A 144179-nucleotide genomic window follows, 5' to 3' on the forward strand; every position below is an offset into this window, starting at 1 on the left:
ACTTAAATATGCCAAACCGAAATAAAAGAAGAAGAAATAAGAAATAAGAAGAAATAAAGAAGAAAATGAAGACAAAAAGAAGAAACCTCGCCGGAGGCCTCATCCCCAACGTTCGTGTCCCCGGCATCGATGACCCCCTAACGACTAAGGAGAGAGAGAGTGAGAGAGAGAGAGAGTCGGGGGACCCTTACCCTTGATTTTTTTTAACGTGTTCCCCGCGTCCTATTCTTTTTGTAATAGGAGGAGAGGTGTTACAAAAAGAACATTTTTTTTAAGGCGGACGCCGTTTCGGGCATCCATCACATCCAACGTTTGTTAAAATCACCATCCCCGCATCCATTTCGAGCGGGGACAGTGATTCAAACAAACCCTAAGCTCGATGATATATATGTATAAAATATATAATATGTAAAATGAGCCGAGCTAGCCTGAGCTTTGCCATGTTTGTTCTCAGGTCATTTATCTAAAGCCGAGCCAAACGGCAAACCCACCCCTAAATGAGTTGCACTGCTGCATCGTACAACCAGGCAGGCTTCTTCGTCTTATACTTTGGTGGGCAGCCAGTGCACAGTATTCACCCTCGTGAACAATTGTAGGTCATCATGGTACGATATTGGATGGATCTGTTCCTGTCTTACAGTTATCATCGTGGGCCCAGCCATATTTGGGTTGGTCCATATTGGTGGATCCATAACCTTTTCATAGCAAGGTTTGCTCGTAATTAAGCAGAGCTGCTGGCTCAGCATCAGTGCATATGGATCAGTTCTGGACGAACCTTTGACCAGAATCTGATAACTTGTTACGGATATGAATCTTGAAATAAGATCCAAATATCTATGTATAATTGGATTTGCACTTGGATATGGATCTTAAAAAATATGGATTAATGTTTTTAATTGATTTATGTATAGAACATAATATGATTTAATTGAACTTTTACATGTATAACTCCTGTTTCCAACCATTTCTTACTGGATTAAAAATTGCATATAAATTTCAGATCAGGATTTTAACTCTTCTTTATCAGATCACGTAGAGTGCCCATGAAAGAAGCACCAATGCAATGCGCTAGTTTAAAACTCAAGCCTCCTTGGCTCCCTCCGGTGCTACGTTCGCTTTCCCACCCAACTTTTCTCCTACTTCCTGAAAGGCTTTTTGTGCAATTGGCCCAGCAAGGGGTAAACCCACAAAGTTTTACGCTACCAGGACAGTGATGGTAAATACGCAGACAGAGCCAATGCAGCTAGGTTTCTGATTTTGGAGGCGGTTTCTCCACATATATATATATATATATATATATATATATATATATATATATATATATATATATATATATATATATATGGTTTTCTTTATATTAGGGCTTGTTATAGTTAATTTGATTAAGGTTTTCTTTATATTTTATTATGGTTGTTTTTCTTTAAATTTTTTATTAGAGTTTTTATATTAATTTTATAGTAATTTAAAGAAAAACAACCATAATAAAATATAAAGAAAACCTTAATCAAATTAACTACAACAAGCCCTAATAAAAAAAAATTGATTCAAAACCTTAATCAAAGAAAATCAAATAAAAAAGCCCAAATAAAAAAAAAACTGTAATCAAATTAAATATAAAAAAACCTAATTAAAGATATTTGATTCAAAGCCATAATCAAAGAAAATTAGAGAAAAAAGTTTTAATCAAATAAAAAAATCTTAATCAAATTAAATATCAAAAGTCCTAATTAAAGATATTTGATTCAAAGCCCTAATCAAATAAAATCAAAGAAAAGCAAAGTCCTAATAAAAAAAGTTTAAATCAAATTAAATAAAAAAATCCCAAATTAAATTAAATATAAAAAGTTATAATTAATTTTTTTTGATTCAAAGCCCTAATAAAAGAAAATCAAATAAAAAACTATAATAAAATTAAATATTAAAAATCCCAATTAAAGATAGTTGATTCAAATCCATAATAAAAAAATCAAAGAAAAATGTTCTAATCAAATAAAAGAAAATCTTAATCAAATTAAATATCAAAAGTCTTAATTAAAGATATTTGATTCAAAGCCTTAATCAAATAAAATCAAAATCCTAATAAAAAAACCAAATAAAAAAGTTTTAATCAAATCAAAGAAATTCTTTAATTAAACTAAATATAAAAAACCATAATTAAAAAAAATTGATTCAAAGTCCTAATAAAAAATTTCTTATCCAAAGCCTTAATTAAAGAAGAAGAGCACCAAAGCAGGAGATGAAAAATAAGAAAATAAGAGAGAGATCAACTAAGAAAAAGGGTAAGAAAGAGAGAGTGAGAGAAGCAGTTCTTTGGCCGCTGGCCTCTCGTTGTCCGGCCGCTCCATAAGGGGGGGGAGAGAGGGTCGGGAGTAAAATCCTTCTGCTCATTTTTTTTAAAGTGGTGTACCCTAAGTCCCTGTTCCCAACATAACAGTGAAACCATTCCATGGGCGCGGCAGAACAGACAATCAAACACCCCCAAAGGGTCGGCCTGGGTCAGAATTCTTGGATTCTAAGTTTTTGAAACACACCTGATTCATTCATTTTTCACTCTTTTTGTGTTTTATAAAATTTCCCGAAACTGACATAATGAGACTTTTGGGATACAAGCAAACACTGATGCCCATACTATAAAATTCCCCGATCCAAACAACTTAAAAGAGAAAAAAATAAAACTCGAGATAAAAAAGAAATTATTTTTTATTTAAAACATTTTAAGCGGTAAATTAAAAAAAAGGGTGTTCTGAAGGACTAAAACACCCTTAGTTTGTATGAGTGATCTTCGAACTCTTTGTGTAATTTATAAACTCCTGCATGTACATAAGATTAATTATCCATGCTGCCTTCAGACTCCCTAGAGAGAACCCCTATTTATTATCTCCCTCCTTCTTCTCCCTTCTGCGCCAGAGAGAGATGACGGAGGAGATCAGGGAGAAGAAGGGCGGCGGGTTAGTCGTGGCGAAATCCTCGCCGTTGGATCACCACGGCGGGAAGGACGAGAAGCAGCGGCAGCAGGCCAAGATCACCATCAAGAGCGCCGATATGAAGGAGGAGATGCAGAAGGAGGCTGTCGATCGTGCCCTAGACGTACGGATCCCTTATCTTTCTAACTCTCTTTCTCTTACCAAATCTCGACTCTTCCTGCTCTCTGTTTCTTTATTCGTTGCCCGCATTCACTTCTCTTTTAGCAGGAGGAGCAAACACCCCAAAAACCAAATCATCTCATCTTCTTACTTTTGATTCTTCTGCTTTGTGGTTGAAGGCGTTCGAGAAGCACAGCGTGGAGAAGGACGTCGCCGCGTACATCAAGAAGGAGTTCGACAAAATGTACGGCCCCACTTGGCATTGCATCGTCGGGCGCAATTTCGGTACTCTCTCTCTCTCGCTCAATAAATTTATTGTGGGATTTGATGTTTTCGTTGTTTTGAATGGTTGGCGGTTCGGTTGGTGTTAGGGTTTAGAAATGTATTTTCGCTGTACTTGATGGATCGTGAACGGTACTTGATGGATCGTGTTCACCGATAGGGAGGTATCTTTACTAGCTTCGCTATGGTGGTGGTGTTCAAGGGTCGCCCCTGATGAATCTGGAGGGTGCCCAACTCGAATCGTGTAGTTTTTACGGTAGTTTTGGTGCTATCCAGCTCGGGATTTGCCGGTTGTGAGTGGTAGTTTGTTGATGAGTTGTGACATTATGAAGAACGGAAATGATTTCGATGGCGAGATTTTGTTGCTTTATGCCTTTGAGAAACCAGCATTCCTTTATGTGGAGTTATAATACAACGCGGTGTTTTGGGGATTGATGTTATTCAACAAGGTGTTTTGGACTAAATGTTGATATCATGCCTAAAGATTTATAGTAGAACGCTATATTTTCAGGATCGATGTGGTTCAAGAAGGTGTTTGGGACTAAATGTTGATATCACGCCTAAAGAGTTATAATAGAACGCAATATTTTCAGGATTGATGTGGTTGAGCAAGATGTTTTCGGACATAAAGTTGTTTCATGCGTCTAAGTAATTTAATTGATATTTTTTCTCTTCACTGGGTGAACCATTGGCAATGGGATTTATCTATAAATTGGAGGAAGAAGTATTTGCAATATGTAAACTCACAAGCGTGTGGTTTTCAAGTACTCTTTTAGAATGATTTTCATACAATTTCACAGTATGCTAAGTATTAGATGGTCACACTGGTAGTGTGTTTTGATTTGTGGAAAGAAAATGCCTGTTTTCTAGAGACTTGAAATTGAGGAGGTTCTTATGCAATTACAGGACAGATGATGGATAAGTACTGTCTAGATAAACACAAGAAAAAAATGGTGGTAAAGTTAAACCTACATCCTAAGGTGTTTGATATTCGATGTTCAGACATTGGATGCTAGAACATTGTGACTAGTGTGTCCAAAAAACAAGGAATACTGATGGTGTTGGTTACAAAGATTGATTTGGTTATGGTAATGATATGCACAATTGTCCATGGCAAATCAAGTTCATGTGGAAGGAGAGAGTTAAAAATTAAAGGTGGGAGGTGAAAAAGGCTTTGCCAAATGATAAAGCCTTATACGGTTAATGCAAAGTTGAAGGGCGCAAGTATCTCTTGTAAGTAACTAGATATGAGTAAACTAGTTAAGGGATGTGACTAAGATGAGAATGTGTATAACAATATACTACTTAAATATTCAAATGATTTATCTTATTACCTTTTTTGTGGTTTTACATGAATTTTCTGTAAGGTTATTCCATTATTTTTCTGACCTTGATCCACTATCATGTTGGATGCCTACAAAATGTACATGCTTATTCAAAACGCCTGACTAGATAAGCACGTTCCACCTTTTTAATTGTTAGAAGATAGGGGTTGAAGTAATAACCAGCATTTCTTTGTTTTTGTCCTTTATGTTTCTTGTTGTATGATGAACTAAATAAGAACGTTCCACCTTTAGAAGATAGGGGTTGAAGTAATAACCAGTATCAGGGCAAGGTTTAGACTTAGGTTTTCCAAAATCAAGGTAGCTTTTCAATCAATTCAGATGACCTGTAGGCACCTATTAACCATCATGTCATTCCTTGAATAAATTGGGTTGCCTTGTATTGAACTTTAATCTTTGTCACATGACAAAGTCTATGTTTGTGCTCTTAAGCATTTCTTCTGTGGCTTGTTAGCATTATGATCTGTTAAAAAACATTTTATTGTAGCATGATAGCCACTTTGTATGATTGTGATATTTTGTCACTCATTAGCAGGATGAATCATTTACAATTCTTTATGAAAAGGTATTATCATGAGACTTTTAGTTATGGAATTATAACATTTCTGATGATTATTTCACCTTGATGATGTCATCAGAATGACATAAAAATTCTCCAATTTCTAAAATTAAATGGTACCACTTAAACTTAAAGGATACATTCATAGAATTTGCAAAAAAAATCAGTGGTATTTTGTGGCTTTCATAGAATGTATATAGAGCACCATGTCAAGGGACTGTTGCATTCTTTTGACAAGCAAAGCTGGGTGATAGCCTCTGGACATTACGATCTGGTTTATCAAGTGTTATTTGTTTGTAGGGCTGTCAACAGGTCGGGTATCCGACCCAATGAATACCCGACCCATTGGTCTGCGTACCCAAACCTCCTCAAATGTCCAGTTGTTGGATTCAGGTTCTGGTTCGAGTTTTATCGGGTCAATAAAATGAAATCCCAAACTTATCCATATAATTTAAGAAACTTATTTCATGAAAAATACATTTAAAGTACTTCGGTCAAGTTGGATCGGGTCGGATTTGTGACAAAAATCATAACCCAAACCCCACCTGCATATTGTACGGGTTGGGTTCAGGTTGACTGGAATAATACTTGGGTCAGCATTTTTTATGCCCAAAGGCCCCAAACCCAGGTATTCAGGCTCAGGTCAGGTCGGGTCGGGTACCTGATACAAACCCGACCCATTGACAGCTCTATTTGTTGGATATTAAATATATTTCCCTTTAAAATTTTCCTCAACTTGTTTTATTTTCCATTCATTCTACTTTTCCTCCTTGGATTAATGCACATGCACTTTGTGCTATGGAGTTTTAAAATCCTACCAACATGCTTGAAATATGTGACTTACTATTTTGGTTGCCTGCTTTCTTTCCATGGAACTTTTTTTGGTGTATCAGTTTCTGGGTAGTGTACCTCATGGTGAACAGATCTCAGGCGTCACAAGTATTTTTGCCCACTGATTTTCCAGCATGAAACTTTCTTGATTTTGTTCATTGCACTTTTTTAACCTATGAAAAGAGCTTGTTTGAATGCCTTAATATGAGGCTATAATCTAGTTATGTCTAGCATTTGTAGATATTATTCTATATTAGTGGTTTTTCTGTGTGTTCATCTATCAATGCGACGTGTGGGCATTCATGCTTGTTGTCTACTTGTAGTCTCATTGTGCTTCTACCAAATTTGACATGGTAGCAATGCTGAGAATTGTTCAATATGTCATCTGTAACCTATTGTTGGTCTGTTTTGTCCAATTATTGTTCTGTCTTGAGATTGTTGCCTTTGTTGATGTTGTTTGTGGGATGTTAACAATGATTTCCCCCTTCTATCCTATGCCTTCTTGGTCACTCCCATATCATGTTGGTGCAGGAAGCAAAAAGTGGGTCTATCATGAACAGGGCCCTTATCTTTTACTTTATTTCTTTGATCGTCATTTTCTTGTGGATACTCCATCTTTTCATAATTTGTATCACGACTTCTTCGTGGATAGTATAATCACATGAAACTCAACTCCCAGATGACCACTTCACTCAGGAGTAATGTTTTAATGGAGCTATGTCTATACTCTAGTATTCCACATTCTCTCTCACTTTTATTTGAAGTCCTTTATTCCCACTCATTTGAAGTTACTATTTGACAAGCTTATTTTCCATTATTAATTCTAGGGTGGGTGTTTGTACCGTGATACAAGCTTCAACTTATCGGTATCATCTTCCTGCTCCCAGTTTATTTTTAACTGCCGCCGTTGTAGAATTGTTAACTTGGATGGCCCTGTGCCACTAGCTGGCTACTATAGTTTGGAACATGATCTGTGCTTCAGTGTTTGTACCGACAATGTTGATTATCTCTAATAAGTGATTTTCTTTATTCCTATTCATATAGTTATCTTCGTTCTTTCTGGCTAATGCCCTCATTCATCTACTGTATGAGATTTTCTTATTTTCTTTTAATGAATACTGTATGAGAATGATGACTCTATTGCAAGAATTGTCAAATTTGTTGTTGATGAAGGGTAACGAGCGATCCCTTTTCTTTTGTGGAGTAACCTTTCACACTTTAATCCCTATAATATTGTGCAGGATCTTACGTCACTCATGAAACAAACCACTTCATTTACTTTTATTTGGATCAAAAGGCTGTCTTGCTATTCAAGTCTGGATGATGAGAACTTTGGCTATGGTAGTGATGATGATGAAGATGTGGATGGGAACAATGATGCTGATGCTGATATTGATGATGTAAAGAACACTACGAGGATGATGCTGATTTTGCTTTATTTATAAGAGTTTGTATTCATCCTTTGGAGATCTTTGTGTTGTAAGATACTTGCAAGATTTCTCAATGCCTCGTGTATATTTCTGAAACTTCACTTATGAATAATTTGTTCTCTATCAGTAGATTGATGTCCTATGCCTTCACTTGTTCCAGTTGATACTAGGTAATTTTTTGAAGAGCATAAATATGATTTCATCTGCTATGTTTTTGTGTTGGTGGTTGGCACAACATTATTGGAAAATCACATGAGATATTATGTTGCCCGAGGTTGGTCACAGCCCCAATATTTCGGGGAATATCTTTGATGGCATTATCTGTTTTACATGGTACCACAAGCCATTCAACTGCTTCTCTCTCTCTCTCTCTCGTGTGCACGCCACAGTGACAAAAGTTTAAAAACGGCAAAATATGGGCAGCCAAAAACTCACAAATTTATTTATTTTTAAAATCTTATGTTTTTTAGGCAAAATCTCAGCAATAAAAAATACATTTAAAATATAACAAATAATTGTTTATAAGGAAATATACATAAAAAATATTAAAAAATAAAAGCTACATGGTTTTTTCATGATAAATAGCTGATAAAAACATAAATACTGCGTTTAAAATGTGATATTTATGTTTTGACAAAAAAATTTGTGAGAAATTACCATTTGTAACCTTTGAGTAATTTCTCCCGAGATTTGTCACTGTGGTGCACGCACACATGCACATTCACATATTAAAGGGTGGAAATGCATCAAAAGTAAGCATATAGAGAAGCCAACCAACTAACCACTCTAAAGGCTGTATCATCGAAGTACAATAAAACCACAGTTCATATCTCGGTGTTTTCCTCTTTAATCAAGTCATCGTCAGCTTTTAATATTCCTTTCTCGTGTTCAAACACAATTGCTCCTACTAAAAGTTTAGCCTTCAGCATCTCTTCCTCCCAATTATTGGTCTTCCAAATCACAATTGAAACCATGAGAGCAGAAGCAATTTGTGCTCCAAGAAGACCATAACAAAGACCCAAGAACCCAAACTTGAAGGTGAAGGCCAGAATTAAAGCAAGGATCACCCGCAAGGTAGAAAGAGAAGATTGATGTTATCCCCAATGTTGGGTCTAGCACTGCCCCTAAGCACACCACATCTTGTGGTTTGTGGGAAATTTCCCAACTCACATAGTCCAACTATGGGCAACACTCTCATGGTAAGATTCAAGATTTCCTCATATTTACTAAAAGTTTCTCCCCACAATCTTCTTCCTACCATGGTCCAAACCAAACCCATGGGAGAGATTTAATGCATTTACGACGTGAACAAAGAAAATCGTTCAATACCAATAAGTGCCAAGATCAAAGAAAATCGTTCAATACCAATAAGTGCCAAGATCAAAGAAAATCGTTCAATACCAATGTAACATTACTATTTTTTGGAGAACTACACGTAAAATTTCTTTGTCAATATCAATACCAATGTAACATTAGCTGTTTTTTTATAAATGATTGAAAAAAAAAAGTGAAATGATGGAGCTGAAAATTAATTATACAGTTATACTTCTTTGCTATGGCCGGATCTAGCCCTTATTGACCCAATTCTATAGTGGTAAACCATGAGTGATCGATCCTCTTGAAAACTGATATTTTTTTGTGTTATTTTGAAAATCTTCCTTGATTTTTATGGCATGGACCTTCATTTAGAAAACAGTTGCACTCATCTTTCAACCTGTGGATGACAAAATAAGGGCATTACAGGATGAATTTTAGTGGTACCAAATGACCTTTTTTCCATAGCAGAGCTGTGGGAGAGTAAGGGCCCCTCCATTGACAAAAGAAAATAAATAGATCCAATCTGGTGGCCTCTAATGGCAGATTACACGGTTCCCTTGAAAAGGAACATGGTAAAGCAAGAGAGAGACTGCTATACAGGGATTATAACCAGTTACAAAACAAACAGGACATCTTAAGATATTTGTAGAAATAGATATATTGCTTGGCACATAATCAAGGAGTTCCAAGGCCTCTTCAATTACCTGTAGCCCCTCTGTGCACCAGCCACCACACATGCCCCATTCCATTTCTGAATTGTGAAGGCAATAGCAGACCCATTAGACCTGAAGGTTGAAGCTATTTGAATATCAGTGTCTTTAATGCCTAATGGGGGCCATGGGTCAGAAGGGATCCCAAATCGTGTCCAAACCATAACCTGGTTTAATTTAGAATACGATCACTTGAGCTTCTTAAATTTATCACAACAAAGAGACCAAAGACTATATTTCATCTGGCTTCTAGTATAAGCCCCAAGATCATGTTTAACTTGAAGTCCAGACTTTGCTTGAAAGTCACACATTATCTGAACAAAATTGCATACAGACGGCCCTTTATCCTTGATAAAAAATAATGCATCATCTGCGAAGAAACTATGACTCCATTGGAATGAGCTCGTGGTTATTGAAACAAAATATTTGGAGCTTTCTACGAGTTGAAGTCGTCTAGAAAGTTTTTTCATGACAATTAAGAAAAGATACAGTGAAAGAGTATCACCTTGTCTAATGCCTCTGGTGGATGAGAACATTTTGCCAGGTTATCCATTAACAAGTATAGCAGTAGACACACAGCATTGCTCGATGGATCCATAGAGGATGAAAGCCAAAAAAAATCCATCAAGCTTTGCAAAAATCTCCAATCAAATCAACCCTGTCGTAGCCCTTCAAAAATACTGTTTTCACTAAAGCACCATCCTTTCTAGGTATCTACACTATATGAGTAGTGTTAATATGCTTGAGTATACATCAGTCTTAAATAAATTAGAAATGGCTTTACTAACCTCTAGTCCCAAGACATCCCAGAAGGCCTGAAAGAAAGCAGCATTAAAACCATCTGGACAGTACCCAGAGACACCTTTCTGATTTATCCTGGCTCTGCATGTTTTCATCCCTAGTGTGCTTCCCTAAGATTGGAGAATTATTTGCTAAGTGAATGAAGAAGGTGATAATCCAACAACATAGTTGACCCATATCACATTCCATGTTCCACCAGTCCGAGGCATATACATCCCCACACCACATTATGGTTCTTTTTGGTTTTCACCAAATTATGCAGACTGCTGCTTGACATTTCTTTTAGCCATAGCCGGCTTCTACCACCATTTCTGAACAATAATAAGTCACCGGTAGGGATGGTAGTGGACCGGGAGAAAATGGGGCCCCGCCTCGCCTCCTTTGGACCGGTGATGGAGGACATGAAATGAAGAATGAACCTGTGATTGAGGTTAAAATCAAATCCCATGTGGGATGGAAGCATGGACTTACTCCTACCTCGGCTGGCTGGGTCCCTGATTCGCATTAAAAAATTACTATTATACCCTTATACATATTATAAAATCATATATATATATTAACTCCAACATAAAACCCTTTTTTGAATCTCTCATCTCTAATTCCTTTCCTTCCTCTAATGAGACGCCTTAACTCCCATTTTCTCCTCTCCTTCCTTTCCTCTCCGAAGGAGAAAGATGATAGTGGTGGAAGGTGATCTGGGCAGAAGGCGACACTGACACTGACAGGACTGAGAAAATGGGGCCCTGCTCTGCTTCGCCCCGTTTGGACTGAGGATAGGGTATAAACCGAGGATGGAGGTTAAAATCAAAACCCAAAGATTGAGGGCAAAATTTTGAGACAAAGCAGGGGTGGAGACCTTGTCCCCCGCCTCTGCCCCCAGTCCAGTGTCATCCCTAGTCACGGGGGAGAGAGAGAGAGAGGTTAGTCGCCCAGAGAAAGAAATGAGGGGCATTTGGTGAATAGTTAACCATTATCAGCGTTTGAATGACTACCAACTGGGGCTCCAATTATTTGCCAGGAGCAGTTAGTGCACGTCCCTTGTGTTGGGACGTTGCAAGTTTGAACACTAATGGTATAGATTTTAACTGGAAGGGATCAGACTAACCTCAGCTTTGGCTGTCAAAATAAAAAAAGAACAAAAAGTTGAGGGAATGACTATTTCGTAATAACGGTGAGAAAGGCAAGGACCTATTTGCAAATCGTTTATAAGGCGAGGAGCATTTTGCAAAAAACTTTTTTTGGTCTCATCATCACGATTTCCACATAAATTTGAACCAAAATTTTCCATATTCTTGCTATTTCACAGTCGCCGAAGGATAACTATGACAAATTTTCATAATTTTGTTTGGTGGGTACTCTTTAGAGACGTGCAAGTTTCGTCTGCCCCTGGCTCTTCCCATATGCATCTTCACTGCAGTCCTCAAATTGCAGCGTTCAACTCAGGTGCGTCGTTCATCTAACTTATATATCTGTGTCGTTTGCCTCCCTTCAATCCATACCTTTTCGCGATGTGGACGAGATGCATTCGTCGGCATAAGCAATTGTTAGTTGGGAGCGGCAATATCTTTATGCAGAAACCATGGGCAGCAGCTGGGAATCCACCGATTTCTCAATCCCCATGTCGTTTTTTCTTCACGCACTGCTCCAACGCATCGATGGAATCGGGTAAAGTGAGTTTGTCTAGTTCCTTTCTTGACTCTCTCTTTCATCCTACATTGGGTTTCATCAGAATCATAAAAAGTTCATAGTCATCAATTGTCCATTAATCGAATTGTGGGTTATCTGTTAACGCTGTCCGAGAATAAATTGGGAATGGACTTTATCGAGCTTTGCATGGAAGGCCAACATACGAAAGAGTGGATGGTGCTAGTTCAAATTGTTCTTGTTCATCTTCCACGCTTAGTGGTGGGTTCTACCTATGACATGAAACTCTGTACATGCGAATTATGCTTATGATGCGTCTTTTGTTCGTGCACGTGAAAACAACCTACAACCCACCAGTCTTTGATGTCTACGTGATAGCTCTTGGATGCATCATTTTGTAGCAGGTTGTGAGTCTTCAGCTCCTGTTCGATAAATTCTTAATGCATGTTCTTATAGTGTATTGCGTGCTCATTGATTGGTATTATTTAAGCTTCGTGCCCATAAATAATACCAATCAATGAGCACGCAATACACTATGAGAACATTCATTATTTATGCTTCGCACCCTATATAAAAGCAAAATTTTGACAGAAGTTTTAGCTCTAGATAGACAGGAATGGAGAAACAAGACTCGTAAAGCCGACCCAATGTAGTTGAGATAAGGCTTGATGATGATGATGACCCTATATAAACGTTTAAGAATGTTTTTTTCCTTGATGCTTCAATCTCGCGTCATGTTCTCAAAAGCACTCTTGGGTGGGGATCCTTTTGAAACAGATAACACCAATCTGTTTGCCTTGATTGTCAACCGCTTCCTTGTTCCTTCTCCGGTTGTTCTTTGAAGCTCTCTTATATACTCCAAGCTCAATTTCCTAACATGATCACATTGGCGCCCATGCATAAGCCCCCTATCGACTGACCTGCAGACACTTTTCTTGGTATGATTATTGATCATGATTGATCTGATCGTTGTCTATGTGTGAAATTTTTGTTGTTGCTTTCGAGAACTAATGGGCATCCTAACAAAAGCCCAACATCGTCAGTTGCATTAGAGAATGTAGTTCCATAATGTGCATCGAAACTAGTACCTAAAAGCCAAATATGTCGATATATTTTAGCATATTGTAAGAGTATAAGTTTTTTAATTGCATTCGACCTTAGATTTTATTGAATTTACTTATTTATATGTTTTGCAATAATGAAGTAAACATACTGCATGGAAGAGTCAGTGTTCAAACAAACACAATATTACATAAATTCATGACAACATAAAACACAAAAATATAATAAGGTGATAGACGAAGAGTCTTGCACATATCTAATCCAATGAACACTAGGCTACTTCTAATAGTAAAACTTTATCATCTCGATATGGGTTTCTATCCATTGCCTCTTCATATGCTCAAGAGCTTTTCTGAATTTTGAAACTGGCAGTGGATGTATGTTTTCTAATGAAAATGACTAATCTTGCTTTAACAGTTCCTCTTAAGAGTTTACGACAATTTCAGGCTGTGATCATGTCTTCCTCTTCTTCATTGCTTGCAAACTGGCTGTGATTTTTTGCATGAATATTATCTAAACTATTAGCAGACTTGCATGACCTTAGGACATACCAGTTTATATATTTCACAATGAATTATAATTTTCATAAAACTGAAGTTTAAATCCTGCCCAACTTATTTCCATACTTTCCACGTTGAGTCTTTTCTGGATTCTTTATAGTGTAGTCTTGTGCCATCAAGAGATCTAACTCATATCCCCTTCCCCCTCCTAAAAACCAAAAATTATGTTCTATTAGGTTAATAAGCAGCTTACCATTTATTAACTTGGTATTTTTATAAAACCCTCACAATACTTGCAAATGAAGATCTTTTGTGAAATATAGGGTTGAGAATGATTAGATCCAAAAACTTGATGGATTTCATTCAAAAACTAAAAATGCCTGTCTTAGATGAGAGGAAACTACAAACTAAGAAAAGATCACCTTCCTTCACCAAAATGATGTGCATAGCACCTTCCTTCACCAAAATGATGTGCATAGCACCTTCCTTCCATGACAAATCTATTTTTATTCTGAATGAAGAGAAATGTGCTCAAAACCTTCAAGGCTTCAACTCTTCAGTTCTTTAAAACCCTATAAAGCACACAAAGGTGAGAGAACTGTTTGTATTATCTAAAGGGTAGAAAACAACCTGATTAGATCTAAAATATTTGACCGATAGTGGTCAATCTTAAAAAAAGAAAAGAAAAAAGGTGCTAGAAAAATGAGGTGTATGGCTCAATACACTCTATTTTAGAGCATATGGTACGGTTTGGGCGATGTATCATACGATACTGCATCCTGAAACAAGGAAACTAGTTTCACGGATGTACCTTATCTGGGTTCCTTTTTAAAAGTATAGTGTTGTTGCATATTGTACGATGTGATGCAACTTTTACAACAATGTGCAAGCAATGATACATTCACTGTGCTATCTTTCTCACACTTTTCTAACACTATAACAATGCTTCATGAGTCTCTCCTTGCTTGTTTTTTGCACTAGGTATCAAAGAGTTAATATCCAACTAAATATTTTTCTAATATGGTTCAACTTTTATGGGTCATGATTCACACAGGAGAATTTGAGTCATAATTAACTGCTAGTGGAATCTAAGTGATGGATGGCTAGCCAAGTTATGACTAATATTTACTTTGTTTAGGACTGTGATCCATCGTCTTCATTTGCTGCTCTTATACATTTCTTATTTCTGTTAATTCCACACTATATTTCATTTCTTCTAATTGACAAATCAAATTATCTTTCTTTTGGTTTATTTTTAATAGTTCAAAGGTACATATCACATTACCAAATGTTTTTATTCAAATCAAGGGTGGATCAATCCTCCAACTGCTGGAATTTTTGAGGTTCCATTAGCACAAACAGGGGAAGGAATTGCTGAATGTGAGCTCCTCAAATGGTTTGTAAGAGAGGTAAGTAAAAGATCATAGTGCATTCTTCTGCCAATGTATTATGCTTCCTCAATAATTGTTGTGTTATTATTTTTACAATTTTAGAAATCTATATTTCTTATTTATCTCTCTTTTATATAGGCATACAAGGCAAACTTTAAGTTGTCCTAGATATGTGCAACTTCAGATGTTATATAAGATATTCCATTATTCTATTTGTGTGTGTTGTGGTGGCATTTCTGTTAATCATATTTTCTTCGAAAAAACTTTTTTGCGCACTTGTTTCTTGTATAACTTGAGAAAAAATTGTTCATGTGTCTCCTCTTATATATACAGTTAGTTTAATCAGAGATTAAAAAAATTCCAAGATAAAGTTTCCTCAATAAAATCTATGGTTCGTTTCATTCCAGTGAAATAACACATTCACATGTATACGCTTATGTGTGTGTTTGCATGTCTCCTTGTTTGTGCATGCACGTGTGTTTAAATCTGAGTTACCAGAAGCTTCTTAGATAGGTGAGAAGCCCGCTTCCCGGAAACTCTCATCGGAAGAGCGATACTCATCGCTTTCGAAGCTTGATGAGAATCTCGATTTTCCCACGCTTCTCCTATGCTTTTCACATGCTTCATCTATTCTTATTATATGTTTTCATGTTTTTTATGTGTTTCCTTTCCTCTCACATTTCACACTCACTTCCATGTGCTTCTAAATTGGCAGTCATCTTTTTTAGATTTTGTTAAGAGTTTAATTCTTTCTTACACTAAAAAAATCATGAAATTTAAGAATAGTAACTTTTATTTTAGTTTTTATTTGCATTCCATTTTGATTCCCATTCAATTCTTGTATATATTTTTTAATTTCTTGTTTCCCGCTTTCTATACATTTTAAAATGCATCGCTTCTCGCTTCCACTTTCCATATCATTTCCCGCTTCCGCTTCCTAGTCTGGCAACCTTGGTTTAAATGGTTTTCCAATATTACTTTATTTTTTTTATGAGTTCTAACCTTTTCAAATTTAAGGTGGTCCCTTTGGCTAATTCAATGTTCATTCTTGAATATATCTTAAAGAGTAGTACAGATTGTCTCAATATTTGTTGTTTAGATGATAAATGGATTGAGGATTCATCAAATCATATTTGACATACATAATTACTTATTAGTTCGTCTTTATGCAAGTGAGTTTGGTGGCCTTACTTATGAAGGCAGAGTTTAGAACTTTAGAGGTAATATCCAAGCCCTAATACATATTAGATTATCCTATTTCTATATATTATATAGTAGAACATGTGTCTATCAGTGGGGAAGAATTGTTCAAACCTCAATGGGTGGCCATTGAACTGAAAAAACTTAGATTATTTTCCTTTAGGCTTAGAAATTTGAGTTCCAGGTTTGGAGTTATGAATTTGATTAAATCTCATATTTTATGCTCAATGTTGCTGGAATTTCAAAGATCAAGTTTTCATAGTTAAGATTGTAACAGGGGGGCTGAAATTTTGCACACACGCTAGGTATTCTTGGCTGTTCACGTGTCCAGCAACTAATATCCTAGTACAGGTTGAAAATTTTCTAATTTCCATTTTTTGGCTGTTTCACTTGCACTTTCTTTTTAACAGGGTGATCTTATTGAAGAATTTCAACAACTTTGTGAAGTTCAAAGTGACAAAGCAACCATTGAAATTACTAGCCGATACAAGGGAAAAGTTTCTGAGATTCTGTTCCAACCAGGTGATATTGTGAAGGTAATTAAAGTGATTCTTTTTAGTTTTTATTACATAGTTGTTTATTGCATGAATCTTTCATGTAGGTTTATAACTTTATTTTGATCACAGAAAGAGATAAGCATCATATCTGTGAATTGTTTGAGGCTTTGGGGCTTTTCATTTACCTTTCTTTGTTGTAGGATTTTTTTTTTAAACTAGCTCTTTCTGCCGGCTGCCGGCACGGCGACCGTAGGTATGGCAGGCTGAGCCAGCGCGACCAGGTCTTCGTGCCGGGTGCAGTTTCTTCGGGTTATAAATAAAAAAAAAACTAGCTCTTTCTGCTTTTTCTTTGTCACTAGAAGGGCCAGTTATTTGTCAGCATATTATTAGAGAAAGGCTGATAACCTATAAAAATAAAGTTACAAACATAACGAACATGGAAGAAAACGTTCTTAATGGGGAAAGTGCACAACATGAGTACAAAGTGTACAACACGGGTATTTTTAAAAAAATGTGGCTACGGGTGTACCTAATTATATTTGTATCTGTGTCTATATATATGTGTATATGTGTGTGCCTTTGTATGCGTGTGTGTAAGAGAATTTTTTTCCCTTTCTATCATATTTCTGAATTTTGGGTGGAGTCATTTGCTGTTATGTCATTATAAACTGCTTTTTCTTTGTAGTTTACTAATGCATATGCAGAAGTAGATGCACGCTCACAAAGTAGTCTTTAATGCCTTATTCATTTATCAATTTTGACCTTTGCCAAATGATTTCTGCCAATGTTAGAATTACTGATGCTTATCTGAGCTCTCTGCTAAAGGTAGGAGAAACCCTGCTGAAAATGTTGGTTGAAGAAAGGGAGGCTCAGGCCTCCAACTCAGGCATGTTGGGTGATAGTGTGGTTGCAGATAGTGAGATTCATGAAGCTGGCCAGGAAGGTTCACAGATAAGTGAAGAGAAAGTAGGTGGTGTGCTTTCTACACCTTCAGTTCGTCATCTTGCTAAGCAATATGGTCTAAACATAAATGAAATTTGTGGTACTGGCAAAGAAGGAAGGGTCCTGAAGGAAGATGTCCTAAAGTTTGCTGCCGGTAAGGGGATTATAGGCGAGTCAGTTGATACCAGTGTGAGTTTTGAAGGAAGTCATGAGACAGTTGAGCCTTTTCATGTGACATCTCCATGCATAAAAGAAATAGAAGACTGCAGTTATGAAGATAAAATGATCCCCTTGAGGTAATTTAGAATTCTTAATTGAGCTTGAAATGACTTTTTGACAAGTTGTGTTGCCTAGATACTTCTAAACTCCATGGTATCTTTGTCTGAGATTGCTGGACACTGATACCAACATTGACATGATGGACACAACATTTTCTACTACACAATGTCACAGATGGTACTATGACACAATGCCAAATACGGACACTCTATGGTGGACGCTGTTTCATTATGAGCTCTCTATGTTTGGCATTGTCTCAAAGTATGGAAAATTCATGTTGGATACAGTCCTGACTCCTGAGCATACACATTTTGTTTTAACCTTGTCTGATACTTTGTAGTGTCATTGAATGCTTTCTTAGTGTTGCACCTTTATGGGAATCTAGGCATTTTTATGCAAGGTTGTTAAATGCGATGTTATGAAGCGAGGCGTTGAGCATGTTATGAAGCGAGGCGTTGAAGCGTAAGCTTCATGATCAAAATAATAAAATATATAATATTAATAAAATAGCACTGGTAAATGGTTTTTTAATATAAATATACATATATGAGTTTGTTATATACATATATGAGTTTGTTTGATGGTTGATTTAGTAAATATAAGGTTTTTGAAGGACTTGAAAAATAAATAGCTCCCAATTTTTTTAAATTATAACCTTCAATTTGTTTCCATCAAAAACTAAACAAAAAAAAAATCTTAGTGATGCATATAAATATTTTTTTCTTGGACATATCAAATGCATACATGCAATAGAACTATCATGAAACTATAGTTTTTCATCAATGCACTTTTGCGCACATCTCTTACTTATATATAGGTATATGTAAATTTAAGTTAGTTATACTAATGCAAGATTTTTAGTGGTTTACCACCACGCAATTAATCGGGAGATATTAATGTTATTGAAACTTGCATCAAACATTTAGCTGAAATCATAGTGAGGGCAATCCAAACAGTGTTATATTTGAAATTATTTTAGATAATTATGTATTCAAAGCAATTCCAGAACACTTCAGGTACTGAGGGTGCGCCTCAGTACCTTGAGCGTGCGCCTCGCCTGTGAGGCGTACACTTCAAGTACTGAGGCGTACGCCTCTCACAACACTGTTTTTATGTACCTTCCTTTTCTCTTGCCTTAAACAATAGACTCATCTTTCTATATTCTGATTTATTGTATGCTTACTTGACTATATTGCATTGTCTAGTATGAAATCATGGTTATAGGTATGATTTGGTCAATCTGATCCTGTAGATATGTTAGGATTCATTTAACAAGAAAGAGAATCTAAAAATTGAAACACTTTTATTATGAATTTTCAGTGCATTTGGGCTATGATTTTAAGGCTCCAACAACCTGCACTGAAACCTCTTGATCTAATGCATGTTCTCCACTAAAAATGATGGAGACCACATCCGTATGACCTAATCCACAAAATAATTACTGAAAACTTATGTTTATCAGAAGTCCTGCTGTACAATACAATCTGATGTGTGTGTGTGTGGTTAGATCGAAAAAGTAGTCAATGATAACTTTTGTAAATCAGCAGTCCTGCAACTGTTCTATACAATCTAATGTCTGTGCATGTGTATAAAAGCTATGTGTATCTAACTTTTTAAGTCTTGGTGAGTTCAACACTTCATTACCTGTGTCTGACACTGGGACCCATGTCACTTTGGAAATAACTAGCTTAAGTCTCCAAATTCCTGTAATTCTGAAGTCTGCAGCTATTATCTGTTTAAGAACAAGAACCTTGCCTTGAAGGAGTATATCATTAACATTTTTGTGAAAAGCTTATGCTGTTTGGCACACGACACATGGGCATTAACCCAGGTGCTCTCATGGATATGCGCTCATGCAGATGTGCATCATATACCAATCAGTGAGAGGAGGTACCTTTCTGGATTTGATAAAAAAAGTAACATTTATTAATTCAATAAGATATTAAGCTTGACATATGTGTTGGATACTTCTCTTCATTTCTTTAGACTTAATTTTAGTTTGAGAGTGGAAATTGCTAAGAATATTTTCTTGACCATTAATTCTTCTGTGTTGAACATACACTTTTAAAAGTTGCAACCACCTATATTTGTTGAACCTTTTAAGCTATTGGAATTTAACTTTGGTGGGAACTTTTCTCTGCACATTATTTTAAGCATGTTACCTGCTTCACCAATATCTACTATTCAACATTTACTGTGAGTGATAACAGCTTCCAGATAATCATGAGACCCATGATTTAACATTTGGAAAAAGTTTCTTATGTGCAAACTGTGATGTTCCATCATACTATTTCAGGGGATTTCAGAGAGCAATGGTTAAAACTATGAGTATGGCAGCAAAAGTTCCACACTTTTACTATCTTGAAGAAGTGTATTGTGATGCCATGGTGGAGCTTAAAGCTTCTTTCCAGAGAGAGAATAATGATATGAACATAAGGCATACTTTCTTGCCATTCTTAGTCAAGTCACTTTCAGTGGCATTGGCTAAGTATCCCGTTTTAAATAGCACCTTCAGTGAGGAGACAAACGAGCTTGTCTACAAAGGTTTGCAGAAATGAAATCAATGGTTTTGTGTGTTTTTACTTCTCTCTGTCATGAAGAAAATTTGTAGCAACTACTGTTGGTAGAATGTAGGGACTAGCTTTAAACAAATGCTCAGTGGCTGTTTGATCCTATAATGTTTTTTCCCCCTATAGCAGAAGATTATTTTTTAGCATCCCCTTACTCTTTTTTTTTAAGGTGCCATAATGTATTGCTTAGTTCCCTTTTCTTAAGATGGACATTGGTTTTGCTCATCAATTCCTTTTGTGCATATTTTTGTGATTGCTCATCAATAACCTTTCTCCTAGAGTATATAGATCTGTTTCTTGTTTTTCCCCAAAAGTTCCATTAATATTGTAAGACATGAAAATGGAGAGTTTGTGTGATGGCATTCGTTGCTTTAATTGTTTTTCAGTATCCCCTCACTCCTATTTTTTTTTCCTAAATGTGCCATAATGTATTGCTTTGTGTTCCCTTTTCTTAAGATGGATGTTTGTTTTACTCATCGGTTCCTTTTGTGCATATTTTTGTGATTGTTCATCAATAACCTTTATCCTAGAATATGTAGATCTGTTTCTTGTTTTCCCCCAAAAGTTCCATTAATATTGCAAGACATGAAAATGGAGAGTTTGTGTGATGGCAATTTCTGTGATTTAACTTGCACAAATGTGCTTTTCATATAAAAGATATGCATATGTTGCAAGTGTATTGTCATGCCATATTTTTCTAATTTAAAACCTTAGAATTATTTCCCAGCATTCTTATTGAGAAAAAAACTGAGTATTGTTTCTGACACTATATTGACTTCCTGTCATGCATATGTAGTTATGGAGACAAGCAAAATTACCGAGAGAAGCCAGTGGATGCTACATTATAACTATCAATGCAACTGTTAATATGATTTTTCCAGCTATGCCTAGTATCATACACATAATGATCATATTGGCAATTGTAACTCTTAGACCTATTTAGATTCAGATAACAACAAAACAAACTTTCTACTTCAACTTATTGTTAACCTCAAAAAACTTATTTTCAATAGCGGACATTCAAAATATATGGAATAACTGTCACTAGGGGTGGGCAATGGGTCGGGCGGCCCTGTGGGCCAAGCCGACCCGATCCATCATGGGCCAGATTTGGGTCAAGGTTTTAGGCCCTGACACATTATCTACCGGGCCAAAGCCTGGCCCGTTATATACATGGGCCGGGGCTGGCTTGGCCCATGGGCTATCGGATCGACCCGATGGGCCTGAGCTACCTAATTAATTTTTTAGTAGATGGCTGCATAGTAACTTGGTAACTATTTAAAACGCCCCCAAAATCCTGGACTTATAACTTTTTAAGAAAAATTTGAAGGCCTTGTAATCATTCATTTATCAGAGTTTTAAATAGTAATTCAGCGAAAAATGATATTTTTGAAATAACAAGTCAATGGACCTTGGGTGCATTACTTGCGAAACCTTTCCTTTACACAACAGATTTATAACTCCGTACATTTATTGAAATCAAATAGATTCAAAACATGGTTTTACAGTTTATACGAAAACGGAAATTTTCAAAGAAACCCTTATACCAAAAATGTCCTCAGGAGCGAAACATCAGGGAAAGAGTCTCATCTTGATACCATTACGTCATCGTGTCATCTCTTGTCGTACCGACCTAATCATCACCTATTTCCGTAAGACATGACAGTTTCATGAAAAAATGGTAGGTGCACAAGTATAATAATTTAGAACAAAACTAACACATGCGTAGTTTCATTCGTGATATGCATTTTAACATAAGTAAAATGAGTATGCTAATAAAATTCAGAACCAAACTAGCATATACGTTGTTTCTTTCGCAGTGTGCAAGTCAAAATAAGTAAAACGAAGATGATAACTTTGTTTCGATATTAAACTGTCCTGAGGGTACGCACAGGATAAAAGTAGAAACAACTGAGAGTCTGAGACTGTCCGGGGGTTTATTATGCTATGTATTTTGATACCTTGGAAAGCTAGCTGAGTCTGCTCCTAAGGGGATGACCAATGACCGAGAGAGAATTCCCCAAAGGCCACTCGTTCAAGGGATGCATCCAACTTTTGCAGAAGTCCATGGGATCTACCACCTAGGATAATTTTTGGTAGTCTCGTTCCCTAACTCCGATGACTGGGGACATCGAGTCATTTTTCCGAGGGGTGGTTATTAACAACCTATTCATCGGAGTTTTTGTACCATCCCATCCTCTCCCTTGACGGAAAACAAGAGGCAAATAGGTACGTCAGGTTTTATTTAACTAAAGACCCATTCTATATGCTTTGGTCTTTCAAGCCAGCTCGAGCATCTTGCCTGTGAAAGCGATCATCACCATTTATGTTATTACAATAATATGCATTTTGCATGCTTTGAGGTTATCATAAACCTCACATCCAGTCAACGTAGTACTAACATGTCGTGCATGTCTGATAGTACCGCTACGATGAGAAGGGTATCAGTTTCTCAGAAGAAAGCCCAACTCCATTGTTTCGTAAAAGAAACAATGCAACTATTTAGTTTAGTTTGACATGATTTGGTCCTTTAAACCACTTGTATATATTATTGTGCAATTTGCACGATATGAGATCGCCATGAATCTCTCGTCCAGTTATCGTAGTATCAAACATGTGGCTCATGTCTTGCGATACCGCTTACGATAAAAAGAGATATGGGTTTCTCTGAAGAAACTCCAAACAAACACATTCCCATGCTCCCATCCGGGGATATTCGGGTCATATCGGATATTAAACCGAAGTTTGTAACCACTTCTTCCTATTGTGCCAGTTTGAGAAAAACTTAGTTGTAATTAGGCAACTCTCAAGTGGTCAAATTTGCTTTTCAAAACCACGCATATTTGAATGTTGAATTCTTTGTAAGAAAACCTTTTTCTTTAAAGTTTTAGCGCCCATGCGCAAATCCGTGTCTTTTGTAAAAGCGCAAGTATGCTATAAGATAGGAAGGAATACGAAATTGTGTATCTTGCGAGGTTGGATATATGTACCAATAATACATATATTACATCGTATAGGCATGTGCACATTTCAGCGTGACGACAATGTATAAAGCAAAGCTCGATGTGCGAAACCACACATCAAGCTAAATAAATGTGTAAGCAGTGCACGAGGTACAAAACCGTACCCCGATTAAATAAATGCATAAACAGTGCACGAGGTACGAAATCGTATCCCGACTAAATAAATGCGTAAGCAGTAGCCTGTGCACGTGATAGCGCAACGGCGAAGTAAATGACATAAAGCAATGCTCAATATGTGAAACCACATGTGGAGCTAAATAAATGCGTAAGCAGAAGCCTGTGCATATAAAAGCGCGGCGGTAAAGTAAATGACATAAAGCAATGCCTGATATGTGAAACCACATATCGAGCTAAATAAATGCGTAAGTAGAAGCCTATGCACGTAAAAGCGCGACGACAAAGTAAATGACATAAAGGAAAGGGGACAAAGATCGCTAAACTACGTCCTTGAATTAAATGCGTAATGTATGTATATATTATATATATAATTCACAAGTTTTAAGATTTATCCGTCCATTGTCCTTTGTTCAACTTTCCCCTACCTTGGAGAATGTCGGCTTTGTTGACATTTCCAGGCATAGGTGATAAGTGGCTTGTGTCTCAGGACGCACGTAGAATCCATTGCGTCGATAGGGTGCGCTAAAGGGTTCGTCGTACTACGTAAAAGAAAAGGAATCACGCTCGTGTTGCAGGGGTCGAACTCGACCCTGATACAGGCTGCTCGACTGAGCCGAGACCAGAATTGGGGTGCCGAGTTGGGAAAAGGACGAGACCGATCTCACTCGGGCGAGTGAGCCGGTTAGGCCCCAATCGAGTTGGGCTCGGTTCAGCAAACAAAGGGAAAAGGGTGGGGTGGGCTCGGCTACTAGGCCGAGCCTGATCCCAACCCAAAAATACAATAGAGGCGGGGGTTGGGCTCGACAACCAGGTTGAGCTCGGCTCCCATCCCGAAAATACAAGGGTCTGGGGTGGGCTCGGCAACCAGGCCGAGCCCGACCCTACCCGGTAAGCACAAGGGGCTGGGGTGGGCTCGACAACCATGCCGAGCCCAGCCCCATCCCAAAAGTAGAGAGAGAGAGAGAGAGCGAGAGCGAGAGCGAGTAGGGAGAAGGGGGGGCTACGCCCCTCCCTTGACAACAGAGAGCAGGGAGGGAGGAAGGAGGGTCAGCGCCCTCTTGTCGGTGCCAAACAAAGAGGTCGGAGGGTTGGTGTCCTTCGGTTGGTGCCAAAAGAGAGAGAGAGAAGGGAGCGGGGAGGGGGATGGTGCCCCTCCTCTGTAAATCAAGAACAGAGAGAGAGGGAACTGGTAGGGGTGGCGCTCCTTGCTGCGAACCGAGGAGACAGAGGCTAGGGAGGGGGTGGCACCCCTCCCCTGCGAACTGAGGAGACAGAGAGAAGAGAGAGAGGAGATGCACACCTGAGGGGTTGCACTGCTCCATTAGCGATAGGAGGCTCCGACGAGGGTGAAGGGAAGCCCGACAAAGGGGGCTCCAGAGAAGAGAGCGTGAGACGGAAGGGTCGAGGGGGAGAGAGAGAAAGTCCAAGGGGGGTTCCTCCTTAAGCACGGGGGGAGGGGGGACTCAGGTCTGGATCCGGATCCAACCCGGGTCCGATTTTTTTTCTCTCTCTTAAAAGAGAGCAGGTTTTACACTATTATTATTTACCTAATTAGTTGCATTTAGTGAAAAATAGAAAGAGAATTAGATGGGTGCATTAATCTTTCATTTAATTCATTGTTTTTGGTATTATAGGAACTAATTTATGTTCGAAAATAATCTACAAATGGGTTTAGGCCGGGCTGGACCAATCCGCTGAACATTGGCACATTGGGATTCCAAACGTCCTTGACATTGTCCAAGTCAAGTAAATAATCAACATTAAATATAACTGCCCTACCACTCAAAATATTAATGTTTTTCTCATTATCAGTTATATTGGGCTCTTCACTTCCACAGGTATTTCCAATAGGGCCACAACTTCCACTTAGTCTGCAGTGCACGGTTGCACCCTAAATTCTCATTACACAACACTGAATTTAACCACCATTTTTCCATAAATTATTCATTGAATAATCTACTATTTCATTTCCCATTGGATTAAGCAGATGGATCCAATTCTTACGATTATTTGCTAATACTCAAATACTAATAATAAGTGAGGGTTGGAAGAAATGATTCCTTGTTTGTTTATTGGAATCCGGGATATCACTCACTGTACTGTCATTATTGTTAAGACTAGTCGACCATTAGTTATTTTCAAGTGTTTTATCCTTAAAGTTACTTATTTACTCTTAAAAGATGGTTCTTTAGAATTTTTCATATAATGAGGGACCTACTTGTAATTTGTCTTTTAGGATAACCTATATTTAAACAAGAGGTGTTTAGCCCTGAATGTTAACGATTTTTCCCTCTCAGCTGCTCTCTCTTTCTCTCTCTACCTCGGTTCCTGTGCAGTATTGGATTTCTCCGCATGGTATCAAAGTTGAAGGTCTTGGGAGTGTGAGCACAAGTTCGATCTGCGCCAAAAAAAAATGAAAAAAAAGTGTGTGCTCTCCTTTTAATTTGAGTGGCATAGATCTGATAACAGATCTGATGTCTGACAACAATCAAGTCACAGATCTGTAATCAGATCCATAGAGCTCGGTAAGTTCTCTATCAACTGGATCGTGTATCGTCAAATGTGGGACACAGATCTGTAACAGATCCATAGAGATCGGTGAGTTGTCTGTCATCTGGATTGTGTATCGTCAACTGTGATGTGCAAAGGCTGTGAACTTAGTATTTTCTGATCTGAAAAAAATTTATCAATTAAACCTGCCCTCAGTCGTGAATCTGAAGAAAATCCTATGTTGTTAATCTTGGATCTGAATGAAAAAATTTATTCTGTTGGAACCTTTCGATTGATTTGGGGTTGTCGTGAATGGTGTATCGTATAGTTCCATTTTTTTATATGTCGTGAATCCTGTACCGTGAGCAGTCTTCATCGGAACTGTGCTTCTAACAGAGCTGTGATTAAATACACATATTTGTTGGTCATGGTCAGAGATGACGTAGAGGTTTTTGCTTTGCTCCTGTAGAGTTGTTTGGACTGGTTGAGATCTGATCTCAGATCTGATGTCGTGATTCTTCAAAATATCGTGTGGTGTCGTAGCTTATGCAGTGTGTCAAACTGACTGTGGGTTCGTGACATATTCAGATTCAATCTGAAAAGTTTTTTAATTTTTTTTTTGTCGTACATTGCAACAGCGTTATCATTTCCTGCATAAGCATTCTTCATTGTGGCTGAAGCTCCGAAGTTTGATTCTAAGAATGAATCTATTGGGGAATATAAGGCTTTTGCAAATCCTTTTTCTTATGGGTCTTCAGTGAAATTAAATGAAACCAACTATGCCAGGTGGTCCAGAACTTTTATGATGTCGGTATTTGGACATCGTAGAAAACATATTTTGTTGAAAACTGAACCGAATGATAGAGTGGGAAAATATGTTACTTGGGATGAAGATAATGACATTGTTATGTCATGGATCATGAATAGTGTTGAACCTCATATTGCAGATGGTCTAATTTATTATAATACAGCTAAACAGATGTGGGATAATCTTTGAGATACTTACTCTCAAGAAACAAATGTGAGTCGTATTCTGCAAGTTGAATAAGAGATATATAATTTGCAGCAGGTAGATCAGACCTTGGTCCAGTACTATGCATCTGTTAAAGCTGCCTTTGAAAGGCTTAATACTCACAGGCCTTTGTATTGTTCAAAGCAAAAGGTTCATCAAGAACAGACTATGGTTGCTCGGTTCCTCAGAGGGTTATCTTCAGAATTCTCGGTTGCTAAAGTCCAAATGTTAATTGGATCTGATGTACCTACTCTAGCCGATGCATACAATCGCTTGAGCAGACTTGTTTTTTCTCTCCCACAATCTCATCCTATATCCCAGACATCTGCCTTAGTTGTTCCTTCTGGTTATGGTCGTGGAAATACTCTGAACATTAGAGGACGAGGTCGTGGAAGAGGTGTGGGAGGTAGAGGTAAACTTCAATGCACATTTTGTGGAAAATCAGGACACTTGGAAGACCGTTGCTGGGATAAACATGGACGGTTTGTCTTTCCTGCATCGAGGCCTAATGTTCCAAAAGCTAATGTTATAAAACTAGAGGTAGCAAATGCAAATGAAGCCTCTTCTCCCCGTGACTGCATCTCCCTTAGTCGTGCAGAATATGAAGAATTGGTAGCTCATCGTCCTTCAAGCTTCTCTTCTCCTGTAGCTGGTGTGGCCTACGCAACTGGGGACCATCTTCATCTCAATGATAGTAAGTGGATTATTGACTCAGGTGTATCCAGACATCTGTGTGGAAATTCTCATTATTTTTCAGATCTAAAAGATATTATTGCTCATCGGGGAGTCTCATTAGCAGATGGGAGCTCTTCTCCGGTGGTTGGTCAGGGAAATGTTTCTATATCTTCTTCCTTACAGTTGAAAAATGTCCTTCATGCTCCTTCATTTCCTCAAAGTTTACTTTCAGTGAGTTGTCTTACAAAAGAGCTAAACTGTAGAGTGATATTTGATCCTGTTGGTTGTCATTTTCAGGATTTGTTGATGAGGAAGAAGATTGGTGGATGCTATGAAGAAAATGGAGTCTACTACTTACATCATCTAGTGGGAAACAGTTTTGCTGCAGTCGACTATTCCTCGAGTTCTGTTCAGTGGCATCATCGTTTTGGTCATCCTTCATTGTCAAAGCTTCGTCATGTCATTCCTCAAATTTCGTCTACTACGTCATTTCAGTGTGAAGCATGTCAGTTGGGCAAGCATCATCGAAGTTTGTTCCTTTCTAGTTAGAGTCAGTCCAGTCATAAGGTCTTTGAACTTCTTCATACGGATGTATGGGGTCCTAATAAGATTCCTACTAGGACTCAGTGTCGATATTATCTTGTTATTGTCTATGTCACATGGGTGTGGGTGCGGGTGCAGGTGCAGGTGCGGGTGCGGCACTTCCAAAAAACCCGGGTGCGGGGGTGCGGCAGGGGCAAAAATGTAACAAAAAATTATATATATATATATATATATATATAATTTTGAAGTTTTAACAGTTTAACATTTAACAGTAAACATTGTCATAAACTCATAATATGATTCATCATGCATGCAGTGTATCAACCTAAATATCAAATTATAAATCAAATAAGTAAAGCAATTACATAAATCGATCTAAATATCAATCAAGTAAGTATTGTATAAAAGAACTAAATTACATACCAAAGTATATCCTGATGAAGTAATGAATGTTAGTAATTTTCTTCTTCATCATCAAATGCATCATTAGAAGAAATACTGGGCTCAGCTAAATCCATGTTTGTTACGTTGAATTCATGTTCTCCCTCGAAGTCACACTCTTCTGGGTTTACATCCCAAAATTTGGATGTTCCTTGTCTGCGTTATAAACCCAATTTGAAAATGATAAATACAATACAAGTATATTTAAATGAAAACTAAGAAATAATCAAATAACTAAGAAAGCAAATTAGTACCTGTATTCATCATTGCTTCACGAAAGTAATCGAAGATTTAAATGAACATATACTAAATCCTCTGCACGCTTGCTGGTGAGTTTGTTTCTCTTCGTGTTGTGGATTTGAGAATATGTGCTCCAATTTCTTTCACAACAAGATGAACTAGCAGACTGCGATAACAATCTTAATGCAAGACGTTGCAGAAGAGGTGTTTCTGATCCAAATGTTGACCACCATGTGATAGGATCTATATTATCTTCTTCTCTCGCAAATAATGCCGGTGGATATAATCTCGAAGATGAAAATTTTCCAAACTCTTGTGTGACTTGATGTAGAAGATATGCTTCTGGAAAAAGTCTTGTCATACACATATTTCTATGTCTTGATAGCTCTGGGTCTAAATTTGGAGGGACACGATCAATACCACCAGCCCGCCACTTATTTGCATAATATTTTGGATTAAGAGAATGTGCCATGCAATGCAAATGAGTGTTGCTCTTATCCCATCTTCTGACTAAAATTGAATGAATATGATTAAAAAAATCTGAATCATCCAATGCAGGATTTTTTTCTTCATGCATGAAAACTATAGCTTGTATTTTTTCAATCATATTATCCCACATTTCATAAACTCTGTGAAGCATGGGCTTATCCTTATCAACTTCTCTTAACATTTCTCAAATAGGTTGCGTAAATTGAAAAAAGTATACCAATCTGTCCCAAAACTCATCATCAAGAATGAATTTCTTAATTTCTTGAGCCTTGATATCATCATCAGCACGATAGAATGTCCAATTTTTATCAGTCACCATGTTAATCAAAGCATTCTTCACTCTTTTAATCCTCTTCATCATCACAATGATGGACGCAAAACGTGTTTCAGCGACCTTCAACAATTTCAAATCAGAATGCCTATTAAATATAGTATTAGCACGCTGATGGTTAACAACAAAATTCCTAATGCTTTTGACATTTCTTTCTAAATCTTCAATCCATGAACATAAAGCATATGCTTGTGAATTTTCTTCTTCTTTGGGGTTGCAGATGCTCTTTAGGGCTAGATTTAAGCTGTGTGCTACACAGGGAGTCCAAAAAATATGAGGGTACTCACTCTTTAAACTCAATGCTGCACTTTTACAAACTGGAGCGTTGTCTGTAATGATTTGTACCACTTTCTGATCATCCACTTCTTTTATCACTTCTATAAACAATCCCTTCAAATACTCTGCATTTTTATATTCCCCAGATGCATCAACTGCTTTCAAGAATATTGGGTCACTAAGCGAACAAGCAATGAAATTGATTAATGGACGCCTTTGAATATTTGTCCATCCATCAGACACAATAGAAACTCCATTTTGCTCCCATGAATATTTTTTAATCTCTAGCAACCTCTCCACATTTGCCCTCTCTTCTGCAAGAAGTGTGGTTCGTATTTTTTCCGAACTTGGAGGCACATAACCACTCAAATTACAATTTGCCAAGGATGTTACTAAATCCTTCCAATAAGGATTTCTAGCCGCATTAAATGAGAGTGAACCAGAATAAAAATACCTCCCAACTTTTCTATCCAATTCTTCTCTTCCATATGTATTGAATGCTGCTTGTATCGTTCCTCTACCTCCTACATTGACTTTTCTTTTTTTTTTCAGCATCTTCTTGGTGGCTTGCAAATGGCACACTGACTGCAGAAGAATCGGCCATTGCCTTTCTCTTCTCATATTCTTCTTGTATTTTCTTGTATTGTCTTCGCATTGCCTCATCAACTTTCCTGCAAGCTGAAATGCCATGTTCTGGTATCTTCAACAAATGAGCCTTCACTCTTGTGTAAGACCCAACAAAATCTCTTTCGCAGAGCTTGCATCGAAATCTCTTGTTTCCACCACCTCCTTCTCTAGTTTTTGCAAGTTTTAATACATGTACCCATAGTGGCCCCACATCATCAATCCCACTGCAACTATCAGCAAAACTAGCAGCAGAACTCACATGTTGGGATGAGGATGATGCAAGTCCTTTCCCTTTATCCATCATTTTTATCCTGAAAAAAAAAATACATTAAAATTTTCAAATCAATTTGAAAACACAGGGAGAAGGAGGGGCTCAACCCCTCCCCTGCCAACCCAACAAGAGAGCGAGAGCGAGGGGGGCTCGGACCCTCCCCTGCTGAAAACAGAGAGAGCCAGATGGGGGAGGCCTGTCGACCCAAAAAAAAATCCAGACGGGGGAGGGGCTCCTGTCGACCCAAAAAAAGAGCCAGATGGGGGAGGGGCTCGGCCCCTCCCCTGTCGACCCAAAAAAAAAAACAGATGGGGGAGGGGCTTGGCCCCTCCCCTGTCGACCCAAAGAAAAAAACATATGGGGGAGGGGCTCGGCCCCTCCCCTGTCGACACCCCCCCCCCCCCTCAAAAAAAAAAACAAAAACAGATGGGGGAGGGGCTTGGCCCCTCCCCTGTCGACCCAAAAAAAAAAAAAACAGATGGGGGAGGGGCTCGACCCCTCCCCTGTCGACCCAAAGAAAAAAACAGATGGGGGAGGGGCTCGGCCCCTCCCATGTCGACCCCAAAAAAGAGCCAGATGTGGGAGGGGCTCGGCCCCTCTTGTGCCGAAAAACGAGGGAGCAGGGGGAGCTCAATCCCTCCCCAGCCGACCCAAGAAGAGAGTGAGAGACATACCTGCGAAAGGAGAGGAGGAACCGAGAGGAGGAGCCTGGGAGGCGGAGCTGGGGGCGGCGGAGCTGGGGCAGTGATGGGAGAGAGCTCGAGCTCAGGGGGAGAGAGAGGAGAGATTAGGGCAAAAAATTTTTTTTGCCCTAATCCTCCTTTTCATCGGGGGATTTTTTTTACGCCCAAATTATGGACAAAAATGACCCTGGGTGTGTTGACCGCACCCAGGGTCGTGTTGACCGCACCCGGTGCCACACCCGCACGCGCACCCGCGTCGCGTCGCGTCGACGCGGGTGCGACATCTGTTTTGCCGAGTCCCTGTGACATAGGTTATTGTTGATGATTTTTCTAAGTTGTCTTGGGTGTTCCTAATAAAAGAAAGATCTGAAGTTCCTAGTATTATTAAGTCATTGATTCTTGAAATAAAAACTCAGTTTGAATCTGTTGTTAAGATTATCCGCACTGATAATGCACTTGAGTTCAAAACAAAAGCCTTATTGCAATTTTATCAAGACCATGGCATTCAACTTCAAACCTCCTGTGCCTATACTTCCCAACAAAATGAGGTGACTGAGCGAAAACACAGGCACCTTCTTGATGTAGCACATACCCTTATGATTCAATCCAATGTTCTTGCTTCCTATTGGGGGGATGTTGTTATCACAACCTGTTATTTGATCAACCGTATGCCTTTATCATCCGTGGAAGATAAAATTCCTTTGCACATCCTGAATCCCAATGCTCGTCTTTTCTCTTTCTCGCCCAAAGTATTTGGGTGTATTTGCTTTGTGCACATGCTTGGATCTGACCGTGATAAATTAGTTGCTCAAGCAAGTAAATGTATTTTTATAGGTTATCCAAAAAACCAAAAGGGGTATCGATGTTATGACCCGATTTCTCAGGAATATGTCAGTGCGGATGTATCTTTCCTGGAGTCCGTTCCATATTATTCTCATACTGGATCTCAGATGCAAGTTGATCTAAATTACTCCTTTCCCCTTTCTGTTCCTCCTTTCCCTTTGGAATCTGTACTGTTAAATGTAAAACTGTACATATATGTATATATAATAATATTATATTATTATTATATATATATATATATAAATACATTTTTCATTTCTTTCTTTTCTGTAATTTTTTTCCTTTATTTTTATTTTTTGTCTTTATGTCATCTAGTTCAGTTTGAACTAGAATGACTATTGCTAGTCAAGTCCTGTCCAGACTTGACTAGCAATAGAGCTGTTGGACTGACACATTCCAACAGCTCTAAATAGAGCTGTTGGACTGTGCCCAACAGCTCTATTGAGTCCTCTTTCAGCTGTGTATATAAAGGGGTGCAGCCCCTCTTGTATTTTACTCCAATGCTTCTTAAGCAATTGGTTTTTCATATCAATAAAGAATACATTTTTATTTTTATTTTGTTTCCAGTTATACCCTTTTTAAGGGTTATGCTTTAGTGTCATTCTTGACACTTGCTCTTGTTAATCTAAGCTCGTGTTTCGAAAATCCCCATTTCATTTCATGGTATCAGAGCCGCGGAAGTACTAAATCTTGAGGAAAAGCTGCCTCGGTTTCCGTGCCCGTTTGCAAAAGTGTTCGCCACTTGAAGAGAAGTGTTTTATCACTTCATTGGAGAAGATTTCACATCTTGTTGTATTGTTTTTTTTTCTTTCTTTTTCATTTTCCTTCTTGTTTCTCTTCTATCCCTATTCTTTCTCTCCTTGTAATCGATGGATGACAATGATAAAGTCACCGAACTATGTAACATGGGCTTCAATCATGAAGCACCATATATGGGGAAAAGGCTTATGGGGGATTGTGGATGGTTCCGATTCGGAACCTAAGCTATCTCTTACTAAAAAGGAGGGAGATAAAGAGGTCCCTCTATCGGAAGAAGAGAAAATCAAGGCTATTGCCTCATACGAGAAGAAATGGAAAGAATGGAGAATATTTCATGCGAAGATAATGTCATGGCTTATCAATAGCGTTGACATTAAAAAATGCTCAAGTCTTGCCAAATTTGATCATGCCGATAAGGCATGGGAATACCTTAAGAATATGTATTCCCTTAAAGATATTGCACACGTGTGCAACCTCCAAGAAAAAGTTCGAATGATGACACAAGGAGACAAAACTATTCGTGAATATTACAATGGGTTGTCCGAACTTTGGGAAGAACTTTCCCTTTTAGAACCAAAGTGGCATTGTGCCGAAGACATCGAGCTTCGTCAGAAACAACTCGATGCCGAACTTTTTTACCAGTTTATCACTGGATTAAGGCCGGAATTTGAAACCACTAAATCGGCCCTACTTCACCGGGGAAAAATTCCTTCTATTGTTGAAACTATTGAAGAGTTAACAATGGAAGAAAATTGTCTCCGGAAAGGTTCTTTAAAAATTGAAGATGATTCCGTTTTAGCCGTGTCTAGACCAGGGAATCATGTTCGATCATATAGGCCTCCTCACTTTAACCGACAAAATGGTGACTATGATAAGAAGAAAGTTATTTGTCATCACTGTCATGAACCGGGACACTATAGGCCACAATGTCCCAAACTTAAGGAGCTGAGAGAAAAAAGAGTTGCAATTGCTGGATCGGAGCCTAAAGATCAGGATGCACCAGTTTCCCTGGCCCAACTAATGGAGATTCTTCAGCCTCTCATCAAAGGTGCCTCTTCTTCATCTGAAGCTTCAACCGGCGCAGTAGCCTCATCTTTTTCTGATCTAGGTAAAATTTCTTGGCTTCTTGACTCTGGTGCATCTTTTCATATGACCCCAAATAATCAAAGTCTATCCAAATGTGTTAAAAATAAAACAAGTGTGTCAAAAGTCTTTACTGCTGATGGGACTTCTCTTGAAATAGAAGGAATAGGAAATTTTGAAAAAATTTATAAAACAAATTTTTTTTTATTCCAGAAATTAGACATGTTCCCAAATTAAATTTAAATCTTTTATCTGTATCTCAAATTTCTGATTATGGGTGTAATATTTCTTTTTCTTCTCATGGTTCTTGGGTACAGGATCGCCAGTCAGGCAAGCTGATTGGGGAAGGCCATAGAGAAAGAGGACTCTATTACATGGATTTTTTGGAAATGCCGAAAAAAGCTTTTTGTTATAATATTCAAAAAATAGAGTTGGAATTGTGGCATAAGAGACTTGGTCACCCACATATAGCCAAAATCCAACATTTTCCAAATCTAGGAAAATTTTGTAACTCTGAATCATTTGATTGTAAAGATTGTATTCTCGGCAAAATGAAAAGATTACCATTTCAGAACAGAACCTTTTTCTCTTCAAGACCACTTGAATTAATACACTCGGATGTTTGGGGTCCCGCACCAGTAATTTCTAAAGGAGGATTTGTTTACTATGTTATTTTTGTCGATGATTTCTCCCGACATACGTGGATGTACTTTCTCAAACATAAGTCTGAAGTATTTTCATACTTTCAAACTTTTCATAATATGGTTAAAAACAAGTTTCAAAATGATATTACTATTTTTCGCACAGATTCAGGGGGAGAGTTCTTATCCACAGATTTTCAAAATTATCTTAAATTGCATGGCATCACACATCAAAGATCTTGTCCTTATACACCTCAACAAAAGGGACTGGCAGAACGAAAACATCGCCATATTATAGAAACTACTAGGACTTTATTAATAGCAAATCAAGTCCCGAAAGACTTTTGGGCAGAAGCTGCCTTAACTGCCACATATCTCATTAATGGGATGCCATCTTCTTCGTTACAAAATATCACTCCCATTGAAAAACTTATGAACATTTCTCCAGACTACTCTAGACTAAGAATATTTGGGTGCAAATGTTTCATATTTACTGACAAAAATGATAAACTTTCCCCTCGTGCGATTCTCTGTGCCTTTTTAGGATATGCTGAAAACCAGAAAGGTTATAGATGTTTTGACTTCAAAAATAATAAACTATATGTGTCTAGAAATGTTTCATTTCTTGAAAAGGAAAGCTTCTTTGATTTTAGAAAATTAAAAGACGTCACTGAGTACTCCTTTTTGCTAGATCTAACATCAACATCTAATGAATATGACCTTGACTGTAACTTTGATGATGATCAAAGAATTATTGATCTTAATGTTGAAAATAAAGAAGTTCATAGAGATACTAGTATTCAATATTCCAGGCGACAAGAGTCTAATCCTCCATGTGCACTTGAGAAATATTCTAACATTCCAACTAGACAATCAATCCGAATCTCGAGGCCTCCAGGAAAGTTTGTATCATACGAGTCTTTCTCACCCACATATAGGGCAGTTATTGCATTAATTCACACATATGAAGAACCATCCACATATTTTCAAGCAAAAAATGATATCAAATGGATAGAAGCCATGAAAGCTGAATTAGATGCACTTGAAAAGGCTTCTACATGGAATATTCAAGATCTTCCTCCAGGGAAGAAAACTATAGGATGTCGATGGGTTTATAAAATTAAAACCAAGAGTGATGGTACTCTTGAAAGATATAAAGCCCGTTTAGTAGCCAAAGGTTATGCCCAAGAATATGGGATTGATTATGAAGAAACCTTTGCTCCGGTGGCTCGTATGACTACTGTCTGAACCTTAATTGCCTTAGCTTCTATCAAAAAATGGTCTATTTTTCAAATGGATATCAAAAATGCTTTTTTAAATGGAAAGCTAGTTGAAGAAGTATATATGGAACCCCCTCCTGGTCTAAGTATTCCTAAGGGTAAAGTCCTTCGCTTAGAAAAAGCTCTTTATGGACTTAAACAAGCACCAAAAGCTTGGTATGATAGGTTTAGTCGTGTTATGATTGATATTGGTTTTCAATTCTGTTTAACTGACAGTGCTTTGTTTATTAAGAATTCTAATGCAGGAATCATTGTGCTTCTTCTCTATGTGGATGATATGATCATCACCGGAAGCGATAAACAGGGAGTTGAAACAATCAAAACACTTCTTAAATCTCATTTTGAAATGACTGATTTGGGCTTGTTGAGATATTTTTTAGGCATTGAAGTTGCTTATTCTCCTAGAGGATATTTATTATCTCAGACTAAATTTGCTTTTGATATTGTTTTCAGGTCTGGTATTACTGATGATAAGAAAGTCGACACTCCAGAAGTTGTTAATGTTAAAATGAAGATTGATGATGGAGAACTTCTTGCAGACCCTACTCCTTACAGACAGCTTGTCGGGGCACTTTCCTATCTATCCATTACCAGACCAGATATAGCACATGTTGTTCATACAACAAGTCAATTTCAACATGCTCCTACTTCTGTTCATATGGGAGCAGTCATGCGTATTATCAGATACATCAAGTCCTCTCTTTCACGAGGACTTTTCTTATCTTCCCCCTCTTCTCTTGATTTAATTGCATATACTGATGCTGATTGGGGAGGTGATCCCAATAACAGACACTCAACCACTGACTTTTGTGTCTTTTTAGGGGAATCATTAATCTCGTGGAGGTGTAAAAAGCAGCAGAAGGTATCTCTCTCATCCACCGAAGCTGAATACAGAGCCATGGCAACCACGACCATGGAAGTAGTTTGGCTCCGACGACTGCTTGCTGACATGGGAGTTGAAGCAACAAAGGCTTCACAAATGTGTTGTGACAACAAAAGTGCGATCTACATTGCCAGTAACAGAACATTCCACGAACGCACCAAACACATCGAAATGGATTGTCACTACGTCAGAGAGGAATATCTACACGGGATAATTGATCTGCCATATGTCACTTCAGAATATCAGTTAGCAGACTTCTTTACAAAGCCTCTCGCTGCTCATCGATTTCACTTTCTCTTAGACAAACTTTCGCTCATTGTACCGTAAGTTTGAGGGGGAGTGTTAAAATGTAAAACTGTACATATATGTATATATAATAATATTATATTATATATATATATAAATACATTTTTCATTTCTTTCTTTTCTGTAATTTTTTTCCTTTATTTTTATTTTTTGTCTTTATGTCATCTAGTTCAGTTTGAACTAGAATGACTATTGCTAGTCAAGTCCTGTCCAGACTTGACTAGCAATAGAGCTGTTGGACTGACACATTCCAACAGCTCTAAATAGAGCTGTTGGACTGTGCCCAACAGCTCTATTGAGTCCTCTTTCAGCTGTGTATATAAAGGGGTGCAACCCCTCTTGTATTTTACTCCAATGCTTCTTAAGCAATTGGTTTTTCATATCAATAAAGAATACATTTTTATTTTTATTTTGTTTCCAGTTATACCCTTTTTAAGGGTTATGCTTTAGTGTCATTCTTGACACTTGCTCTTGTTAATCTAAGCTCGTGTTTCGAAAATCCCCATTTCATTTCATGTACCTCCATTACCGGGTCCTACCCTACCTTCCTCACGGTTTCATAATCCCACATTGGTATATGTGCGTAGAGCTCCACCTCCTCCTGAGCTTTCTCCTTCTTCTTCTCCTGAGGTAAGTGTTCCTGATCATAGTGATCTTCATGTTGATGATAACAGGCCAATAACTCTATGTAAGGGGACACGACAATGTACATTATATCCTATATCTCATTTTGTCCGATGCCAGAATTGGAAGTCAGATGAAAGCTTTTATTTCTGCCTTATCTGTTGAAACTATTCCTTTTAACTATCAACAGGCAGAGCTTGATAGTAGATGGAAGCAGACAATGCAAGAGGAAATGGATGCCTTATTGTCTCAACAGACGTGAGACCTAGTTAATTCCCCATTGGATACAGATATTGTTGGATGTAATTGGGTATATACCATTAAGTACAACTCAGATGGTTCTATTGAAAGATATAAGGCCAGATTAGTAGCAAAAGGTTATACTCAGACACATGGTGTTGATTTCTTTGAAACTTTCACTCCTGTCGCACAGATGGGTACCATTCGTCTAGTTCTCTCTGTAGTTGTTCACCATGGATGGCGTCTGTGTCAACTAGATGTGAAAAATGCATTTCTATATGGGGATTTGTCAGAAATAGTATACATGCAGCAACCTTCTGGGTTCGAGGTTGAGGGGGAGTGTCAGAAGGTGTGCAGGTTAAAAAATGCGATATATGGTCTGAAACAAAGTCCTCGTGCATGGTTTCAAAAGTTGTTTGACATGATGTCAAAGTTTGGCTTTAAGCGGTCAGCGTCAGACCACACATTATTTATTAAGAAAACTAACTCAGGTCTAGTTGTTATGGTGGTATATGTGGATGACATCATCCTTACAGGAGATGATATGAACGATATTGCAGCTACAAAGGCTCATCTTCAAAAACATTTTGTTACAAAAGACCTTGGTCCTCTTGGATATTTTCTGGGTATAGAAGTTGCCAGAAGCAGTGAAGGCTTGGTTCTGTCTCAACGTAAGTATGCTCTTGATTTATTAAAAGAGATAGGAATATTGGGAGCCAAACCAGCAAATATTTCCATGGATCACAAAATTCAGTTGTTGGAAGAAGGGTCAAAACTTGTGGATAGCAAAAGTTATCGCTCTCTAGTAGGGAAGCTACTATATGTGACAATGACTAGACCTAATATTGCTTTAGCAGTAAGCAAGGTTAGCCAATTTATGCAAAAACCGAATGAAGTACACCGGAATGTTGCAATGATGATTCTCAGGTACCTAAAATCTTCCCCTGGAAAAGAGTTATTATTCAAGAAAGGGGGAACCCTGGAGATAGTTGCTTACTCTGATGCTGATTATGTTGGATCTGTTGAGGATAGGAAATCTATCACTGGATTCTGTGTGTTTATGGGAGGTAACTTAATTTCATGGAGAAGTAAGAAACAAACCATGGTTGCTAGGTCGAGTGCCGAATCAGAATATAGGGCTATGGCCCAAACAACAGCTGAATTTATTTGGGTTCGAAATGTACTAAATGATCTTCAAGTGAAGGTTTCATCTCCTGTGGTGATGATGTGTGATAACAAGGCAACTACATATATAGCAAATAATCCTGTGTTTCATGAGAGGACAAAACATATTGAAGTTGACTGCCATTATGTAAGAGATATGGTTCAAGCTGGTCATATCTCTACCAAGCATCTAAACTCGAAAGATCAAGTTTCAGATATGTTTACAAAGCCTCTTGCTAGGCCCAGTTTCTCAAAATGTTGCAGCAAACTGAGCATGATTGATATCTATGCTCCAGCTTGAGGGGGAGTGTTAAGACTAGTCGACCATTAGTTATTTTCAAGTGTTTTATCCTTAAAGTTATTTATTTACTTTTAAAAGATGGTTCTTTAGAATTTTTCATATAACGAGGGACCTACTTGTAATTTGTCTTTTAGGCTAACCTCTATTTAAACAAGAGATGTTTACCCCTAAATGTTCACGATTTTTCCCTCTCAGCTGCTCTCTCTCTCTCTCTTCCTCGGTTCCTGTGCAGTATTGGATTTCTCCACAATTATCACTATACCACTACACCTTATATGAGTGTGTGTGTGTGTAATATAATGGGATCTTTTCTTCACTCCAGTAATAAATAAACATCAGTTAAAAAGAGAAGTTTCTCCCATATTGTACCCAAATTGGAAAGAACGGTATGTTCCCTTTGAGGACCTTTTTTATATATTGTTAACATTAGTTTATATTGAAACATGGAAAGAAAAGGACAACATACAGGATGAGTAGGAGGTTGTGATCCTTACCTTCATCTATGCTCCACAACTAGGGTTGATATAAAATGTTCCACAAATCCCAAGGATCCATGGGTTCATTACAATAATAAGACATGTTTTGACACACCTAGGACTTAGCCTCAAGTGCACATTCTCTCAAGGTCGAATTCTGGATTAAGCCCAACAAATTTATTTCTACATTTAATGCAACTCAAGGAGTAGAGACATCAAAAAATTTTGTTTCTCGTTAGCAATAATAACTTTGTCCTCTAAATGGACCAAAGCTTCTATAAGAGACACCAGATCTTGATTTTTCAACAATTCTAGGCTGCCCATGTCATTGTTTTGCATTGGCTTGGTTATTACATCAAAGTTTTTATATGCATATGAACTCACCTCTTAGTTCTAGTTGCTTCAGTAGTCTAGTCAGAAAATCTTGTGAAGCCTGTAGGCTTGTGAAGTCTGCTGCTTTCTTTGGATAACAGGTCATCACCTATTTGTATGTCACTCATATACTTCATTGTTCAATTTCAGGATGCCACAATATAGGAGTTGCAATGGCTACCACATATGGTCTTGTTGTCCCAAATATAAAGAAGGTCCAATCACTTTCTGTATTGGAGGTGGGGTTCAGATATTTCCCAAATTAACGCAAGTCATACTTTTACATGCAGTACCTATTCATAGGATTCTTTTTTTTTCATTTTGCCAAATGAAATTGTAACTTGGCAAAATGAAAAAAAAACATTAATATGCTCATATGCAAGTTACAATTTCATTTGGCTTTTATGCTCATATGCAAGATTATGTTCTCTCTCTCTCTCTCTCTCTCTCTCTGTGGGTGAAACAATGATTTTTGTCACCAATGATTTTTGTTATACCTGAGAAATACACCTGGGTGAAAGAAAATAATTTGTTTTTGCAACTTATAGTGTGTAACTATGCTTGTTTTATGATAATAGCCTAAGATGTCTTGGGTATTATGCCATAAGTTCTGAACAACTACTTCATCTGATCTTGTGCCAACTAAACCTAATTTTGTTAGATAACAAAGGAGCTGTCACGACTTCAGCAGTTGGCATTCAATAACAAACTATCCTCTGATGATATTTCTGGTGGAACAATCACCTTGAGCAACATTGGGGCAGTTGGTGGCAAGTTTGGCTGTCCACTGCTCAACTTGCCTGAGGTTGCCATCATTGCCATTGGCAGAATTCAGAAACTTCCTAGATTTGCTGAAGATGGAACCGTATATCCTGCATCCATCATGAATGTAAGTGATCGATCTCTAACTACCATTGGCCTTTGAAGAATCAGTTATAATAAATGAGTGATGCATGTACATGCATTTAAGAACCAACAGTACTCATTTTTTGCAGAAATACTGTCATCTAGTAGTCATTCTATATAACTGCATATGTTTTTTATGAATACAGTTCCTTTTATGGTTTTATTTTATGTTCCATCTATGTATTTTGATCTTTTATATGGTGATCTTGAACTCCTTGGGTCACCAAGCCATTTTAGCTTAACATTCATGGTGTTGCCTTTGTGGTTGCTACCACCATTCACTAATGATCTTATTGTAATTTAATGAAAATATCCTACTTTAAGAGTTTAAAATCTTTGAGAAAAAAGTGCTTTGATGGATTGACTAAAATGCCTTTTAATTTGTAAATAATTCACATTGATGTTTAGGTAATAGATAAGGGTAACGTAATCTTTGTAAACTTTATAGCATCCAATGAAGAGTAAATTTTCCAAGTTTCTTGCTGCTGCCATTTTTTTAGAATATCATATTAGTGTTTTGTATTAGCTGTCATCACCAAGAATATTTAGCAAATAATGTGTATGAGTGTGTATATGTCTGTGCATGTATGAGTGTGGTCATTTTATTAAATTCTTAGTTTCACATAGCAAAAGAAAATGTTTTTGAAAGTACCATCAATCTGTTTAATAAACTTTGTAAAATAACCTTACTGGTGCCAACTAATCCAAGACACTTGCACAATGTTTTTAGATATTTTAAGCGTAATTTTTTTTGACTTATTTATATCATGTGTGCACTATAGTGACATTGTCATATACATGTATGCAAACTTCTTGTTGTAACACTTGTTTTGTTTTGTGTTTTTTTTAATGACGAGGAACCGGGCCACTTAATGGGCCCACCTCCCTGTGAGGTAAACCCAAGCCCTTACGGAGCCCACTAGTTAAAGGCATCCGCACAACCGGTGAGAGTCGAACATGGAATGAAGGGGTCAGGACCTTCATCCCAAGCCCGCTGTCACTCGGGCAACCTGGGTGGGTGTTGTTGTAACCTTTGTTAGTGTGTGTGAATACATCCAACACCGACTTATTACTTTTGTGTAAATGAATGGTGATGATCAAAATCCCAAGCTCCAAGTCGGTTAAAATCTCATTCTCTAGTCAATCCAGACTGCAAGTTTATGGGGTGGGAACTTGGGTAGTTCCCCATTCAGTTGTTCTTGGTCAAATTTGATGAATGTAATGGTAAAAAGGAGGTTTTTTCCACAGGTTTCTATTGGAGCTGATCACCGAGTTGTGGATGGCGCAACCGTCGCCATGTTCTGCAATGAATGGAAGCATTTAGTTCAGAAGCCAGAGTTATTGCTGTTGCATATGAGGTGATTTGATCATTATATACCCGCCATATTTGCATCCATGTTCTGCAATGAATGGAAGCATTTAGTTCAGAAGCCAGAGTTATTGCTGTTGCATATGAGGTGATTTGATCATTATGTACCTGCCATATTTGCATCCCAGCTGAAAATAAAATCTATAATGTAGCTTGTACTCTCTCTCTCTCTCTCTTGCTTTGGGAGTGACTTTGCAGTGTTCAAGGCGTGGGCATGGGTTTTGGCATCTTGGTGCTTTGGAAGCATTGAACTAAAGTGTTAAAAACCCGGCGAGTTAACCCAGTGTCTCGGTTGACTGGGCCCAACTCTGTCCCTTTTTTTCCGATTATCAAGCTGGGGGAAAAGGCCCCCACCCTAAGGCCTCAGCAAATGGTGCTGAAAACCTTATTACAATCTCCAGTCTGGAGGCCTATTTTTCCACTGTACCACACCAGAAGCTATACAGTAAAAAAATTCACATAGTGAGAGCCATACTTGCATCCCTAAAATTAAAAAACATCTATTGAAGACCCCGTTTCATCATAGTGAGAGCCGGGTTAATCAGACAGCAACCCAACCCCACCTCTTTCATCCATCCAACCCAGCGATAGTTACTCGAGTGAACTGCAATTGTTTGAGCCTGTAGATCCTCCATATCCAAAATGGCATTTAGGACAGTCTCTAGGAAAAGCAAGCTCCCTTCTGTCTTCAGCACACCTGCCTTGTAGAATCTGCATTGCTGACCTCTACATGCATAAGCAGCCACCCAAATTCCCATCTTTAAAATTGAAACCAACTGAATAACTAGATTCACATCACTACTTATAACCCAATCAAGACTCAAGAGTTATAACCCCCTTGGAACACCCGCACTTCAATGCCCGCCTCTCTGATTCATTCCAATTTAACTTCAGAAATTTCTCCTTACAGGCCATCCAAACATCATGTTTTGTTGCCCTGATCGAGAAATTGACATTGTCATGGGCAATGCGATTGCGCCAAACCCATAGCTTCCTGAACACTATGTGAAAAGTCTGGTGCCAGCAATGTAGCAGCCATTGAATTTAATCCGAAATCATCATTGGAGTTCCTGAATCAGATTCTGATATAAATAAAAAAGTGTGAAATTGTCTAACCACAGCTCCAAAGTACTTTGGCTACTGAATAGTTCAGGAAAAGATGTTGATTGCTTTCTTCTTCTCTACTGCACAGAACACCGATTGACAATCGGGATTCTAAATTTGCGCAATCTATCTAATGTGAGCAGCTTTGCCTCACACCCCAAAAACAGAGTCCAAGGCGCAGGAGGAAGGTGCTGTTTAATGCATATGAGTCGTCTCCATGGCATAATTTGATTTTTCTTCCAAACTGGATCCCACAATTCTTTCCTAGTAACATTTTTAACATCTTTACCATGGAAAATATTTGGACCCTCTTGTAAGGTAGGAACTTCCACCTGAACCCGATTAGGAAGCCAATTACAAATTTCTGGTTTGAATCTATAGCTGCTCATGCATGGTCATCCTGAGATCACCAATAATGCTACCAAATTGAGCACCATCAATTTCACTGACTAGTTTAAACCGACCACATAAATCTGTCAAAAAATGAACACCATCAATGAAAAAAGATAGCAAACTTGGAATTTGTCATTCACACTTTAAATGCCAGAAATCCAAGTCTTTCTCTATTCGAGTCTATGACACACCTAAGACCAAGACCCCCTTCACTCTTAAGCCTGCAAACTTGCCTCCATTTAAGCAAGTGGATCCTTTACTGGTTCCCAATTCCATGCCATAGGAAGTTACAAAATATACTTTTAATATTGAGCATAGATTGATTGTTGAAGCTTAAATGAAAGTATCCAGTGAAACAGTTGGCTGGCTAAGACATGCTTAATCAAACAAGTTCTACCTGCAAATGATAGGGAAGAAGCTTGCCAATGTTGGCCCCACATAGTGGTGCTGAGAGAGAGAAAGAAATAGAAGGCTGGATTAAGGAGGGTTGTTTGAACCTCATCAATTGGGTAGAGAGTCTTGGGCTTTATCATTTGCACCTTCTGTGTTGCCTTCTGCTAAGATAACCAACTTTATCATCATGCCAAACTATCCAATAATCATCCCTAGTCTCACTGCACACAAAGGGTCCACTAAGTGGTTCATTGGATTCTCTGGTGAAACCTAATGGTCATAGTTTGGATCTAATACTAAGATCCATACTTAAGATCCAATACCTGAATTTAACATTTTCCACTTGGCTATGGGGCAAACTAGTGTATTATATCGCATTGTAGTGCATCATGTATCATATATAGCAAAGCATGCACCAAGTGACCTTACACAATTTCAAAAGTTATAGCAATATTTAAGTGTTATGTTTTCCTCACATGTTATAGGTTATTTTCTTATGAATCAATATTCTTTTGCACATATAGTATGTGTTTAGCCATGATATCATGAGGTTTTACATAAACTAATTGAACTTTTTCTTCATGATATATCTCTATTATGAAGATATGCACAAACTAAGTTGGTTTTTTCATCATTATTCTTTCATGCACTCATTTTAGGTAATTATATGGGTTTCACATTATATCAAAAAAATTAATCATAACGCTTAATGTGCGAAAACATGTACAAAATTTAATTTTGTTTACTTTCACTGCATCCTTAACTATGCAATTTATAGTTTCGAAGCAAACAAATATGTATCATCATGTTGAATTATTTTGCACATATATTAAAATGAGGGTCTCACCTTCTTAGATAATCATGAAGTTCATATTACTCTTCCATGACCATTTCATAGGACATCATTATGTCTTAATAACCTTGCACAAAATTCTCATGCACATTAGTAGAGTATTATAGATTTTTAGCATCCTACATATTCATAAAAATTTAACATTTCATGGATTCATAAAAAAATGATTTGTCAAACATGTTTATGCTCTCATTTTTCAAGAATTAACTATAGACTACACTCTCACTATCTATGTGCATCATCATCACATGCAACATGATAAAACACTCATCAGGTTAATCACCACATAACCATTTTAGATTAATATATCTATATCCAAATAGTCGTAAATATTATTACAAAAATTAACATGATCATATTGCATACCATGCATAAAGCATCTAAAACATGAAAAACTAAATATTCATTTGTGCATTCAAATAAGCATTCATGCTAAATATCTACGAACATGTGCAAGTTATAATTCATCTCCCGCTTTTCTATGCATTGCAATGCCATATTTTTCTTGCATCTTATGCAGTAAAAGAAGATTTCATCACATGATTAGTAGAGGTGGTCAGCCTCACTAACCACGGTTATCTCCTCACACGGTTAATAGAGGTGACCAGCCTCCTCTAGCCATATGAGCTATAGGAAAAGACCATTGTGGCCACTAGTCCTCCTAACATCTATATCTTAGAAAGAACACATGGTTCTTTTATGACCATCCATGGGCTGACTATCCAGCAATGACTCATTTTTAAATTGCTTATATAACTCATTAACATTAGGTTGTTTGTCGTATTGTTAATTATATTAACTCCAAGAGTTGATTTATTAATAAATTGTTTATCAGTTCATTGATGCAAGTTATCCATTTTAACATATATATTGATAGTAATTTTCAAACATATTGATGCTTAAAATCAACACTAGTGGACCTTAATATGGACTCAAGTTAAAAATTCAATCACATTGTATGCAATTTACATCCATAAGATTTAAATATATCAAGCCAAAATTAATTAATCAATTCTTAAAATATGACAAATGCTCTCACTTTTTTATGCCGGACTCAGCACAGGAGCCGATCCACGATCCAAGATCCAACTGGATCTCGACACGCATGGAAGCTAACGATATTTTGGCGAGTCCGAACAGGACTCTAACAAATGGAAATTTGAGGTCTGAGCACTCTGTTTCGACAAAGGTGGCCAACATAAGAAAGTTGCGCGACACGCACACCTTTATGACAGATTCGAGAACACTGGATTTAGATCTGGGATATCTGATCCATAGATGAATGTCTGGACCAGTGAGATTGGTCTTTGATAGGTTGTCTAAATAAGGCAGACAGTTGGTTCAAGAGGGATTTTTAGGCCTATGATGATAGAGTTCTGGAAAACTCTGAATAGAAGATTTAAAGGTCAGATTGAGACCTTTTCAGAAAGCCAAAGTTTAATTTTTTTGAATATTCCTACTGGTCTCTACAAATTTTTGAATCCTAAATAAGTTTTGTTCTAACTGTTATAAACTGAGAATGAAAGTTCTAAGCATGCAACATACTAACATTGAGTTTCGGGCATTCAAATGATCGAATCATGCAGAACTCAAAACAACAACAAAAACTAGCAGGATGTTGTCTAATCAAGGCAGTTTTTAGATTCATAAACAACGCAGGGAATATCAAGATATTAAGCAAACACGAATATCTATCCAGGAAATAAAATAACAGGATTTCAAATCATGATTTTTCTAGATCCAGAAAGAACAATAATTTAAGCCAATGTCGGCTTTGATTCAACAAGAATCATAAACACAAAAGTTGTAGAACAACATCTTAACTTTCCAATAAATTAAACCACTTGAAGTTTCATAAAACATGTAGGGAAATATTTAAGAAATACATAACACTATCCATAAGTGTTCTGTACAGGACAAGACTTAGACGGATTATGTCCGTGCAAAAGCTTCAACAACAATATTGATGGTCTGAGTCTTAGCTTTCCAATAAGCTAAAGAACTTCAAAATCGAATCAATATCCAAGCCGATACGGTCAATTCACTGGGGTTTTGTCAGACAACCTGCATACAAAGTAACGTGTTTCCCAACAGAAACTGAGTTTGAGCAAACTAAGACTTCAGGAATTTAAAACCAGTTTGAGATCAACCATTAACATAAAAACCTCAGAAATTTCATTCATGAACTTTGAACAAAAGTTCTTGCATGCAGTTTAACCAGAAACGAAAAAAAAGAAAGCAACAACACAATGAAGCTAAAGATTGAACGATGTTATTTGATTGCAGCCAAAGGAAGGAGAAACAACCTCCACCACGAGTTCAAATGCACCAGGAAGACACAAGCTTCCACTAAAAATTCTCAGCAACCAAGAACCATAGTCACCTTCACCACCAAGATCGCTTTTTCCTTTAGTGAGTGTCCACCATATCAACAGTTGATTTTTTTCAAAGAAGAGCAAAAGACCACTCTTTTTCACATTTGTTTCTTCTTCACAAAACTTGCAAAAAATTTCTTTTTTTTCTTTTGGCAGCCAACCCCCTTTGCTGGACCTCCCATTAGAGCTCTTAAGCTCTAAGGAGGAGAGGTCATGATTGAGGTGGGGGCCTCTCCAAGGCTGCCACCCCTCCTCCAATCTCCTTGCAACTAATCATCATAGGGGGGGGCTTCTCCAAAGTTGTTGCCCAACCTTGTCCATTCAGCAAGCACCATTCAAAAGGCTTTATAGAGCCTTCAACAGTTCATTTGACTTTTGAGTTAAAGGAAAATTTAAAAATAAGGCTAAAGATGTTCACTAGGGGCGTCACTTATGTTTTGACGGGTTTGAATCTTGGGTAAGATCCAAACTCATTACAAAGTAGATCCCCCTCACAAAGTTTGAAAAAATTATATATTAAGAAAAGAAAAAACTATCCTATAAACCCCGTACACCCTCTAATGCTGCAAAATAATCCTACAGGGCACTAGAACTATCCAGATTCGTAGAATTTGACACCTAAGAAAAAAGAAAAAAATAACAGAAATAAAATACATAAAAAGTCTAAATGATTCTGGACATACAAAATAGAATCAAACATAGAAATACAATTTTTGAGAAACAAACAAAATATCTCAAAAATTAGAACATGATATTCAAAGTGGATCTAGGTACACGGAGATCCAATTGGACCCAGATAGTCCTGTACGATTGGATCTGCCACAAATTGCATCCTGGATCAGATCTGATGAGTTGGATATGGATCCAACTTGCCTTAAATGCGCAGATCTTCAGGATGCTCTGCATCACTTTTCATGTGCATTATGAAAAGCATAAATATGTTTTTTATTAAACATGCAATCAGAGTTATATACTCTTACTTCTTAAAGTGAATCACAACATGGTGACTATGTGATCATATCAACTTTTGATCTATGTATCCAAATTCGATCATTATGTTTTGTTATCTAAAAGTCATGCATTAAACATTCAGAACATATAAAAAAAGCATTCAATCATATTCACATCCAAATTATTTATTCAAGGAGTGTATAATCATAATTATACTCTCACATTCTATGCATATCATGAAAAACTTAAAATATCTCTTTTCAGACATGCATATTTCAGAGTCGTGCTTTAATTTCACAAAGTTATTCACTACATCAACATATCAACCTTGGATCTATATATCTAAATACATGATTGCAAGCTATACAATATTCAAAATATGATGAAACCATGCAATTATATTCCCATGCAATTAGCTCATTTTGGAAGTATTCAAAGTAGACAAAAAATGTTACTTTCACTTTTATAATAGTTGATGTGATTCATGGGAGCATTTTAAAATTTAATCATATCATGCTCTTTGAAACATAAAATCAAAGTTTTTTAGATTCATAATGTGTCTAGTAAAATAACATTGGGAGCTCAACACACATTTGTATCATTTTAATTTTAAAGCCTTGATACTTTGCCCAATTTGGACTTATACATTGGATCGTATCCGATTTAAATCTAGATGGGATAATCAAGATCCACAAAAGAAATTTCAAGATAATCATGTTTGGTCTTAAACAACAAAAAAATGCATTTAAGTCCTAACTTGATATAGCTCATAAATCAATAAACCATATTCTATTTTAATATATATTTCATCAAGTTGTCGAAATAAACTCGGATTATTTTGGATCCACTACATTAACATCTATTTATTTAATCACACCATGTTCATAAATAACACAATTTCAAGAGCTATTTGGCACATGACTATACATATAATATGTTTCAAAATGTATATTATGGGTCAATGACTATAATTATTAATTATCATGCTTTTATGACTAACTTAGTCTAAAAATATGCCACTTCATAAATTTTTAATGGCAAAAGATATGCACAATGAAACATAGTCAACTTTGTGCAACACATATATCATTAAACATTCATATAGCATGATAAGTATTACTATGTGTATTATCATACTCATCACAAGAACTTTCACGTAAAAATAAAATAAAGTATTACACATACATCAACATGTATGAAATTTAGAGTAAATACCAAGTTGCATATAAGTTGAATTAGTGATCTATATTCAAATTCATTGTATCTAGGGTGTAAATTCAATCGTAACAATAATTGAATTTACAATAAGTCATAATCAATCATTAACTTTATGAGCACATTCTCTCACTTGCTCATAAAAGTTGAATAAACATATTCTCACTTTTACGTAGGTCCCAAAAATTTAATATTAAAGAAATAAAAATAATGTAGAATCATGATCTATTCAAATAATAGCATTTTAATAAATCAAATAATGTGCACATGTAACAATCCATGAATAGCTTGAACAAGGATATGTTAAACTTCAAGCAACTTCAAAAGTTATTTGTCATGGGACTAACCACGTAACATGCTTATACATGGATATAAACACTAAATTTCAAAATAAGTATAGCAAGTTGAGATGTAAATCATATGATCAGAGTGCAATTTAACCTCAAAGCTTAAGCAATTCGGGCTAATGGATGTCATTCATAAACTGTTTTTTTTTTTAATTTGCTGCTTTTGTATTCTTTTACCAAGAGAAAACAATTGACAATTCTTTCTCCAACCATTTTTTTTATATTCTTTAAAACCTCTAAAGTTCTAAACGGATTGTTTTTTATATGTTTTGCTGTATACCTATTCATTTTTCATTTTTTTTTTACTAATCTCCCAAACTAAATAAACAATCTAAGGATTGGTAATTTGAACCCTTTAGGTGCTCACCTTGTTTTCCCAAACTAAATAAACCAAATCATTTAGGTTATGTTCAGAAGCCGGTCTTGAAGAAGAGATGAGAGGGGTGATGGAGTGGAGACGAAAACCAAGGGATGAGACTAAAGTTGTCAACAACATCCTTGTCAGGATATAATTGAAAATAACCCATGTCCACTCTCTATACCATTCTCAACTCTCAAAACAATGTTCTCCCTTTCCTTCTCCTAAACGGTCTTGTTTTCATTTCAAGTCGATTTCTTTTTTGGAAAGGCAAGCTGGGGTTAGGCAGACCCTTACCAGTTATACAACTATACCATTGGGTTTTGAACCTGCAACGTCCCAACACAAGGTGACATGCACTAGCTGCTCCCCGTTGGTACCTCAAATCATTTTCACCGATTCCTTCCATGTACCTCTTGCCAAATATAACCTATTTTTTTTTTTCGAAATAAAGGTAATCTTTTCTAGATGTTGGCCATTTCTATCAAGCAATGACAGGTATGGATGTCAGATGTTTGGATTTGGATCTGATATTGGACCAATCTGTTTAGCGGGATTATGTAAGGTACATCACATTTGCTTGATAGTCGGATTTGGATTCAGTTTTTAAAGTTTACATCTGAATCCAAACCCGAGTTGGACTCTGAATATATTTAAATTCTAAAATGTATATCCGATATAGCTTATCGAATCAGAATTTGGTTATAAACTATATCTGAACCTGAACCATTTACATCGTTGTCACGAGCTTATTTGAAGCATAGTGCGGCACCTGGTGGTCCGGGATAACCAAAGAAAATGACAGGATACCACCACCTAGGTGGTATCCCATGTGTCAAGCAGGGTCCTGTGCCAAGCTGAAGGCCCAGGTTCGAATCCCTCTGCCACATTGGGTTTAAGAGATATCTGGTAGGGGTCTACCTAACCCCAGCTTGCCTTTTAAAAAACAAAGAAAAAAAGAGAGAGAAAAAATACATGGACCAACTCCTAAAAAGGCCTTTTCCTCGTGGAATCCTGATCCATGTCTCATGTGTAACTCATGGACCTTAATAATCAGTCCAGCATACTAGACCCAAATAGGGTAGCTACCCTGCCCACATTGGCTTCAGATTTACATGTAAAACAACCTATAACGACTGGGAACATTCCGGATTTTGATATCTTCAAATTTTACTTTGTTTGGGCTTCAAAAGCCTAGTTGGATTCTGTTTTCTGCGAAAGCTGACTGAAAAACATGATCCGATACTGCATATCCATATCCAAATTAGGGGTGTTAATAGTAGGGTCAGGGTTTGGTAACAAAATAAAAAGAGTTCAATTAACTATCCCGGCTGGACCAGTTGGGTTGGCATAGGGAGCTGGATATGGTTTTATGAAATTTTATACTGAACCTAAGTTCTGGCCATATTTTTGATTAAGATCCGTAATTTTTTAATATAAAAAACATATAAAATATTTATTTTACCAGGCACAGACCCGGTCTGTTTTATGTTATGTCATAGGGCAGTGCATTTTGGCAGCAAGTCCATGTTGACACGAGAAGACATGCTGATTCGGACACTCGTAGGGATATTATTTAAATAAAATTTAATGATTTTTATTGCCTTTTAATAAAATTTCAGTAAAAAATTTCAAAAATATAAAAAATAGTTTTTCTTAATTAAAAAATAAAAAGCCTTCGTGTCTCATTTTTGAAAAAGTTTTTGAACTTGAGAGTGGTACCCGGGTCGCATGTCATCGTGTCTGCGTGTCTTTATGATAGGTTTTTATCTATTCATTTGGTAGATCCGAGTCCGGACACTGTACCAGAGGTCCAGAGCCATTTAGTTGGATCCGGGTCCGGACCCACTCATATGTATCGGTGTTCCGAACCAAACCCATACATCCTCACTCGTTTTAAACAAAACCCTAACCCTGAATTCCTCTCTATATCTCTTTCTCTCCTCTCTCACAGTTCGGCACTCATCCGCCATGGTATCTCCCTCTGAAACCCTAACCCTAATTTCTTCCATTCCCTTTGCCTCTAGATCGATCCTCTCTCTCTCTCTCTCACCTTTCTGTTGGTTTCTGTGTTGGGATCTTTGTAGGGTATCGACTTGGTCGCGGGCGGAAAGAGCAAGAAGACGAAGCGCACGGCCCCCAGATCCGACGATGTCTACCTGAAGCTCCTCGTCAAGGTCTGTCTCTTTCTCTCCGTGATTAGGGGTATCATTTTTTCTTATAGTTTCTCTTCATTTGTGCTTGTTTTCATTGATGTTTTCTCTTTATGCTCAGATTGAGCCATCTGATTTGTATCTTCTTCTTCTTCTTTGCCTTTTGCCTTTTCTTGTGTATATTGATGTTGGTTATGTGCGCTTGTTCTCCTCAGCTGTACAGGTTTCTGGTGCGAAGGACCGGGAGCAGCTTCAATGCCGTCATCCTGAAGCGCCTCTTCATGAGCAAGACCAACAGGCCACCCTTATCCCTCAGGAGGCTCATCCGTTTCATGAACGGAAATGTCAGCATCTGGCTTTCTCTCTCTCTCTCTATGATATCGTTTTCGTGAAATTTTGTTTTTTTCTTGCAAATGATTTTTGGGGGAATTTTCTTCTTGGTAGGAGGACAAGATTGCTGTAGTTGTCGGAACCATCACGGACGACAATAGGGTCTATGAGGTCTCCGCGTTGAAGGTCACGGCCCTGAGGTTCACGGAGGCAGCGAGGGCGCGGATTGAGAAAGCTGGGGGCGAATGCCTGACCTTCGACCAGCTTGCTCTCAGGGCTCCGCTCGGCCAGAACACGGTATCGTTAATTTCTTCTTTGCCTTTATGCGTTCTTTGTTGGTTGTTTTGTTTCTTCTTTCTGGTCAGGTGGATTATTGGGTTGCCGAGTTTATGCATGGTTTGCGTTTGCTCTCCTTGCTGGGGATGTATTTGGATATTGTGTTTGTGGTTGGCCTTCAACGGTCTTCGAAGCGTATTGGAATGTGCAATTCTGCTACTATAAATGAAAAATGAATCAAATTAAACAATTGAAATGGTTTACTTGATTTATCTTGGCTGCTGAAGCTTCATCAAGATCAGGGCCAATGTGTTCAAGTTAGTGGTGTCTGACATTCTTCTGCCAACATAAGCAGTTCTGTTGTTGAATAGACATTGTGGAAATAGGCGATTGGTCTGAAAATTGTTGATCTTCAAAGACATTAGTCCTACTGATGAAATATAACTGTAGTGTTTCACGGTTCAGGAGATTGGTCAGGACTTTAAAGGGAGTAACAAAAGCTGAAGTTTGCACTTTGTATATAATTGCTTTTAAATTTTCAGGCTTTATTTTGCATGGGGATATTAAAGGCTAGGTAACATTGAAGGCTGTTGCTTGAATCATTGCCAATGGTGGTGGTCCCTGTTTTAGGTTTTGGAATAGTTGCCCTTTGTTTATTGTGGTTGCAAGTAGAAAGTACAATAAAATGCATCGTTTTGGGGGAAAAGTATACCATGGTTCTTGGATTTAGCATGATTGAATGTTTGATTACTGATAGCTTCTTGATGGCCAGGTTTACTTTTTGAAATTTTATATAACTTTGGCCACATTTTAGATGATTTAGTGATATCATTTGCAATGTTTTATTACAAAATGATATTGCTAGATATTGGATCTGGACTTTCATTCCCTTTGTTTGTATTTATCTCTGAATTACTTGGGAACAGATTTTTTTTAACATGTGCTTCACTTACCCTTGAACCATCATTACTCTGCAGAGAATATAAGGAAAACCAAAGTTTGAATTATACTTTGTTGCTTGTTGATCTGATCCACGCCAGTTGTTCTGTTTATTCTTGTGTCTGAATGATAGCACGTTAATGATGCATACAATTTGTGGCATGTTCTGAATAGGTTTTGCTGCAGGTTTCAAATTCTCATGCTCACATGTTTAATCAGAGTCTATGTCAATGTCATGTTGCTATCGATGAGATGTATCTGATACAATATGGATTTTTGAAAAGCAACGCTCACATCATGGATCAGATCTGTTGCATGTGTGTTTTTAAGTTATCTGAAAGGCAGGCTGCCCATGCACACACTTGCACACACACGATAGCAACATGACATTGAGAGAGAGAGAGAGAGAGAGAGAGAGAGAGAGAGAGAGAGAGAGAGAGAGAGAGAGAGAGAGACCATAATATATTATTCCCAGGACAGTATTCTTTTTTTTTGAATGGCAAGCTAGGGTTAGGCAGATCCCTACTCGATATCATTAAATACAAAAAGCATTACAATGTTGCTATGTCACATAGGTGCGGGTACAGATGTGAATGCGGCACTTTAAAAAAATCTTATTGTTTATAGGGTTATTCTTGTCATCTGTCCATTGTCGTTGTAATAGTCAAAGCAAAGGGTCATTTCATTCCAGTTTTAGTTTGGAAGTTAGAAAGTGGGTCGTGTCCCTTAAGTAATGTAATGCTTCTCATTCTTGGTAATGAAGTTTCTTTCTGCTTCTCTCCTTTTGCTATCCCTTTCACTCTATCTTTTCTCTTAGTTTGATGGGGATGAGTGTCCCAACTCAGATTGGTGAGGCATTGGCCTTGCCTGCATACCTTCGTTTGTTGGTGCCTAGTTGCTGCCTAGTGCCTAGTGCTTTTGGTTACATAGCTCTTTTGAACTACCATTTTGAGTTTGGCTTTGTGGTGGCATCAAGACTTGCTGGGAAGTGAATTTTTAGCCGCAACACGTTAAATTGGATCAAGATCACTTTAGAGTGTTTACATTTATGTTCTTCAGGAAAACTGGTTGACGGCTTCTGGAAATCAGGCCTAGGATTGGTCGTTTTTAGATGTACTGTTTGTATTTCGAAGCTGCTTTTAAATTGAGAATTGGGCTTACAAGTTGGAAGCTTGTTTTGTGTCCTTAAGCCCCAAACAAAGGTGCATTAAATATCACACCTGCACAAGAATCACATCTGGCCATGATTGGTTTAGGCTTCTGTAAATTGGATCCTAGAGAATCTTGGACCGTCTATTTACAACAACAACAACTACGCCTTCATCCCAAAACAATTGGGGTCGGCGATATGAACCAACAAAGAAAATCATTCTGGGTCATCCACATGAATCCTTCTCCTCCAATCATTTCTATCCAATGCCATGTCCTCGGTGAGGTTCAAAGCAGCATGCTGCAAACTTATGTTGTGGGAAGCACTAATGTTGATTTATATTGAAGATTTGGCAAATCAAAACAATATTAGGTTTTGGATTAATGCAATTAGTTATTGATTACCTTATTTTTTATGCATAAGAAACATATTCTTTTTCTTCTACAGAGCTAGTCAAAGGAGAGTGACCGAGTGGAAGCAACGTTTATTGCTCTTGACACTGGGCCTAATGTAGCTGTTAAACTAGGCACTTTCTGAGACTTTCATATAGCTATTTTAAGTAAACCTTTTCTGAGATTAATTCATTTTACCCTTTGTCATTATTATAGATGATTGACAAATTACTATGTATCAACATCGATTTGTGAGATTTGCAAATTATAGGACGATAACAGGATTGCTCAATCGAACAAACTATGATAGCTGGAAATTGGTCTTTTTCAGGTTCTGCTCAGAGGTCCTAAGAATGCCAGGGAGGCACACAAGCACTTTGGAAAAGCTCCTGGTGTGCCTCACAGCCACACCAAACCTTATGTGCGGTCGAAGGGTAGGAAATATGAGAGGGCAAGAGGTAGAAGGAAGAGCAGGGGTTTCAAGGTCTGAGTGGTTACTTGCCGAGTTATCTTGCTGCTGGTGTTGCTGTTTTAGGGTAGTACATTCTACCAAGTATCCTGTTGATGAAATTTTGTTTTTGCTTTGGTTTTGGACAAAAAACTCTTACGTTGGTGATCTGAACATTACTTGAAATGTTTGGACATGAAATATTTGAAGCTTGATTATTAGATTAGTCCCTAGTTTTTTTATTTATGCCCCCTATCCACAAACCTGTGGCTGAGAGGCAGATTCCTGGGGGCAAAGTCATTTTTATCATTGAAAGACATGATTAATGCAGGTTAACAATGGTTGATTGGGCAGCTAGTTCATGTCATCTTGTGTTGGGATGATGCAGGTTCAAAACCCAATGGTGTAGTTGTATAACTGGTAGGGTGGTCTGCCTAACCCCAGCTTGCCTTTCAAAAGAAAAAAACAATGGTTGATTGGGCAGGTGGTGTTCCCAAGGATTTTTGTCGGCTGGGTCTTGATTAAATTGTACCCTACTCCCCATTGTGGATTTTATAAGCTAATAGGTCATATTGTAGGATCTCAGTATTATCTGCACCTGGTTTGAATGCTGATGGTATGGGCTGTGAATCGGGTCTGTGTGCAACTTCGAAGAAAACAAAGGTCCACTTACAAAATGGATGTCTATCTATTTGGACTTAGTTCAGTTTTACGACCTCTTAAATCTTGTCCTGTAGGATCCATGAATGCTGAGGTCTGTTCTAGATGCTATTAATTTAAAGCACGAATTATTTTGAAATAATTGTTGTGGTTGAATGCCGATCATCACATGGATGTATGACTTTCAAAGGACCTTCGGAATTAACGTGGTGTCGCTGGTTATACGGTCTGTTTATTTGGCTGTAGGAGACAGCTAGAGGTGACATGAAGGATTGCAAAATGACTGAAGTTATAGCTCTAGCTAAAAAAGAATGAAGAAATAGGACTCACTAAAAAAGGTGACTTGAATGGATAAGGTTTTGATGATGATGATGGTGATGGTGATGGTGATGATCAGTGGTGAGTCGAGCCGATCTCTAACTCATGAGCAAGCAAGATCAAACTAAACGAACTGAAATCGAGCTGACTCATTTCTAAAATACATTATTTGAAAGATAAAAACAATAGATTTTGAATCTAAATTAATTGGACGGAGCTCAAGCTGGATTACTTATTTGTTTCAAAGTTGGCATCCATAAGATTTTAACTCTAAACCCGTTCCTTGTAAGCTAAACACTACACCTATTTAATTTATACTACATTATATGATACAAAAAATATCTAAATCATATTTTATTATTAGGATCTGAGTCTAGCAGAGTCGAATACCTGTTGTTTGCATTGGGCTTGCCAAGTCTATCTTATGAGTTCGAACAAGCTCTTTAGGAGCTGAACACAACGCCAACCACGATTGGCTCTTCCTGTCTCCCAAACCTGAGCATAGTAATGAATATTGGTCATTTTCGAAAAATCTCTTAATTTTATTACAGTAATGTCAAAAACTGATATAATGTCTAAAGCTCAATATTTCACTTATAGTGACAATATCACAATTTTATCATGTTATTTTCATGATGAGTAGAGCTGAACTCAAGATGATTAGTCATTATGTCAAAGTAGGAAATATTATACTTTGAAGTTTAAACCTGTGGAGCGCAGTTGAAGCTGGCTTGTTTACAAAGAAAGTACATCGTTTCAATGCTGGAAGCAATTCTTTATTACTTTAAACCTGTTGCTCGCAAGCCAAACAACATCAACTATTCTATACTATACTACAGGAAGATATTTAAACTATATCTATTATTAGTCAATGACCTTACATGAGCGCCTGATCTGAGCCGAACACCTGTTGTTTGTGTTTGGCTTGTGGAACCTGTTTTACTAGTTTAAACAAGCTCTTTACAAGCTGAGACAATAACAACTCGTCATTTTCGAGCCCTACTTGCCATTATATTATGCTGCCTTCCCATGGTTGTTGAGATTCCTTATATATGTTTGATTGGAGAATGGCTCCAAATCATGAAATGAACGGGAATATAGTAAGGTGGTGCTTTTTTGATCTTTTTGATGAGAGAGAGAGAGAGAGAGAGAGAGAGAGAGAGAGAGAGAGACCGTTGCAACCCCCATGTATATCCAACCTTTGTGTTTTTCCCAAAGTGTTGGCGTGAATACGTACTGTGTCAAATCCATACCCATATCCAAAAGTCAAGTGTCCAGGTTCATTCAGTACTTCACGCATTAAAAGGCCCAAGGGAGGTTGGCGTAGTGGGATGAGGCCTTGGATAACTGCTGCAATACTATCTTAATTTCCTTTTTAATCATAATAGTGCCCAACAACCAGTGTTCCAACAGTATCATTTACCTAATATTTGAATAGATATTTAAACCATAGGAAGGCCAAACAAAATGCCATAGAATGATGGCTACATCATGCTAATAACTCTAGATATTAACACAATAAAGCGCAAAAAATATCAACTACTGATCAATTAGTCTACAATTTAGACATAAGAAACCATCTGATCACAAAAAGCTTGCTTAAGATGGCATCAATTCATAACATTATTAAGGGCAAGGCAGTAGAGAATCTAGTGATCCCCACAACAGCAGCTTAAACATAAACAAGTAATATCAAAGAACGCAATGACTTCAAACATTCTACCACCACCATCCCATCAATGAAGTTCCCATGAGCACGGACACTGATTGAAAGAAACTGAACCAAAGTCCAGAAGCAGTCGGCCACATATTCACTGATGGGTACACAATGGCAGTTCTCAAAGGCTTGTGCAGTCAATAAGATATTGTTCTCTTTAACTGATGAGATTTTGGAAAAAAAAGAAAAGAAAAAAACTAATCCAGCTTCACACTCGATAAATTACACAAACTTTGCTCTCTACTCAACTATGTCAACAACCAAACAAAAACAACGAGATAGGAAATATGATCTCGGCCGTCTATAGAGCCCTCATTATAGAAAACAGACGAAGAACATCTTCCACTTCACCGCTTCGATGAAAGGAAACCGACATCCGCCGTCTCCAACAACACCAGAAACCCTAATTCCTACACCATTACACAACCACCCCAATCCCTACCGTTATGAACCACAATCTTCCCGATCACAGCCTCCAAAAAACCCTAATGCAGCTTCAATCCCATCACTGCAACAAGCAAGAACAAAAAATCAACCATAAATGCCCCCGATCCTTCAAATAAACCGTAGAAAACAGAAAGGAAACCAAAACCCTAGCAATCTCACACGAAACAAGACCCCAAAACCCTCAAAATCGCGGAAAGATAAACCTTCAAAACGATAGTTCACGATATTAGAGCAAGAATTCCCCAGAGAGAGACGTTGGGGAAGAGGGATGTGGGTGAAGGGAGGAATTCACTAGGAGGGAGAGAGGACGGGCAGAAAACCTTTACCCAACTCAGGAAAAAATAGCGCCCAAGAACGCACCTTCCGGCTGACAAAGAGAGAGAGCAGTTCAAATCGTGACGATAATACCTTGGGGAGGGCCTCAACGATGGGAAAGGGTTCAGGGAATGAAAGAAAAAAAAGAGGGAGAAAACAAAAGAATTGGTTTCGATTCCCCTGACGCGGAGCGTAGGAATTTACTGGCGCATATAACATATGCGCCACTAAAAATAAAGGCTTTGACTATTTTCTCTGACGTAATGTTGGGTTGCAGAAAAAAACATTTTCATTGGCTTTGAGCTTTCCTGCGCCAGTGTAATCCTTTTCATTGACGCAACGCCTTTTGGCGCCAGTAAAACGCGTTTTACACTCGCGCTACCGCCCGGGTGTGCCAGTAAAACACAGATTTCTTGCAGTGACAGTTGATTACTGGCTTTGATAGAGAATTTTTTCATAAAAGATTGGGAGCATTGCACTATTTTTTTGGCATAGAAGTTGTTCCAAATGATTCAGCGATATTACTGACTTAGTGGAAAAAAATTTATGATATTATTATTAAGACATGAATGGAAAACTCATGCTTATTATCCACACCCACTGCCACAAATGTTCAACTTTTCAAGTTTCATGAATATAAAGGTGGGACAGATCTATATACCCAGATCTGAAAGTCAGACATTCAGCTGGTTCATTCAATAAGGGGAATATAAAGGTGGATCGACTTATCATTTCCAAGGAAAATATGAAGGAGTCTAAAATCAAGGAGGACGTTAAGAAGGAAACTTTCTATTGTAATCAAATTGTACCGAAAATGAGAATCTTGAGCTTTAATTATAGGATATTATAAGCGTTTAAAAGATCTCCTTCCCTTTGTAAAACATAATTTTTTAAAGGGAACCTCTTCCTCACCTGCAAAAGGGCAGAGAGTGAGAGGAGAGATCTGGGCATTGGCCCTTCAAGGCTGAACCGCTTAAAACCATGTGTGTTTTCCTGTGTGATCTGTGTGGTGATAACTTAGCATCTAGTAAGACCAACATACAGTAAGAAAATTCAAAAGAGATGATCCAGGTGTCGATCCCTAACATTTGGAGCATGCTGAGTCCATCTATGAAGTTTAACTGGTTCAAAAAAATGTGGCATGGTGATTTGAAGCTATTTGTGTTGGATTCATAATCCATCAAAACCGAAAATAGGATCAAATACATGTTCTCGTTAAAATCAAAATTAAAATAGAACTTGATGCGGAAGGATACCTGATCCATAAACGCTCCGATTGATCGATGACGAGTATGATCTTTTAGAATCAATATATTTGACTATTTTTTTTTCTCTAAAACCTAACAAGAGAGGGACTGAATTTTCTTTCTGATTATGGGAGTATGAAGAGAGGGCCATTATATAAGGCTTGGGGATTATAACCTAATGCGTTTAACAGTTTGTCTTCAATTCAGCCAATTACAAAATTATAGACAGCGTAAATCTTTCCACATGATGTATCATACCATATGAGATATCACATAACCCAACCAGATTAGATCACATAAATCAAGCTTGAACCTAAGATAGTTTTATGATGTGTGGTCCAATGTATTTTGGCCGACACGATTTTTTAACAATCTCTTACTTGGGACGCATACGTAACCTTATAATCACACTTTGTAACCTTATGAGCTCAAAAATATTGTTTTATCAAATGATATTTCTACCAATTCGGTTTATTGATCATGTCAACATAGAATCAAAGTTGCCTTCGTTACAAATAACGTAATTGGACTCATCAATGATCATATATATCGACATAATCAAATGACATGAATCAAGTATGAATGTGAAGCATGAAAATTACATGAAATGTGATCAAACAGATTATAAAAAAATATATAAATATAAATTTTATATATATATATATATATATATATATATATATATATATATATATATATATATATATATATAGAAAGAGAAAGAGAAAGAGAAAGAGAGATTTGAAGAGTTCAAATTTCAAGCGTCCACAGTGCATCAAAATTTTATGATAAACAACAATCATGTTTTTGGGTTGAAACTACTTAATCCAAAGTGCATTTCCTAATAAATGGACCATGTTGAACGTATTTGCAGGGTCAATATTGTTCAAATAATGCTCGCATCTGTGAGTTTTAACAAGTGGGTAGGTAATATGGAGTGTAGCCCATATTTTTCCAGTTTGACTTGACAAATGCCTTCCAACATGGTCCATTTACTAGATAATGCGTATGTCAAATATAAAATTTGAGGCATTGTGAACTGTTGAATTTAAAGCTCTTAATAAATCTTTTATATAATACAACCCGACGATCTAAAACTTGCTTTTGATTAAACAAACCATATAGTGTGGTGGAAACTAGAGGAGCAAAACCAGATACGGCCATCACATGGGCTGCGGCCCAAGAAATAATTGCAGCTTCTTGACCCAAGAGCCAAGATGAGTACAAAACCCGGAGACCTACGTGGAGATCTAACAGTACGGCCTCTGCAACTGCATAGCTGTGATTTTGTCTGATACATTCTCCGTTTTGCATTTTAATTTTGACAAAAATTTGTTAAAATAATCTTTCAGTCAGATAATTAAAATGCCCTTGAGGTGATTGAGGGTCTGTTTGAGTCTCGTGTCCGCTCTTTCATTTCCGTGGAAAGAGAATCGGATTACCCTCGACGTGGGGATGACAATGGGCGGGGGGGTGGGGGACAAGGTCTCCACCTCTGTCCCATCTCAAAATCCGAACCTCCATGCCAGCCTTCATCCCTGCACGGGGATGGATTTTAACCTCCACCCCCACCTCCATCCATGTTCCATGTCCTCCATCCCAGTCCAAATGGGGGCGAGGCGGGGTGGAGCCCTGTTCCCCCTCGGTCTATTGTCATCCCTTAGAAAGGATTGAGGATGGAGCAGGGTGGGGAGGGGCAGGGATCGGGATGGGCCGGGGTGGGGGAAAGCGTAAGTCTATCCCTGCCTCCATCCTCGCACGGGGATGGATTTTACCCTTCATCCCCGCCTCTATCCCTGTTTCATGCCCTTTATCTATGGTCCAAACAGGGTGAGGCGGGGCTCTGCTTTTCCCCGGTCCACTGCCATCCCTACCCTCACAGGAACACTTTCCAATGAAAAGAGGGGGATCCTGTGTATTTTGGGCTCTCTTTCCTCGGGGAAAGAGAGTCCTTCGTTTCTTTGGTAACAGTGGGTCCTACAAAAATGCATGCCCAATTTTGTGAAAAAACACCCACTTTCTATGACAAACAAACGGTCCCTGAGAAAAGGGATGGTAAACAAGTTGAACCAATCAAACAAGGCATGTTCGGTGTCGGCTCAACTTGTGTTCATATTTAGCCAAGTTCAGCTCGGGGTAGTTGTGAGGGTGCTGAAATAAAGGCACCAGATCAAACCCAGCTAGAGCACGGATGTCTCCGTAGCTTTTAGAGGTGGGCCAAGGCAGGGTGGTTGTGGGGGCCCCACATGAGGTTTTCCTTTTTTGGGGTGGTGGGGAAAATGTAAATTCTTGTAGGGGCAAACTTATTGCCTGAATTTCAATAATGGGTCTTAGTTTCCTAAATTTAATGATTGTGAAAATTTTTAAATTCCCCCAAATGTTTCGGCCTAATTCATTTGCACACAAACGTTTTAAACTTTGCAAATGCTCACCAAAGTTTTTATTTGGGTTAATTAAATAATCTTAATCATAAACTAATGTTGGGGTTGTTTTTGGGTTAGCCTAACTCATACTGTTTTTAGTTAGCATTTTACCCTTGTGACTAGGAAAATAAATCATGTAGGCTGTCAATTGAATGTATTTAGCAATCTTAATTTAATATTGACGTCCGAAAAAATGCCGAGTAGAAACCTTAAGTTTTTTTTTTATTGAAAAGTAGAAATCTTAAGTTAATGTTATCTTGGAAAACATGATCTTTTTTTATTTATTTTTTATTGCCCTTTGAAGTTGAATTTTTTTTAACGTAAACTTGTGATACATGCTTAACCTTTTTCTGAAATTTCATTTAAGATACCAATTTTCTAATTTTTTTAACAAGTCTTATTTTTTTCTTACAGTGATTAAATAAGGAGCTGTTCTAACCTACCTTTACCCTCACCTGAGTTAAACGTTTAAAAAGATTAAAAAATATCCTTTTGCTTTTCCCTCAACTAGTGAACTTGAGTTAAATATTTTTAGATGCTTTAATTATCCTTGATCTTATCCCAAATTCAGATCTATTATCTAAAACCAAAGAACATGGATAAGATCTATTTCAGACTTGAGTTGGAACTCAGTTTTGTTTTGGTTATTCATACATTTTTTTTCATGAAGGACAAGGAAACCACCCTCCGAACCCAAAGACCTAGTCGTGCTGGCTAAGACTGTCGTGTACCTACTGTAGCTGTCTCGATAATGTGAACTCATGGTGCACCTTTTGCCCTCCAGGAAGTCACCAAGCTTCGGCCGAGCAAGGGCTCATCCCTTACCCTCATTAGTGCAAGGGGTTGATGCTAATGGGAATAGAACCCCGTCTAGAGACTAAGGGTTCTTCCACTTGACCATAGGGGTGGCAATCGGGTCGGGTTGGCGGGTCAGAATACCTCAACACGAACATGACCCGTTTATTAAACGGGTCGGATGTGGCAAACACGAACACGATCCATTTATTAAACGGGTAACCCGACACAACACGGTTAACCCGTTTAATAAACGGGTCGGGTTGACACGACACGACGGCCTGTTTATTAAACGGGTCGACCCGATAACATAGACACGATTGCCGGTTGACGGGTTGGCAGTTAGATAAGTTAATATATATAGAGTTAGGGTTAGATAAGTTAATATATATATAAACGGGTTGCGGGTTGACGGGTTCGTTCGTGTAAATGGGTTGACCCGCCCGCCTAACCCGTTTATTAAACGGGTCAAACGGGTTGGCATGTCCCTAACATGAACACGACCCATTTAATAAACGGGTTAGGCGGGTCAACCCGTTTACGACACAAACCCGTTTAAGCCAAACCCTAACCTGGCTAAGAAGTGGGTTGGCGGGTCGGGTCAGATTTTAACATCCCTACTTGACCTGACCCCTCGGGGCTGGATAATGATAAGTTTGTAACATGTAAGAAGGTTCAAATCAATGTTGTTATTTGATCATTGTTAGGAAAACTTAATTAGGATTCTAATTCAGGCATTTTTAGAAAAGGTGATGCCTGATATGGATTTTCAAGTAACATGTGAGTCTATATCAATAATTACCCAAACACTTATTTACCTTCACAGGAAAAAAAAAAAGATGATATTCATTGAGATTTAATTAGTCTGAGTTTTTTTTATAGGCAAACTGGGCTTAGGCTTACCAGTTATACAACTGTACCATTGGGTTTTGAGCTTGCAACGTTACCAGACAATCAGAACCTCCCTTGGTGAGATTTAACCTGAGTTAATGGGTAACATTTTTGGCAGTTTTGAGAAAAAACAAAGACGTGTTTCTGGAAATTTAAAAAATGATGAGGTTTTTTGAAATTAAGGTCAAAGGTAGCCCCGAGAACGAAATTTTCTACAGAATATAAACTTTCGCAGCCTCTGCTTGGTGTGCTGTGCCCTGCTTCCTGCAGTCTGAGGCTTAGGCTACCCAAACAGATCTCTCCCAACTTTTTTTGGTGACAGAGGCGCCATCATGGCAGATGATGACTACTCGATGATAACTCTAGGGACGAAGATCGTCGCTGTTTGGGGAAACTATTCCGATAATGATGAAGCAGTTGGTTGGGGTAACGTTCCAACGGTATGTGATCCAACACCATTTGATTTGCCTTCTATTTTATTATATATATTACTTTCCATTAAGGTCGTCACCGTGAAGCTATAGTCAAGGTGCACGGGGTTTACAGTCTATGAGCAGATCCAGTGATCGAGGCAGAACACTTTATAAGTTCGACCCCAACCGCTGACTGCCACACCAGTGGATGCCCCCCTATCTCCCCTTCTGCGATGGTTGGGCTTGGTATGAAAAGAAGGTGTCAGATTCTCTCCTCACCTAGTCTCCTTGGAACCATAGTCAGAAATCTGGTTCTGGAGAAGATATCAGTCAGGGGGAATCTGGTGATATTTTTTTAAATGTTATTCTTTTTCAAGGGATTTTTGAGAAATATCTATTTATATATTAATATATAAAAACAAATGAAACAGAAAACTAGACCAAAAGTCTTTTATATCGGGTTAGAAAAAGAAATATTTTCTAAAACATGATTTTTTTTAAAAATAATGTGTTTTTCTCTGTATAATTTTGCTCTTTGAAAATATCATGATATTCTCAAAAGGTTGATGATATTTATGACTGCTTGGAACTAGCTACAGCAGCGCGCTAAAAGCCTGCAATCAAATAATATTATATATATAGGCGCATGAGCATGTTAATCCCATTCACCTATTATTATTATTATTATTATTATTATTAGCAAGCAGGGGTTAGGGAGACCCCTACCACTTTTGCGTGAATCGATTACACTTCACATATCCAATACTGAAGGTTCTTCCAAACTCGAACACAATCAGGACTCCCAGCCTTTCAAAACTCATAGTTCTTTTTTTTTTTGAAGAGCTCACCTATTATTTACAAAATCTTACTATCCTAAAATTTAGCCTCCTATTTTTTTTTTTCTATAAAAAATAAAAAAAGAAGTTGAGCCCAATGTTATCAGTATCGGTGCGTATCGGCCATCAGCCTCTATCGGCCAATACACATCCTATCCGCAGAATTTTGATACGCTGCAGGGCCGATCCAACAAACTTTTAAAAAATATAAAAATAATACCAAAAAATATTTTTAATATTATTTTTGAATTATTTTAATGCACGTGTCATTAAATGATTGACATGTAAATTTTTATTATTTTTGGGCGGATACAGAACAATTCAGCTGAGTATCGGGCCGATACAGCTGAATGTGCAGCCCAACGATTCAGGGCCGGATACCGATACTGACAACATTGGTTCAGCCTCCTCTTTTGCCTGAATGCAACAGTTGGTTAATGAGCAGTTTCCGGATTTAAAGAGTTTCACCTTATCTGGAAAAGTAGGCAGTCCCATTCACGGAATTTAAAGCTGCACACCAGTTTGGCTGGGATTTATATAGAAAGGGAATCCCATTCAAATGTATAAATCTTTGTAGCTAATGAAAAGAGGCTGTGGAATACATCCAATCAGCAAAATCCTCTCTATTGATCGAATTCAAAACCCCACCATTTTTTTTTTCAATAGGATCTTATGATCATGTTGGTATGCTTTAACTCTATTGGTTTTCTTTCATTAGGACCCGATAAAGTCCTTGAAACCCCCATCATCTTATGTGCGAAATGGTGGCAAGGTTCAAATCCCTCGTACTATAGGCACACCGAATGCTACGTTAGGCGCTGCTTCAGGCAGCTTGTATTACGGAGTGAATTTGGCAGTGGTTATTGATAAGGAGGCTCGTAATGTTAAGGCATCAGCAATGGATTATGTAAAAGGTATGCAACTGCTGGAAAGGCTTATATTTAGTCTACAACAAATTTTATAAATTATTACTGAAAGGACCTGGTGTTTATTTGGGACTTGTGCCATGGGAACAGCTTCCAAGGGAGGATCAGGTGAAATGAGATTGCACCTCTGCACCTGATCACTACAAGTGCATTTAAGGCTGTTGTTTTTTGAATCACAAAAAAAACCTGCACACACGCAATGATTTGAAAGTTGATCCCTACCAAAGAGGCCATGTAGATCATATCTGTGACGTTAGATTCACTTTGAAGCAACTTGCACTTTCAACTCATTGATACTGTATGTGCATCCATGCAAAACACTCACACACACAATATATATATCTATATATAGGTGCTCAATGATAGATGCTAAATAATTTGTTAAGTTTTTTTTTTAAAATTCTGACCATACTGTGATCTATGTACTTGATTTTATAGGGATCAGCTCTTGAAGTATTCTTTTAGACACATGGATTGGTTTTTATAAGGTTCAAAAAATCAACGGTCTAAAATCTTTGTAAATTTTCAAAGCTCCAAATATCATTTTTTTCATCAAAAACACATGATCCAAGTATGGATTCCTGGTAAATCGATCATGCCCAACACATTTATGGGTCTAAACTGCAAAAAAAATACTGGAAAGGCAAAAAAAAACAATTCCTCATAAATCAACCATGCCCAACACATTTATGGAGTAAAAACTGCAAAAAAAATACTGGAAAGACAAAAAAAAAACCATTTAGGACGTATCAATTTAGTACCTACCCATTTCTCTCTCTCTCTCTCTCTCTATATATATATATATAGTTAGTAATTTGTTGAAGAAATAATTTCTTTCACATTTTTTACTTTTTCAGTAGAACTAACCTTATAAATGTGATGTACATAGTTTCTTTAGTAAAAAAAAGGCTGTTTTTTCAACATGTGAGTTGATTTTCCAAGAGTTTCTAAAGTTAATGGTGTACAATGCACCAAGTTTTCATGATTCAAGAAAACATATTTTACATAAAAAAAGATGATCTAAAGTGTGATTCCTACCGAACAAATGATGATAAATTCATATCTAAGGTAGATTGAATAAATACAAATTGCAGCTATCATCTTCCAATCAGTTTGTAGAAACATACATAGATACAAACATACATGTATATAAATATGAGTAATGCTACAGTGTTCCAGGAGCACGTACTCCCACATATTAGAAATCATGCTGGTAGGTTGTATCTTCTCAATTGAACCTTATGAATGCACTAAATATAGTTAATTTGATAAGAATCATACTTTGGATCAAGTTTTTTGGACATAAAACTAAGATTTTTAAGTGATAAAATTTTGATACATTGTGAGCCGTTGATTTTTAAAGGTCTTAAAAAATATACATATATGCTATAATCACATGATCCAAAACTCGTTTTCTACTAAATAATGCTTATAGATCATATTTATAGGGTTTGATGAACTCAAAAAGTTTAAGAAATTTGACAATCTAAAGCTTCTATTAGGTGGGAGTAGGTACCCCGGGAGCACATTACTTATTTACACACATATGCATGTACATAGAGGGTAAATATTTGGTGACAATGAAGGTATTTTTTACGTGAGACCCTAAAGATACAATCCATATGATCTGTTTAGTAGGAAATGAGCATGAGCTTTAATATTCGATGGCCCACAATATGCAAACACTTCACTACCCAAACGATCGTGTCCTTACATCAAGAAAAACACAATCCAAGGTCCTATTCTCGGTAAACAAGTCATGCTGAACACATTTATAAAATCCGGTTCAACCTGACAATGCAGCTCCCACACATGATTTTCACATCAATAGTTCCATACCTTCATTAATACCGATTATTTACCCATATGTGTGTGTGTGTGTGCACATTGAAGTAAGGTTGCCTCAACAATATCATGGCCAATTATCTCTGATCGATTTTGGAGGCTCTTTCTTCTCTTCTCTTCATATTTTGATGAGCATTTCTGTGGATTCTTCTGAATTATACAAATAATAAAGTGCCATGTGTTCTTTATGAAAGCATTACCAATATATCTTATCTCCTTATCCTCTGTTAGTACTGTATGCATCACCAAAGCTTGTCAGCCTGTGAGTTTATGTGGAATATTTTGCTGTTTGCAAGCTTTTTCAAGATGAAAAAGTAATATAGAATTGAAAAATTTTCATGCATTTGCTAATGATGCTTGCATAAAGTTCTTGAAATTAACGACCCCATGTGGTTGCCCACATGGTGTAAGAATCGTGGACTCTGAGTTCGAATCCCCGTGTAAGCGACCCCTTCCGTAAGGTGAAGCAGGAAGCTCCTTGGGAGTTGAGGGAAGCACCCACAGAGTTTTACACCATCGGGGTGGTGACCATGAGTGTGGCAAGCTAAGACCAGTGCAGCCTGGTTACTTGTCCTGGGTGCAGTTTTTTCATTTATAAACAAAAAGCTTCTTGAAATTAACATGTCATATACCTTTGCATGTTACAAGATCATGACTGAATGAAACCTTTGGTGTGTTTCAGGTTATGCTATTGGTTTAAATATGACTACAATGGAGATCCACCATGATTGCAAGGTAAGCAATTTTCCAGAAATTGTTTACCATCGGATAGTAGCCTCTTCAATTTTTTATTTCTAGGATTGATTTGGTGATAAGTTAACTTTTGTTAGAACATAATAATTTTGCTACATTGTCACAAGGATGCTTTGTCTTTCCTATCATCTTGATGCAACCGAATCCGAGGTCACGTTACTATACTAAACTATGCAAACTCAAATTTAATGGAAAAAAAATAAATTGAAGAAAAACAATCGAAATTCATTCATCAACTGACCATCTACAAGTTCATGTAGCAAATATTTATAAGCAACTAATAAAAATCCTAATCTTATGATGGATCATGGACGGATCTAGTATCAATTTAAACTGAATGCAAACAAATAAAAAAGATAATTGGATCGAAAATTGGATCCTGGACTCAAACCGTCTCACTCTTGTTCCTGCATCATTTTTCGAAGGTTGGAGAAGATTCACCCCTCGAGTCCAACCATGCTTGCATTTCTTCTAATTTCATTCCACCTTGTGGTTTATAAACCTATAATATGAATTTGGATCTTAATTTATAGTGCTCCAAAAGTTGAATGGACCATGCAAGATCAGCTCTAAAGTTTGATATAATGAGGGTATCTGGATTAGGTTAGGCTCTCACAATAGTAGGAATCTCACGCTTGGATTCTAACTTTAGATGTTGTGGGGAGAAACTTAGGCCTCTATTTATAGATTTCTTGTCGAGTATGAATCATATTCCTATTCGGTTCAAGGTCCAAAGATCTGGGTCTACCTTTAGACAATATGAAAGAATCCTATCGGTCGAAAGTATTACAGTCTTTTTCTGATTGTTTCTTGCTATTAGTTTGAATCTTATAGGTTGGAGTTACCTAGCTTAAAAGCTAAGCAAGTTAAGATTGGCCAAGTTCAATGAATCTAAAATAAGAGTAATCCTTAAGGTTCATTGAATGTAGAGTTGGATATTGAATTTTGGATCAACTCAAATGGCTTGGATGACACTTGCATCTAGATCAGGTCCAAAGATTTGAATAATTTTTGGATCTGGATTAGGTTCAAAGATCTGAACGATAATTGGATTTGGATCGAGTTTAAAGATCTGATTGATAATTGGATCTGAATCAGATCCAACCACATTCAAGTCAGATCCGGATCTGGATAAAACTCATTTTGACATAAAAAAATGTTTTGGCCATAACTTCCTATCAATGTATCCTTTTGATGTGATTTTTGGCTCTTTGGAAAGCTCATAAACTCTACTTTAATTCTTATTTTGAATACAAAATTTGAAAACATGATCTTCTTAGCAAAAAATGTACTTGAAATGGATCCAAATATTTTAAACATAAAACATTGGTGTCCAAATTGGGGTGTGAATAGGTATTGAGTAGGATAGAAGGTCTCTGTGGCTTGGATCTAAATGATTTAGTTTAAGTCCAAATTGGGTTTATCTATGGATTGGCAACAAATTCTAAAATGGGTTTTGGTGGATCCAATAAAATGAATTTGGATTTAGCATAGGGTTTTGGATGCAAAACTTTTTTAATTGGATTTGGGTTTTTAGAAAGGTCTTGGGTAGGTTTTTTTGAATGCTTTGGATTTATTTTTAATTAAATTTTAGTTACATCAACTTGGGTAATTTTAGGAACATGTGGTGTATTCCCTTTACCCATCTTAGCTTTGCTTCAAGATCCAATGCATATTAAATTGCTTGTCATTGTTTCAACTTGTGAAATGTGCGAAATTCAAGCCCAATAATATACCGTGCACCAATTTAGAGTCCTGAATCTGGGCTTGTAGTGTTAGGTGATGATCTTTTCTTTGTAAACAACTGCACAGACTTGGAGCATTGATAGACATAGGCATTGCAAATGATCTATACGTGCTTTAAGTTTTTCCATTGGATCTCCACAAGCCTCATGCCAATTTGGACTTATTGGATCAACCTTTTGCATGCCCTGACCTTTAGTAGGAGTGGATTCTGAGCCCTGAGCTGTTGATGAAACTCTTTTTGGATATGATATTGACATACTATGCTAGTGGAGTAACCAGGTTTGGTTTAGGTCTTATCAGACCTTATTCAGAATTGGGTTTAAAAGTAAGACCCAAACCTGATCCAATTTAATTCGGGTTTAGGACAGCTGGAAATTGTCGACCCATATGGGTTAATGGGTTTGGGTATGTACTGGGTTTGGTATAAAACATGTTAAGTCTTTAATAGACCCATTTTGAATTGGGTTGGGTATGGGTCGGGGTATGGCTGAAAAAAGTAGACTCATATGGGTTAACGGGTTCGGGTATGATGGGTTCAAGTCTTAACAGATTCGGGTTTTAGTTGGGGTCTTGATATGATTGGTATTCTAGACCTAATTATCCATAAAAAAAACATGTAAATTAATAGAATAAACTATTCATTAAGAAGATTATATGCTAACAAATAAAAAGTTTATTAACTCTTCTAAATAATGCCAAAATTTAAATATAAAAAATATTTTCATACCAACCAATCATTTCATGTATAAAGGCATTAATGATATCTCATTTTCAAAATGTTTCAAATTCATAGAGTTCTTGAGTTTTATTCTTTAGAATTGGGCTTCACTTCAACCCGACAATTTCCACTATTGAAGGGCAATAGGAAGCATCTACAAAAAATATGAATTATATTTTTTATTACTAAAAGGAAATATATATTAATTCTAAGTTTATCAACATTTTTAAATATTAAATTAATTATATAACATAATATATATCAGTTATTATGGTTATTTCCTCGTACTACCAAACCTAAAATGGGATTGCGTACATAATCAGTTCAGGTATATAATCAGGTCGGGTTCGGGTCAGTGTGGTTTTACAATATAGAGAACCGTTTGGGTCTGGTATAAAAAGTAGCTCGGGTCTAAATGGGTTAGGGACTTCATTTGCAATACCCAAGACCTGACCCATTTTCATTAGGGGTCTATATTTTGGGCCCGATCCAAACCCATGGGTCTACTAAAATTGGGTCAGGTCGCATATAATCTGTTCAGAACATTCGTTCGGTTATACCCGGCCCAATTACACCCCCTATAGCACACATCCCTTTGCAATGTCTCATGGCCACTTTCTTTCTAAACAAAAATCTCCTGGATCTACAACCTTAATATGCATGGTAGCAAAGAAAGAAGAAGTAGTAGTAGATGTATCAAGTTTGTCAAAAAGGAAAAATGTCTTGAGAAATAAAAAAGGAGATTGAGGTTTATAGGCGACTCCCTGGGGGCAACCCCCACAGAGTTTTACACTTTCAGGACATGATCGTAAGTAGGGATGGCAGTGGGGCGGGGCGGGGGACAAGGTTTCCACCCCCGCCCCGCCTCAAGATTTTATCCTCCACCCTCGCCCCGCCACCCTGGTGGGGATGGATTTTATCCTCCACCCCCGCCTTCATCCCCGTTTCATGTCCTCCATCCCGGTTCAAACGGGGACGAGGCAGGGCGGGGCGGGGATATTGTGGGGAAAAGGGGTTGGGGCGGGGATGAGGCGGGGATCTTTGCGGGGACGGGCCGGGGCAGGGAAAAGTGCACGTCCATCCCCGCCTCCACCCCCGACGGGGATGGATTTTAACCTTCATCCCCGCCTCCATCCCCGTTTCATACCCTTCATCCCTGGTCCAAACGGGGCGAGGCGAAGCGGGGCCCCGCTTTCCCCCGGTCCACTGCCATCCCTAATCGTAAGTAAGGCAGACGAGCTACCGCCGGGCGCAGTTTCTCCACATAAATATATAAAAAAGCTGCACATGAAATAGAAAATAGGAAACAACTAGGAGGCAAATCAGGAAATGATTGGGAAATGAATGGAAATCTTTTAAGGAGTAGAAAACCCTTAAAAACATGATAGATAAATAAATAAAACCAAACATGAGAAACATGAAATGAAACGTGTTTCTCGAAAAAGGAAATTCGTTTCCCAAAGGTGTGAAACTCATTTCCCGTAAAATTTTTAGCATGTCCCAAACATTTTAAAAAATGCATCACCTTTTTCCAGGAAATGCATTTCCCATCCTCTTATAGCATTTTCGGTAACCCTAAGAAATACTGTAGTTCTTTGTAAGTTTCTGCTCGATGGAGGTAGAATGAAAAGCTTGAATATGCCAGATTTTTTTCCTTTTTAACACCATTTGTAGTTCCTTCTACCCTGGACCTTTTCTTGCTAATCTGAATGCAGTTTAATTTATTTTATCTTTCAGTAGTACTTAACAGTTGAGGTTTTTCTGTCCCACACCATATCCAACTTTGAACCTGTTGCAGGGGGTTTTCAAATGCGTCCTTATAGGCTGCCTTTGAAAGCCTTGGATCTGAGATCCAAGGATTTGAGGTGGGTGTGGGGCATGCTGACGTGGCACGGGATCCAAGTATCTGAGAACGGATGAGGAGGTGCCTGTTCTCAGATCCTCGGATCTCCCTCATCTGAATTTGAGATCCGAGAGATTCAAACACTCCCTTAATGTTTTTTTGACAATTTGTTTTCGTTCTTCACCAGGCTGCAGATCTTCCTGAGGCATCTTGTTATGATACTTTTACTCCTATTAGCAAACTTGTAAGATCTTAAAACCAACTGCATTCTCTCCGTTCTTACATTTATATCTTGTGTGTTGGCATGATCTTTTTAGTCCTGTTTGGAGAATATACAACTGGTGTACAAATGCATTATAACCATCACAATTATCTCTATTTTTTTTTAAAAAAAAAATTCCACAAAATATTTCAAAGAAGAAAAAAAAAGGAGGTAGTCTGGAGAACATCTATGATACTTCTAGTCCAAATTGATTTTGTTTGATTTCTTGTGATCTAATAAACTCCTTCCTTTTGTCCCTTCAGATATCCAAAACAGAAATAGATCACCCAGACAACTTGGAGCTTTGGTGGAAGGTCTAAATTAATACATTAAAAGCACTTAATTTCTTGTTCCCCATCCTGCATTTCTGGCTTAGCAATATATATGAGATTGATCCCTAACTTTGGTTGTGCTATATTGGTTGGTCTGCGAACTGTACTTGTCCAGCTAGATGATAATGAAGAACAAAGTGGTTCAACTGAAGGCATGATCAAGAAGATCCCAGATCTAATAGAATCTATGAGCAAGATTATGACACTTTATGAAGGAGATGTCATATTGACTGGTATGCAGTATTTCTTATCATTGTTGTCTTGTTTCTGTGGTTAGGGTTGGTAAACGAGCCGAATGAACTAAAAAGAGAGTGTTAAAGCTTGGCTTGTTCTTGTTCTTGTGGCAAGCCGAGCGAGCTCGAGCTGAAAAAAATATATTTCAAAAATGAAAATAATAGAGTTTGAACTCTAAGGCTGTTGAGCCAAGCACAAACTAGCTCATTGATAGAATAAAAACATTGTTTCAAAGCTGTGACAGTATTTTAACTCTATTTCTTATAAGCCAAACGCTTCAACCATCTATCTTTACTGTGATATAAAATACATGTAGAATATATTTATTATTAGTTGAGGAGTCTATATGAGCCAAGACAAACACCTTTTTTTTTTTTTTGTTTTTTCTGCTTGCGGATCCTATTTCATGAATTTGAACAAGCTCTTTATAATGAGCTAAACACAAGCCAAGCCATGCGCTGCTCGTCTCGTTTCCTAGCCCTATTTGTGGTTACTAAAAGCCTTATGCTTAGCGGACCTAAAAAATCTGTGTATATATTGCAGGCCATCCAAAGAAAGCTGGTACTGTAAACGCAGGACAGATGATCTATGCTGGTATAAAAGGAATGAAAGACTACGACGTGAACTTTGAAGTTGTTGCCAAGTAGCAGCTGAGCTCCTTGTGGTGGTGCTCAATTGAGAGAGAAGCCAGAGATTGTCAATCATAGTGGCCTTATGTGACTTTGTTTATTTTCCTACTTTTATGTTTGCTAGTATTTTGTTGGTTGTTTCCTTTCCTGTATCGTGGCATTGAGTTATTCAGCGAGCTTGCTTGAATGACACGAAATGCCAACCAAGGTAACTATTAGTTTTCAAAGTTGTGGTAATAAATCTCTCTCAAAAAAGGAAAAAAAAAATTGTGGTAATATACATGTTGAAAACTATGAAGTTGGTTTCTTTTGCATATCATTGCTTGCCTTCTTAACGATAGCATGCAAAGATGGTCGAGTGCCATCCATTTCAAAAGATGAACGGTCCTTAGTCAATGTTGTCTGAATCAAATGGAATCGGCCCATCTAAGTCAGATGGGTCTTTCACAGGTTTTCTTGAAATACACAGCAATTTTTTCAATATCCTAACGTTATAATTGGTATATGAACTAATGTCTAATTAAAATTATGGATTTTTGCCCCCGAATATGGATCTCAAATTGAATCCAAATGCCAAAACATAAAAAAACATTTAAAATCTAAAATCTCGGATTGAATCTAAAAACTTAAAAATGTTTAAAATTTGAGTAATTTGAGAAAAAATAAGAATTGATATTTTTTTAATATATATATAATTGATTTAATCAGTCATATTACATCTAATTATGAAAGTTTAGCATAAAAATATCAAGCCCTATAAAATCAAATTAACTATAAAAAACAAATGATCAAACCCTATTAAATCATAAAACATTAAAATAACAGAAAATAAATCATAATTTAAGAATTTTGATTCAAAGCCCTAATCAATGAAAAAAAACTCTAATCAAATAAAAAAAATCCTAATCACATTAACTACAAGAAGCCCTAATTTAAGAAATTAGATTCAAAGCCTTAATTAAAGAAAAATAAAAAAACAATCAAATTAACTACAAAAAGCCCTAATTTAAGAAATTAGATTCAAAACCCTAATCAATGAAAAAACAAAAAAAAAGACTCTAATCAAATCAAAGAAAATCATAATCAAATTAACTATAAAAAGACTTCATTTAAAATTTTTGATTCAAAGCCCTAATCGAAGAAAAAAAATCTTAATCAAATTAACTACAAAAAACCCTAATATAAAAAATTTGATTCAAATCCCTAATCTACGAAAATGAAAGAAAAAACCCTTGAAATTTAAAGAATGAAAAAAAAGAATGAATAATGCCCTAAAAAGAAGAAGAACGAAGAAGAAGAAGAAGAAGAATTGAAAACAAAGAAGAAGAATAAAGAACGAAGAAGAAGAGGAATGAAAAGAAAAAGAAGGGAAAAAAACCCTAATCGAGAAATCGAATGGCTTATGCATTCCAATTTAACTTCAGAAATTTCTCCTTACAGGCCATCCAAACTTCATGTTTGGTTGCCCTGATCGAGAAATCGACATTGTCATGGGCAATGTGATTGTGCCAAACCAATAATCCTGACCACTATGTGAAAAGTCTGGTGCCACAGCCATTTCTGTTTGAATTTAATCCGAAATCATCATTGGAGTTCCTGAATCAGATTCTGAGAAAAATAAAAAAATGTGAAATTGGCTAACCACAAAGCTCCAAAGCACTTTGGCTACTGAATAGTTTAGGAAAAGATGTTGATTGCTTTCTTCTTCTCTAGTGCACAGAACACCGATTGACAATCGGGATTCCAAATTTGAGCAATCTATCTAATGTGAGCAGCTTTGCTTCACACCCCAAAAATAGAGTCCAACGTGCAGGAGGAAGGTGTTGTTTAATCCATATGAGTCGCCTCCATGGCGTAATTTGATTTTTCTTCCAAATTGAATCCCACAGTTCTTTCCTAGTAACAGTTTTGACATCTTTACCATGGAAAATATTAGGACCCTCTTCTAAGGTAGGAACTTCCACATGAACCCAATTAGGAAGCCAATTACAAATTTCTGGTTTGAATCTATAGATGCTCATGCACAGTCATCCTGAGATCACCAATAATGCTACCAAATCGAGCACCATCAATCTCACTGACTAGTTTAGACCACTCACATAAATTTATCAAAAAATGAGCACCATCAATGAAGAAAGATAGCAAACTTGGAATTCGTCATTCACACTTTAAATGCCAGAAATCCAAGACTTGCTTGATTCGAGTCTATGATACGCCTAAGACCAAGACCCCCTTCACTCTTAGGCCTGCAAACTTGCCTCCATTTAAGCAAGTGGATCCTTTACTAGTTCCCAATTCTATGCCATAGGTAGTTACAAAATATCCTTTCAATATGAGCATGGATTGATTGTTGAAGCTTAAATGGAAGTATCCAGTGAAGCAGCTGGTTGGCTGAGACGTGCTTAATCAAACAAGTTCTACCTGCAAATGATAGGGAAGAAGCTTGCCAATGTTGGCCCAACATATCTCTGGTGTAGAGAGAGAAAGAAATAGAAGGCTTGCTTAAGGAGGGTTGTTTCCTGTTACTCAACCTCATCAATTCGTTTGAGACTCTTGGGCTTTATCATTTGCACTTCTGCACAGATAACCAACTTTATCATCATGCCCCACTATCCAATAACCATCCCTACTCTCACTGCACACAAATGGTCCACTAATCTATAAAGAACGAAGAAGAAAAGAGAAGAAAAAGAAAAATGAAAAACAAAAAAGATGGGGGAGAGACGAAGAAGAAGAAAAAATGAAAAGCGAAGAAGGGGGAGAGACAAAGAAGAAGGGAAACCTCGCCGTCAAGGACGCTCATTCTCAGCCTCACCACGGGTGCCGGTGACGACTCACCCCCACCTGCATCTGCCTGGCTGCAAGAGAGAGAGAGAGAGAGAGAGAGAGAGAGAGAGAGAGAGAGAGAGAGAGAGAGAGAGAGAGAGAGACCCCTCTCCCCTGATTTTTTTTTTAATTTCGTTTCATTCATCCCCATTCTCACCGTAATATGAGAGTGAAACAAAAATTACATAGAAACAAGGACGCGATAGATGCATTTCGTGCATCTGCAACATCCAATGTTTGTTGAAAACACTATTCCCAGTGCGATTTTCATTTGAAATCATGCAGAGACTATGCATCAAACATACCCTAAGGGTTTTATGAGAGGCCACCCAATGTGCGGTTGGTGTTTTGAAGGGGGGGAGTGGGTTGTTTCCCCTTGGATTATCCAGTAGAAAAGTTTTTTTTTTTTAGTTTTTATGATAGTTATGATACTTATTGACTGCTATATTGTTTAGGCATTAAATGCATATTTAAGAATTTGATTTTTTATGATTGCTTTTTGAATTTGCTTTAGAAAATAATTTTTTTTAAAATGATTCAAAGCTCGATTCAGGCTGATTCTCTAATTTTGAAAAATTGATTCGACTCAAAAACCGATTTTGATAATATTGGTCCTAGCATGAACGCATGAACATGCCGAACCTCACTGTTTTTGTGACGGACTCTTGCCACTCTTGCGAGACGTTCCATACAAAGTGGTTGAAAAGATGCCCATATTCCATGAGCAAGTGGGGAAATATATTCTTAACTCAATACTTGAGAATTCCTATTTTATCATCTTCTGTGAAATGTGACACATTCATTTCACATAAATGTGGTTTTTGATTCCATGGAATGAGCTTTCTATTGCACAAAATTCACAACTAAATGTGGCTTTGGCTATTTGTCAGGTAAAAATATACAAAGAGTCAAGACTGAAAAAATCTTACATTAACTTAATCTAAATTGATAAAATAATTGAAACACAAATGAAAATGATAAAATGGATTAACACCTTTTGAGTTGATAAACTACCTGGGAAACTGAAAATGATAAAAAGAAAGGAACACAAAAATTGAGTCTCATTAACATAGGACCCACACAAGGAAAAACTCATTGGGGTTCCTAAGGTGGTTGATGAAAACAAACATTTTCGTGAAATATATACGATATTGGGTTTCTATTAAAATGGACTAACACCTCCCCTCATGATGAAACACTTTCCCTATTGAACATCCCTTTCAAGGAAAGTGGATTCTGTTGAGTGGGGGTATAAGAAATGCCCCCTAAGGCTGCCTTAGGGGGTGCTTGTTACACTATGTTGGACCTAGCTAAAGAGGCGAATAGGATCAGCATGAATGGAAGACTTTTCAGACAAAGGGGATGGATTCTCATCTAAGAAGCCTCTTTCCCGTTAAAAGAGCGACTTTGGAGGGAAAGTGATTCCCAAGGAGGAGGCATCAACCCATTTTGACAGAAAAGTTGATTTTTTGCATTTATTTTGTAGGACCAACTATATATTTTTCATAGACATTTTTGTTTCAGTCTTTATAGGAAAGATGCCGTATTTCCTATGAAAGAGAGCATTTTTCATACGGAAGGGGAAACAAGCACCCCCTTACCCCATTCATTGAGGGGCATTACCCAAAACATTCAGATTGAAATGTGGTTTTGAAAATTAAGTTTAGAACTAAAATAAGATGTCAAAATTATGTTTGACTCGAATTAACAATGTTGTGCAATGCAATGCATGAGAAAGAAAATCAAGGAGAAAAAACTTAAAATTTTGTACAAATTAAATTTGGACTGAAATGAGATCTGAATAAGTTTTACGGGTTTGAAACACGACTTTTCTTCTGCTTTTACTTTTTATTCTTTTGGTTGTGTTACATAACAAATTTCTTATACAGCCAAGCCAAGCCAAACCAAACCAAAGGTTGAAAGGCTGAGTTATTGGTAGATATTTTCTAAAGCTTGCACCTTTTAATGTTGATAAAATCACTGAATAATTCTCAAGTCACATGAAGTTCCCTTGCAGGATTAAGCTTTAAAAACCATATTATGATCCTAGCTAACCGTATAAAAGGGTGCATGTAGCATTTCTAACCATGTAGGTGCATGTGACACTTTTTTTTTTTTTGAAAGAAATATATATTCATCAAACCTAAAACATATCAAAAAAGAAGTTGAAGCAATGAGATATCACTCACCACTAATTATAACTCAGCATACAATAACCATAGTAGAAAAATACATTAAACAATGAATATATAAAACCAAAAGGTTAGACGCAAACACCAATACAAGACAGTAGTCACAACTAAACCGACACTTTACTCAAACCCAACGAACAAAAGTCCTTGCTGGTCATTTCCTGTGCAGCTTGCAACTCACTTCCCACTTGAGATTAACCATGCTACACCCCCCTAAAAATGCGACCATTACGCTCAAGCCAAATGAATGGCCATGCTGATAGCCACCAAACCCTCGACGCCTTTCAAACTCCCCTTCAAATCAGGTTCTTGAAAATCTTGATACCTCTTTTCCATTTTTTTGACATTATAAAAATTTGAATGAACTGAGAAATTATCATATATGAGATGTGCTTCACTAAGTTTATGTGGCCCTCCCTAGATAAGAAACATGCCACACAAGATTGAATAAACGCCCTAACCCCATCTTCCACCCCACCCCAATGAGTTTCTCGAGAGACCCCGCAAGTGAAGGGAAAGACCCGAATGTAAAAATGAAATGGAGCCAAGTGCACAATAAAAAATATGAGATGCCATATGATGAGAACAACCAATATCATCATCATTTAGTACTAATACTTGACTTTTCTCTCTATTCATTTTCAAGCCCAAAATCTCTCTAAAACATCTTAAAATCATCCACAACACTCACATATTATGCTCAAAAGCCTCTTCAAACACCAATATATCATCCACAAAAAGTAAATGAGTAATGAAGATAGTATTAGAGACCTTGCAACCATGAAAAATACCCGCCTCCTTCCCTGTATTAATCATCACCTACAATGCTTCCATTGTCAAGATGAAATGGCTCCTCTCACTCCCCTCTTGGGCTTGAAAGGTTCTCCTTTCTCACCATTAATGGAGACCACCATAGAGGGGAGGAGCCCTTTTATCTAAGTAATCCATTTGTCCCCAAAATACATAGATTTCGAACAATTTAACAAAAATTCTCAATCAAGACAATCAAATGTTTTGTCAAGAACAATCTTAACGACAAAAGAGGATTTATCTGCTAACTTGATGGAGTGGATGGATTCATGTGCCATGATGCACGCTTCATGCATGCAATCTTCTTAACAATATGAATGCACTTTGCAAGGGAGATATAAGTGTGTTCATATGAATCGTCAACCTTGATGCCAAAGTCTTAGCAATAACTTTAAAGCATGTGCCCACCAAATAGATAGGCCATGATTTCTCGATGTCTTCCATATTTGCTTCTTTAGGAATGAAAATGAGCATTGATCTTCCAATTATAGCCTGTAACTTGGCATTGATATAAAAATCATTCATCAAGAGAAGAAGCTCCCCTTTCATGCAATCCCAATTTCCCTTAAAAAATTCAATAGGGAATCCATCCATCCAAATTGAAAGATCTACCATTTGGAAGAGACCATACCACCCTTCTAACCTCTTTCATGCTAAAAATGTCTTCCAAAATTACCCAACTAGCTTTACTAAGATGATTAAATCCCATGCTTGTGATGTCATAAGCAGCCAAAACTGTGCGAGAGAATCAATTTTTGAAATATTTGGATGCTTTAGAGATCATGATACTACCCTCCCAATGCTGGTAATTAATTTTCAAGGACAATATATTGTTTTTCCTCTTCCTTTTAGAAGCTCACATGTGAAATTATTTGGTATTCATTTCTTCCTGTTGCAACCAATGGGTTGTGGCCCTCTGTTTGCATCTAACATTTTCTCGCACTCGCCGCTCACTCATTTTTTGAACCAAGTTCTCTTTCATTGCCTCGGATATGTCTTCCAACACTTCCTCTTTACCGTGGATCTTGAACCTCCCACTCTTTCAAATTCTTAAACTTGGATGCATTTCTTTCCCTATTCCATTCAATTAATTTCTCTAAAATAAATGCAAGTTTTTTATTGATGCGATGTGCATCACAACTTGCCGAAGTTGGTGCTTCGCCCCCACCACCCTTCAATCAACTCATGAAAGCCAGAATTAAACCTTAAACCACCGCAGTTCCATCTAGAACCCTCTTGACTTCACATGAGATGTTTTTGCCCAAGATAGTCACAAAGATACATGATCTGAAATTGAGATAGGATCTACGGAGGCCGCCATATCATGAAAAGCTTGTAACATGGATGAGGAAACAAGAAATCTGTCCAACTTACGTAACGTAGGGGAATTGCAAGTGTATTTAGAACATTTAATAGGGAGGTCTAGGTCTATGCATCCAACAATGATGAAAAGCATCTCATGCTTCTTGTATAATGCTAAAATTTATTTTGAGTCTTCAACATGAAGTAAAGTGTTGAAATCACAACCCATACACCAACAACCTGAAAGGTGAGGGACAAAGTCACTAGAAATCCTTCTCAACTCTGCCCAAAATAGTTTTTTCCAATTGGATGTACAGGGTCCAGGGTCCATAGACCGTGGTGAGAATGAAAGGAGTCTCTTGGTTCTGAAAAAATAATGTGATAGATAATTCTGCTTTTAAAAACAATTGATCCAATTAAATCCTCTCTCCATGCCAAAATAATACCACCCGATTGACCCTTGTCTGGTCTCTCTGCATAGTTACAATTTCGCCAAATTTCATTCCAAAAAGATATGTCTACCCCCAATCAATTTGGTTTCCTGGATGCATATAATGTTCGACTTTCTATGCTTAATCAAATGAGATAATTTTTTTTTGTTTCTCATGGCCACATACATGCCACATCTTAACGTGCCTTATAGTATAAGCTAATCCCTTTGTGAGATGAGAATTATTACAAACCCATCAAGCAGTCCCTTTCCTCGACTTCCCTCTTCTACATTTCTCACACATTTTTGAAGCAATTTTGGAGCATGTGGATGAGGCGAGGTTCAATTTGATCATCTTAAATACCTCGCAGAGAGAGCACTCTTCATCAAAGTTATGAAGACTCCGGAGATCTAGCTGTTTGATGAAATTAAATAAAGAGTTTTGAAAACTAGAGGAGAAAGGGAGCATCCTTGTAGGAAGCCCCGGTCCATGTGACAAAAATTCCCCCTCTCCCCATTTTATCACAAATTTATCGTGGTATTTTCATGATATTAGTGTGACATTTATATTTTGTTTATATTTTCTTATGTCTTTTTAAAATTTAAGTAGATCTATATTTTCTCGAGAATTTCAAAAGAAAATAAACTTTTCTATTTTACGGCGAGATTTTTCTTGGACGAGAAAATCCCGATAACGAGATTTGTGACCGTGGCCGTAACTCCAAAGGGCGGTGGGGGAAAAGCATCCCTGGTCAGTGCTTCAGACGTCTCCTGCGTACGCTAGCGAGACTCCTCTCTTTGGGGGACCGAGACAGCATCATGGCAGCAAGCAGTCTGATAAATCTAGGGACGAAGATCGTCGCCGTCGGCAGAAACTACGCCGCTCATGCCAAGGAACTCGGCAATGCCATCCCAAAGGTCTGTGATCCAACACCCACCCACCTTCTTCCTTATTTCATCAACTCTTGATGATGGTTGGGTTTGGTCTGATAAGATGGTCTCAGATACGATCAACCCATTTGGTAGAACGTCTTGAGTCGGAAGTTTGTTGAGTTCTAGAGTTGATAGCTTGCAGTAAACGGAAGCAAGCGTGGTGTTTGTCAATAATTCTTGTTGTTCATCATGTGGGCAATCCGAAATCGATTAGTAAATGAGAAAAGAACCCGATTTCTCCGATGGATTCGATACTATGGTGTGTTAACCCTGTGGATCTTGCAAAAAAATGAATGCCCAACACCCATTAGTGTGTGTTTGGATGCATGGTGTTGGAAAGCCAGGGTGTTGTATTTTGCTTCTGATTCCAGAATTCTAGGAGCTGCCAAGGGCACTCATGGATGTTTGATGTGGTGTTGGAGAATCTGTGGCTTTTGGGCAAGAGATGGAACACTTTTTGTTGCAACTCATCTATGCTATAGTTTGGAGTTGCAATACTGGGTGTTACATCTCCATTTGGTATAGAAAAACACCCTAATATTTGCGAAGAACAGACCCGAAAGTTGTTAGTGGTGAATCACTATTTAGAGCACATCAGCAGTAGATGTGCCCGAGTTAATGAATTTACATGACCAACGGCCCAAAGGTCCCGGAAGTATGAGTTCAGCAGCTAATACGTACCTCAAGGATGATCCTTCAAACAGGGTATTAAGCTAAGATATTAGCAACTTGAGGGGAAAATTCAGTAATACGAATGCCATGATGATCCAAAGTCTAAATTTCCTCTTAAGGAAAAAAAAGGAACGCTTCACTTTTATGTTAAAGAGCTAGTCTCCCTGGAACTAGCTCAAAGCTATTCAAAATGGGGAAGAATATGGAAGCACCCTATTTTCAGCACTTAATTATCATGTTTATATGTTTTCTACTTTAGAAATTTGAGATTTTAATTTTCATGGCTACTGGAACTCTTTTTGGTTCTCTTTCAATAGGAGCCGGTGCTGTTCTTAAAACCTACAACATCTTATCTACAAAATGGAGGCACCATTGAAGTCCCTCATCCTTTAGAGTCATTAGATCATGAGGTGGAATTAGCAGTTGTTATTGGGAAAAAGGCTCGTGATGTTGCCCATGGATCAGCAATGGATTATGTTGCAGGTATGCAAGTGCTGGGCGGTCTTATATTTATGAACAGCAAATTTTATTAATTTTGGTTGAAGGGACCTGGTCTTTGTGTGTTGCAGTATTTGTTTTGGGATATTGTGCAGTGGGAACCAGTTCCCACGACAATGATTGCTTCTTGCTTTAGATCTTTCTTCCTTCATTTGATAAGTTTTGTTTTTTCACTCATGAAAGGAAATGCTATCATCCTGTTGTATATTTTGTTTTGTTATTCTTAAATGCTTTCTCTCTCTCTCTCTCTCTATATATATATATATATATATATATATACAACAACAACAAACAACAACAACTACGCCTTCATCCCAAAACAATTGGGGTCAGCGATATGAACCAAAAAAGAAATTCATTTTGGGTCTTCCACATGAATCCTTTTCCTCCAATCATTTCTATCCAATGCCATGTCCTCGGTGAGGTTCAAAGCATTCATATCCTTTCCTATCATCTCCATCCAAGTCTTCCTAGTCCTACCCCGACCTCTTTTAACTAATATATTTTCCCATTTCTCCAACCTTCTAACTGGAGCATCATTAGGCCTTCGCCGAATATGTCCAAACCACCGTAAACGATTCTCTCGCATCTTATTTTCAATGGGTGCAACACCTACCTTCTTACGTATCTCCTCGTTCCGAATCTTATCTTTTATTGTATTTCCACACATCCATCTAAGCATCCGCATCTCAGCTACACTCATTTTTTGAATATGATGTCTCTTGGCAGCCCAACATTCCGTACCATATAGTTGTTAATATATATATATATATATATATATATATATATATATATATATATATATATATATATATATATATATACATATACTTATATATATACATTCGTATATATACAAGTATATGTATACATATATGTATATATATACATATTCTAATTTATTGAAATACCCGATAGGGGTATTATTGTAATTCTGTCATTATACCTTTCTTTTTTATCTTTTTTCTTTTTCCTTTTTGCTTTTTTACTTTTTTGTCTTTTTATTTTTTCACTTTAGGATGACCACAAGGGGCCCCACTCTTGTAGTCGTTGGGGCCCCAACGGTCATATTTCTGACCGTTGGAGCTCCCAACGACTACAAGGGAGCCCCCTTGTAGTCTCTTCTTTAGAGCCTCCCTCCTCTATAAATAGAGGAGGTGTTCTCCTTCTCATGTATGGGTTTTATACCCCTCTCTCTTCTCTTCTTCAATAATATCCAACTTATGACTTTAAGTCATTTCCATATTTGAGAGTTTTTGTGTGTGCACCTTTGGTGTTTGTGTTCTTGGCTTTAGTGGTCACTCTTTAAGAGTGACATTTGCTCTATTGGTGCTTCCGCCTCTTTTCATTACATGGTATCAAAGCTTGGTTGGTGATTGGGCTTCTCTTTTATCATCTTGGAATGCGTGCCTCTCAAAGTTTTTGAAGAAGAGAAGAATATTTGGTGCCGATGGAACGTGACTCTAAAGTGGAGCTCTCTTTTAAGCTAAATGGGTCCAACTACCTCATGTGGGCCTCCGCTATGGAAAATCACCTAAGAGGTAAGAAACTTTGGGGTTTTGTTATGGGAACTACTCCCGAACCCTCTCTTGTTCTCACCAAAATTGAAAATGAGATTGAGAAGGCTTTAGATGGCGATGAGCGCATCAAAGCCATTAATGAACATCAATCCAAAATTGAGGATTGGGAAAGTAACCACGCCAAAATTTTGGCATGGTTTATGAACAATGTAGATCTTAAAAATTGTGCTAATATTGCCAAATTTAGAAGGGCCAATGAGGCTTGGTTTTTCCTTAAGGGTATGTATACCCAAAAGGATTTTGCTCGACAATTTTTTTGTCAAGAGAAAATCCGTTCTACCAAACAAATGGACATGAGTGTCCGGGACTACTTTAGCTCTCTAACCCCCCTTTGGGATGAGCTTGCTCTTCTTGAGCCTAAGTGGGTTGCTCCACAAGATATTGAGCTAAGAAGGGAACAAATTGAAAAGGAGCACTTTTTTCAATTCCTTCATGGACTTCGCTCGGAATTTGAACAAGGGCATCTCTTCTCCATAGAAGCAAAGCCCTACCTATTGAAGATGCCCTTGCCGAGATATGTCAAGAAGAGACTCGACTTGGTTTGAGCATTAAGAGTGATGATGTTTTGGCCGTTACTAGGCCCGGATCTAATGTTAAAGCATATAGACCTCCCCACTTTAACAAAAATAACTATGGACCTAGAAAGGGGATTATATGCCATTATTATAATGAACCGAGGCACATAAGACCGGTTTGCCCAAAGCTTAAAGGAAAAGTTGCCGCGGTTGGAGAAGATTCTCCAAAGAAGGAAGAATGCACCAAAGAAGGAGATATCAAAGAAACTCTAAATCACATCTCCGAAGTTCTCCAACATCTACTCAAGGCTTCTCCTTCAACATCCGGGGCCGCCATTGCCTACTCTTCATCTCCTCCAGGTATGTGGATACTAGACTCCGGTGCTTCTTTTCATATGACATCTCATAAAAATTCTCTTTCAAATATTTTTTCCGAATCTATATCTTCTTGTGTTTCAACGGCCGATGGTACATCATTAAAAATTGAAAGTATTGGATCTCTTAATTTTAAAAACTTTTTTGTTCCTAAAGTAAGAATCGTTCCTAAAATAAATTTAAACCTTTTTCCGTATCTCAAATTACCGATCATGGATGCCAAGTCTCTTTCTCACCCAAGGATTGCACCGTGCAGGATCTCCAGTCAGGGAAGCTGATTGGGCAAGGCCATAGAAGGGGTGACCTCTATTTTATGGATTTTTCGACTCTTCCATCTAAGCCATCGTGCAATCTTGTAAAGGACAAAAGTATTGGAATATGGCATGAGAGACTTGGCCATCCAAATTTTGTAAAAATGTCTCTCTTTTCCGTTTTTGAACAATACTTGTAAAGACAATCACATGACTTGTAAAGATTGCATTTTTGGGAAATCTAAAGCTATTCCATTTCCACAAAGAAGTTACTTTACCACTCGGCCATTTGAACTTATTCATTCCGATGTGTGGGGACCTTCCCCTATTTTGTCTAAAGGTGGTTTTTCGTATCACGTGGTATTTATTGATGATTTTACTCGATTCACATGGATTTACTTCCTAAGTCGTAAATCCGAAGTTTTTTCCTTCTTTAAAGAATTTCATACAATGGTCAAAAACCAATTTTTGGGAAATCTATCTATTCTTAGATCCGATTCGGGAGGCGAATATATGTCAAATGATTTTCAAACCTATTTGAAAGAAAATGGAATTTTTCACCAACGTTCTTGCCCCAACACTTCGCAACAAAATGGCCTTGCGGAAAGAAAGCATAGGCACATAATAGAGACTACAAGAACGTTATTAATCTCAAGAAACATTCCAAAATCTTTTTGGGCCGAAGCGGTTCTAACCTCTTCATATCTTATCAATAGAACTCCTTCGTCCTCCTTGAAAAATCTTTCTCCATTTGAAAAACTTTACAATATGTCTCCCGATTATAAAAGACTAATAATTTTTGGATGTAAATGTTTTGTTTTAACCCACAAGAATGATAAACTTTCCCCTAGGGCTATTGAATGCATTTTTTTGGGATATGGCGAAAAACAAAAAGGATATCGATGTTTTGACATACTTAAAAACAAGCTTTATATCTCTAAAGATGTCACATTCCTTGAAGAGGAAAGTGTTTTTTCGCACCAACCAAATGAAAATATTGATTATTCATTCTTATTTGACTTATTGCCTAAAGATGATCATATTGATCCTAATGAATCCCTTAGTGAAGATCTTGTTGAACATCCAAGCGATGATCAAAACTTAGAACAAAATGTTTCAAGACAAATACAAGTCTACTCTAGAAGGAATGAAAGGAATCCTCCTTGTGCCCTTGAAAGATTTTCCCAAAATGACTCCATCGAAGAGACTTCTCAAAGAAGGTCAAATCGGATTTCTAAAATACCAAATAGATTTGTTTCTTATGACTCTTTTTCGCCTAATTTTCGAGCATGTCTACTTGCTCTTCACTCCTTTCATGAACCATCTCATTACAATGATGCTAAGCAATATGCTCATTGGAATGATGCTATGCAACTTGAACTTAATGCCCTTAAAAAGGCACAAACTTGGGAAATCATTGATCCTCCCAATGACAAGAAACCCATTGGATGTAGATGGGTTTTTAAAGTGAAAACTAAGAGTGATGGTTCATTGGAAAGATATAAGGCTAGGTTGGTAGCCAAGGGATATGCCCAAGAGTATGGGGTAGATTATGATGAGACCTTTGCCCCCGTTGCTCGAATGACTAGTGTTCGAGCTCTTATTGCTATAGCCGCAGTTAAAAAATGGCCAATCTTTCAACTAGATGTCAATAATGCCTTTTTGAATGGTAATTTAAATGAAGAAGTGTATATGGAACCGCCTCCGGGTATGGATTTAAATGGAAAAATTTTGAAATTAAAAAAGGCCTTATATGGTCTTAAGCAAGCTCCTAAAACTTGGTATGATAGGTTTAGTAATGTATTAATAAATTTAGGTTTTTCTTCTTGTTATACTGACACTGCTCTTTTTATTAAAAGGACAGGTGACTCCATTATTATGCTTCTGCTGTATGTTGATGATATGATCATCACTGGGAATGACAAAAAGGGAGTAGATAATGTAAAGACCATGTTAAAAGAAACTTTTGATATGTCTGACCTTGGTTATTTGAGATATTTTTTAGGGATTGAAGTGGCTTATTCCCCTCGAGGATACATCTTATCTCAGATGAAATTAGCTATTGAAATTTGTGCCAAATCAGGAATATCTGATGAAAAGAAAGTTGAGACTCCTGAAGTCATTAATGCAAAACTGAGACTTGAAGATGGTGTTCTTCTCGAGGATCCAACCCCCTACTGTCAATTAATCGGATCTCTCACCTATCTATCCATCACACGTCCTGACATTGCTCATGCGGTTCATGCAGTAAGCCAGTTTCAGCATGCACCTACTTCAGTTCATATGGCAGCCGTATTGAGAATTGTCAGATATATCAAAAATACTATATCCAAAGGACTCTTCTTATCCTCTTCCTCCTCTCTTGACTTAACTGCTTTTACTGATGCTGACTGGGGAGGAAATCCCAATGATCGTATCTCAATAACCGGTCTTTGTATTTTTTTAGGTGAATCCCTCATTTCGTGGAGATGCAAGAAACAACAGAAGGTCTCACTGTCATCCACTGAAGCTGAATATCGGGCCATGGCAATGACAACTATGGAAATCGTATGGCTCAGAAGTCTCCTTGCTGACATGGGCGTCCCCATTTCTACTCCCACCAAGCTCTACTGTGACAACAAAAGTGCGATTTACATTGCTAGTAATCACACCTTTCATGAGCGGACCAAGCATATTGAAATGGACTGCCATTATGTTCGAGACGAATACCTCAGAGGGACTATCTCATTACCATATGTTACTTCAGAGCATCAACTAGCTGACTTCTTCACCAAGGCGCTCCCAACTCCACGATTCATGTTTCTCCTTAGCAAACTTTCGGTCTTCTCCCCGTAAAGTTTGAGGGGGCGTGTTAAAATATATATATATATATATATATATATATACATATACTTGTATATATACATTCGTATATATACAAGTATATGTATACATATATGTATATATATACATATTCTAATTTATTGAAATACCCGATAGGGGTATTATTGTAATTCTGTCATTGTACCTTTCTTTTCTTTTTTATCTTTTTTCTTTTTCCTTTTTGCTTTTTTACTTTTTTGTCTTTTTATTTTTTCACTTTAGGATGACCACAAGGGGCCCCACTCTTGTAGTCGTTGGGGCCCCAACGGTCATATTTCTGACCGTTGGAGCTCCCAACGACTACAAGGGAGCCCCCTTGTAGTCTCTTCTTTAGAGCCTCCCTCCTCTATAAATAGAGGAGGTGTTCTCCTTCTCATGTATGAGTTTTATACCCCTCTCTCTTCTCTTCTTCAATAATATCCAACTTATGACTTTAAGTCATTTCCATATTTGAGAGTTTTTGTGTGTGCACCTTTGGTGTTTGTGTTCTTGGCTTTAGTGGTCACTCTTTAAGAGTGACATTTGCTCTATTGGTGCTTCCGCCTCTTTTCATTACAATAGTAAAGCGGGTCTAATAGTCGACCTATAAAACTTTCTCTTCAACCGCAATGGCATTCTACGATCGCACAACACTCCAGTTGCACTTTTCCATTTCATCCACCCAACCTTTATCCTATGATTTACATCTCCATCAATTTCTCCATACTTTTGAATGATGGATCCCAAATATTTGAAATAATCATTCACCGGTATTTCTTGTTCACCAAGCTTCACTACACTCCCATCACTACTTCGTTGCTTACTAAACCGACATTCCATATATTCAGTCTTACTCTTAGTAAACTTAAAACCTCTAGCTTCCAATGTTTGTCTCCATAATTCTAACTTAGCATTAACCCCAACTCTAGACTCATCAATCAAAACAATATCATCAGCAAACAACATACACCACGGTACATTTTCTTGAATTGATCTCGTAAGTTCATCCATCACTATCACAAATAGGAAAGGGCTTAAAGCAAATCCTTGATGTAACCCAACCGTTATCGGAAAATTGGTTGTCACCCCTCCACAAGTGCGGATATATATGTTAGAATTGTATTTGTATCGGATATGGATCCGATATTGGATCCATATCCGAGCGTATGCTTTCCCCATGCTTGGGCGGTGGCATACTTGTAATCCTGTATATTTTTCATGTATTTTGTTCAGTAGTGTTAGATCCTATATATATCTTATTAAGAGAGGGTCACGATACTTTTAACGTGCCCTACTTTCCATTTGGCATCCTCCTCTTCTCCCCCTCTCCTCTCTTCTCTTTATTTTGTATTTTCAGATTGAAGGCTATTCTCCAAAGCTTGAAGGCGCACTATCTTGAAGCCCTATTCAGATTCTTTCATCTTGAAGCCCTATTCAGATTCTTTCATGGTATCAGAGCAACCCACGATCGACACTTGTTTCTCCACCCACGAGCGAGTCTTCTCCAGCCACGATCGACGAACTGCTGAGTTACGTCTGCCTTCTTCATCACGCCTGTCAACCAGGCCACGATCTGCTGAGTTTGATCTTCATTCTTCAGCCGAGTGCCTGATCCTCATCCTTCAGCCGAGTGCCTGATTCTCATCCTTCAGCCGAGTGCCTGATCCTCATCCTTCAGCCGAGTGCCTGATCCTTCAGCCGAGTACCTTTGGAAACGCAAATATTATATCAGCATAATCATGTCCACCCTTTCTTCGAGTTTTCTCTCTCAACTCATCTCCCAAAAGTTAACCCATTCCAACTATTTGACGTGGAAACGTCAGATAGTCCCTTTCATTAAGAGCCATTGTCTATATGGTCATATTGATGGCTCTACTCCAGCCCCGCCTGAATTGATTTTGGGTGAAACAAAGGATGCTACTAGTTCGGTGACTGCTACAGATAATATCCCTAATCCAGCATATGCCGTATGGATGGCACATGATCAGGCTTTAGTTGCTTATATTACTTCTACCCTCTCTGAAGAAGTGCTTGCAGGTATAGATGATGATATCTCAGCTTTTCAACTATGGAATACGCTTGCAAATACATACTCTCAAGTTTCAGAAGCTAGATATCTTCAATTGAAGCGTCAATTTCAAAGCATAAATAGAGGCTCCAGATCTGTACTTGAGTATCTCTATGAGATTAAAAATGTAAGCGATCAACTTGCTGTTATTGGCCATCCTATTTCAGACAAGGATAAAGTTCAGCAGGCTCTTAGTGGTCTAGGGTCAGAGTTTGATATATTTTGCACTGCTCTGGAGGTTCTCCCTGTCTTACCCTCTTTTGAAGACTTAAAGGCAAAATTGATCCAGCATGAGGCTAGTAGAGTTCACAGGCATGATGCTTCCATTTCTACTTCGCCCAGTATTTTAGTTACTTCTACACATGGTGTGTCAGGACAGCGTGCACATACTTGGGCTCATACATCCGGACAAGGAAAGGGTATTCTTCCCACTCCTCAGGGCAGCACTCTTGTTAACATGCCAAAGCGTATCCCTACATGTTTCTATTGCAACAAGAGAGGACATGTTAAATCTGAATGTTGGCACAATCCTCAGAACAAAGCTAAGGGAGGTCGACGTGATCACAGGCCAACCCCCTCTATCATTTCTAGAGCGTCTTCCTCCTCATTCACGCCCGATGCACAACAACTCTTAATGACCACTATTTCTAATCTGAATCTCAAGCAAAATGATGATGGTGTCTGGTATGTGGATTCTGGTGCTGCCGCCCATGTGACTGATGATGCAGGTAAACTCTCTAGTGCATCTCCATATTTAGCAAAAGGTTCTGTAGTTACAGGTGATGGCACTCACCATAAAATTACTCACATTGGTAATGCATATGTTTCTTTGCCGCATACTTCTCTTCCTTTACACAATGTTTTAGTCGTCCCTAATGTCAAGAAAAACATTATTTCAGTATCTAAACTCATTGATGACTCTTCCACATCAGTTGAATTCACTCCTTCCTCTGTTTTTGTCAAGGATCCTCTCACCAAGACGATATTCGCTGAAGGAATTCGTGAAGGCAACATGTACGTCCTCAAAGAAGCTCCTCCAGTGTCCAAGTCCAGTTCATCTGTTTTTTTTCCTATCAGTCCGAATGAAGTCAATTTGACTCAAATTGATATGCCGTCCATTTGGCATAATCGATTAGGCCATTGTAGTCATTCTTTTATTTCTAGCCTTGTTAATAATGGATTGTTGCACAAATCCAGTCTGAGACCTGTTAGTGAGTCAGGCATGTGCTCAAGCTGTCAACTTTGTAAGAGTCATGCCCTTCCTTTTAATTCCATCAATAAAAGAGCTTCTAAATTGTTTGAAACGATTTACTCTGATGTTTGGGGACCAGCTCCTGTCTCATCTCCTTCCGGCAGTAGATACTATGTCATTTTTGTTGATTCTTTTTCTCGCTATACATGGATACACTTCATAAAACACAAATCTGAAGTGTTCCATTTGTTTAGCCAATTTCATGCCCTCATCCAAAATAAATTTTCATCCAACATAGTGCATTTTCAATGTGATGGTGAATATTTATCATCTGAATTTACTGAATACTTGCTAAATCATGGCATCACTAGACAGATATCTTGTCCACACACACCACAACAAAATGGCATTGCAGAACGCAAGCACCGACACATTGTAGAGACTGCCTTAAGCATGCTCCATGACACTGATCTCCCTATGACTCTATGGACTGAGGCATTTCACACGGCCGTTTATGTTATAAATCGATTGCCTTTAGCTCTTCTCGCAGGGAAATCTCCTTTCTTTCTTTTGAATCATGAGCATCCTAAGTATGATGAGCTTCGGGTTTTTGGATGCATTTGCTATGTTCATGTTGATTCCAGCCTCCGGAACAAACTTCAGGCTCGGGCTATAATGTGTCAGTTTGTGGGCTATGCAGACCATTATCGAGGCTATAGGTGCTATAATCCCCTAACAGGCCGTATACATATTTCAAGACATGTTTTTGATGAACTCAGATTGCAGTTTCACACTTCTTCCAAGGCTATTCATGATTCAGCGTCCAGACTATATGATCCATGGTTATGTGCTAATATCTTAGGCGATGGGATTCAACCGACCACTTTTCCAGCCCCTTCTGACAGTACTCACATTGAAGCAGAAATGTCTGATGCCCAGATGGATAGTACTCACATTGAAGCAGGCATGTCTGATACTCAGATGGCTGATCCTCCTTTAGACAGATTTTCTGGCTTGGTTTATTCTCGTCGCACTCCTGCCTCTACTACTGATTCTGTCATTGTTCCTTCTCATCCACGAAGGTCCACTCGAGCGAGACATCCCGTGGATAGATGGATAAGCTATAACACTTTCACTTTGGATTTTCAGCTTTTTATGACCAGTTTGCATAAACAGACTGAACCAAAGTGTTATTCTCTGGCCTCTCAAAATTCCCGTTGGATTGAAGCCATGAATGAAGAAATGGAAGCCTTGAATGAATGTCAAACATGGGAAGTCGTTCCACGGCCAAGGGATAAGAATGTTGTTGGGTCTAAATGGGTTTATAAAATCAAATATAAACCAGATGGCAGTATTGATAGGTATAAAGCTCGTCTTGTGGCTAGAGGTTTCACTCAACAACATGGGGAAGATTATGATGAGACTTTCAGCCCTGTTGTTAAGATGAGTACCATTCGAGTTATTCTCTCTCTTGCTGTTACTTTTGGATGGTCATTACATCAACTTGATGTCAAAAATGCTTTTCTTCATGGTTTCCTCAAAGAGGACGTCTACATGGAACAACCACCAGGATATGCTACTAATGATTCTAATCTATGGGTATGCAAGTTGCACAAGTCATTATATGGGTTAAAACAGGCTTCTCGTTCATGGTTTGAAAGGTTCTCCCTTCACATTCAAGAAGCTGGTTTTCAGAAGAGTGCTCTTGATCATTCTCTTTTTATCTATCACAAAGGAGGGATCACTACTTGGTTATTGATATATGTGGATGACATTGTTCTCACGGGAAATACTTCCTCTCATATCGTCCAAATCAAAGAAGTGTTAGAACAACACTTCAAAATGAAAGATCTCGGGGACCTCAGATATTTTTTGGGTGTTGAATTAGACAGGACTGTGGATTCCCTCACTCTTTCTCAACACAAGTATGCCCTTGATATTCTCACATCCTCTGGTATGTCTGATTGTAAGCCCATTAACACGCCCAGCGTTTTGCATGCAAAGTTGAACGTTTCAGATGGCAGTCCTGCATATCCTGTTCCAACCCTTTACCGCAGTATTGTTGGGAAACTTCAATATTTGACATTCACTCGGCCCGACATTGTATATGCTGTCAATCAAGTTTCCCAGTTTATGCATGCTCCCACAGACACTCATATGGAAGCTGTCAAGCGTATCTTACGTTATCTCAAGGGGACTATTGGCGATGGACTTACTTATAAACGCATGTCTCCTACTGTGGATGGTCATATTATCTCTACTTACACTGATGCTGATTGGGGAAGCGATCTTGATGAACGCCGATCTGTTTCTGGCTATTGTGTCTTTCTCAATTCTAATCTTGTCTGTTGGAGTAGTCGCAGACAACGCGCCATTGCAAAATCCAGCACAGAAGCTGAATATAGGGCCATGGCTGCTGGCACTGCCGATGCTACTTGGCTTCGTCACCTCCTTGGGGAATTATCTCTTCCTATTGCTCAATCTTCCATGCTGGTTGACAATCAAAGTGCCATTAAAATTTCATTCAATCTCATACTTCACAGTCGTACCAAGCACATTGAGATTGATCAACATTTCATTCGTCAGAAAATAGAAGATGAGGAAATCTCCCCTGCATATATACATACTTCTGAACAAGTTGTTGATCTTTTCACCAAAGGACTCACTGGATCACAGTTTTGGCATTTGAAGAACAAGTTGGGCATGATGAAAACTCATGCACAACTTGAGGGGGGATGTTAGAATTGTATTTGTATCGGATATGGATCCGATATTGGATCCATATCCGAGCGTATGCTTTCCCCATGCTTGGGCGGTGGCATACTTGTAATCCTGTATATTTTTCATGTATTTTGTTCAGTAGTGTTAGATCCTATATATATCTTATTAAGAGAGGGTCACGATACTTTTAACGTGCCCTACTTTCCATTTGGCATCCTCCTCTTCTCCCCCTCTCCTCTCTTCTTTTTATTTTGTATTTTCAGATTGAAGGCTATTCTCCAAAGCTTGAAGGCGCACTATCTTGAAGCCCTATTCAGATTCTTTCATCTTGAAGCCCTATTCAGATTCTTTCAATATATATATATATATATATATATATATATATATATATATATATATATATATATATATATATATATATATATAGGGTAATACATCTGGTTTTTGGGTTTTTTTCATTTTATTTTTAAATTCTGATTGTACAAATGTGATCTATGTGCTTGATTTTATAGGGATCAGCTCTTGAAGAGTTCGATTCCAACACATGGGTGGGTTTTTATAAGGTTCAAAAAATCATTGGTCCAAAATCTTTGTAAAATTTCAAGGCTCCAAATATCATTTTTTTTCATCGAAAACACATGATCCAGGTTGGATTCCTAGTAAATCGACCATGCCCAACACATTTATGGGGTTGGAACCATGAAAAAAACACCTGAAAAGCCGTAAAAACCACTTAGCATGTTTCATTTAGCATATTTCATTTTAGCACAGATGTATTACCCTATATATATAATCCCAACCAAGGGATATTGATGAGTTCAACTGCTACGCATGGCAAGAGTAACAGGGAATAGGGAGAGGTTGTATGTGTTAAGACTTAAGAAATATTGCATCCCCTCATCAATTAATTTGGAGCTACGGGCTTACTCTTCCGTCGATCACAAATTTAAGGACAGCTTCCCTCTGCTGCAAATTTGGGCTGTTCAAAATCTTTTCCATAACTGCAATGAAGGGTTCCTCCTATGTTTCTTCCTTGAAATGCCAGCTCATCAGATTTTCCATTTTATCATTATTACTAGGATGCCTTTAAAAGTCATTGTTTTTTGCTTATTTTTTTTCCTTCTAATAGTTCTTTTCTGAAGGTTCTGAAGATTGTTAGAACTTTATCTCTCATGAAATTATGCTGTTAATGATGACTATGATGGTTTGCTTCGAATATAATGAATTCTTTGTTGTTAGTTCCATTTGATGATTGAAAGAAACATGATCATCTGTTCAGAGTCGATGGAATCTGAGGTTTTAGAGCAGGTTTTCTTCAAGTTTGGATGACATTTTCTGTTTACTTCCATTTGGTGGATTAAGAAGCACACCATGCTAGTTAATCTTGTTGAATTTTATTTTTCTCATTTTGCTCATCTGGTGGTTACTTGAAATCTAAAACCTAGTATGGAACTTTGCCACATTACGGAATTATAGCAACATGATAATTGTAATTGTTTCAGGCTATGCTCTTGCTTTGGATATGACTGCAAGGGAGATTCAATCTGCTGCCAAGGTGCATGAATTTGTTGTTTCTTGAAGAAAAAGATTTTTATGTGCTAATTTGTTTCTTTAATTACCATTTCTAGGGTTGGTTCTGTTTGATTTAGCTCTGATGTTAAAGTGTTTCATAATTTATGTACCCTGGCAAGATTGTGATGCCTTTGCTGGCATGTTCTGATGAGCTGTCTATTATTCAAAGTTAAGATTATGCTGCCTTTGCTGGCATGTTCTGAGGAGCTGTCTATTATTCAGAGTTATTGGTTCTGCTTATCCTTGTGTAATGTTTCATGGCCATTGTTGTGCATTTCACAAGAAAACTTTTGAGCTATTGTTTTAATATGTGGCAAGAATTCTTGTTATCTTTTATTGCAATTTTATTCTGTATAGAACAAATTAGGTCCGCGAGTCACAAATAAGTACATGTGAGAAGCATTAAGTTGCTAGGAAGTGATCTATGTAGTTAAAATCCCGCCTAGGCCGTTTGGGCTACCTAGGCACAAGTGTACCGCCTAGGAGCACCTAGGTGCCTAGGTAAGTACCTAGGTTAGGGAAGGGAGGACACCGAGGTTGGTCTTTTACATTTATTTTAATAATATTTAAAACATTATAATCATGTTTTGATTGTGTATTTTGAAATATTAAGTTCAGTATTTTTCTTATTTTCATGTTTTTTATATTTTTATTTTAAATATGTTTTGTGTCTCTAGGTGATGCATCTAAACAAATATACAAATATTTGTTTAGATGCAGTTGGATGTTACAAATGTAATTATGCTTTAATTGTTTAGATTTGTTCATGATTTTTTTTTTTTAAGTTTTGGTTGTTTAACTTCATAAGCTGTGTTGAACATGTATTTTCTATTATTTTAAAGAACTTATTTAATGTTTTAATTTTTTCCGTTTTTGGTCTCTGGTAGTCTGACTGCTCCCGTCTAGGCCTTTTAAGGGGCAGCGTCTAGGCATCGACTAGCACTTTTGACTGCTTTGGAAGTGATTTATGAAGCACTAAGGAAGCATCTAAGCAAATGAATTAGTAATATTTTTCTTTTTTAAGTTCACAAGTCAGAATACTGAAAATTCTTAGAATGCATCCAAGATTAACCAAATTGAAGTCTTGACCTGTGGAAGCATAACACTAATATAAAGAACTGTATTTTTCTTGTATAACTTTTAAGATTTTGTCTTACTTTTCCAGCTTTAATGTTGTAGAAATAGAGGCAAATATACAACTCTAAAAAGCAAAGTACCTTAATCTATACGATAAACCAATGATTAAGTACAAATATTAAACGAATTCCAGGTGCTAAAATCTATTAGGTATATGCTGTTATCCAAAAAGGAAAAAAATATTGAGGGTATGCATATGAACATGTATGTTTGTACATTTTCTTCTTGTGATCACAGGAAATTGTTTGACCGATTCTTGCTAGTTTCTTTGGAGCAGATTACTTAAAATGGCCTTTCCAACTTATAAAACAATAACCTTTGTTTTTGTGTCTTAAAAGAAACTTATAGGAAAGAGGTAGACTTTTCATCCTATAATCTGATCAAAATAGGGTAATCTGGATGGTTGTTTCCTTTCATTGGAAATTACAATTTCTTAATATGGCAGCATATTTGCTTGCTGTCTGGAACCATGATTCTGATTTAGGGATTGCAATTCAAACATTCTTCAAACTAAGCTTTGGAAGCATGCATTTGCGCCTACATAAGTTCTTGCTGTAACTATGTTTTACATTATGCAGCTTGATACTTCTCACACATTGATTCTCTCAGTAAGGTCCTGAAATCTTTAAGTTAGATTTCCAAACAATTATGGATGAGAGCTCCAACTAAAGTTTGGAAGCATGCTCTGATACCTACATTATGTGTATCTGCTGTTGTGTTTCACCTGCAATTCAGTCTTTTTCTTTTTGCTCTCTGCTGAGGCCATTTTTCTGTAGCTCTTGCAATCTGTGCAAACTTGGTCTTCCTGTCTACTGTTATTCTACGTATGTACCATCTCAAAATTTTATCATACTCTGACTCCTTTTTATTATGTGATCTACAAGGATAGAGTGGTGAATTGTTGATCAATGCTGCTTTGAAGAAACCACATGTGGATTCCTGGGTGGAATATTAGTCTATGTGGTATTTGTTAGTGCTTACCTTTTCTTGAAATCCATGAGTGTTTTCTGCCACAACAAGAAACTTTGACATTATGTGTTGACTGAGAAAGAAGTGGAAAGCATGTCCTAAGTAAGGTTGTTACATGGCTCGGTGGTATAGCATATCATATCCAAATTCTAGCACCAGAAAAGCCACATCTTTCTTCTTTTTGAAGATCCATTCTGATGGTTCCTTAACATGCTACGCATTTCTTGTTGGCTCCCCTACCTGGGCTTTCATCTTCAATGTGCTCTGCTATTCCTAAAGATGGGCCATGACACCATACATCAAAAGCATTATATTTCATGATCATCTTTTATATCTTGTTTTTGGCATCTGCTATATTTTTTTGTCTTCATTGACATCGAGGTTGGTTATTCATGAGACATTTTCCATTAGTTTTTCTTTTCCTTTTTCGTGGTATTGTATTTTGTAATGTTGTATCGTATGATATGGTACAATATATATTGTTACTATAGGCAACAACGATATGATACACACTCGTATCATTTTTTGGGTTTTAAAGACCTTTTGAGAGCCAACTTCTTCATTTGTGTAGAGGCCATTAGAGGGGTATCCACGCAGCCTAGTGTTGGGGAACGAGTCAACACACTATCATAGATCGAAGAAACAAAAGCGGGAAGAAGAGAGAGAAATCAACCACAAAAAGAACATGAATTTTACGTGGTTCGACAAGAGTTGCCTATGTTTATGGCCGCATTGAGGCCCACTATTAAGATTGAGATACACACACCTTACAAAAGACAAATTGTCCTCTTTAAATACAAGGAGTTTAGGGCAACCTATTCTGGGTAAAATTATAAAACTACTCTTCGAGAATAATCGATTTATATCAAGGTAGAAATCAAGCTCCACACTCCAACACCTAGGAGTCGTGAGAGCGATTTGGGGGGCCAATGTGTTCGCAAGGAAAAGGGCTTTTGCGGTTTGCTCAAGTAAGAGTGCATTTTCACCAATTTTTCACTCAAGGAAGTGGGTTAAGGTAAAAAAAAATCATATTCTTTACTTCTCATTGAGTTGTTTTTGGGGAAGATGGCATCAGATGATCCGACATGGCAATGAGGCACTCAGGTAATGAGTGAAAACTGATTGAAAATCGAGTACAACTATTGCCATAATATTTTTTCAGGTGGTATCTATCGGTTGAAGCATCATTTAGCCAGGACACATTTCAATGTTGCAGCCTGCATGTCAAGGAATTTGTCGGATGGCAATGCCAATAATTACTCACTGGTCTGAGAGAAAAAAAGACAAGAAAAAGAGATGAGTGAGGCCGAAATGAGGTATGCGCAGCGCTGGGGGGATGTGTATGACGAAGATGAGACATAAATGCTTCATATGTGATTTTATGGTTGTATTTTGTGCAATTCATCATTGTTTCATGTGTTACAATTTTTTTTAGATTTTTTGCTAAATTTTTTGTTTTTTTTGAATTTTTTATTAAAAATTATGTTTTTTACGGTACAATACATATCTTATTATGGGCCTGACCGATATGGGCAACGATACAATACTTACAACCTTGGTATTTTGTGGTTATATGTTGATTTATTTAAAAGTAAACATTGACTATTTTTTTTGATGAAGTATTAGCACAAATTCAAAATGATAAATCATCTATGGGAATGGGAATTAACTTTGATTTTGTTAGTTGTACTTCTTTTTAATGCTGCTGTAGCATATCTTGTTTGTCCCTTGATAAAAGTAGCTCTTCACGTACAGAACTTTCTTTATCTCCTGCTTTTATAACTCTTCTCACTTGTTTTATTTCTAAAATTTCTTTCTAGTCTTGTCTCTGCATGTCATTTGAAAGTCTACCCAGGTACACAGTGCTGAAGTATGATAAAGATATGGCTTATTGTGATGTTCTTGCTTCTTGAGTGGGTGGACTATGGTTTGGTTCCAGTGTTTATAAAATGCAATTACTTTTATCGTTCCTGTTATTTTCTCATATGTTTTCCATTTCCATTTCCATTTCTTAGGCTTCAGGTTTTCCGTGGACAGTTGCTAAAGGGCAGGACACATTTACTCCAATCAGTTCCATGGTAAGAGCTTTTACTGCTTTGCCCCCATTGTTCTGATTTCAAGGTTTGCTGCTCTTGTGATAAATCATTTGATTTGAAAAAGTTGTTTATTGTCATTATCAGTTTCCTATTGCAGAGTGGTAGAGTAGAACTATAATTTAAACGAATAGTATTTGGCATGACAAGCATGGAAAACTGCTTTTGTCCATTACATAAGAATGACAAGTTTGAAATAAGTGTGTGTGATGGTGAGCAAAGAGACTACACAGAATAAATCTATGGGGTCAGATTGGGTACATACAGCTTGTGCCCATAATCTTCAGCTCAATAAGTTGGTCATTCCATCATAACCATATATGTTTTTGATGGCACAACCTTCCTATGTTGCTGAAAATCTTGGATGCAAGCTTTAATTACCCAATCTAACATACTCCCAGCCATACCAGTGTACGCTTCTTTTCAAAAGCATCCACTTCATACCAGCCATTACCTGAATGGTACCACATACCTGTACCTGAATGTGTGACATAGGCAAGCTTGACAAGTTGCTTATAAAATGCCGACTACCAAGTGAAGTTTTTTAAGGGGCAGAGCAAAGCTTGGCAAGCTTTGTAAGATTCAATCATTTTTACATATATTTCTGATTGAGGTGATTCTATTTTCTCTATGACCTTTCACTTTACAATAGTGGTTTCTGGTATGGGCTACTTTAGGTAATGCCATTAGAGTCTGCAAATGTTGGCAACAATGCTGCATAAAGGAAACTTTATTTCCTCTCTTCTGTACTTACCTACTTGGGGTGATATTGTTTTTTTTTTTAGCCTTTGGAGAACACCGAGTAGTTTATATGTCACAATGATCTTTGCCTATATTCTGATAGCCTCTTTTTTCATTTTTTCTCTTCTTCAATGTGTTAGCTACCTAAAGCAGCAGTAGAGGACCCTCACAACTTGGAGCTTTGGTTGAAGGTTGAAATTCGTGTCTTGTAATCTTTTTCAGTTTCTTTTTATATCTAACACTCTGAATAGCTCTAACAATTTAAGTTTTGCCTTCACCTGAAGATTTTACTATTTAGGGGCTGATTATCATATTTGTTCAGGTAGATAATGAAATCAAACAGAAGGGTTCAACCAAAGATATGATCTTTAAGATTCCTTTTCTCATAAGCCACATAAGCTCCATCATGACTCTTCTTGAAGGAGATGTCATACTAACTGGTATCCTATATTTCTTCTTCGAATATCATGAAGCATCCTCATCATTCTACTGTTGTTACTGTTGTTTGTGGTTACCTTTGTGAATAAAAATGGTTATGTGCAGGCACTCCTCAAGGTGTTGGTCCTGTAAAAGTAGGACAGAACATCACTGCAGGCATAACTGGCTTAACTGATGTTCACTTCAGTGTTCAGAGACGTGCAAAGTTAATTTATTGATGTACCTCTTAAGGTGATTAGTGGGACAAGTCGGAAATAAAACACCTGTATGCTAATGCAGCACAACCTCCCTGTGCAATGAGGTGTAGAACACCATTAGAATCATACGGAAAGTGTCGATCACATGATCTGTAAGTTTCCATAATTTATATGGGATTTTGAAGATTTAGCATTGTTTCCTCTTGCACATGCTTATGCTTATACCCTTAAAACTGTATTACATCCTTTATTTGGCTCCCATCAGAGTTTTGCATCAATCAATAACAAGGGTGCTTATGTTGAGTCGGTGACAACAAACTTAAGGCCAAACATTATGTTGCCTTTAAAAATCTTGTCCTAGAAGAGTCCTTAATGTGTTATTGTCCTGTCAGTGGGTTTTTTCTTTTATTCCATTGCTGTGCTGTACTCGAAAGTTTTGTTCACAGAAACTGAGATAAGGCCTGGGGAGCCTGACGAGCTTGTATCTTTACACTCTCTAAGCCCCTTAGATCTAATTGGTGAATGTTTCCTATGTTCATTAAGATCTTAAGTTATCTCTTCTTGAGAATCAGTATTTGCTTGTAGTTTTGGATATGATGCAGCACAGCAAATATTTTTTTTTTCGACAGAGAGACAGAGAAAGCTGGGGTTAGGCAGACCCCTACCGGTTATACAACCATACCATTGGGATTCAAACTTGCAACGTCCCAACACAAGGTGACGTGCATTAACTACTGCCAGGCAAGCGGAGCCCCCGTTGAGTTGGTTAACTGGAAGGCATGAAAGCAGCTGAAGCTGCCTTTCTCTACTCAGCTTGACGTTAATGTTTCTTCCTTGAAAACACCGTTTTGATGGTTGGTTTCTGCAGCATTTAAAGGTGGATTTAGGCTCTGTTTGGAAACTGCCTCTTGGGGATGAAAAAGTGGATTCCATAATGGTCGTGGATTTAGCAATCCTTAGAATCGTTCTGGAGCAGTCTTTAGAATCCACTAGGGATTCCCCACTTCCATGGTCATGTTGTTTGGGATGCAGTTTTTACTTCCATGCTAATGCTGTTTGAGTTGCAGTTTTTACCTTCATAAATGAACTGAAAAAGTCACTAGAAAGCCACTGTGACCATCGGAAGTGACACTGGTGTATCATTTGGCAATTACCACCTCACCCTCGTGGTAGTGGAAATGAGGAAAAGGAATTTGGCAAATGTCATGTCAGTTCCTACTTTTTCCCTTTTTCCAGGCTTCCAAACAGTTTCGTAAGTGGGGATTGCACACTTACCACTCCTCTGACGGATGGTTACTTTCAGGTATTGGAAAATTGGTGGTAAAAAGGAATTCTCATTACTACTATAGGTGGCAACAGTAAATACCACTCGAAAGCCTGAACGGAATTATAATACTTTCTCACTTTTCTCTGTTTCACGCATGCAAGTGAAACTACCGGGAATTCTCAGCTTAGGATAATACCCATTTTAGGGAGTTTTTCATGCTTGGTCTAATCATTCCCTCAATTTAGAAGGGTGTTATTCAAGCTACCCACAGGCAACAGGACATCTTTTTTTTGTCCTTTTTCCCTGTTTAAAAAGAAAAAAGAAGAAGCAAACATGGTGCCACTAAATCTCCCGCATCAGTACTTCTTCAAGAAGATAAATTATCTGATGGAAAATGCTTCTATCACAAGCAAATAAGACAATCCGGTACCATGGCTGGAGACCAAACAGTAGTTAAACAGAACATGCATGTCCACTGCCATATATGTCCATCGCCACTCTAAAAAGGAAAAGAGGTACATAAAACCGAGCAACAAATCAGAACTTGCTGATGAAGTTCAGAATGTGTTCACTGATTTCATGCGGCTTTTCCTGGGTAATGAAATGCGCTGCTCCTTCGATTATCACAATTTCCCGTAAAAATGGAACGTCGGATTTGAAGCCTCCCTTGTGAATATAATCTTTTGCACCTGGAGTATTATAAGTGATGTCCAGATCTCCAACAATGAACTTAGTTGGCACTGTAATCTTCACCCCTGTCCATGGCGCTAAAAGCTCCCAGTTTCTGTACAAGCATTGCACAAAAGTCACAAACACTGGAAGAAAAGGAGTGGGAGAATGGGAGATCTAAAATACTTGTGGAAAATCTGGGATGAATCCATGATGAATAATTAAATATCATCACAGGATCACCTTTGGGAAGCAGAAACATACTTTCACAAAATCTTTGATCTCACAAAATTGCAGAGATCTTTAGTCCTTTCTACTGCCATGATCGCCAGAAATGATCTTGATGCCAAGTTATTCTTGAAATAAGAGTAGGACTATTTTGTTTTTTTTTATGATCGATGGAGGACCCTCACCAAAAACCGGGTTAATTGGCCTGCTTCCCTGCAAGGTAAAACTCCGGGTTGAGGACATGGCTACCCATTCTTACGTGCCCCAACCATGATAAAGCTACATGCACCAGCGGGATTCGATCCTGTGCCTTCAGCTTGACACAGAACCCCTCTGACCATATTATATATCATCATCCAATTTTTATTTTATCCAATATCTAAGAAAATGCAGCACAAGCATCACAGGCATGTTTCTGTTCCTGGTTTATTGTTTATCCAATATGACCTCTTGCTTGCTTGCTGAACAACTTAAAAAATTTAAGATTTTTTTCATATATCTATTGAAAACAAGGAAAACAAGCAGCTCTTCCATGTTCTATTTCATGTAGTCACACTTTCTCTGGCGTGTTCATTGAACTTTACATATTGTGATCTCTATATCAGAAGGATGGACACACTATACATATTCCCTATGATATTTTTTATGGATCTGGGCCTATTTCATGTCAAAGAGATCCATCTTACTTAATATTGTTTTTAATACCATGATCCAGAAGCAAGCAGTTTTCCATCCTATTTAGCATTTTATTATTGTGAACATAAATCAGTGACTCTCTCAAGACAGTAATCAAATGGTGCAGATCAGTAATTTTCCTGCCCTGTGTTCTCCAAGCATCTCATGTTCCATTCTCATTCCTACAAATATCTTAGTGGTCATTAGCCCACAAAGTTCATCTGGTAGGGGTGACTTGTTAGTGTCATCAAGTTGATGGGACGTCACAAGCATGAAATCCACGGGTCGCGTCCCTTGCGGTAAGGTCGAAGCTGAGTGCACTCTCTGGAGGGCAGTGGGGACCTTGAGGGTTTTACCGATCGGAGGCGAGCCAATGTGCGGTCAATGATTTTTTTTTTTCCTTGGATTATCCAAAAAAAAAAAAATCCTAGTGGTCATCACAGTTGGTATCCAAGTAACAAGAAACTATATATTTTCAATTTGGGGTTCACTCAACAAATGACCATGTTAACCACCTATTTTGCTTTTTCTTTGCATGCTTTTCAAGCACACAGGAGTTTTATTGGAGATTAATAAATGATCTCCTAAAGCTGCATTAGTTTGTCTATAGGCTATAATGCTAGTAAGTTATAACATTTATTTTTCACAATGAATGCATTTGTGACCTTAACTTCTTGTGTTTATATCTTTCTATTCTTCTACTTATAAAGGAGCAATGAGGGGGCATTAGGGGGGACAAAAGTTAATTGTATTGTAACATTTCAAAAATGACAAAAGTAGTAGTTTGGGTTGAATGTAATTTACTAAATTGTTTTTTTTTCCTTTTGTTTTTAAAAAAGTACCTACGTCAATATGCAACATTTTATTAAATGACAAGGTGAGCCATTTGATCTTTCTATTGTCATTTACTAAATTGTTTTTACTTTAGATATAAATGTATTTTATTAGAGAGAGATTAGAAAAGCTATATACATAGGATTTTATGTGGACACGAGAGAGAGATTACTGGTTAAGGATGTAGACAGATCAGATTTTATCCAATATCTAACTGAATCTGGCTCCGTTTAGTCTGATTTGGTAAGCCAAAACCATATCCTATTATAATCAGATGCAGATATGGTTTTGATTTTTTGCTACTGAATTTAATGAATATCCGGATTTGATGAAAATCTAAACCCGTTTACATGTAAAAAAATGGATTTGGTAGGAGTTTTTTCATTAACTGAATCTAAATTCGAATTCAAATCCATTTAACCAACATCCAATTAGTAGGATATGGTATTTGGCTACATCGACCCGAGTTCAAACCATTTACATCCATATTACTAGACTACGCTTTACTCATGATGTTTGATAAGAGAGTGTGGGTATTTGTGTGGTTTTACTCATTATGTTTGATTTGTGTGCGTGTGTTAGTGATACCAACGGGTTGGATGTAACTTGATATCCAATACAATCTAATTCGGGTCTGGGTTTGAGTTCACGCACGGCTGGAAATTATGAACCATATAGGTTAATGGGTTTGGGTACTTATCGGGTCAGGTCTTCAATAGTTTTTTTTAAATTGGATCTAAGAATTTGACCCAGACCCAACTCATTTTGACATGGGTCTGGGTATGGCTGAAAAATGTGGACCTATCCGAGTTAATGGGTTTGGATACGATTGATGAAGGTTTTAATGGGTTCGGGTTTCAGCATGGATCTTGATATGATTGGTATTTTAGACCTAATTCATTACCCGTCAATCAAAAAATATATAAATTAATGGAATCAACAATTCATTAAAAATATTATATGCTAACAAATTAATGACACGTTTATTAAGTATTCTAAATAATGCTAAAATCTAAATGTAAAAATAATATCTCCACCAAACAATCATTTCAAGTTGAAATGAAAAAACACCAATGATATATCATATTAAAAAACGGGTTTGGGTTCTAATAGTGGGTCAGGTTTTAATAGGTTCAATTCAGGTCCGTTCAAGAACATAACATGTTTGGGTTCAGATTGGTTCAGGTTTACATTATGTGGAACCATTTGAGTCTGGTAGAAACGCCGGTCGAGTCCAAATGGATTCGTGTCTTCATTTACAATACCCAAGACCCGATCTGTTTCCATTACGGGTCTACGTACATTTTGGACTCAACCCGAACCCATGTGTCTGCTAAATTGGGGACGGGTCGGGTATAATGGGTTCAGAACGACGGGTCGGGTCAGGTATACTCGGCCCGGTTACACCCTTTAGTAGTTATTAGGCAGCTAAGAGATTATAACAAATGTGACTACGGCTAACTACACCATCCTCCAACAAGCTAAGCAGGCTACAACCAATACTGGAGCAGAGGATTTTGTGTTTTCATGAAAACTTTTCACATGGTCATGCGTATACTGAAAATTATGGCGTGTGCATAAGCGCTAGTGAAAATAGTCTTTACTGGCTCTACACGTTAGCGCCAGTAAATGTATTACTGGTGAGACTTTCACCACTACTGGCGCTATTTTAGCGCCAGTAAAGACATTGATTTCTTGTAGTGACTAGAAAAAAGAGAGGTATGACCTACCGATTGAGATTGCGATAGTAGTTCAAACCACCAGTGAAGCCACAACTCTTAAACTTATCAGAATAATATCGTATGTCTTCCTCTGATAACCATTCAGGCAAGGAATCCGGTACTGATGAACCTCCAAATGCCTGTCCTTTATGAACAATTCGAGCACCTGGTTTGCGGTAACACAGAATGATCTTCATAACTTTTTCAACATCAACAAACTCAGCTTCTGCTACTCCAGGCTTCTGTAACATAGAAAATGAGAAAGAAAAACAATAGTAAAACACTTGATCTTGTGAAGGAAATAAACTTGAAAAAGCAAGATGTGCAAGACATGCTAGAATTCACAATGCTCATCTAAAATGAGCCATTCTAGATGATAAGGCTGATGCTGTTTATGGTGAAGAACATGGTGGTGGAGTTGATGAAGAAAACCATAACAAAGATAAAGGGATGCATATCAAAAGAGCTTGACCAAGTCTAGAATTTCAAGGGCCTTCTATGAAGGAAACATTAGATAAAGGGATGCATATCAAAAGTGCAATGTTGTTAAAATCGGTTCAGTAGGTGAATCATTTTTTTTTAAAATGAAAAAATCTAATCGAATCAATATTGAATCAGCTCCTTTTTACCATCAGATGACACATTTCATTAGAAAATATAAAAATGTTAAAAAAATCTTTTAACCCCTTTTTTTTAAAACTATAAAAAATGAATTGAATCGATCGTTGAATTGTAGTGTGTGCTCAAGTCCTAGTCAAAGATCAAAATTGTCCTTTAGTTATGTATTTTGGGCATTTTGGTCAATTTGCCTTGTGTAGATTTTAGGGTTAGAGTTAGCACTTACATATTTATTTGTGGGCAGCATGAACAATTTATTTAATGTGTAATAAATGTCATGGAGCATATGAAAAGTTAGTATGCCAAGGGTTCATGTAGAATTTAGAATTGCATAGGAATAATTTGCATTAAGGCCTATGAAAAGAAGGCCAAAGTCATTGAAATTACGTTAGAAGTGCATATATGGGTGAGACTTGTAGTTTTATGTGAACAAGTGAAATATCAGTGTTTTTTAATTTTTTTTTGGTTTTTTTTTCTTGGATTGAGTATTTTTTTTCTTGATTAAGGGATAGGTTTTGCCCTATAGAATTTGCCCCCTTTTGAATCGTCTTTGGGCTGATTTAGACCAATTTAGACAACATTGGTCTAGTGACTAGTCAAGCACTGCTCCAGCATGCTTATGTTTAGAACACATTTCAGCCATTCATCTTTAATCGACGGGTGCCGTTCATCGAGAAGGCGAATGACATAAAAAATTCTCGTGGGGGCCCATCTAGTTGGGGACAGCCATTTTTGTTGGGCTTTGGTTGTCCATCATTTTGCATGATGGACAACATCCAAGGCGACTTGGACAGTTTTCTTCCCCAGACCCTTGGTCCTGATCATGTCTCCCAATGTTGTCAAAATAGTATGGGACCATAATCCCTTTTCAAAATGATTCAGGGGATCGGCTGATTTGGATTTTGAATCAAATTGAGCCGAATGGGCCAATTTTTAACTAGAAAAAATGAGGTGACAATAAAATAATTAAATAATTTTTGAAAAATATTAAAAATTATTTGAATTCTTTTTTAAAAATAAGTTGAATGAGCTCATTTAGTATTGATTTTGGGCTGATACAATGCAAATCGATTCAGACCGATTTGCAAAGGTGTTGACAACACTGCTCTCTCCCATTTCACCAAGTATTTTTCAATTTATAAACGATAAAAGAAAAGAAAACAATTCTATTTAGGGGCTAACCTTTTGCCAATAATTTAAAAAAAAATGATCTACACTTTTCTGAAATTTAGATATAGGGTCAAGCTTTTCCTGAAGAGACTCCAATTGTCCCTTTTTAGTTGTCAAAATTGTTCCTTGAAAATTGAAAAATACTTATCCACCCTCATAAAAAGAAGAAAAAGTAAACACCGTGAACTTGTAACGATGAAGATTATTATTGTAGTTTGTCTTGTGATTTAACCTGAATTAAAGGACAATAATATATGTAGGCCCTTCCTGTTTGACAGTTTTCAGAGGCATTTGAAATTTCAGAAATGTGAGGCCCATATATTTGAAACTAGGGGCAAAAGGTTAGTCCTTTTAAATGATTTTTTTTCCTAAAAAAACCTACCTAAGCACAGGGTGTCAACTGGCCGTGTTTACCTGGATCTGATCTGGACCAAACCTTATAGGGTTCGAGTATGGTGATAAATAATAATACTCGATTAAGACAAGGGTCCAGACTACATGGATCACGGTATAAAAAAAAGGATACAAATTTGTGACTGCTACTTAGTATCGGCAATGGGTCTGAAAAAGTATCTAAAATGATGAAATTTATATATTTGCACCCTGCCGAAGTAAGGAACCATGGCATATACGTTTGAAACAGATTCCATTTTGAGAGATTTGAAAAAGCACTATCTCGTTGAAAGGCTCTATACATCTGCCCTTTCTCAACGCATTTCTTTAGACAAAGATTCCGTTTTTTTGCGGATGGTAAATATTTCTCCGAACATGGAGTGTGAATCCAACCCATGTTTGAATTGAAACTGAGATATAGTTTGTGAAATTTTATACCATACTCGGGCCCGACTCGAGTTGATTAAGACCCATAATTTTTCAATATATATAAAATGATAAAAATATTATTTTATTGGGTATGGTCCGGGTTGATTCATGTAGTTCTTATTGGTTCTGGGTATGGTTTATCTTATAGTAGACCTGATTAGACCTGGGTTCAGACCCGATACCATACCTGAAAATCAGACCCGACGTGTTGACACCCCTACCTGAGCAATACTTTGGAAGCAAGGAAAATTTTCATAGAAAAAAAACTTTTTACATAAGTTTTGATGAGATAACTTTTTCAAAAATAAAATTTTAACTTGTTTACTTAGCATGAGAACAACAGAGAATGGACGGTGAGAGAGAGAGAGAGAGAGATATGGAGAAAAGGTGGAGAAATTATTTTTTATCAAAAGTTATGATTTAATTTTTTTTTTCAAAAAACGGCCTGTAAAGATGTAATATTTTATTTTCAAATTTTATTTTATTTTTATTATTTTTCTCACTTCCAAACGTACGCTAAAGGTCACTATCTTATTAATGAGGGAGCGGAGCTTTGACGAACGTTTCATTGACTTGTGTTACTTTTTAGCTGTTTTGGCACGTGTAAACACGTGCTTTTGCATTTTTGTATGTTTTCCAGAAATAATATCCTGAATCGTTCTTTCATTCTTGCATGAAAGATTGGTAGAGGGACGGCAAACATGGCAGGAAAATGAGACAGGATCAAATCAGAGACACGCCTTGGATACCGTTCATCTTTGTGATGAATCCTCCAAAAAATTTCCAGAGCCATTCATCTTGGAGATGAACGGTATCTCAAGCACAGAAAATGAAGGACTGAAAAATCAAAGAAAAATGGTGGTGTTTGCCTTTTACCCATCCAAAGCACTCGCATGAAACACGTACATCCACCAATGACAAGAATAACATGATTAATCTTAAAATAGACGCATCCAAGTGTGAAGCCAACCAACATGAAATTTAGCAGAGTAGCTAACCACACCAACAAAGAATTAAAAGAAGAAGGATATAAGAAGAAAACTGAAGACCTGGTATCGACAGATGTAATAGTCATCACCGAATTTCTCCCTGAAGAGATCAACAGTCTTGATAGACGGGTGTCGAGGCCAATACTGAACGCTCAGATTCACCAACGCTTTCACTCTGTCCGGCCTTAACAGGCAGAGATACCACGCAATGAGAGCTCCCCAGTCATGACCAACTACAAAAACCTGCTCCCACAAAAAAATTTCAAACATATGAAACACACCCACGTCCAACTAAAGATGATCAGATGAAACTCGACAAGAACATCGATTTCTTTATGTTATGACAAAAGAAAACTTTCACCGAGAACCAGGCCACTTAATGGGCCCGCCTCCCTGCAAGGTATGGTTGGTAGGATCTGTGAGTGGACGTTGCAGGTTCAAAACCCAATGGTACGTTGAATAATAATTGGTGGGGGTCTGCCTAATATCAGCTTGCCTTTAACAAACTCCGGGGTTGAGGACAGCAACAATGTCAGCAGAAAAAAAAAAAAAAAAGATGACCAACTTGGGATTCAGTCGAGAAACAAAAGAAAGAGAAAAAAAAAAGGAGATGGAGAAAAGAAACGTTGCCTTCTCCTCGCCCAAGGCATCAATAAGGCCGATGAGGTCTCCGACGATGTGAAAGCAAGTGTAGCTGTGGACATCCTGAGGGGTGTCTGTCTCTCCGTAGCCTCTGAGGTCGGGGGCCACGGCACGGTAGCCATTGTTGGCTAGAGTGATGATTTGGTGGCGCCATGAGTACCAGAGCTCGGGGAAGCCATGGATGAGCAGCACGAGTGGGCCACTACCTTTCTCTGCTATGTGCATCTTGATGCCATTGGTCTCGATGGTTTGGTGCTGAATGCTCTCCATCACCAACTCTCTCTCTCTCTCTCTCTCTCTCTACCCAAAGCACCATCAACGTCCAAGTTTCAACTTGCCCTACCACAGATTTTTGTAGCAAAAACTACCTGACAATTCAAGGAGACGCAACTCGTGATCACACTATCACACGTTTCACATTATTAAAATGTTGAATAATAATCGTAAAGAGAATAAAATTGTATACATCAAAATATCAAAAGTGCAGTTTTTATCAATGAAAAATAAAAAAACTCAGTGTCCTCATATTCTAATTTCCAAGATTTGTGACATTTCTTGTCAATATACCGACTTAATCGTTTCACCGTAACACAGAGTCGTGCTTTCTCTAAACCTATGACAAAAACATCGTCTTCTGGCCTTTTCCGTGCAGTCTGGATTTTTTTTCCAGGAGAGTTACGGTCTAGATTTCAACCGCGCGCGTCTCACAATTCCGCGTTCAGACGGTTGATAAAGACGGGATGAGATGAGATGAGGCTAGAAGCATGCACCTCGGGTGCCGACAGACCGTCAGAGGTCCGTCCCTTGGATGACCTTCATCTCACAGTTGGTAAAAAACAATAAGAGTTTTGCTCCGGTTAAAAAAAAAACAATGAGTTTTCTCTCTCTCTCTCTCTCTCTCTCTCTCTCTCTCTCTCTCTCTCTCTCTCTCTCTCTTGTTTTTTTAGGCAGGGGGGTGGGCGGGGGTTAGGCAGACCGCTGACAGTTATACTCAACTATACCTGTGTATCGAAGTCATGAGATCCCAACACATGGAACGTTCACAATGTCCTCCAACCATATGAGCGAGCTCTCGTGAGTAGGGGTGGCAATCGTGTCGGGTTGGCGGGTCGACCCGACGGGTTGGCGGGTCAGCATGCCTCAACCCGAACCTGACCCGTTTATTAAACGGGTCGGCTGTGGCAAACACGAACCCGGCCCGTTTAATAAACGGGTAACCCGACACGACCCACCAACCCATTTAATAAATGGGTTGGGTCGGGTAAACGGGTTCTCAGGTTCGCAGGTCAGGTTGGCGGGTCGTGTTGACGGGTTGGCGGGTCGGGTTGACGGGTCGACGGGTTGGCAGACGGGTTGACGGGTTGACCCGCCCGACTAACCCGTTTATTAAACGCCGGGTTGGCGGGTTGGCATACCCCAACCCGAACCCGACCCGTTTAATAAACGGGTTAGGCGGGTCCATCCGTTTATTAAACGGGTTGGCTTAAGCCCAACCCGAACTTTTTTGCTAGAAATATGTAGGAAAAGTGATGTAAAATGAAAAAATGAGAACAAATTTTTTGAGCATTTCAAAAGAGAAAGGCTTTTTTGCTGAAGGAGTTTTTCTAAAAAGTACACTTTTGATAGGAAACATTCCTCCGTGAGAGTATAAGAATGTTTCCTACCAAGAAAAATTATTTTTACACTCCACCACTCATCTCACCACCATCACCATCCTGTTACGAATCTAGTGTGGCCAAATGGGTCTCACATGGAATCCAATGAACCACTTAGTGGGACATTGAGATATGCACCACCAGGATAATGGTGGGGCCCATTACACATTGGATTCCCACAATGTTGGAGAATCCAATGAAACATTTAGGGCTCAATAACGGATACCCAGGGGAGGTTAAAATTCTCGAGCCCCTACCTCTGCAATATACTGAAGAGGCCCGAGGAACCCATTAGGTAGACCATTAATCACTTCTCTCTCCTCCTCTCCTCAAGTCTTCCCTACACACACCCCAATCCTAGATCTATCAATGGTATCAAAGCCTCATTACGGGTGTGTAGGCATTACAATGGACTTGCCTATACTCAGCTACCGCCAATCAGTGTGGCTCACCGGTGCCGACTGCCTCACGGCTGTTGAATCCTGACGAATCTTGCAAGACCATCGCTTTTGTCGCCGCCTACTCAGACCAAAAAACAAACTCCTGGCCACCATTGGATGTGTCTCATCTCACAGAGAATGGAGAGGAAGAGTCTTTGATTTCGAATAGGACGGCCCCATCTCAAGCAATAGAGGTGACATTCATGATCACTTTCTCCAGTCGAAGGGGATATTCTTTTCCACCACTGAAGCTGGTAGCAGGGAGGCATCGAGCTTCACTAATGCAAGGGGCCTCTGAGCCTTGATGTCGACCCTCATGAAGACTGTGAGGACGTTGCCAAATTTGATCAGGTGGCTGATCAAGAGCTCGCTGAGGTGAGCTCGACACTCTTTTGCTGGTCAATGAGGTGGGCGATGGTGCCGAAAATAGTTCATGAGTTGGATGAGCTGAAGGCGGAGAGGCAGATGGATTGCATGGCCAGCTTCCTCCAGATGTTTGATCACAGCCAATTCCTCGATGGGAAGCTAGTTTGCTATGCCAAATGCCACCCCTTCATGGGTCAGTCATTGGCTAGGCTTGACCTTCTGTCTTCGCCATTGCCGAAGCCCCCAACCTCTAGCTTTGTTCAGGAAGAAAAGACAGTGGTGGCTGTCGGTAGCCAATCTCCAGCGTTCATGTCGGAGAACGCCCAAGCACCCATCATGGTAAGCATCGAGAAGCTGAGGTTCTCGCTCGACATAAGGGACATCGTCCACGATTTCGTCTTCCGCGATGCCTCCTAGACGTCGAAGAAGCCACTGACCACGACAGAGGAGATGCCAAATGACATGAAGCACTTGGATATCAAGAAGGGGTTTTGGTCCTTGCAGCGCCTCCCAGAAGTCTCGAGGTTGTCGCTCGATAGCTGGGTGGTCACTGTGGGGCCCTTGGGTGGCCTCTTCCCATGGGAGATCCACACAAGTCTCATCTGGCCGGACATCTCCAGTGACGAGTCGGAGGGCAGCGAGAGGCAGCACCGCTAGCCCATCATTGTAGACTAGCTAATGGCTACAACCTAGGCATCTTTCGCCGGGCAGAGCTCCGCTACTCAACCTCAGAGTTTCGGGCCTATCGAGAGCTCCTTCAGTCAGTGGAGGCAGACTCGCATCAGAGGCAGCAATGCCAGAACAACACAGAGAGGGCAGAGTTCATCAGTCAGAAGGCCTCGTGACCTACAGTGAGGGAGTCGCGTCAGTTCCAACATAGAAAGGTCTTTAAATCGGCAGAGATCTTCCCAGATGTGCGACCGTCCAACAATCTCTATGAAAAGATTGAGCAGAGGCTGAAGATGAGAGGAAACTCAGCAGCGTTGCACCCACGAGCAGAGAAACTGCTGGAGGTGGTTGTGGGAAGAGGAAGCAGTAGACAGTGATAGCGCTTGGCGCCCCATCAGAGATGACGCCATTGCTGTCGACGAGCAGCAAGACTCCAGCCGACTGAGATGATGAAGTTCCTTCGCTGGTCGATGGCAGCCGGAGGGCGGTGACACTGTCGTAGGGTAGAGGAGATCCCCTAGGAGACCAAGCGATTGTCGGATCTTTCGACGAAGGTGGCGGCGAGGGCGACAATCGTCGCCCTCATCCTCCCCTTTTAGTTTCTCTCTTGTTTTTCCTTTCTTAAAAGGGTAAACCCTAAGAGTCCCCCTTTTATGAAAAGGGTGACAAAAAATTTTTTTGAGAAGGGGAAGCGACCGCCCCTCTTTCCTCTCGTAAAAAGGGAAAATCTTGGGTGGTTACCTTTTTGTGAGTAATTTTATGGATTTACCCCTCATCTTTTAATTTATTCTGATTTTATCCCTTTGTTTTTCAAAACACGGGCTCTACTGCTTGGGTAATTCTAGAAACAAGCTTTTCTCTAGATATTATCCGAGACAAGGTTGTTGTGTCTTTTTTTTTCCAGAATAGCCTCAGTTTTTGCAAAATTACTTTAAACCACCTGAATTTTCTGTTTTAACTCAGAAAGTTTCAAAGTTTTATTTTAATATTCTTGCTTGTTGTTGTTATCCAGAAATGTTTCTGACTTTTCTGTTTTCATAGAAAAGTGGTTCTGGTTAGCAGAATACCTCAAACAAGTTTGGATCTAGATTGGATCAAGCTGTTCAGATAGCTTCTTACAGACCTTAGTTAGATTAAGTAAAACTTTTTCGACCCAGTTATGATTTAGTTTATATCTCTAGACTGATATTTTTGGATCCAGAAATATTGTATCTGCATATGTTTTTATTATATACATTTATATTCTGTTCACGTTAATATCTAGATCCAATATAGTTTGATCCAATTTTTTTATAGATCAAGTTTAATTGTAAGATCTATTAAATATAATGTTTGGATCAAGATTAGATCTAATCAATATTAGGTCAGATGATTGGATTGAGTAAGGTGACACAGACCTTGATTTGATCCAGAAAAATATTATGGATATAGTTAAATTTGTATGGATCTGGATATGTAAAAATGAGAATAAGATCAAGTTGATTGAGTATAGATTGAACAAGTTTAGGTCCAAACTATGCTCTTGGACAGATCTAGTGACGGGTTCGGATGACCGAATATGAAATATGGATATAGCTTGATCCAGTTTTGTGATTTGATACAGATGAGTGTTATGCTCGGATATGGATCTAGTTTGATCTAGTTTTATGATTAGATCCGAATAAATATAAATGGGATATGGATCCAGAATTGATCCAAATATATATATATATATATATATATATATATATATATATATATATATATATATATATATATATACTATATGGATCTAGATTTGATCCAAGTTTTATGTTGAATCTGGGTACTATTAGACCAGATATTTAGATTTAATAATGACATATATTTTATATGGATTTGGGTTTGACACGGTTAGATCCAGATAAGTAGAATACTGGATGTGTAATATGAATCCATTTATATTTGAAATATATGGTCTTGGATATGGATTTGGATTATGGTTAAATTCTGAGTGATCCATGGTTTCATTTAAACCTATATGGAGATTCATTTTAATATGGATCATGTTGGACTTGATAGATAACATCTCAAGTCAGATTTTGATATAGACTCATACAAATCCAATAAGATTTGATATATATATATATATATATATATATATATATATATATATATATATATATATATATATATATATATATATATATTTGAACTCATACAAATCCAATCCTGAGTGATCCGGTAATGGATTTGAACTCAAATATTCAAACGTGTAGTTTGATTAAAGCCTTAGAATTGACATATCATATTTGGCATATCCAAATGTTATAATGAATCTGGTGCATATCTAAATTTGATTTGGGTATGGGATTTATGTTTAACTTCATAATGGAAAATCAACCTAGTCTATGAGTATTCTCATGATTATGACATATCATGAAGGAAAAGTCCAGCTAGTGTATGTAAAACCTCATGATGTCGTGGCTTAATGTAATACATTAAAAAAGTGAGTTGAATTTTATATAAACATGTTAAGATATTTATATGATGATAAATAAATCATTATAAATAATGCTACCTATGGTATGATTGTATAAATGCATAAAGGGATATTTTGATTTCATATATAAAATGGTAAATGATGTTGGTCAGTCATATTTATAACTATTTGGATCCGGATATACTTATATGAAATGATCAGGTAGTGATCATCATGTGATAATGCATATGGAAAGTGAGAGTATAAGATATGATGAAAATTTGAAAAGTTGGAGTATTTATTATGTTTGGCAAATCATGAATTTATGAATTAATAAATTTATACTACTCCACTAGCGTACATGTGAACATAATGATGTCCTATGGTATGGTCATGGAAGAGCCACAAGAACCCCATGACTATGTGAGACCCACATTATAATGTATTCATTTTTTTATCTATGAACTGCATGACTCATTATACAGTGAATGGTGAATACTTGAAATAAATTGTTATACAAAATAAATGTTATGATAAAATCTATGATATGATGAAAAAATAACCTAGTTTGTGAATAACCTCGTGATAAGGATATATCATGAAGGAGAAATTCAACTAGTGTATGTAAAACCTCATAATGCCATGAGTACAATACATAACGCATGGGTTATGATACAATGTAAGTATTTGTCTCATATGATCAAGTGAGAAATGTTGAAACTTGTTATGGATCTAGTGTGGCCAAATAAGTCTTACATGGAATCCAATGACCCACTTAGTGGGCCATTGAGATATGCACCACCGGGATAATGGTCGGTGTGGGGCCCATTACACATTAGATTTATAGCATGTTTGGAAATCCAATAAAACAGTTAGGACTGGACAATGGCTACCCAGGAAAGGTTAAAATTCTTCAGCCCCTACCTATGCAATACATTGAAGAGGTTTGAGGAACCCCCCGAAGCAAGCCATTAATCATTTCTCTCTCCTCCTCTCCTCAAGTCTTTCATACGCACACCCGATCCTAAATCTATCACACCCACCATCACCACCACCCACCACTGTCATCACCACCATCCTCCTCATTTTTTCACATTTTCAACTGTTTTTCTCATTCTGTACAAACAAGTGAAAGCTTTCTTTTGAAAAACTTCTCATATCAAAAAACTCATAGGCAAAACTTTATTTTCCTATGAGAGTTTTTCTTTCTTCCAAACGTTCTTTTGGTGGACAGCATTTAATAGGCTTGTTCAATTTTCTCCTGTCTGTCAAGGAAATGATGGCTATTATAGTGGCAATCCCATAAAGGAAAAGCTTTCTCTGTGGGTAGGGGATTATCTATAGTCTTACACCTGTTTGTTTTATGCAGTTTTCATGACAAATTGCTGTGCTGATATCACCATGAGTGAAACAAACACAGTGAAGCATCATGATGAGAAAGTATCATGATGATACATGTGAGCCCCTAGTTTTTTTCACCGACTACCTTTTTTCATGTATGAAACTATGAACCCTTTCATACCTACTCGTAGTACTTTCATAAGAAGGTTGAGCTGGGGAAACTATTTATAAATTTGTGCCTTTTCCTATGGAAGACTGGCCGCTCCTAGCCCTTGAAAGGGTTGGAACAGGGATTCCACACATACCACCCGGGGGACCTCCAACAGTCACTTTCCAAACAGAGCCTAAAATGAAATTTGAGAAGAAAAAAGTACAATAATCAAAATAAAGAGGTATCAATGGTATATGGGTTCGACCTAGAGTCGGCCATACAAAAGCCCTATAGGGTCAAGGTTTGATGATAAAGGTCTGATTAGAAACCAGGTCGGACCTACAGGGTCTGATTAGTATATAGAGTCAGGTATGATTTATGAAATTTCACACCATAATCGGTTCTGACCTGATTTTCCAATGATTTTTTAGTATAAAAAAGATAAAAACTAGTATTGTATAGATTTGGATTTGATCTAGTTTATGCAATCCTTATAAGACCTGTATATGGTTTTCCTTATGGCAGGCACGATGGGTCCAGATCGAGTACCAGCACCTCAAAGTTAGACTCCGGTTCAAACTCATTGGGTCCAAACCAGATCCAACATGTTGACACCCCTAACCACAAATATAAGGAGAGAGAGAGAGAGAGAGAGCACCAACTTGCGTTTCAGGCTAAGGCTGGTAAACAAGTCAAATGAGTTGAGCTTAAAGGGCACGTTTGAAAGCGAGAAAGATCTAGGAAAAGTGATGAATGAAAAATCCGTATGGATTTCTCGACCCTTCCAAACAAGAGACTTTTGCTGAGAGAGTTTCTCTAAAAAGTATTTTTTGGTAGGAAACATTCCTCCATTGGGGGTAAAGGAATGTTTTTTACCCAAGATAAAATTTATTTTTATGCTCCCAACCACACATCTCACCACCACCCACAATCTCACCATCACCACCACCCTCCTCCTCTCGCTCATTTTTTTTTTACATTTTCTCACTTTGTTTTTCTCATACTACACAAACAAGTATAACTTTTCATATAAAAAAACTCTCATAGGCAAAACTTTTTCTTATGAGAGTTTTCTCTCTTCCAAACGTGCCCAAAGTGTTACTGGCTTGGCTCATTCTTGTGTTAAGCTGAGTCCAACTAAACTAATGGAGCTGAGCTCGAATGGGCTTGTTTTAAATAAAATAAAAAAATAGAGGTAGAAGTAATATGATCACAAGAAAATACATTGTTTCGGAGCTGAAAGAGATGAGACTGTCTCTTATAAACTATATCTTGAAAACCAAATAGTTTAATATATTTGTTTCATACTATATTATGTGATGTAGAATAAGTTTATTATTTTGTTTTTTCTAATGACAAAGAACCCTGCCTTAGAATCGGGTCACTTAATGGGCCCACCCGGTTCAAGTTAAACTCCTATTGGAGTCGTCAACACCCAAGCTCTTATTGAGCCCACCAGGTGATATTGAAAATCATCATTAGTGATTTTTTCAATATCAACCACAAATTAATCATGGAATGCCCCTTTGCATTTCCATCCCACCAGGCCATCTTGGTGGTAAGTAATGCTCTCCGTACCAGGCCACCAGGTGTCAACGGGCCTGGTTTACTCAGACCCGACTCGAACCAAACCTTATGGTGATAAATGAGAAGACCGGGGTTGGGACTGGAAGGTCCGATTAATACATGGACCCAAGTATAGTTTGTAAAATTTTATACCAGATCTGGACCCAACCCGAGAGTTCTGATTAAGACCTGTAATTTTTCAATGTAAAAATGATAAAAAAAAAAATTGATTTTACAGGGTTTGGTTCATGTAGTTATTATCGGGTCCGGGTATGATTTTTCTAATAATAGACCCGATTAGATCCCCGGGTCTGAACCCGATACCATACTCAAAAATCTGGTCCAAGTCTGATTCCACCTGAGTCCAAACCAAACCTGACCGTGTGGTAGCCATGGTCTGCTAGAGAGAGGATCTGGTGGTGACACGTGTACCAGAGCTCGGGGAGGCCGTGGATCAGCATGAGTTGGCCCGTTCTATATATTATTAGTTTTTATAGGAAGGATACATAATGCATTTTGCAGGTAACGTGGATTACCAACCTCATAAAGCCTTTACACAGGGCTCATCAGAAGTCAGCACCTTCTTCAAAGACCTGTTGCCACTCGAGCGACCCAGGCGAGTGTTCCCTATATTAAAATTGCACCAGCCCACACGCTTACTGTCCCACCCAACATCAACATCAATGGCCACCGAGGTGGTATCCCATGTGGTAAGCGGGGTCCTGTGTCAACCTAAGGCCCATGATCGAATCCTCTGCCATATGGGGCTATTGTTGTTCTGGTAGTGGTCCGCCTAACCCCAGCTTGCCTTAAAAAAAAATCAAATGCAGAGGTGGTGGGTAGGGATGGCAGTGGACAGGGGGAAAGTAGGGCCCCGCCCGCCTCATCCCGTTTGGACCGGGGATGAAAGGTATGAAACGGGGATGGACATACACTTTTCCCCACCCTGCCCCGTCCCCGCCCCATCCCCAGTCCTTCTAAAGGATGGCAATAGACTACAGGGAAACGGGCCCCCACCGTGCCTCATCCCCGTTTGAACCGGGGATGGAGGACATGAAACGGGGATGAAGGCAGGGGTGGAGGTTAAAATCCATCCCCGTGCGGGGATGGAGGTTTTAATCTTGAGACGGGACCGGGGTAGAGACCCTGTCTCCGGCCCCCACCCGGGTCCATTGCCATCCCTAGTGGTGGGTGAGCCAGATACAGAAGCACCTGGCTGCACGGGGGCACCAAGCACCACCCCGAGTGGACCCACCCATCTTTATAGCATCTCTGTGCCTCGTGCTGTGGAATAAATGGGAGGTGGGGCTTTATCAAACTTACCTTTTTTAAAAAAAAAAATCTTTTTTTCCAAAGTATTTAACTGAACACACATACATGCCGGAATTTTTCTACAATATGCATTGTCAGAGCAGATCAAGTGCAATAACATTAAGTGTGTCGCTACACCTAATTGCTCTCTAATTCTAGGGTACAACCTGTCAGATGGGAGGCCCAAAAGAAGACGAAGGGCAGATCAGGTTCAGCGACACAATAAGGTGTGCAATGTGATTGCACATGGTCTTCCTTATATGCTAGTTTTGGCCTGTAGCAAAAGCTGAAACTCAGTGGGCTTGTTGATTTTGATTGGATGTCATTGTCACGGGCTTAAAAGCCAAAGCCCTCATGGCTTGCCCGGGTGCTCCCGAACACCGAAGCACGCCTTTTTAGTACACTGCGAATACACTCAAGCAATCACTAAGAGGGTGCACAAGCACACAGGCAGAAGCACACACTTATACAATCACAAAAGAGAGCAAGAAGACAAAAATGCAATCACTTCTTATAGCAAAGAAAGTGTGTACAAAAGGTTACGTAACACTTACTATTGTACAAAAGAAAGTATACTTTATTTTGGCTAGATAAACACTTCTCTTGCTTAACATACAACTCATTATTCTTCGAGTATGAAACACAATATGAATGTATTGAACATGCTTCTCCATTGAGTTGTACACAACTATTGCATCTAGGTAAATCACGACGAACTTGTCAAGGAACATATAGAATATATTATTCATCAGGGAGGAGAAGGTTGTAGGTGCATTCGTCAGGCCAAATGGCATCACGAGGAACTTAAATACCCCATAGTGTGTCATGCAGGTGGTCTTGACTTCATCTCCCTAAGCAATTCTTACTTGCCAATAATCTGATCTCAAATATAACTTCGAAAAGATCTTGGCATGATTGAGCTGATCAAACAAGTCTGCGATCAAAAGAAGCATATACTTAATTTTCACCGTCAATTTATTCAATGCTCGATAGTCAACACATGAGCACTTCGACTTATCATGCTTTGACAAACAATACAGGTGCTCTAAAGAGTGCTTTAGACGATTAAATAATATTAGCTTCAAGCATGCCATCCAGTTGATTCTACAATTTTGCTAGCGTAGCAGTCACCATGCGATATTGGTACCATCGCTGGTGGTCGTGCACTCGGCACCAACACAATCCAATGGTCTATCTCACATTATAGAGGTAGCTTCCTCTGCAGTTCGGCATGCATCACATCGCTGAAATGCTTCAATATATGCACTAAGGCTCTTGGGACATCAACAACACGTCCTTCTTCTATTTCTTAGATTGTCACAAGGAAGGTCTTGTCACCTCTCTTCAAACATTTCTTTAATTAGAGCGTGAATACCAAATACTCATAAGGCTGCTCTACAACATTGTGGCAATCATGCAAGGTGGCTTCTCATCCTCAAAACTAACAACATTCAAATGAGGTCTTGGCACTGCATTGTTGCTTCACAAGAATTCTATTTCAAGGATGACCTTGAAATCGAGCTACAGAAAATATGGTATTTCTAGACCAACTTAGGATAGTACTGGTGCATTGAGCACAACATCATATATAGACTTGGCTTCAAAGTTGACTACTTTCATCCAACTCTCCTTCATTTCTTAGTGCAATCTCAATGGCTCTGCTTCTTCAAGAGAAACACAACTGGCACCTGTGTCTACTAAGGCCTTGGCGAGTCTCCTGTTCAGAAGGACATTCAAGTACATCAAATCTTTGCTTATAAGTTGTTTGACAGTCAGAGTCACCTTTACCGTATTTATCATCTGCACAACTCCCATAGTCTGTGCTCCTGCAGCGGTACACCCCCCTTTAGCTTGAACAATATTCGCATCTCTGGGCTTACAATTATCTGCAGTTTCTTGACTATGATTCCTGTTTGGAACACTGATTCACCCAGTGATCATCGTGACTGAGATAACTGTTGTATCGTTTTTTGGATCACATTGTTTCACAATCATAATCATGATATAAATCATAATATGAAGCAGAATACAAATCATGATTTTCAGTGGATCGAAACATAATCAGGGAGCAAACATGTCGGGTTCCACCATATACCAAAATCCATACATTTGCAAATGAACAAACTTTTGCATAGAACATAGTATAAACAATATAAGCATGTTAATACAGTATAAATGGCTAAGGCGTACTAAAGTATTCCCCTTAGAGAAGATTCGCCCCCACATACAGTGCAAACAGGGTCTGGCGTCCTTCCCTCAGGATACAATAGCCTCGACGATCTGGATCGGTGCACGCCGATGGTAGATCATCCTTCGAAAATAACCTCAGGAACTACTACTGCAAACCTCACAGTTTTAGCAAAGCAAGAGAGAGAGAGAGATGATAGAGTGTACATCCGTTCCCTTGGAACCTCTCTAACCACGTTTATATAGACGTGGAAGAGATCTGTTCGAAAGGACATGACTCTTGAAGAGTTGCCCATTTTGAATAGACATGACCCTTGCAAAGAGTTACCAGATTTGAACAAGTGTGACTCTGCCAAGGGTCACTAGTTCCAAAAGGCATGACTCTTTTTCTTTATATAATCCAAGGGAAAACAGAAAATCGGGGCAAAAAGATACATTGGCCTTGATTGAATATGGCCCTAAAGGGCCAATTACCCGAACCCAAGCCTGGCACGGCAGGCGGCCGGGCGCGCGCGTGTGTGTAGTAGTCATCCCAACCTCTTGTTCTCAGAAACAAATGTAAGAGTTTACATGTGGATTATAAATCCCACAACAAACTCAAACACGATCAATGTGGGACTATTCCACACCATCAAAACCAAACTTTTTCCAAAAAGGAAAAACACCCCACGTTTGTTCTTGGAATTTTATCTCCCCTCCCTTCTTGCACCTAACATTCCCCCATAAATTCAAAGAATGAAACAGGAGGAAACCAAGATGCAAGATGAAAAAATTTGTAGCAGGACATATCATGTTTTCAGTAATGGTACCTTCCGGTTTGAACCACTACCTTAGTTGAGTAACTTTACTCCCACAGGAACGAGGTGAACTGAAGTCTTGAACTTGAACCTTTGGTGTATGAGTGTCCATTAGCAACAACATGATAAAGGTTCTGGTTGTAATCTTTAGGGGCGGCGCGTTAAGGTCATGCGCCCGAATCCTGTTTCATGAGTGACTTTAGAAATAACCCAATTCCTTAAACTGCGGCCACACAGTCACACTCACATAGGTGGGCTTCTTCAGAGATGCACTGCTAACATCTCGCCTAGAAGGCTTTGAACCCATTCACAGTTTTAACTCTTCCTTAACTAGCAGCTACAACACCTTTCCAGAGTAATCAGGGGAACAGACACTGATACATAGTATCTCATAAATAAGGTGATATCCAGTTCACCCTACAGCTTGTTATTACCACATTGAACCTACTTTGTGGGATCTCTACTCAGATAGGTTGGGTTGCTACTGCAGATGAACTACTGATGGGTTTCAGTCTCATCCCCTTTCTGGATTTTAGGACTAATGACTTACTGATAATGAACTACTGATAATAAGACTTGATCTAAGTCTTAATCCACAATTTTCTTAGTTGGTTAGCAATTCTCCTGGAGCATAGAATTTCTCTAGAACCTCAAACCTTTACAGCCTCGTGGACGAACAAAAGAAGGGAAGTTACATAATAGATGGAATCTTGCTGCTATGAGAGATAGAGGGTGGATGCGAGGTACAAAAATAGAAGCATTGAATAAAGCAAGGGAAGGAAAGATCGATTGCCCTTTGCTTTAATTTTTTTAACCAACATATGGACAGGTTTCATTCGATATTGAGGGGGAAATTTGTTTCATGCATGGTCAGGTGGGTGCTCTATGGGCCAATCCTTTCCTTGAGAGAGCTGCATGTGTAAGAGATACAAAGATAGTGCACTGAAAAAGAACGAGAACGTAAACTAGTAAACTATCGATTGGGTCGGGTAGTAGGAATAATCGATCATTCGGGTCTTATTAATGTGAAACAAAAGAGCTAGCTGCCCTCCAATGGCAACAAGCATCTCCTTGTCATAGATTGATAGGGACCGACCTTTGGGAGTCGAGGCCTTACTTAATTGAGTAAGTGCATGTAGGGATGGCAGTGGGGGGGGAGGGAGGGACAAGGTCTCCACCCCCGCCCTGCCTCAAGATTTTATCCTCCACCCCCGCCTCCATCCCCGGTTCAAACAGGGATGAGGCAGGGCGGGGCGGGGATATTGCGGGGAAAAGTGGTCGAGGCAGGGTTGAGGCGGGGACAAGGGCGTAGCTAGGGGGGGCAGGACTGGGCTGTAGCCCAGTCCTACCTCCCGAAACAGTTAATTTTTTTTTTTTAAAGCCTCGTCCTAGCCCAACCCTGATTCCATATGAAATAGATTTTTATCCATTTTTGTAGACCAGTCCAGTCCTAGCCCAGCCCTGACTGCAGCAAATAGTTTGATTTGTCCATATGAAATAGATTTTTATTAATAATTGTAGCCATTTTTATTTTATCTAAAAAAAATCGGGAATAAATTTTTTTTTTGCTACACCCCTGTTCCCCCCCCCCCTCACATGAATCCTAGCTACGCCCATCCCCGCCTCCACCTCCGGATGGGGATGGATTTTAACCTTCGTCCCCGCCTCCATCCCCGTTTCATACCCTTCATCCCCGGTCCAAACGGGGTGAAGCGGGGCGGGGCCCCGCTTTCCCCCGGTCCACTGCCATTCCTAAGTGCATGATCCTATCGTCTTATCTTAAATTCCAAGTGCAACCACAATCCTTATCAATTTCATTAATCAATATCTCTCTGGCCCCCAATGGATAGAGACAAATGAGAATAACCGAACCTTATTTTTTTTATTTCTTGTTTAATTATTCTTTCCTGGCCTAAAAGAAAGAGCAAAGCAAATGGAGAGCAAGCGTACGTACAAGGTTGGCGGTTGAGTTAGGCGCTTTGGCTTTTCTTTCCGATTGTTCTCTGTTCGCTGTCAAATAATATAATCTTCTGCTGGTACTTACGTTGCGGATTGGTTTACGTGCATTACCGCTCCGTTCTTTCGCATAGCTAATGCGATCTCCTTTAACGGGTCAGATTTCCCTCGACTCAAAATCTGATCCGACTTTGAAATTCCTATCCCTCTCCCACTTGATCAACAAACACATACTCATTAGGAGCTTACCAAACTTGGCTCAACCGACTGATCAGTTCAAGGACAGACATCAGCAACCTTATGTACAGATCACGTTGGAAGAATTCTTGGATCCAAATCCCAGCCTGGTTGTAGTGTTGTACAGTCGACCTGGATCCGTAACAACCCATGCAATGCCCAACCCAATTGGTAATTCCATATCTTAAAATAGGGCGGTTCATTGATTCAACTTGGTCAGAGGGGTCGACCCGGACCCAGCCTTACCCAGCCCTACCGGAAGCAGATACTGCCATATCACTTTCCATGTAAAACGGCCAAGCCATGTGGCCATCTCCTTATGCGAAGGGTAAGTTATCATACAGTGGGACCCACTTCCATGTTACCCAAAGATAAGAATAAGGGAACAGGGAAAAGGAGAATGAGAGTGTGGGGGCCGCACCCTGCCCCTAAAAAAAGGTTGAGTATAATTCTGAAATAATATATATATATATATATATATATATATATATATATATATATATATATATATATATATATATATATATATATATAGAGAGAGAGAGAGAGAGAGAGAGAGAGAGAAATTGATGACGTCTCCAATGAAATCATTCGACATTGGGTTGGACTTGGACCGATTCAACATGTTACAAATACGGCCCGATATTTTGAAAATTTCCGGTTCTTTTGGCGATATTTTCAGACTATGGTATACTTCCGAAAATGTCGCCTTTCTTTCTTTCAAATGATTTATATATATTTTTATATTCTGTCCGATAAATGTCCGCGATAGTTTGATAGCGAGGTTTGTGGCATTGCGACCACGTCCGGGCTGAGCTGTGGCGTGGCTTGGTCGAGTCACGGTCTGTTAAATTTTTAAGCCCCACTCGACGTTGTGAGTCGACCCCCTCCCCCCAAAACCGTGTTCGAGAAGGCTGAGTCTTAGACTTGGTTCAATCCCGTACTAAGTCAACATAGAAAAAACCCCGTTTAGGTTCACATTCTCGGTCAACAGAATAGATGCTCCGACCTCTAGCCCATGGTCAAGTTGGTTGGGAGGCCAAAGTCTAAGACGGTTTCAACCTAACCCAGTTGCGTCAGGTTCGGACTCCGGACCCAGGGGTGGGTTCTACTAGTCGGTAGAAGAACTAGTGGGACCCACAAAGCTGCCCTACCAGGCTGTCAACAAAAACCTAACTTTTTTTTTTTTTTGCCTTAGCTTCCAAGAAAGCGTCACATGTGACATGGCCCAACACGAAGGGGGGGCTGGTGGAGAACACGGTTTTGGGGGTGTGGAACCCGTTGGCCCGACCCACAGGAAAGACCCGAATCTCCACACACACAAATATCTTGGGGTTTCGTGGGGCCCACGTCGTTTCTAACGCGGCGGCACGCGCATAAATGAGGAGGCGCCCGCATCCGTGAGCCGGTTCAGAACTTTCTAGATCCCGAGACGTCCAAAGCCGAAGCCGCCGATCCCGGGTCCTCGGTCTTCGTGAAGTCTGTGGCATCGTCTCGGGTCTAGATCCAGATTCACATACGAATCGGGTCTAGATCCATATCCATCTCACGCCTCTTTTGTCCTACCATCCAACTTTGAGGCTAGCCAGCGGGTTACGGGTTGGGTTCAGCTTGGGTTTCCGACCCCAAAACAGGCTCGTAATACGATAATCTTAGGCCGTTTTAAACCATAGTGACACGTTTTTTTCGGTAAAATCTCGTTTGTCAAAATTTTTCATAAATCTCACATTTTTCGGCAAGTTCTCGACAATAAAAAATAAATTTAAAAATATATTTAAAAAACAAATATTAATAAAAGTCATTTAAAACTAAAAAAACGGGTTTTTTAACAATAAATAGCCGTTTAAAACGTAAATATCAGGCTTAAATCGCAGTATTTATGTTTTCTTCATAAATCTCACCATATTTTGAAAAACTCGCGAGAAATTGCCGTTCTAAACTTTCATGCAATTTCTCGATATATTTGTTACAGAGTTTTAAACTTCAAATTTGGTTAGATCCAAATAATTGTCAAACACCCGGAGTTGAATTTAAATCTCTCAAGCCAAACCCGCCCCGTTGATAGGATATTTAATGTTTTACCAATTCCGAATAAACTACTTGTTCTGACTCAAATTCGACCCTTACAATTGACTTAATACGCCATAAAAAATACTCGAAATCTAATTTTTCCAGTAAAATCATTCTTTAAGGCTATCAAAAACTTTTCTATAAACTGGAACCAAACGTGAATTGGTGGGGGAGTTGGTAAGGATATACATGATTCGGACCCGGATCCACAAGATTCTGAACTGGATTCATTTATTCCAGAAGGCCACACACCACAAGGTTAACCTCTCATCCAAGTCCAACCTCTAAAATTTGTTAAAATGTCAAATTCCAATTTTTTTTCTCAAGTCCCGACCAAAATTATATCCAATTTTTTTTCTCTTCCGGATTCAGTTAATAGATGAGACCGTAACAAATTCCAAACTAATAAATTCTTTCTCAAGAAAAAAAAAAAGTCTCAGCCGATCCGCATCCAGAAGACAGGGATCGAAGCGTGTCGATGATCAACGCAACCGAACCCAGATCTTAGTGGGGAACAAGAAGGCGATCTGTTTGGTTCTTTTATTATTATATAATTATTCAAAGAATTCACTGTTTGGATTGCATAACTTTCTTTTCTTTTACAGTTTTACACACATATCTTTGCGGCAGAACAGATTCCGAAATATATACACACAAACATAAAAGAGGGTGAGAAAAGGAAAGGACCATTTGGCTTGCATTGAATCAAAAGAAAGTGTAGATAAAAAAACACCTAAAACACTATGAAAAAAAAAAACAAGAACTTGTTCGCGACAAAATCCTAAACTCCGGACACTATTCACAAAAAATGTACCGAAAGAAAGAAAATAAATTTGCAGTGAAGATCAAAGAGAGGAGACGGAAGAAGACAATGGGCAGCGCTTCTTCTTCTTTTCTTCTTCTTCTACAAGGGATTGAACACAGCAGAGGACGACGAGCAACTCATGGGGATATCATCGAAGCTCCAGAGCTCCATCGAAGTCGGCACCACGTTGCTCTCCTGGTTGGCCGGAGCGACGTGTGGCTCGTACCCGCCGACGAATCCTTGCAGGAACTCGTCGTACGACCCGTAGGCCGAGAGGTCCTCCGCCAGATTTATCACGCTCTTCTTCTCGTCCATTCCCTCCGGCGCAGCCGCGGCTTCCGGCAGGTACTGCCCGAAAGCGACGGCCTGAGGAGGCTGCTGCTGCTGGAAGTCGAAGCCCACGAAGGCTGGGGCGGTTTCTTGGCGGAGCTGTTGGGTGGTGATGGGGAGGGGGGAGGGGAGCTCGTTGGGGAAGTTGACCTTGGCTTTGCTTCCCCTGATCTTGCGGGCCTCGGCGTCGTAGGCGCGGGCGGCATCCTCGGCGGTGCTGAACGTCCCCAGCCACACCCTCACCCCCTTCCTCGGGTCGCGGATCTCGGCCGCCCACTTCCCCCACGGCCTCTGCCGGATCCCCCTGTAGAGATTCTTCCTCTTCCTCTTCGGCTTCGGCTCCTCATCCTCGCTCTCCAATCCTTCTACAACAACAACAACGATGCAAATCCTTCAGAAAACGCAGAAAGAAAGATATCAAACATAAAAGAGGGATTTTTTTGGGGTCGGGGTCAGATACCTGAGGAGAGGCGACGTTTGGGCTGAACGGAGAAAGACTTGATGGGATCTTTCTCGACTTGGGTATCGGGGAAATCGGCGAACAAGTCGCGCCATGTGTCCGGGATGGCCGCCGGGCCGCGGACTGCTCGGCTCCTCTGGATGAAGTCGGAGATGATGGCACCACCACACATCTTTCTTCACTCGATCACTACCTTCTTCTTTTGGGATAGCAGTAAAGATAAGATTCAGAGATTTTTTCACACAAAGAGATGGATGGACTATGAAAGAAAAATTGGTAAACGAGAAAAGAGAAATGATGAAGACGAATCTGAAATACTTAAGGGAAGTGAGGGAGAAGAGGCATTTATAGGGAGATGTGATGCCGTTTTCGCTTTGTCTTCTTTATAAATTTTGTGGGGGAATTGAAGTTTCTCGGTTCGTGGCGTGACGGCAGGTTCAACGCTGTCTATTCATTCACTCACAGTCAAATATTTACTGCTGCTATTTACTGGGGTGGAAGGTGATTAATCTCTCTTCTTCTTTAAAATGACCTCATTGCCCTTCAGTAGATAGTTATGTCAACGGATCGGATTTTATCCCACCTCCGACCCAAATCCGAATTAATTAATAATCTGATCCGGATTTGGTATTGAGTTTTGCATTCAAGTCTGAATCAAAATCCGACCAAGATTCAGGGATGGTAGTGGACCAGGGGAGGACAAGGTCTCCACCCCTGTCCTGTCTCAAAATTCTGACCTCCATCTTTGCATGGGTTTTGATTTTATGTCCTCCATCCCCGGTTCAAACAGGACGAGGTGAGGGGGGGGCTCGTTTTTCTCTGTCCACTACAATCCCTACTAAGATCCAATCAGATTATATGTCAATATCAGATTTTAAGCTAGTTGGATCTAGATTCAATTTTATCTGATTCATGTCTGAATCCAAAACCGATTATGTCATATCCAATTAGGCTGGACTCGGTAATGGCTAAATCCGACCTGTTTAGATCCCTAGTTAAATACAAGCCAATGGATTGGATACGGATACACAAGCATGGATCTGAATGATACATGATGAAGTGAGATTGAATCTAGATCCCAAAGCCCTTATGATACTACTGGATCCGGAAACAGAAAAGGAAACACACACACACACACACACTGGAAACAAGTTATTGTAGAAAGTAGAAACAGAACGGATTTCATCTAAATTCAGACATAGATTCGATACAAATTATGATCCGATTTAAATACCAAAATAATCCAACTAATTATGTAGTCATAGATAAGATCCATCACAAGAAGAATGGAGATAGACCACCGCGAGGGGTGTGTCTCCCGCGTGGCCATCCAGGCGGTTAGCAGGTGTTGAGAAGAAGGTACTGGATCAAACCTAGCTGGCGTATGAGCGTGTCTATAGCTTTCAAAAATGAGCCACCAAAGGCATATTGTTAGCGGGGACCCACTCAGGGTTTGCCTAGCTGGAGGGCGTGTCCATATTAAGTGGCTGGGTTCTAGGCCAACGTTACAGTCCATGATAGTGACACCATATTTGTCCATTTGTATAAGGATTAACATGAATATTGTTTGCCAAGATATGGGCTGAAGGCCACACTTTTACAGACACAGAAACTCAAGTCAAAGATGTCCACCCATTTGATGTCAATGGACCCATGTTAGCGGTGGATTTATATGATGTTTGATGGCTCGGAATCAAAAAGACATCTAGAATATGATTTTTAACAAACATTGGACGTGACGGACAGCGTTCTGGGCATACGCTGCGTTCATTACCTTGTGTAATTTTTTATCCACCTCCTCTCCTGTTACAAAAGAAAGAAGAACGGAGGGAACGAATTAAAAAAAAAAAAATTCTCTCTCTTGGGTCTGTGGGTGGAGCGCGGCAGCCATCGACCATCGGCCGGCCATGGAGGCGGCAGAGTCCGGCATCGTTGAGCTCTTGCTTGAACGCCTCATCGATCGGGCGACGGGCCACTTAGAGCATCTTCACCCTCATTGTCGTCTGCATATCGTCATCAAACAACGAACATTTGGAACATAGCATCTGACTATGATCCAAATAAATGTTGGACTTGGAACAGTTGTTATACTTAACATAATCAATGCTTTGTTCCATCTCTTTTGTTCATTCTGTCCAATCCTAAACAAGATATCAAACATACCATTAATTCACTGTTAGTGCATATTGAAAATTGATGCAGATAATTGGAGTTTACTTGTCTTAAACTGGGTTGAGCTATATATATGTAAGGTGGCTGCCATGGCTTGTTAGTGCAAGCTTTGGCAAGGGGTCATGGTTAAGATAATGTTTTGACCCTTGGATACTGATGTAATCCTCCTATCTTTTTTCATGAAATCTTACCGTTCTGCAGTCACTTACCTTAATTTCAGATGCTTTGATCAAAAGCAAGCCTATTGATTAGTAAATGGATATTTTGTTATAGTAGTATGTGTTTGGACTGTATTGGATCTGGATCTAGATCCAATACGGGTCAAGCCTAGAATGAAGCGGGTGAGGGTTTCGTTCTTACCCTTTTGGTTTGTTGTTTTTTACACACAGGAGCTCTCTCTCTCTCTCTCTCTCATTCCGAAAGATGATGAGGCCAATGATATTTCTCGATTCCGGCCAATCTCAGTTATGAGTGCTCTCTATCGGATGTTTGCCAAAGTTTTGGCGAATAGGCTGAAATCGGTGGCTAACCAGATTTTTTCAGACTCTCAGTTCGCCTTTATCCGTAATAAGAGGGTCCAACACTCGTTCATCATGGCGTCCGAGGTGGTCCATTCCTTGCAGCATAGCGGTCAACCTTACTTTGTCCTTAAATTAGAATTTCATAAAGCTTTTGACTTTGTGCATTGACCATTCTTATTTCAAATGTTAGCAAATTTCGGTATTGGTCGTCGTTTTTCTGGTTGGGTGAGAGAGCTGGTCTCAAATGCCCAGGCCATGTTAAATATCAATGGTATTAGAGGAGACCGGTTCAAGCTAGGGCGGGGTTTGCGGCAAGGGTGCCCCCTATCACCTTTGTTGTTCAATGCAGTTGTTGAATGTCTTGTGGTCTTGCTTAAGCGAGCTGTTGTATCGGGTTTCATTGATCCTTTGCAGGTTTCCGACTTCCCGGGTCATATTCTTACTTATGCTGATGATATGATCATTTTTGGTCGTGCAAATGTTCAACAGATGCTTAGGTTCAAGCTTATCATTCAGTTCTTTCTCTCCATGTCCGGGCTTTCTCTAAATGAAACCAAATGCTCTATTACTATGTTCAATGTTGATGCCAATATGCTTGCAGCTGGAAAGAGAATTTTTAATTGCACTACTTCTGACTTGCCTATTATGTACCTTGGCTTGCCGTTACAAGTGAAGCCCCTCTCTTCAGCGGCTTGGGCTCCGACACTTCAAAAAGTGATGCGCAAATTGCTTTCGTGGCAGTAGTCTTATCTCTCTAGCGCTGGACGTCTAACCTTAGTCAGACATGTTCTTTCAACTATTCCAGAATTTTTCATGTCTCTGTTTGTGATGCCTGTGGGAGTAGAGAAGCAGCTGACGCGATTGTTGGCAGGTTTTCTATGGTCTGGGTGTAAACTCAAAGGTAAGCGTCACTTGATTGGTTGGCGTTCGGTGGTACTACCTCGGCGTATGGGTGGTTTAGGCATTCCGGTGCCCAGACTGCAAAGCATTGTTCTTGTCGCCAAGCAGTGTTGGTTGGCCCACCAACCGGATAACCCTTGTGCTAGTTTTCTTCTTGCTAAATATGATGATCCAACTCTTATTCTGGTTCATCTGGGAACTCGAGGTTTGGCGCTCTCGCACTTGCGTAAATCGTGGTTGAGGGCTTTAGCCTGCTTTAGAAACCATTTTGAGGTCTCCGGAAATTTTGGTCAGTGGTTGCAGTAGGCGTTGGCACCAAGCAGAGAGTTTCTCACCAAAAAAGTCTATAGATCGTTGCTACTGCCTGAGGATGTGCTTTGGGCGAAGGGTCCTTCCCCCCGTTCTCGAGTCCTGGCTTGGTTAATTTTGCACGATAGGATCCAGACCCACAGTAATTTAAAGAAGTGGGCCATTCAACTCCCGAGTTGGTGTGTGCTTTGTCAAGCTGCAGAAGAATCTACGTTTCACTTGTTTTGGTCTTGCCCAATATTTATGGAAATCTTTAGCAGGACTTGGAGGCATCCGGAAGTATTTGTTAAGGAGGAGTCCTTTACGCTAGATCTGATCTTGGGGCCGGTTTGTATTAGGCGCAGCAAGAGGTGGAGGTTCATCTGGCGGACGTGGTTGCTTACTTCTTGGTGGTTTGTTTGGATGGCGCGAAACGATGCTCATTTTCGTCATATTCGAGTTAACATTCAAAACCTGGTGCATAAAATCTTGGTAGATGTTTATGCGATCTTGCGTATGCATCTTAGTGATCTTCCACTCCCTCCTGCTGATGCTACCTATCCTTTGTCGCAATTTGGGCAAGCGGCTCCGGCGTTAGCCCATTTTATCTGTCTAATGTTCTTTTCTCTTGTGCTTTATTTATTTGTTTTGGCTTTTGTTCTTGTTCAGTTCATGGGTTCAACATTCTGTTGATCTTCATGAGTGGTAATGTTGAATTACTTTCGGCTCTCTCTCTCTCTCTCTGCTTTCTGTGTTGCAGGTTACCACCGAGCAGATCATCGCCATGCCGTGGAGGTGGAGCTCGCTGCGGGACCTCGTCGTTGCCGTGGAAGAGATCGCTGTTGACGAGGAGCTGGCTGCACTGTCGTTGATACGTCGTCCGGTCGTACTGCCCTGTTATGTCGCTCTTTTGTTGTTGTTGTGACAGAACCTGTCCAGTTCGACCCTTGTTGAGCCAGACCTTATTGTTTTCCGAACAAGTCCGGTGCTTCGTTGGAGAGAGAGACTAACGAAGGAGGAGGCACTTCGTTGTTTTGGTTTGTGTGTTGCGGATAACTTTGCAGTTTTTCCTGTTTATGTTTGTATTCTTCAAGTTTTTGGGCAAAAACTTAAGAAGATTTGTAAACGAACTGTTTGATATAGTGGATTCTAATTTTGGGTTTGCCCCGTGGGTTTTTCCTCTATGTTGAAAGGGTTTTCAGGTGTTTTGTGCTTGTTGATCTTGTTTTTGTTTTATTTAATTTTTATTAATTTTTTTGTGTAGTTTCTCGAATTGTTTTTTTTTTAAGCTGGGGTTAGGCGGACCCCTACCAGATTTCATTCAAAGAAAATAATTTCAATGCTACAGTAGAATGTGTTTTCTCTGGTCAAAGAACCAATCCTGGGTGTGATCTTTCATTGATTTTTGGACCCCAGATTTCTAGGTATGTTGTTAGAGTTGTATTGAGGTTTATGTACACTGATTTTGTCTCAACTATACAAAAAAATTCCCTACCTTCCTAAGGATATCAAGTTTTTCACCATTCAAAAACTTATGTATTTTGGAGATCAGGTCGGGTCTGCCTGATTCGATCATGGTTTTATTAAGAAAATAATTGTGACACACACACACACACACATATATATATATATATATATATATATATATATATATATATATATATATATATATATATATATATATATATATCCAAATAACTACCTGGTAAACAACCACCCAACATTGACAAACCTTCTTATTGGGCATCCTGACAGCTTCCCACAAGGTGAGGTTCTGTCTTATATCGCTGGTTGGTTTTCACCCAACCCCAAACAAATTCGTGATAACCCTCTAAAGGGGCATGATAACTGCACAGTAGAAGAAGAGATGCATACTGTCCTCACTGAAAGTCTTGCAAAGTTCACATCTATTGGGAAATTGGAATCCGATATTCTGCAGTGTAAGAAGACACCCAGCTAAGGCCAACCTAAGAGTAATGGCTGCTCATGGGAAACGATGCCATATTTGATCTTTCTGACCTGTACTTATACGGATAGCATTGCAGACTGACTTTGTTGAAGGAGTGTCTGTCCCCTCTCTATCTCTATTTTGATCGTCTCGATCAGGGGTGGAAGTCCAATCGCCCTTCCATCCTAACTCACACAAAACCACGTTGCTCCTTGGATCGGCTAAACTGATTGATCCCCATATATTCTCCTCTTAAGGCCAACACAATGCTCTCAAAAATGTCCTGATATGATTTGATAGGAGATGATGTTATCAAGTTGTTATAACTGCTCTTAATTCTTTGCTTTATCATTATCCTAGAGACTCAATGATGTGTTCATTAAGAGATATATAAGAATGTTCAAGAGAGCATGTAAGAAATAAGAAAATGCGAGGGAAACCTCATCGTGGATGTAAATTTGATTGCCGAACCACGTATATTTGAGAGTGTTATGTGTGATTTATATTTCTTTTGATTATTTGACACGTTCTTTGTCCAGAATTCAGGGGAGAGGTCCGACAACTGGAACAGGTTGGCACCTTTGTGTCTATCTCTAGGTATATTGGAGTGCCTGACTTCCATCGATTGCTGACCAAGCTCCTGCCCGTCGCTCTCCACGCTCCACTCTGGGTCACAATGCGAAATTGTTCCTCTGATTGAGCTGAGATAGAAATGGTGATGCCCGACATCTTTGACCATTGAGAGTGTAAGGGGACAAACATGAAGCAGTAGGGAAGAACATGATCCCCCAACTCCTCGAAAACCCTCCTATCACAGTTCATCTCAAGGGCTCCAATAATTTCTCGTAGTGGCTGGCAGGGATCACGATCCTTGGAGGAGGGGTTCATCTCTGACGCCCTCCCAGAGGTGATAAGCCCTAGCCCCTTTCTATTACATATAGTAGATAGTTGCAAATATATTTTCTTAATAAAAGTTTATGGTTGGATCAAGAATACGTGAATTAATCACACACACATGCACACGATATACGTGCATGGTGAGACTGTATGAACCTAGGTGAAATCCTCGCACTCTCGTACGTGAGAGATAGTTGTTCCTCTTTTATTTATGCTAGAATGTTAAGCAGCCTGTTCATATGTCCAGAGGGTCTAGAGATGAATGATTTATGTTAAAAAAATGTATTATAAAGATAAATAAAATTAATGTGCGTATAAGAACAAGTATACAACTAAAATGAAATGTTTTTTTTTAAAGAGAGGTATATGAAATATATTAAAGCAAACAACTAACCTTTTATAGTATGAGATTAAGCACGGGAACAAAGATATTCCCACCACTAACTGTTTCAAACCCGGACTTGAAGAAACCAATGATGGTGGCAACCACAATCCTCAATCTAAACTTCAAATTCTGTCACCAACAAGAAAGAAAAAAGAACAAAAAGATCCATTAGTTTATATATTTTGTTTTTACCGGTCAAACTTTAGTGCTCTCACCATGCATGGCCACCGAATATCCACCGGCCGGGGAAGAACACCAACTTGGTTTGGTAGGACTTGCACCCATCAACTTGTTGAATATCTCAAAACTTCTCTCCTCCGCTCTCGGTGGGGCCGTCTCTTCCATCCCAAATCCCTATTGAGTTGGGGCGTTATCATGCTCGCCGAAGTAATTCTTGACCAATCAGACATCTATCTTTCTCGTCGTGGGTGAAAATCGGTGATCTTCAACAGCTGACGGATTCCTTCCTCGCGGTCAAGATTGGGTCTATATGGGTCCCTGTCCGAACGTCGCCCATTGCTAAGGTTTCTCAGTCTTCATCTCTGGCTTTCCCTGCCTCTTCTTCGGCGAAGGATATCCTCGTTCTGGCTCAACTCCTCGATACACGTGTCTCCCAACCATCGACTGTTTCATGTGTGTCTGGTTTTTCTGGCGCTCTTTCCCGAGTCTCTTTGGTGGCCCCTCCAGGTATGCTTGAATGTCGTGGAGAATCAGTCCTTCATCATTCAACATCGCCGCTCGTGTTGCCTGGTATGGGCTCGCATGCCTATGCCCATGCCTGCATTAATTTCTCTAATGCAACTCAAACAGTGAATTTGTCTTCTTTTTGGGACCTAAAACCTTTTTCATCCCTCTCCAGGATGTCTGTCGTTCTGCATGGGGAAGGCCTCATGCAGTATGTCTCTTTCAATGATTTCTCTTCTCGACAGGAGGTGGGCCGGGGGCCGATGGGAGGAGCGTCGGGGGCCGACGGGAGGCAGGCTGAGAAAACACGGCGGAGATGAAACAAAAAAGAGAAAGAAAAGAGAAAAAATAGGGATTTATGAGAAAATTAACGATGAATTAGCAACGGCCAAATTTCGTTGCTAAGTCGTCGCTATTTGGCGATGACTCAATGACGAAATAGTTCTGTCGTTGATCCGTCGCTAAGCTGCAATGGATATGGCGACGAAATAAAATTCATCGCTAATCCACCGCTACTTGGCGACGGATTATCGACAGAATATTTTTCGTCGCTACAATCGCAAATAAATGATATGTTAGCAACGACTATCATTCACTCGCTAATCCGTCGGCACTTTGCGATGAATTTTGTCCATCGTAAATGTTGGTCGCTAATTAGGGTTTTTCTTGTAGTGTTTGTCAAAAAAAATAATGATCCAAGGGTCGACTCTTGTTAAATTGATCATGTTGAATCCATCTATAAGGTGAGATTTGATCATAACAACTTGCATCATAAGATTTAAGAGGGGTAGGGATGAGTGGGACCAAACTGACTAACTATAATTTGTAGCATTGAGCTGCAATGGCTGAGGCCCACAAGAAAGAATTTCTCTCTCTCTCTCAACTAGGGATGTCAACTGGTCAAGTATGACCCGAATCCGACCTGTAACGGATCTGGTATACGATCCGGTCTTGATGACAAAAGGAAGAGGACTGATTAAGTTTTGAGTTGGACCCGTGAGGTCTGCCTAGCATGTGGAGTCGGGTATGGTATACAAAATTTTATACCAGACCAGAGCTAGGTTCAACCAGAGTTCTGGTTAAGATCTGCAGATTTTCAATATGAAAAAATATAAAGATATTATTTTGCCCGGTATGGACCGGATTTGGTTTATGTAACTCATATACGATCTGACTATGGTTTCTGATGTGATAGATCCGGTCAAACACAGTAGCAGCCCTTATTAGTTTGATTTAGTGCCAAATCCACCCAATTCCGACAGAGGTCCGACCCTTTCACACCTCTACCCTTAACCCCCACACTTTTTGATGCATAACTAGTCATCATTCTTTCACCTCCGAACCTAGAATTGGTCCATACTAGAGTTGTAGGACTCAGTTCGTTCGGTCAACTTTGGCTCCAGCCTTTTAGACTCATAATGTACCAAGAGCAGTGTTTCTTTGCTCGACCCAATGTGTGTTATGACTCATGGACTTAACTGGTCTAGGACCATTGACATTGCTTGAGTTGTTGTATAGAGTCAAATTGAGCCAGCCAACTGACACATTTAATTAAGGGGTCGGGTGACCTACTTGTGTTGACCGGGTTAAACACGGTTTGGTTTTTTTCATCACAGACCTCCACATTCATATGTCTATGTCAAAGCATTGCTCGAGTCAAAAGCTTGACAGGTTGATCTGCAGCCCACAAATTTGGTGCCATAAACCTTAAAAACCAATGTTGTGAGTACCGGTGCGAATTAGTATCGACTCCATACGATACTAACCTGAATCAGCTATTTTTTTAATAAATATAAAAATTCTTAGAATTATTTTTATTTTATTTTATTTTAATGATTTTAACATGTGCCATGTTCTGATTGACAGAAAATATTTTTAAATTTTTTTTTAGCTGATTCAGAACTATTCACTTGAGAATCAATATCGGGCCGATTCACCTGGATCGAGGGCCAAACGATTCGATAGACGATACTATTTTGACAACATTGTTAAAAAACACCCTAAACGTGAGTAGGGAATTTTGGTTGTCAACTTAAATAATGCATGATAAGATATTTTGGTTGTCATCCACTGAAGTTTGACCTCGGATATCTAATATAGGCTTATTCTAGGGGTGTCAGGGTTTTGTTCGGACTCAGGTGGAACCAGACCTGGCCTCAGTTTTCTGGTATGGACCCACCGTAAGAGAAACCATACCCAGACTCGATAAGAACTACATGAACCAGACCCGGGCCATACACAGTAAAATCATATTTTTTATCATTTTTACATTGCAAATTTGTGGGTTCGGGCCCGGGTCTGGTATAAAATTTCACAAACTATGCCCGATTCCATGTATTAATCGACCTTCAAATCCGAACTCGGGTCTTATCGGATCTACCATAAGAGAAACCACACCCATACCCGATAAGAACTAAATGAACCACCGGTAAACCCATATTTTTTTATCATTTTTACATTGAAAATTTGGGGGGTTGTATCGAAACTCGGGTCCGGGTCTGGTATAAAATTTCACAAACTATACCCAGGTCCAGGTATTAATTGGATCTTCAAATCCGCACCCGGGTCTTAATTGGGTCTTCTTATTTTATCACCATACCCGGACCTATAGGGTTTGGTTTAGGTCGGGCCCGAGTAAACCCGACCCGTTGATACACCTAGCTTATTCCCTAAAAGAGACCATACACTCGTGTATGCAGTCATACCCACATGCATATGGAAAGGATTTAGAGTAGATGCAGACAAGAGTTAGAAGCATAACGCGAGTGAACGAGAGTTTTTTGTGTCTTTTGCAAATCCGACCTTATAAAAATGCCCATGTTTCGATATTTGATGATCCAAGAGTTATTTTTTACAAAATCTAGCAGGTAAAACACATTTGTATGATCAGATTTCGGGAAAAAACCTCTCGAAAGCCTTTTGTGATATATATATATATATATATATATATATATATATATATATATATATATATATATATATATATATATATATATAAAGGTGGTAGTTGCCTACTACTCTTCCAGCTATCAAGCTTTTGAAAGGTTTTTTCATGTTTGACCATGTGTGGTTAGATTCCAAATACTCAGTTTAGATTTTATATAAGGTTTAAAAATCAAGTCTAAGATTTGAATAAATATTTAAGGCTTAAAAATCTTGTTTTTTTTTTATTAAAAAACATGCTTCAAGTATCTTCTTAACAAATGGACTATGTTGAACACATATGTAGGGTCAGATTTACAAAAAGTAAACTGAGTACACATTCGCTTGCAGTAGGATGGTGGTAGGATAGAAAGTGGTAGGCTTCTACATATATATGTATGAAAGGTGGACATTCCAACCAAAGGAATGTCTAAAATGTACAACTAATGCTTGAACATCTCATGGATCAGAACCCATATATTTGTTTTTTATAATTTATTTAGTAAGAAATAGGATTTACACAAGACTTACAAGTTTTTCGAAACGCAGCTTGTAATGCATTTAAAATTTACAATATAAAGTACTATGTGGCGATGATTTTTAGTTCTTTCAAAAACACATCTAAACATTGAAAATTCATAATCCAAAATGTTTCACTTATTAAATAAATGATAAAATGCAATATGTAAAGTTTGATTAATGAAAAACTCAATTGTTAGAGAAGTAACACAGTAGATTATCATCAATTATGGATTTTGGA

General features: G+C 38.5%; 7 protein-coding genes across 7 annotated transcripts; 5 read left to right on the top strand and 2 right to left on the bottom strand.

The window, feature by feature from the left end:
* The first annotated feature begins 2903 nt into the window (after positions 1 to 2903).
* On the top strand, positions 2904 to 7654 carry LOC149844231 (uncharacterized). Its single transcript, XM_090002104.1, has 3 exons — positions 2904 to 3087; positions 3263 to 3368; positions 7340 to 7654. Exons 1-3 carry the CDS (start codon positions 2914 to 2916, stop codon positions 7420 to 7422), a joined length of 363 nt encoding a protein of 120 aa, XP_089858230.1. The 5' UTR covers positions 2904 to 2913; the 3' UTR covers positions 7423 to 7654.
* A 4054-nt stretch (positions 7655 to 11708) lies between these two features.
* BCE2 (2-oxoacid dehydrogenases acyltransferase family protein) lies at positions 11709 to 43069 on the top strand. The gene is made up of 8 exons (XM_090000439.1): positions 11709 to 11799; positions 14825 to 14971; positions 16564 to 16689; positions 17476 to 17888; positions 20168 to 20415; positions 40782 to 40870; positions 41293 to 41520; positions 42786 to 43069. The coding sequence occupies exons 4-8, from the start codon at positions 17497 to 17499 to the stop codon at positions 42897 to 42899; spliced, it is 1071 nt and encodes a 356-aa protein (XP_089856565.1). The 5' UTR covers positions 11709 to 11799; positions 14825 to 14971; positions 16564 to 16689; positions 17476 to 17496; the 3' UTR covers positions 42900 to 43069.
* Positions 43070 to 52831: 9762 nt separating this feature from the next.
* Positions 52832 to 56804, top strand: LOC149844233 (large ribosomal subunit protein eL18y-like). Its single transcript, XM_090000440.1, has 5 exons — positions 52832 to 52869; positions 52983 to 53072; positions 53264 to 53392; positions 53493 to 53675; positions 56467 to 56804. Exons 1-5 carry the CDS (start codon positions 52867 to 52869, stop codon positions 56623 to 56625), a joined length of 564 nt encoding a protein of 187 aa, XP_089856566.1. The 5' UTR covers positions 52832 to 52866; the 3' UTR covers positions 56626 to 56804.
* Positions 56805 to 67311: 10507 nt separating this feature from the next.
* On the top strand, positions 67312 to 76200 carry LOC149844234 (oxaloacetate tautomerase FAHD2, mitochondrial-like). Its single transcript, XM_090000441.1, has 6 exons — positions 67312 to 67559; positions 70099 to 70151; positions 74664 to 74720; positions 75002 to 75052; positions 75186 to 75303; positions 75848 to 76200. The coding sequence occupies exons 1-6, from the start codon at positions 67544 to 67546 to the stop codon at positions 75949 to 75951; spliced, it is 399 nt and encodes a 132-aa protein (XP_089856567.1). The 5' UTR covers positions 67312 to 67543; the 3' UTR covers positions 75952 to 76200.
* Positions 76201 to 84217: 8017 nt separating this feature from the next.
* LOC149844235 (oxaloacetate tautomerase FAHD1, mitochondrial-like) lies at positions 84218 to 104601 on the top strand. Its single transcript, XM_090000442.1, has 7 exons — positions 84218 to 84411; positions 85416 to 85581; positions 98642 to 98694; positions 102833 to 102895; positions 103792 to 103842; positions 103974 to 104091; positions 104195 to 104601. Exons 1-7 carry the CDS (start codon positions 84313 to 84315, stop codon positions 104305 to 104307), a joined length of 663 nt encoding a protein of 220 aa, XP_089856568.1. The 5' UTR covers positions 84218 to 84312; the 3' UTR covers positions 104308 to 104601.
* A 1289-nt stretch (positions 104602 to 105890) lies between these two features.
* On the bottom strand, positions 105891 to 114207 carry LOC149844236 (epoxide hydrolase 3-like). The gene is made up of 4 exons (XM_090000434.1): positions 113910 to 114207; positions 113340 to 113522; positions 109690 to 109922; positions 105891 to 106337 (listed from the first exon to the last, which is right to left on the bottom strand). Exons 1-4 carry the CDS (start codon positions 114189 to 114191, stop codon positions 106091 to 106093), a joined length of 945 nt encoding a protein of 314 aa, XP_089856560.1. The 5' UTR covers positions 114192 to 114207; the 3' UTR covers positions 105891 to 106090.
* Positions 114208 to 131777: 17570 nt separating this feature from the next.
* LOC149844237 (ethylene-responsive transcription factor RAP2-12-like) lies at positions 131778 to 133023 on the bottom strand. Its single transcript, XM_090000443.1, has 2 exons — positions 132703 to 133023; positions 131778 to 132607 (listed from the first exon to the last, which is right to left on the bottom strand). Exons 1-2 carry the CDS (start codon positions 132872 to 132874, stop codon positions 132012 to 132014), a joined length of 768 nt encoding a protein of 255 aa, XP_089856569.1. The 5' UTR covers positions 132875 to 133023; the 3' UTR covers positions 131778 to 132011.
* Positions 133024 to 144179: the final 11156 nt, after the last annotated feature.

Source organism: Nuphar pumila, chromosome 3 (genome assembly GCF_984573655.1).
Source record: "Nuphar pumila chromosome 3, dmNupPumi1.hap1.1, whole genome shotgun sequence".
Classification (NCBI taxonomy): domain Eukaryota; kingdom Viridiplantae; phylum Streptophyta; class Magnoliopsida; order Nymphaeales; family Nymphaeaceae; genus Nuphar; species Nuphar pumila.

Excerpts from the sequence above, each read along its gene's own strand:
- LOC149844235 (XM_090000442.1), top strand. The coding sequence starts at position 84,313 with ATGGCAGCAAGCAGTCTGATAAATCTAGGGACGAAGATCGTCGCCGTC. Across the intron at positions 103,843-103,973 it reads ACTTGGAGCTTTGGTTGAAG|GTAGATAATGAAATCAAACA; the intron begins GTTGAAATTCGT and ends ATATTTGTTCAG. Across the intron at positions 104,092-104,194 it reads AGGAGATGTCATACTAACTG|GCACTCCTCAAGGTGTTGGT; the intron begins GTATCCTATATT and ends GGTTATGTGCAG.
- LOC149844236 (XM_090000434.1), bottom strand. The coding sequence starts at position 114,191 with ATGGAGAGCATTCAGCACCAAACCATCGAGACCAATGGCATCAAGATG. Across the intron at positions 113,523-113,909 it reads ATGCCTTGGGCGAGGAGAAG|GTTTTTGTAGTTGGTCATGA; the intron begins GCAACGTTTCTT and ends TTGTGGGAGCAG. Across the intron at positions 106,338-109,689 it reads TACTATCGCAATCTCAATCG|AAACTGGGAGCTTTTAGCGC; the intron begins GTAGGTCATACC and ends ATGCTTGTACAG.
- LOC149844233 (XM_090000440.1), top strand. Across the intron at positions 53,073-53,263 it reads ACCTGAAGCTCCTCGTCAAG|CTGTACAGGTTTCTGGTGCG; the intron begins GTCTGTCTCTTT and ends TGTTCTCCTCAG. Across the intron at positions 53,393-53,492 it reads TCCGTTTCATGAACGGAAAT|GAGGACAAGATTGCTGTAGT; the intron begins GTCAGCATCTGG and ends TCTTCTTGGTAG.
- LOC149844234 (XM_090000441.1), top strand. Across the intron at positions 74,721-75,001 it reads TTACTCCTATTAGCAAACTT|ATATCCAAAACAGAAATAGA; the intron begins GTAAGATCTTAA and ends TTGTCCCTTCAG. Across the intron at positions 75,053-75,185 it reads ACTTGGAGCTTTGGTGGAAG|CTAGATGATAATGAAGAACA; the intron begins GTCTAAATTAAT and ends GTACTTGTCCAG.
- BCE2 (XM_090000439.1), top strand. The coding sequence starts at position 17,497 with ATGTTGGTTGAAGAAAGGGAGGCTCAGGCCTCCAACTCAGGCATGTTG. Across the intron at positions 40,871-41,292 it reads AATCACTTTCTGTATTGGAG|ATAACAAAGGAGCTGTCACG; the intron begins GTGGGGTTCAGA and ends TAATTTTGTTAG. Across the intron at positions 41,521-42,785 it reads ATCCTGCATCCATCATGAAT|GTTTCTATTGGAGCTGATCA; the intron begins GTAAGTGATCGA and ends TTTTTTCCACAG.
- LOC149844237 (XM_090000443.1), bottom strand. The coding sequence starts at position 132,874 with ATGTGTGGTGGTGCCATCATCTCCGACTTCATCCAGAGGAGCCGAGCA. Across the intron at positions 132,608-132,702 it reads CAAACGTCGCCTCTCCTCAG|AAGGATTGGAGAGCGAGGAT; the intron begins GTATCTGACCCC and ends TTGTTGTTGTAG.
- LOC149844231 (XM_090002104.1), top strand. The coding sequence starts at position 2,914 with ATGACGGAGGAGATCAGGGAGAAGAAGGGCGGCGGGTTAGTCGTGGCG. Across the intron at positions 3,088-3,262 it reads CTGTCGATCGTGCCCTAGAC|GCGTTCGAGAAGCACAGCGT; the intron begins GTACGGATCCCT and ends TTGTGGTTGAAG. Across the intron at positions 3,369-7,339 it reads CATCGTCGGGCGCAATTTCG|GATCTTACGTCACTCATGAA; the intron begins GTACTCTCTCTC and ends AATATTGTGCAG.